The sequence below is a fragment of the Gavia stellata genome, chromosome 9, assembly GCF_030936135.1.
Source record: "Gavia stellata isolate bGavSte3 chromosome 9, bGavSte3.hap2, whole genome shotgun sequence".
In the NCBI taxonomy this organism is placed as follows: domain Eukaryota; kingdom Metazoa; phylum Chordata; class Aves; order Gaviiformes; family Gaviidae; genus Gavia; species Gavia stellata.
The window spans coordinates 23,094,269-23,238,447 of NC_082602.1; the positions used below are offsets into that span (position 1 = coordinate 23,094,269).

Below are 144,179 nucleotides of genomic sequence, written 5' to 3' on the forward strand. Positions count from 1 at the left end.
TCCAGCTCTGTTCATAGTGCACAATCAACAGGACTCACTTAATTTTACATGGGAGAGAAATACCCCGTGTCTCAGCGAGGCAGGTGGTACTCGAAAGCAACCTGAAAAGGTGCCCTTGGCACCCAGGCTTAGTTAGCCCCAGGTCCCATCCGCTGGATGGACCCACAGAGCTGCTGTTCTGGCACTTTCCCTGGCAGAGCTAGGCTGCGGGAGGTGACACGGTCAGTCTGGCCAGCCAGCCACCATGGGGCCAGTGTCACCTTGCAAATGGCCCCTCTGCAATGTGAACAGCTTCATTAGGAACAGAGTACTTTCTACCACAAATCAGACGTATTCAGAAATGTCCATTTTCCAAATGTTTATTCCCCAAAGCCCCCTCCCCTGCTTCAGTCCAATCCCTCTGTCAGGCTGCGGCTGGGGAGGGCATCCTGCAGGGACCCCAGAGGGGGGCTTCATGGCAGACCCCAAGCAGCAGCACAGTGCTCAGGCACAACACACACAGATACTACTACTGGGTGAATGAGACGTCCTCTTTGTGCTGGCTCTAACGTGATGTGCAGGAATGACATTAAATATTTACAATAAAAACGACTTTACACCCTATTATTCTAGCTACAGCTGATGCCATAGATTGGGCAGCCCTGGCTTGTGTTTTCCTGCAGAGCCCCACTATCTTCCCTCTTTTTACATCTAAAAAGCTACAGTGTACAGGATGTTCGTCCTGCCTCTCCTATAACACACCCACAGGAGGTAACCCTGGGACAGAAAAGCTCTGGGAGCATTAGCTGTGGGGCTGGGAGTTCGGGTCCCCACCCCCGGTGGCTGGAGACCTGCGTGGGGCAGGGGCTGGCTGAGCCCCCATGGGGGATGCTCCCTGCCAGCAGCTTCAGCAGGTTTTGCCCCCGGGCTGGGGCTGAGGCTCACGCTGGTGCTCAGGAGCAAGGCTCTGCAGGACCCTCCCTACCGGCCTGCACAACAGGAGGGAAAAAAATAGACCTTTGGGGTTTTTGCTCTGCAGTGACCCAGTGCCATACCCAGCCTGGGGCAGCAGCGACCTGCCCCTGGCAGCCGTGGAGGGGCATCAATGCCAGGGCTGGGGCGGGCAGCGTACCCCTGGCTCAGGCCTCACTGCTGCGGCCGGGCCACAAAGGGTGGAAGTAGAGCTGCAGCCCGTCGTTGACAGGGTGCACGATGGGCACGGTCTGCATGGCAGGGTAGCCAGGGGTGGCCAGCTCCCAGCGGGCCGTGCTGACCAGCTCGATGGCCAGCAGCTTGAGGATGGCCTGCGCCAGCTCCTTGCCGATGCAGCTCCGCGCCCCGCCGCCAAAGGGGATGTAGTGGAAGCGGCCTGTGGCCTCCGTCCGGGCGGCACCGAAGCGGTCCGGGTCGAAGCCACCATGGGGGATCTGGTAGACAGCAGCTGTCTCATGTGTGTCACGGATGCTGTACATGACGCTCCAGCCTTTGGGGATCTGGTATCCCTGGGGTGGGGAGAGAAGAGGGGAGGAGAGGAGCATTACACACTTGTGCAGCCAGCTGTGCTAGTGGAGGGTGAGCAGAGGGTGCCTGGGGACAGCCCCACCACATTGCCCGTCTGCTCTGCAGCTCCTTTTCTCCCCAGCCCAGCTGGGACCCACAGAGGTTGCTGGCTGCCACCTTCCCCTGAGCTACACTGCCAAGCACCACCACTGTGCCAGACACAGGGTGCTTGCAGGCAGTGGCAGGCAGCAGCTCCCTAGCAGCCCGCCGGCATGCGAGGCACTTACATCCAGCTCGAAAGTCTGCAGCACCGTCCTGTAGCCTCCGGAGACTGGGGGCAGCACTCGCAGCACCTCCTTAATCACACAGTCCAGGTAGCGCAGGCGGCTCAGCTTCTCCAGGCTGATGTTCGAGGGGCAGCGACAGCTCTGCGCTGATGGAGCCTGGAGCGGGGGGCCAGCGCAGGGACCGCTCTGGGGGAGGGTGGGCTCCAGTGGGGCGCAGGGCTGGGGGGAAGCTTCCTCTGTTGGGCTCAGGGGCTGGCTCTGGTCCTCGCAAGCATCTTTGGCCGTGGGGCGGAGAAGTGTCTTCTCGCTGTCCCTGCTTTGGGCGGTCAGGGTGTCTGGGCAGGGTCCCGCAGGGCAGCGCTCACACTGCTGGTACAGCTCGTGGGACATCAGCTCCTGCCTTATTTTTTCAATCACTGAGGGGTGCTTCAGTAGCAGGAGGATCAGAGAGGTGCTGGCGCTAGCCGTGGTGAAAAAAGCAGCAAATATGAGCTCAATCGCTGACTCCTGGGAGAGGAAGGAAGGTGACAAGTTTGTATGCCATTTTAAACTGGTTGTGATTCAGACTGTTGTCACCTTTTGAAGGTTTTGTCCCTGTGCAGAAGGCCCTGCCCCCCGCCCTCTGCTCTCCACAAACCTGCACCCACCCTGGGTTGGCAGGGACCAAAACAAGACACCCTTGTTCTTCCATTTCTGAACAAACTGGACATCCACTTGCCAAGTGTGTGATGCAGAAACACAACTGAGAAGACTACACATCACCTCCAATCCAGCTCTTCCGGGCTTTCCTCCCAAGATTTACAAATTCTAAAGAAGCTTTTTAACATGTATTTTAGCATGCTGAGTGAAGTTCATTTCAAGCGTTATGCTTTTTAACTTCATCTGCCAATTCCCCTTTGCGTCCAGCTTTTACCTTTCTGCCAGCCAGGGGTTATGAGGCTTTGTGTTCATGCATAAATCCTAGATGCGCTGGCAGCTAAAATGGGTTGCATTTGATCCATCTCCAGTTATAATCGACCGTTTGCTTGTCTGGGAGGGGACTCAAACCAACAGAGTCGAAAGCAGAAAGACCTCCCTGCTACAGCAGGTCAGCCCCGGAGGTGCTGTAGCCGGCAGGGAGCTCTCCCACAGGGATGCACGCACCAGGCGAAGGACTTGCTCGCTTTTCAAGCTTTACAGCCTGAAGCACAGCAGCGCTCCTGATCGCTCCGTAGCGGATGTATCCATAACAACTTAGGAGGTTAACCAGCTCGGACAGCACAGTCAAATCTGTAATACGTGCCTTCTCCTGGCTCACGGACCCCCATGCAGCCTCCCAGTTTTTCTGGGACTTTCTGCAGGGTTTATATGGCACAGCACATGCCAGGTTGCTGCGGGCTGTTTGCAGCACCCTGTGATTGATTTTTGGAAATTGTTTTCCAAAAGTTAAGGGTTGCCCAGAGCTGGGTCATGGCACGTCACGTCTCTGACAGCAAACATAATGCTCAAACTCACAGCACCATCTGAAGGTGCCAGCGGCTCTGTAGCATTTGGCTGGCAGTGCTGAGGCCAGACCCAAAAGCCACGGGATAAGCCCGAGGGAGGAGCACAGGGAGCTGCCACCCTGGGAGGGGCTAGGACCTGGCTGGCACTACCAAGCACTAATCGCTCCAGCCCAGGGGCAAAGCCGAGCAAACCCCCCCAGGGAAACAGAGCAGTTTCCTTTCACACAGCTCTGTGTCTGGATTTTAAATTGTTCTGACACAACCGGTTTCTGGAGAGGTGAAGCCAACCACCCAGGGAAGGACACCTGAAGCCTAAAGGTACCTGGAGCCAAGTCTGGTAAGGTCAAGGGTAACGTAACAAGGAGTACTCTTTGCTACGTCCCCAGCTCTATATATTGGCTGGACTAGAGGCTTTTGCTGAAGTGCAGCTCTCAAGGGCATGTTTCAGCTGAAATAAAACATCTGAAATAACAGATCCCTGTCGACCCCATCACACCTCCTGCAGGCATTAGCAGGAATTTTTGCCTTCACAAGGTAGCAGACTCAGATGAAAAGAAATCTCTCAGTTCCACCACTTGCAATTAAAACCCAAGACATTTCAATAACATGCAAGGAATTTAGGGCAGGCTCTGCAATTTGAAATAACAGCCCTTATGACTCCCTGCATCAACCTCTGACAGTGCTACCATGTAAGCTGTGACACCGAGCTGCTGACCTTCCTTCCCTGCTTTTACAAGGCCAATGGAACCAGCGACTGGGAGGCAGCATCTCCCCATAGCTTCACCAGTATTGTCCCTGTGCTACAGCCCGACTCCCTGTCCGGGGAGGCAGGACAGGTGGCGTTACAGTTCCACCCATCCAGCCAGTGACAGCACTATCATGTAGGGTGGGGTTTTTTTTAATACTTCCAAGGTTTTAAATGTTTTAAAACAGTACTTTTGGCAAAGTGGTATCTTTTTAATGACATTTACATTTCAAGGGTCCTGCTGAGTTCATGCCAGCAGTGCAAATCACAGTGTATTTAGGAAAATTTCTGGGAAAACAGTCCTTCAAAATAATTTGAACAAAAAGCAAATTAGTAACTAGTGTGTGCTAGTGTTTGGAGCGTCTCTCAAAGTCAGATATAACTACAACTCTGAGATTTTTTTTATCCAATTACACCGTTTCACTGGATGAGAGCTCTACTACTGTTTTATTAGAGTGGAGAATATTGCCATAATTGCAAGCATAGGCAGTTTGGTTTGCAAGTAATTTTGTTAAATACAGACAAGGTAGAAATTTTCTAACTGTAAAGATACATGACAGCATATGAACATACTATCATTTGAATCAGCTGGCCCGAGGTCACTGCCATGTCACTCCATGTTGTATTTAATATCGCCTTATTCCATTTGTGGTCAGAGCAAGAGACATGATGAGAGATCATGTAATTATTCGTGTGTAATATCCATGTGAATACTAACAGAGATTGATCAATCTTAATCAATCACATTTTGAATCTAGCAATTATTTTTTAAAAAGAATTATAATAAACCCCATTCTATTAGAATGAATAATATAATAAATAATTACAATAAAATTACTTTAAGAATATATGCTGGTTCTAATTGTATCTAATAGTCGCTGTAAAGTCTTTCAAATATTTTAGATTTAGAGATTACACTTTTACAAATCATTTATAAAACGTTAGTCTTTAGACAGTTTCCCTTAAAAACCTAAATAAATGGCAAAGGTATGTATGTTCAATACTTTTAAATGATATTCAAATACTTTTAAACTATATTCAGCTGCTGTACCCACACAAAACTGCTTCAAAACTTGTTATATAAATGTGGTGTCATCTGTCATTCACCGACACCAAGTGACCTGGAGCTATGAATGATGCAGTACTAACGACAATTTTTTTCCAAAGATCTTTGGCAAAACACTCTTCACATTCAGTTGGTAGTTTCGGCTCAGTAAGGACTACGGGGCTCATCCCTAAGTCACAGTGATGCTTCACGTTGCATCATCACAGTCCACAAGCTAGATGATCTAATTAATGATGAGGTGATAGGGAATGACCCAGAATCCATCATTCCATCCCTGGACCAGTTTTGATATATCATCGCAGAGATTACCGGGCTCGCAGCCCCAATATGGTGACATGACCTACACGCCGTGCTAAGCCAGATGCTGGGAGATGTTTGAGGAGCACACGACTAGCTCTAAGTATTTCCAAGATAGTATCTCGGAGGTTACCGAGTACACACTGACGTACGGAGCCTTAGCACAGCCACATAACCCTGCCAGCATCCTAAGTCAGGCTGAAGCCTGGTGGCCATGAAGAGGAAAGGTAGAAGAGGCATTTTTTCCCCTTTTAAATACCAGCTCTCTTCTAATGCAAAGAGACACAACCATACGAGGCTTTGTCGCTTGTGCTGGAGATGGTGTCCTCAGAGTTGGTAAGAGGGCAGGAGCCAGCAGCTGGTAGTGGGTCCCCACACAACCCTCCTGCCCCTCAGCCCAGGTCTCTCAAACAGCCACCAAGTCATAAGGGACACTGCAAGGGGGGTTCTCCTTACCTTTAGCTCCTGCATAGTGAATTCTTTGCCGTGCTCCTTGGCACTGTTTATTATGAAATCCAGAGCATCGCTGTGATCTTCTGGGTTGTTTCTCTGCAGTTTTTCCTGTATAGCCTTCTCCATAAACTCATGTAGCATGTCCCGTGCTTTGATTCCCTGCGGGAGGCAGACACAGTTCAGGAGAGCCTTAGGAATCGCCCCTTCTCCAGAGACACCAGGGGACCCAAAGTGTGGCAATACTTAATCCCAGGATCTGTAACAGCAAGAACTGTTTTAATCTGGTGCTCAGCCCCAGAGCCGTGCAAGAGGCAGCAGTTTGGGGGGGAACTGCGGCAAATTCTGTTGCCTTGGCGTTGTGAATGAAATACAGCAAGGCCTAAGAAACACTCTGAGAGGAAAAGACAGCAGTAAACCCACGGTACTGAGTCCAGAAGCACCTGTGCTGAACAAACCCACAGTCGTGTCAGGTCCAAAAGAAGCTTGTCCAAAGGGACAAGAAGAGGTAACTTAATAAAACTGAGTCCCAGCAGCAAGGCACATCGGAGACACGAACAAATGAGTGGCTTTACCAAGGTATAGTAGATAAAGACACATTACCCACACCCAGGCCATCTCCAGTTGCACTGCACTCCTGTGCAGCAAAACATTTAGGAAAGATCTCAGCAAGTCAAATGATCAGCAATCTCTTTGCAAAGTGGGATGGATGGAGTCACAGAGTGTGTGGCCCTGTATCAAGATGCCTCCTGCAAAAGCCAGAAGGACCAGAGATTTGGGATGAAAAATGGCCATGACCAGATGTTGGGAAGAAGATACAAAGGCTGAGATTTGAGGCGGGAAGGATTGCACAAAGGAAAGAGGGCAGGGAGCAAGGGGAAAGAAAAGGGGACCGAAACGCAAGTTGAAGAGGTTGGTCAGGGGCCAGACAGGCTGTGGCTAACCTGAGAGAGGGCAGGGAGGGATAGAATGCGGGGTGAAAGCTCACGCTGGTGACAACCTGCAAAGGGAAACTGGACAGGGAAAAGAAGAGCTTTGAACTAGTGGAGAAGAGCAGCAGGGAGGCTGGGGGAGAACTGGGACTGGCTGGGTAAGGTGATCCTGTGGGGCAGAGCTCACTGTGGAAATAAGAGATTGGGCAAGACCTGGCCAAGAGGAGCAGGAGACTTGAGCTGTGGTAAGGGTGGAGAACCCAAAGCCAGAGGAGGGAACACAGACTGTAATGGGAGAGCAGGGGCTGGACACAGGACCTATACCTAGAGCAGGAGTGTGGGGAGACAGGCAAAGAGGGGCAGGGCAGCAGGGAAAAAACTGCAGGTTGAAAGAGGCGGAGGAGGCTGACCCTCTGCCATGTTCCCCTCCAGGACCCCTTGCTGTCTCTCTGCTGCTGGGGGACAAGGGTCCAAGGACCATAAGAGGGTCTCAAGTCCTCGGCCTGCCCTGAGGTGCACAGAGAGTGCTAACTTGAGATGCGCTGTGCCCACCTGCCTTTGTGCCCTCTGCCGTGGGCTGATACGAGTCCAGGTGGGATGAGATGGGACAGGACCAGACATGATGGACTAACCAGAGCCAACAGAAGCAACACATGGGATGAGGGAGGAGAGGAGCCCTGCGCTGCACAATGAGCTGCAGCCAGCGCCTGGAGGTGCTGGAAGCCAGGAGCAGGTGAGAAGTGCAGAGAGAAGGGGAGACGGCTAGGGTGGGCAAGACACCAGGCCCTCAGACCTGGAACGGGATGCTGCAGATGTCCCGGCCCAGTGGAAGTGCCCCTTGGCGGGATTGGGGACAGGGGGTCTGTGCTGCTGCGGCCCGGGCCCCTGCCCCCAGGCAGAGGGAGCAAGGCAGGCAGCAGTACCTTGCGCAGCCCGCTGAAAGGTACGTTGAGGGGCAGGGAGAAGAGGTTCTCCATCAGCTGTTCAAAAGTTTTGGCCAGGTCCTTGAACTGCTTTTCCTCCAGGCGGAGCCCCAGCAGAATCCAAGCTGCAATGCGGAAAGTTAAGGTTTTAGCGGAGGAATAAACTGCGATGGAGCCCGGCTCCATGCACCAGCCCCGCAGCTCCCAGCTCACAACCTTCTGGATCCGTGGCAAGTAGCTCTCCAGGGCAGCACGGCTGAACACTCTGGCCAGGATCTAGGAGGAGAAGAGGGGGAACAGAGGCAGGTGGTTAAAGCGGGGGGGTCCCACGTGCCACCGAGGTCCGAGCCTGGGCTGTTCGCCCTGTCAGGGCGGCTGTGAGGCTCACCTTGCGGCGCTGGCGGTGCAGGTCGCCGATGGAGCTGAGCAGGGTGTGGGACCCCAGGATGATCTGGGTGCTCTGGGGCCACTGCGTGCTGACCAGCGTGTGTTCGCCCAGCAGGATCTTGCGGATGTTCTCAGCGCCCGTCACCCGCACCACTGGCCGGCCCAGGAGGTGGGTCTTGAAGACGTTTCCGTACCTCTCCCGCCGAGAGCTGTGGAAGCGGGAGCCCTGGGGACAAGCTGCGGGTCAGGCCGGGGCTCCCGCCGGGCCCTTCCCACCCCGTCCCCGTCCCCCTGCGCCTTACCTGGAGCAGCCAGTGCAGGGTCTCCCCGAAGAAGGGCCAGCCCATGGAGCCCTTCGGCAGGGGCAGGGCGCTGGCGCGGTCCCGGCTGAGGCTCCAGCGCAGCGCCCACAGGCGCCGGCACAGGCTGGCCAGCAGCGCCAGAGCCAGCAGCGCCAGCGCCGCCGCTTCGGGCCAGCAGAGCCCCGCCGGCATCCTCCTCCTCCCCGGCGGCGGGAGACGAGACGGGGCGGGCGCGGGGCGGCGGCGGGTCCCCGCCCCGGGGGCTCGGGCGGCTCGGGGGGGCGGCCCCGGCGGCTGTCAAAGGCGGCAGGCCGGGCGCCCGCGACTCCGCTGCCGGCGGCGGGCGCTCTGCGGCTGGCCCTGCCGGCTGCTGCCCGCCCGGCCCCGCTCGCCTCCTGCTGCCGCTGCGCCCCTCGGCCACATTTATATAGATATTGGCCACTTACGCCCGATCCACCTTCGGAGATGACGTATCCGCTGCATATTTAAGCAGCGCGGCCAAGTGCGGTGATTGGAGCGGGAGCACCGGGGATAGCGACTGAGGGGCGCGGGGACGCGGCCAGGGCGAGCGGGGGAGGCCGGGGCAGCCCCCTCTCCTCGGCGCTGGGGGCCCGGCGGCGCTCTCCCGCCCCCCGCCCGGCCCCTCGGGGCGCCCCCCCGACGGCACGGCACTGCCGGCCACGGCGGCCCCCGCCCCACCAGGCCGGCTCCGCGGGGGGACGGCTGACCCTCGGCGGGGGGTGCCCCCTCCGCCCGGCGCCCCGCCGGCAGCCCCCAGGCGCGCCCTCGGGCCGGCCCTTCCTGCCTTTCGGAAGGCAGCGAGTCCCGTCCCGGGCTCCCCCAACCGGAGAGCGCTCCAGCCCCGCTCCGCAGGCCCCGCCGCCCCCAGCCGCCCCGGACTGCAAGGGCAGCCGGGGAGAACCCGCAGCGCCCCGGGCAGCACCCCGCCGCCGGGGCAGCCCGAACCCCCCACCCGCCTGCCCCGGGGATAAATCACCAAAGAGCCGGGACCTGTACAGGTCCCAACAAGACCAGCTCTGAGGTGCGTTCCAGTGCGTGAAATTAATCAGGAATACAGGTGAGGTTTATATTACTGTATTTAGACTGTCAATAACTTAAAAATACAGCGAAAATGTACATTATTTTTACATGTTCCATTTGGTTTGTATCTGTTAGACATTCTCTTTGTGTCTGAAATAACCAGGAGGGGACAGTGCAAAGAGACCGGCGGTGGGACGAAACGCTACTCGCTGGGAAGGGTCTGGCGGTAGAAAGCGCATACTGACAGACAGATGCGGCACGAAACCAACAGCGGCAAACCTATTCCTTACTGCAACCTGGGGAAAAGAACCCGGGATCTTACAAAAGTACAGTTAGAAATAGTAACCCTGAGGGACAAAACCAAACCAAAACGTCACCTTATAAAGAACTCAAATGGTTATTTACATTCACAACCTCAAGATTAACCCCTTTGGGAGAACAAAACCCATAAGCCCTACTGCTAAATAAATATCAAGTCTAGTTCTCAGGTAGTTTTCAAAGGTACTAAAAATCAGAAGATTTTTTCATACCTCCAGACTACAAAATCTGTTATACAAAATTATGCCCAATCACTTTAAGGCTAATATACATTTAATGCAGGAAAACGATAGGCGGCAACTGAAATGCAAGTATCTCAATGCTTAAAAAACATTAAATTAGGATTCATCCAGAAAACAGCAACTAAGGGATCATTTCTCAACTAATTCCTACCCAGAGCAAAATTTTGGACACCATGTCTGCAGATATTCAAATAACGTATTTACAGTTCAGCTGTTCCATGTACAATACGATTGAGCTGGTTTTTATTGTACAGTCTCATTTTTCACCATTTGTTTACAATATACAAAATAGTATTTGATCCATTAAAAATACGTACAAAGAATTGTTTGCTGAAGACTCCGTGTACAAGCCGTCTACTGCATTTTTCCTTTACTCGGTCAAACGGATGTCCTAACTGATATCACTGTTTGCTTAGTAGAAATAGTGGCTAAGAAATACCTCTTGACGTGATGAGGTACTGTCGATTTACCAGGCCTAAGTGTGCTGGGACATACCGTTCACTAAACTCCTAAGTTGCTTTACTACAGTCTCTATTAGCTTCTGCTTGTCACGATCGTTCTTCCTGAACTGAGCAAAAATGTTGTTCTTTTTGCTAGAGTCTTTCATTCTGGAGAAATAAAAAAGCAAATGACACAGACACATTAGAAACACAATTTGCAAAGGAAAAATCCAACTATTTAAATAGGTTTACTTTTATTCCTCTTTTGATCTTTCTGCTAATAAGAACTGAAAGATTACAAAGCCTGTTATCTATGTGCTCTTAAATTAAACTTCTGCAATGCGGAACTCATTTTAACAAATACTACTTCACAAATCACCCGTAAGTATTAAGCAAATATCACTTCGGCGGGAAACTGGCCCTACCAATTGCATTGGGAGAGAAGCAAACCAGAAAACCCATTAGCATCATCTGCTTCCACGGTAAATTCAGACTCAGCGAACAGGCGTGTTTTGTTTGCCGTCAAATTACCCGATATCGTTATTGCTGATCTCCCCTATCAGTGGATTTAAAAACGAAATTCGGGAAATAAAATAAATTGAAGCAACAATATTTTGTAACAACACAGGCGGTACGTACCCTCTGTGAACTCTGCAAAATACATATTCATCGCAGGCAGGAGAGGAGAGAGAAAACACCGTTAGAAAATGCCTTCGAATGACAGTATACGTGGACGCAGTTTTTAAGAGCAGGCTGATACTGGGCTGGCGGCAACGCGCCCTCCCTTACCCGGCCCTCCCAGCCCACTCGCCGGGCCAGCCGAAACGCTCGCACCGACTGTACCACGGCGAAACCCCACGCGTTCCCCTGCCCTAAAGCGGCAGCTCGGGCAGCCGCACGCTGCTACCGGGGCTCCGGCACGGCCCGCGGCTCTGCGCCGCTCTCGGCACCGGGACAGCAACGCGCTGCCGCCGGGCTCCCGCCGCCGCAGGTCCCGGCAGGGCGGCCCCGTTCCCGGCCCCGGCCCGGGCCCCGCCGCCGCCCCGTGGGTGCCGGGCTCGGAGCGCTGCGGCGCCCGGCCCTGCCCCGCCGCCGCTCGCATCCCCGCGCCGGCAGCTCCGGCCCCGGCCCCGGCCCCGGCCCCCGGCACTTACTTCTCCAGGAGCGTGAGGGCCGTGCTCGGACTGACCCGCAGGTACTTGGAGGTGGCCTGCCCGTAGTCAGCCAGGTAGGTGGACCAGTCCCACACCATGAAGAGGTCCAGGAGCTGGGGGGTGGAGAGGCGGGTGAGGGAGCGCGGAGCGGCTCTGCGGGGAGGAAGCGCCCGGCCGCAGCCCCTCGGCCGGAGCCCAGCCGACAGCCCCTTCACCTGCCCATTTTCTACTTTAACGCCTTCTCGCCTCCCTCCGTGCGCTGGGAGGCGGCTGTGCAGGTTCGGCCCTAGGAGGGGATGCTAATGGCTTCACGCTTTGCTGTTTCGGGAGCTTGCTTTACGGTGGGGCGGGAGAAGGGGATACTCATGTCTGTTGCTGCTCACAGTAATTTAAACCAGAGGTTCAGGTAGTCTCAATTAAATGAATTAAACAACCCCTGCTGCACTCTCCATGGTGACTGATACCCCTGACTCAGCCCCAAGCCCTGGGCACGCTTCTGGCCCAAACAAACTCCAAACGCTTAAAAGGGGGAACAAAAAGCCTCCAAATGCGGTCCTGCGTCTGGCCGCAGTTTCGAATCAGGCCTTTGACTCATAATCTCGGAGCTGCTGTTCAACAAAACAGCCTGCTTCTACAAGCAGACACCATGCCTAACCTCCAGCGGCCAGCACCCTCGCAGCCCTCAAAGCCCAGTTCCCCCTCTGCCATCACAGGCATGGGCCAGGCACTGCCGGGGGCCCTGCCCAGGCTGCCTGGGGCCAGGGTACCGGCAGCCCCGCTCAGTGGAGCCTTTCCCACGGCTACCTGCGGGCAGGCGGGCCCCGCTCACATTGACGTCAATAGTGGGGTGCCCCAGCTTCCCCCTACGTCTAATGCCTGGCCTCAGCCTGCTGCAGAGGGCTATCGCGGACTTGTTCTCAGGCTGCCCACTGTTAGCCAAACCTACTGTTAAAATAAGCATGAGGAACCATTAGCAACACTTTGCTCTGGCTGGCGGTGCCCATGGCCGCTCCGTTGAGCTGGGTCCTCACTGTAACCTAGAGCCCCTGCTTGCCTGGAGGCCTTGCTACATCCGCAAGGTCTGGAAAGGTGGGGTGGAACAGTATTTTCTGTAAAAAAAACCACTTTAAGAAGCATAACAGACTACTGCAGGTCGCACCATTTTGCTAGTTAAAGAAGAGAACCCTTTTCACTTCAAGTGTTTGCTTCTAAGCCAGACCAGAGCTGTTACAGCCAGGGCACAACTGCAGCGGCCCCGGCTCCCGCAGGCAGGGCTGCAGCAAGCGCCTGCTCCTCTGACTTCTCAGGGTTCACTAAGAGCAGGACTGCACCTCTGAGAGGCTTGCCTTACTCAGACTTCTCAGTCTGATAAAATGTCACAGATCTCCAGTAATGCTCATCCCCAAAATTATAACATCAACTTAATTACAAAATAAAAACATACACCCGGTCTTCACAGCTTCAAATTTATATGCTTTTTTCCCTCCAAATTTTTCCACTTCCTAACCCCTTTCTTATGTTATTTTCAAATAAAGTGTCCAATTTAATAAATTATTTTCTAATTAATTACTCCTTCCGTATTTGTAGTATAGTCTTTTATGAATACGTAGTAATATTTCCTGGCTTTATAACGGACCTCTGACACAGTTACTGCTCTGGCATTCCGAAGTCCTCCAGGGACCATTACAAACCTCAGTGACATCTCAATTTTATATTTAACTATCTCATGTGGGTGACAGGTGTATAAAAAGCAAGGATGCTATTTCATTCTCTACTGACTACATATCCATGATGGCTGTCAAGGTCAAATGCAAACGGTTCTTTCTCACAAAGCGCTTTCTCAGGATGGGCACCATCAGTTCTCCTACTGAGCTGAAGAGAACATGCCTTTAGTCACTAAGCAAAAAGACTTGGGAAGGCTCTGATAACTCAGGAATTAGTGGCATTTGTGAAACCCCCAGCCTCAGTTGCTCCTGCATGGTACTCATCACTTCTTATTACCTGTGTTACAACAGTCGGTAGTGCCCAGTCCTCATAGAGGAGATCAAAAGAGCAGCAAGACAGAACAAGCAGACACACAACAAAAGGTGGGAGGATAAAGCTGACAACCACAGGAACCCAAACTATATAATCTGTAGACTTCATGTTCCCTCTCTCGTACAGAGAAGCAAACAGAATGTATTAATAAATTACTGCTAATTACAATGCCACTTGTTACGGGCTCCACAGGGGAGATGGTCCTTAAGAAAGGACCATGCCAATGGTCCTGCAGCAGTTGTGTTCAGTAAATCAAAGGTGAAAGATTTAATTTCTTATCCCTATTGTAACACTGAAATTGAGGATTCTGGGTAAGTCCTAGACAACCCTGAAGCTCTGTAACTTGTTAGCAGTATGCAGCCCAAAGCCATCGATGACTGAAACAATTACAGTGCTGACAAGTTCAGAGAAACTTTCCTGCCAATATCACATGAGCGATTTTCATACCATACTTCCAGTGCTTCAATCAACTGTCTGATTGCGTCGTGGCTCTGGGGTGATAGTGATGGCTGGGGTGGAAGATTAGACCCCATTTGTCACCTGACCAAACACAGGTAAGCATGTAGGGCTCTAAACCAACCATGGAGTCTGTTGCTTTTCAACACATGAGGTAAAACAATGTTCCAAGAGAACATGAAGCATACTCTGTGCACTCCAAGACAGTTCTGGCTCTGAAGAATGAACACCCTGAGAGACACTATGGGCAAGGGGGATGTACCCAGAGCCTCTTCCCTGTTCCACACTTGGTCAAAGAGCTGCACCCAACCAGCCTCATGCTAATAAATCTCCGAAGTTAAAGCAGCTGTCATGACACATGGCACTCAATCATAGCTCCCTTCCCTCCTTCCGCACATGTGTTCAGAGGCTGCAGTGTGACAAATGTCCCCTGCTGCTGGACTAAACGCAACATGGAGCTGCAGACACTGCTGGGGACCGGACTGCTGCTGTGTGCAATTATTCATTGTGCATTCTGTCCCCCTCACAGCTGCAGTTCTGCGCTGTGGCATACTGCTGTACGTAATGAGCTTTGACAGCAGATACTGTACGCTGTGGGTGGGCAAGAGCTGCCTGGTGTTCAGCTCTTCGGATCTGTGTCCTGGCCTTTCATATCACCTGCATCTGACTTGGCACTTGGCGGATGTACAGTCAATGCAGGCACTTTGCGAGGGGAGCAGGTGAGTGAGCAGCCAATGGCAGCAAGGACGGTCTAGCAGAAATGATCTGCTGGTCCCAGGACCATCACGTATGTATGGGATATAACTTCAATCCACCCATACAAAGCTTCCCTCAAGCGCAGCCCCGAATTCACCTTCACTCCTGCAGCTATGCTGCAGAGGTATCGACCCTACAGTCCGCTTCAACTTCTGCTACTCTGTTCTTTTCTGATTTACACTGCCTTTTGCTACAAAAATGTGTGGCTTATTTAAATGAAGCACTTAAATTCTTCTTCCTTGGATAGAAAGACCTCTATTAAAGTGGGACTGCCCTGGCCACAGCCTTATGATCTGGAAGATAACCCATCCATTCAGAAATGCAGAAAAATATTTGGGCTACTTCATGTGATTTGAACATCTTGTGTCTTGGAAAGACAAAGCTGATAATGAAGCACTGGCCTACCTAATCCTTTGGCAGATTATTTTTATTTTGGTAAAGGATAAAGTTATCTTGAAAATTGTACATAAAGATTATTGAAAATAAGAAAACAACATTAAGATCCAAAAGTCTGTTTTTTAATTCATGCAAACAGATAGCTACATGAAATTCGTCAAGAAAACTTGGCCAACTCTTCAACAGAGTTAAAAAAACCCAACTTTTTCCCTACATTTTTGCTGTATTTTCATTCACAATAGATGCATATTAAAATAATTTTCTAACGTGACAGGGACTAGGTGCGTGCAAAACCACAAGGAGAGGCAACAGCCTTTGGTAATGTTACACGGTACTCAAGGTGAAGATATAATGGAAATACTTGGTGGATTTGGCTTGACATGCTGACATGACTCATACTACAGAGATGTAATACGTGGGGTATTTTAAGTTCCACTGAAATAAAAGAAGGTTGTAAATCTCTACAGGTTTAAATACTGTGATTACTACTAATGTGGAAAAAGAAAAATTGTATCAAGGGCAAGTCTAATCGTAAAAGCGTTAATTCTGCCAAAAAGAGTATCAGCTACAATTAAAAAAATCCCAAAACATTTAGGGGATTTAAGTTCAGGTGAGCTCGCCCCACAACTTCTGTGAAGCATGAGTACAGGAGAATTTGCTGGTTCTGTGACAGTAGTTCTTATTGTGGCAACTAGAAACAACTTATTAAAGGCCAAATTAAAGCAACATTTCCCTACTACTATTTTATCGACTAAAACTATTGCTATTACCGAGACAATAACTGAAAATGAGATGTATTGTCTAGCAAGGAATGGTCCATGCTGACATGCACTGTAGTAAGAGAAATACGTGCACGGAGTAGGTCCTGGCAATAAACACTTTCCTGCATCAAAAATCAATCAAATTCCATACAGCGTAGCACATCACACTGCTGCTGCTGCTGGCTATGACTTCTTCAAGGTTAGAATGCGCATTGTTTGCCTTGAAATTACAATAGGAAAAATGTTTATTTCGCACATGCATCTTTCCAAAGTTAGCATGTACAGGAAATACTTCAAACCAGAGAGAAAGGCAATCTCTCCCGCTACTCTCAGAGTCTGGAGGCAGTGCAGACCATTAGCTGCTAGTCAGCCACTCAGCCCCACCTAAGGAGCCACCCGAGGGTGCTCTGTCAGAACCAGCTTATCATGCAGCTGAAACACTGTGAAGCACCTAATAAACTAGATATACGTACTCTGCTACACAAGAACAATGGCACTGTTGTACTCTCTTTATCCCATAACAACCATGAAAAATAAGAATAAGCTAAGACAGGCAATGCTATACCTGAGAATTTTATAATGAAGCAGAGTATGTTTCCCTAGGAGCAAGGGAACAGATCTTCAAGCCCTTCTGACTAGGAATAATTAACAAAAGAGTTTGCAGAGAGGTGCGTGCATCTGCGTGTGTGAATTGTAACCAAAAAAGAAAGGAACATGGGAAAAGCTTTATCCTTTCTAGTATACCAGATGGAGTGTTCAATAGACTGTCCACTTACTTACATTTACAAGATAGATAGGGTATACACTTCGGCCTTATTTAGAGGATTTGCCTCTTGTAAAGGTGTGATAGAAGGGGAACCTTTATCCAACATCTTGGGATCATCAGGGCTGATGATCAGAGAGCAGCATGTTCCTTTTACCGTATATGAAATAGTATTGTCCTCTCAAACCACCACATTATCAGTCACGTATATACTTCTAACATTATAGATAACTTGAGGCCTTTGGTTGCTCTTCTACACATTCTTTTTGAATGATGACCTACAATAGGCTGATTTTCTAACTTGTTGCTCCTGTCTATATATTTTCTAAATGCCTTTCACATGTCTAACATAGCTCTTTCTGCTCAAAATAAACACCACTTGGAAAAAAAAAAAGGTGTTTATATATACTTACATAAAAGGCTATAGTCATCTCTTACATGATAGAGATAACACCACTGTTTTTAATTGGAAGACTTTAAAATAAGTCAACAATTTTATTGTGAAAAATACTGAACTATTTTTTCAGTTAAAAGAGGTCCTGCTTTAAGACCTTGATAGCTATCAGGTTTGGTTAACACAAAACATCACAATATTGATGCCACTGGGGGGAAAAAAAAGGTTTTAAGATTTTAGGGACAGAATTCTGGTTTCAATTAGTGCACTTGCCCCTATTCTTCAAGTTCAGAACTCTTGCTTTTTCCCCAATATGTAGGTGATATGGCCATGTTTGGATAGAAATTAACGGTAACCATTGCTTAGTAATGCTTTGTTGTTTATTACCTAAAGCCCTGAGTAGCTCAGCCATAGTTCTGTATTTAGGCCATCTTGTAATTATGTGAGAATTTTGTGCTCTGGCAACTGCTGGAATAGACCATCCGGCCCTTTCAATGGTGTTTCAACCTCTTGTCACATCCTCAAATATCATACAGATGCCCTTTCCTTTTTACTTTTGGGCAACTGTCAGGAACAATCTTGGAAGAGAACACAACTTTGGGAATTGGTTATTCAGAGAGTCAACAGAAGGGCTTCACAGAAGAAAATGGAGGCAGTGTCCATTAGACAACACTAAACGTGTTGGTTATACTAGAAAAAAATGTGATTTTAAATTATCAAGGTAGCTTAATACAAGTTGGAATGGTGCTGCTATCTCTTCTGAAGTATCAAGAGTGTCAGCAAATAGCTTTGGCTGTACAACTAGTGATTCAGGGGCCGGAGACAGAAATGAAGAGTTGTACACTTAATATCCTGCTTACCTGTCTGTAAATCCAAATATTCCACCAAAAGAAAAGTAATTCTTTTAAGGTATCACTGTCAGTTGTGTCCTTCTGGCCCACTCTCCTTGCTCACAAGCTGAATATTTCTTATGCTAAACAGTTTATTAACCCCTAATCACCCAGTTACTTCTGGACTTGATTGCATGTGTAATTACCTTTTGTCAGGTACAATTTGCCTGATAAACATGTCAGAACACTTGCTGCTTAGTCTGTTGAAACAGATAAATGCTGTCTTTCCACAGCCTTGGGGCATAATTAACAGGGAAAAAAAAGGCAGTTATAAAAACACACAGAAGCTGATTCAGTGAGGCAGGAGTTCACAGCATGCAGCCCGCCAAGGCCCATTGCCTGGCCCGCTATGCTTGCCTGAGCGCTTATTGAGTTCCAGCCTGCTGTGACAGGGCAACAGGGGCAGCCCTCAAAACCTGAGATTTAAAGTAGGTTTCCACGTGAACTTCAAATAAGAGTGAGATGATGCCTGTTTGAAAAAAACCCAAACAACAAAGTGAAGGAGCAGATAATGATGTTGGTAGAGTCCCCGTCATCGTTACGTGTTATACGCCCAAGTAGACTCTCTGGGATGGGACCAGGAAGCGAAAAATTAAAAGAAGGCAGAGAAAAAAAAAAAACAAAAATCAGGAAAAGCAAAAAGGGCAAGATTAAAAAAAAAAGCTTTGTGGCCTTCTTGGGCTCAGTTGCTTCTGATTTCTGCCCTGTAGTGTTTGCAGGTTATGTACCCACGCACTACGGGGAGTGCAAAAAAAGAAATCCTTACCTGACCTCTGGATAACCCAAACAGGAGATTAGCCCATTTCCAAGCAAAGCAGGTTGTCACACTGTTAGGCCAATTGCTTCTATTGACACTTTGCATAAACATCTTACACAGGGTGATCAGAAAGGACTGTTATGCCATTAACGCTCTTTTTATTTTTTTATACCTAAGCTTTACAGAATAAAGGCCTTTCTGAGTAAGGGATAACAAAAGGGTCAAAAGGTCACAAACATTCTTTTAAGTAGGTAAAAATCGGGGAAGTTTAGATTCATTGAAAAGTGCAAATTGGAACTTTTTTGCCTCTTGTGACATTCCAGCATGCTCAGCTTTTTCTAACTTCACTTCTAGCAAATTCATTAAGCTACTTAATTGTGCATTTATACTTTTACTTTTAAAACAAGAAAACGTTAGAATCTTCATTTTAGGAAATAGCAAGCTGTCTAATCCTCTCAGCTAATCAGTAATCTAAACAGATTTAGACATTACCATTAAAATCCTCATGAGGAACAGTGTGAAAACATATAGAATTTTTTCTTGAAGTATTATGACTGAACAGTCTCTCACATAGAGTTTTCACCTACAATTTACACAGCATGTGAGTTGGGCTGTGTACACCAAAATATTCTATATTTTCCTTTGTTTTGTTTTTGCTTTGATCAGAGATGGAAACAATCTCCCTTTAATAGTATAAAAGCCACCTGCTGGGCATCACAGACTACAGCTAATTGGTAAATTCTTTGAAATTTAGATATAATGGATTTTGACCTCTTTAATTAAAAAAATCCCAAAGCCTAGAATACTGGTGAACTCTTCTGGGAAATGAACGGTGCCAAGCATATACAACTGCAAGCTATGCCGAATCTTTTCTTAGGAGAGAATACAGAAATAACATGGCAATTTTTTCCTTGAGAATGTGTGGCTTTTGACCTAAGAAAAAAAGCCCCTTGACTGTTGTTACTTATGTATCATTTAAGTCATTAAGATAAAGGAATAGCAAATATATTAATATTTCAATTATTACTATTTGTGTAGGGGTTTGGAGCTTTTTAAAGCTCCAAAGATGAAAGGGACTTTTTCATTTTAAACACAGTAAACTCACAAAAGCTATACACAAATGTCCCACTCCAACATTTCCCACCCCAAGGAGCTCACACTGTACCTATACACACATTGTATTCAGAACAAATGGGTTTATGACCAAAGAGGAAGCCTGTCAACCAGAATCACTGTTGTTTCATAATTTCTGACATAACGTTAACCTCTCAGTGGAGCTATAATCTCATCGGTTTGTGAACTCTGAGGCAGCGCTGCCTTCCTTTTGTTAAAACACTTATTTATACTCTGCCCAGCATAATGAGGCCATGGTCCATGACTGCAACTCATAGGCACTGCAGTAACACAGCTACACAACAACGACACTTTCTTTTTAGTCTCTGCGCATGTTTCATGCACAAGTACACATGAATATACACTACACAGGTACACACTTATTTCCAACGAATTAACAAAAAACCCCTGCATGAACATGAAGACAACACCCCCATTAGTTCACCAAATGTTATCTCCCTGTTTATTAAAGCATGCACACTATGAAAGCACTTACTAGATTGGAACTAAAGCATGAAGGACCAGAATCAGAACTGGACAAAGACAAGTCTTGTTCACTCTAAACATTTCCTGGTCGCAAAGGAACCACAGAAGTATTTAAAATATAGATATCTAAGTCCAGCTTACAAGGAAAAAAGACAGAGTTTGCTAACTGTAGAATAACACCGTACCAACCAAATGCAATTATCACTTAATCAGTTGGTGTTCATTACTGCTGACAAATACCTTGTTAGCCTGGTTAGCAAGTCTGCCTGCCACTTGCCAAAATATTTTGTTTTGTTTACTCCTGGTGACTTATTTTGTGAATGTGGTGAATTTTAAAATCCCCCCTACTGATCACATAACTGGAATAACACACATTGGTCTTCTATTTCAAAGTGTAAATTGATCTCTTGATCTGTGAATGTCTCCCTATAGTTTATGCTACCCTTTTTCTGGATTGGTATAACAAATGCATTTTCAAAGTGATGTTATGGGGACTTAGCTATGCAATTCCCATTAGTGTCAATGGGGGTCGCAGGCTAAATTCCTAAGCAATGCTTTGAAAACTGAGCCCTGGATTTTCAAAGGAAGGATAGTTTGTGTTAGAAAGGCAGTGTCTTTCAGTTTTAAGCCACTGCATTAAAACGTGCCTTATTTTTTTTTTTAAAGCACTATGCATTTAGAAATTATGCCTACATTGGGGACATTCAAATGTTCACAAGAATGAAACAGGTTTATATTTAAATGCTTCCATCTGTTTCAAATTTATAAGTGAAAATCATATCTGTCACTATCATGAATGTTGGGATACAATCTTTAACACGTTTGTAAGTGTATAATGTATAAACTCAGAGGTTATGAGAGCTGAACCACTGGGAATTGTTGTTATGCTAAGAAAAAAACAGAAGTTACTTGTGTTCAATTAAGTCATTTATAACTTAAACTATAACATTTATAACTCTGAAAGGGCAGAATTCTCTCCTAAAATCTGGACCTTGAGGTACACTCTGAGAGATGGCTGGTCTTGTTATAGTCATGAGCAAGCCCAAATACATTTTTTGTTCTTTGGCACTTCAAATGAACTTAGGTCTGTCTACAAAATAAAACTGTTGCTGTTGAAGTCACATGAACAAGCTCATTGCTGTTACCATAACCAGAAAAACACTCACAACATATAATTTTTACAAATCCCATTAAAACTTCAAGCAGCCCAAGATGTAAGATCTGAAGAAAGTCACTGAAAAATAGTCACTGAGGCAAATATAAATAGCTAGGCCCTATGTAATACACAATATAGCAACGAGTAATAACTCCTCAAAGAATATTTGTTTAATTATAGTGCAAATGTTTATTACGAAGTGTGTTGTTGTTCATCATTAAAGAATAAGCTGGACTAGTAGCAAAAGAACTGTCTTTTGAGTCTAGAAACAGGGAAGAGTTTGAAAAGCAGAAGCCTGGCAGACAGTCAGGCTCCAGAGGGCACGGGCTCGGGCCAAATTGCTCCTGTCAAGCCCGTTAGCCCGTACATGAAGTCCCTTTAGACAAAGCGTAAAACTATGTCAATGGTAAAATTTGCGTGGATTAAAAATTGTGTATTATGCAATGGTCAGGTCATTCACCATTTTTTTTGTTTTGAGCTTCTGATGCAGAGGTGTACACGCTCAAACAGCACGCAGGGATGACAAGTGCAGCCCCCCAAAACAGGACATCTGCCTCTGACCTGAACGAGACTTTGAAAATACAATTTCAGCTGTTAAAATTATGCAGCATTTAGTACAGCACAGTCAAATTTAAGCTGTAATTTTCATTTGGCTTCTGGGATTTTTTTAAACACAGGTTTGCCAGTAGTACTTAAACAATGAAATTTACCAAAATCATTATTAACTGAAGAGGTAGTTTTTACACCTTAGTTTATTTAAACTTAAATTTTCTATAAGCAGTTTTTTCAACTGCACGAGACTTGTAACAGGCTTGCTTTAAACTATTTGCTCATCTACGAAATAATGCCATAAATAGCACGTGATGTGGCACAGTACCCTAAAATAAGTTTCTTAGGGATTAAAACAGTATCATTTGTCTCAATCCTTCCTGTAAAAAGCCGTTTGAGGTGTTTCCCTAAAAAGATGTATTCAAAAATTTCAAAATCTAATGTTAAAATTGGATTTTATCCACCTTCTCTGGTTTAGAGAAGGTGGGACTAATTAAAAATCATCTAACTTGGTGTAACTGGAATAAGATTTACACATAAAACACGTTCACTTCAACTTCCATACTGTGTTCTGGAATGGAACACTCTTGTCCCATCTGTCATATTTAATATTTAGCAGTATCCATGTGAGTAACTCTAGATGTCTGCAGTCTCACCAGAGGTCACTATATATACTATACTATGAAAAGTCATTATCTGACAAATGCTGTTTTTGAACTAACTAATCCAAACTGTCCTTGTATATATACACATCTAATCTATAAAGTCAGGCTGCTGTGCCCTAGAACTAAACATCCGTAGTGGTCTGCTGAAGTACGATTACAACTCCAAGTTTAAATTTCAGTCCAATTACTTCTAGGATTGAAGAAAGGAGTTTTAGATACACGGCCCTGGCGTGCGAATGTAAACCGATGCCTACGGGAAGACAAGTAAGCATGGCACAGCTCCATAGCATCAGCCTTGTGCTCACAGAGGAGGAGAAGACTTCAGCTCTTTGTGTGAAGCTGCAGCTCACAGAACTGACCCAGGAAGCCGCCAACCTGGCCACTGGGAATTAGAGATTTAGTGGTAGAACAGGATATTTCCTTCTCCTAGCTTTCCAGTTATTTCTTGTCATATTCTGACTTGGACCAAAACACCAGAGGAAATTACATCTAAGAAAAATACTGCAATTACATTGTTACAGAGATTGAGGCTTCCAACCTAACAGGAGGGTATACATCAGGTCCATAAGGTTTACGAGCATCTCTTGAATTTGCAGCATTTGATCTCCACAGAGGTCCATGATCTCTATTGTGCACTATGAAACACATCATCTCCACTGAGGTAACCTGGGGTTCTACAGCAGGTAGGTGAAAATAGTTTGTTTCAACACAAGTCTAATTATTTTTTAATCTATAACTTTTTGGTTTGGTTTATTTTTAAGATTTGTGCGGTTCTCAAAAAGCTGCAGATCTAAAATAAAAAAATCACAGTCTCAGTGTTCCAGATTCAAAGCCATCAAAGCCCTCAGCATTTTATATACAAGGTGTCTCTGAAAAGCCGCTGCGGGAAGCAGATACAAATATAGCAACTGTTCAGTAAAGTATCTCAGCTGATCTTGGGTGCGAATTAGAATATGGGGAAAGACACTAAAATCTAAGACATCATCATCACTTTGTTTGCATCCAGAAACAAAAATCCAATGCAATCCATAAGGCACAGACACTTACGGATGTGCTCATGATGAGTTTACTGTAAACAGATAGATGTTTCTTCCAAAGTAATGCATTCAGGGTATGGCTGCATAACCACCCTTCACAGCAGATGAAGTTACATCCCTTAGGGAAAGCTATACTAGACCTGGGAACCACTGGACAAGGAATTCCACAATCAGTAGCTCAGGAATGTAAATATAGACAAGCTAAAAGCAAAGACAAAAATCACTAGACAAAAGTTTCATATTCTTTCCCGGACAACCTTCACTTTCTTCTTCAGCTACTACAAGACGTTTACTTCCACATTTATATCTATCAAATGACTCTAAAACTGTTTTAGCAAATACTACAGCCCGTATAAAACCCTGGTACTTGTTTTTGTTTTTCTTGTCTAACTAACTTCGTTTAGCAAAAGGCTCCTGAGCCCAGTAAGTTGCAGTAACAAGAAACCTGGATAACTCAGAATTTGTTTTTTGTTGGCTTTTTGCAAAAGATCTTTCTTCTCCTGATGCTATGTTTGCAAACATTAGGAAAACCCCTTTCTGCTTAATGTCAATAGTCCAATATTATTTCTTTTCTAAGAAACACATCTTCAAGAAATTATTCTCCTTAGAAGTTGTTCTTTTTCCTTTAGAATACGCCTCTTCTCCTCACTTCTCAGGTGACACCATTTCTTAAAATGTTTCATCTGAAAAAATATTTGTTACAATTGCTCTGGAAGACAGAATAATTCCAAACTACGTAATTTGTAATAATCACTCTTCGTATTTTAGCTCCAACAGATCCCAATATACATGGAACTTTCGCTGAGTAATGATGGCACAATTCAGCCTATAATGCCCCCTGCAATTTGAAAACCTCTTCCCCTGATTTTACTTGCCACTTTGAAATGTTACGCCTTTCTGGTGAGTAATCCTGTGCTAGATTCTTTTGCTTCTTAAACGAACATTATTCTCACCCTTTATTGACTGACCACATCTATTATCACATGTAAGCAGTGTTAATCCTCTAGTAATTAACACCCTTATTAAAGTAATTTTAACTCAAAGAAGTTTAAATCGCATTATTGGTTTTATTTAATTAAGCTATGGGGAGTGTTTTACACTGTCATTTGAGTTTTCAGCTTTTGCCTTTTCAAGCTACCAGTTACGCAGGTTCCCCCGCCCTGCCAGTTACCTGTGTATTTCTGTCTAGGAATTATTCTGTTTCACTGTGAACTTTCTAAATTATCCTCTATGTCAATGGATGCAAGACTGAGACACTATACTGAACATATTACCATTCCCAAAACTATCATTTGGATGTGCATTTCCATGATGTTATCAAATCTATCTTTCCACAGGGCGCAGTATCTTGTTAGTGCTTGAAATGAAAGAGCTGCTTTTAATGTCCTTCTCATACATCCTAAGCAAGGGCAAAGATTTTTATTTAAACTTTAGACTGGCAAAAAGAAAGTCTACTGCATGTTCCTTTCTATGGGAAAGTATCTGATGTCTATGGTCTATTACAGATCTCAGGTAAGCTACTCAACTGACATATTTGACACAGGGTCAAAAGATGAAAACTGTCTTCTGGTTTTACTGCATCATGTTACACTGTGCACTCTGGAAGAGTGTGGGCTAATTGTGTGTCCTCCTGGAATGATTTCCTGGAGGCACACCACTGAAACCGGCAAAGCTTGCGTTCTCCTGGGAATAAGGCAACCTGATGGTTTCATGGGCTTTATACACCATATTCTTTAAAACAGTGCAACTTGTAAGATGACAAATTGCTCCAAGCCTGACACACCCATAAAAGCCATATATGTTAACATGGTATAAGCCAGTATGATGTAAAACTGTGCCTAAGAACATGGTGGTTCCGGTGGTTCATGGTCATACTGCTTATAGTACAACTATTTCACTTCATTTATAAACCAGTTATTTACATAACAGGATGAAATTCAATCATTTCTTTTGCCACCTGTTAGTATCTTTGTACTAACAGAAAGAAAATACAAAGGTTTCATCTCCCAAATTTCACTGACTGACTGGAGGCAGTCCAATAGTCAGAACAATATTTTTTTATTTGTATTTCTGCAGTGCTAAAGCACGCAGCTGAAGATGAGTGTCACATTATGGTAGATATTGTACAAACACTTCTGAAGCTACGATCTTTTTTTCTAAGACACTATGGTCCAAATGAATAAACATTCATTAACTACATTTCACTTACTGAAGTGCTTGCCATACTATGTCTACGCAATTCCTTCCTTGTGTTGTTATTGTTATGAAGCAGAGAACAATTCTTGTTTTCTTGTTGTAAAAGATTCCTTTGATTTTACTGGGTTTTACATTTGCCCTATAGTGACTTCCAAAGAAGAGAAAAACTTTCTTTTTCACAGAAGAAACTAGCAAAAGAAAAAAATGCGATATTCTGCCTGCTGCCTGTGATTGACAGATAATTTAGAGAAGGAATGGAACCTAAATATGTTGATTGATGCAACTTAAAAAATACTGAAGGCAAATCTGTAGGGTTAAAGGGTTAGTAATGTTGACCACTACATACTACATACCAGTGATACTACCAGCTTAGCTAAGGCTGGAGGATGTAAGCAATTTGGGGGCAGAAATTATTGAATACGCTAATGCAACTACCAGTCCCACAGCTCCCTGATGGGATACTAGGACTCATCTATGTTACAAGAATACAAGTAACAAGTAACTTGAAGGAAAATAGTAATTTTCTTCTCTTATGTTGTTCAATTAGCAATGCTCATTCATTACTCATAGGAACCACATACCACCCACAGGATTCAGAGGAAGTCCTGTGGAGCTGGGGGCTCCAAAACTGAACTCCATCCATCAGCTCAGGGCTACAGAAGGGTCCAGACACAATGCTAGAAATCCTGCAGCAACTGGCTGTCAGCAGGAAGACAACAGCTTGATATAATGTATTCACAAACTTCAGGAAAGTCATGCACCCAAACCTTCCTTCCTTGCATTTACATCTTTTCTTACATGACAAAGATAAAGGCAAGGATCAGATGGGGAGCAAAAGTGCTAGCAGAAGAAAACTAGAGAGAAACTTCATTCCACTGAATAACTTCCACTGAATGGGATGTATATCAGTGACTCAAAGAAAGGTAAGCAGGAGTTTACAAATATAATAGGCGCATGGATCAATTTCTTCTAATTCAAGCAAGAGGTCTGTTAATTGAGAAATTACTTGAAAGTGAACTTTCTGAAACTTTCCTACCAAGAGGTCCTTCTGCAAAAGAATAAAACCTTCTCCAGATAAAGTTTATTTAGTGCTTTCTCTCATGTCCTTGGAAATTACTGCTTCATAAACAGTCTCCCAGACATATAGCATGACAGTTGTTGAAGAAACTTAGTATCTCGCCCAAGAAAACTGAAGCCTTGGGGTTCTGTCATAATGGACAGGGTATAATTGGGATACGCACTTCAGCTACCAAGGATATAATTTTAGTGCCATTTAGGTCATGATCTTACAGGAATTTCCTCTGTAACTATGGGATGAGCTTTCTTGAACAGAAAGGTTTTCCGGAGATATGAAATTTTCATCATAACAAGAGCTCTGTAGGTTTTGAATGAATTGATTAACTATTTCTAAACTTTGTCTTGTGAAAGTACTGATGACTAAGAAGAAGAGCTGAAAGCTGATTAAATGTGACAGTTGGTAGTATTCAGATAGGGACTCAGATATGTCCATCTAAATAGTCTTGACAGCAGCTTTTGCCTACCTTTTTTTTTTTTTTTGTAATATCTGCTTTGATCAACCTCTCCAGCGAAACTTTTAGTGATTTCTATGATGGCAGTATTTAGAAGCTGGAACTCCCCTGCACTGCTCTAAGAAGTCAAGTGTTTCACCTGCACATGACAAATGAGATCAATGAATGCCATTTCCAGTCTCAGTTCCAAAAATTATAAATTCAACCTAACAACAACAAAAAACCCCCTCTCTTTCAACTAAGGCTTATGTTGTTATGCAAAGGCTGTTATCTGCAGGTCTCTAAGTCAAGCTGAGCCAGTGCTTCACAAGTTCTGTCATTTTCTAAATACACAGTACAGATTTCTTGTCAGCTCATCTAATTCATGCGTATATCTGGTTTGGTAAGTGGAGAACTAAGATAATTGTATCCCTTAAATAAGCTAGCTTAAAGAAACAACAAGAAAATTATTCCTTATTTTTTATAACTTCCATGGTTTAGTTACCTACAGCATTCTTTTCTGTCAATTGAGAGATGACATTCAGTTTAAGCGTTATACCTTTCACCACTTTTGTGCACAATATACTATACTTCCCTCTGGAGGAACTGGTACAGTTTTTGCCATAGATGGAGTAATGTATCTTGTAGTTAAATGGCCATACGTATATTGTTTTAGTTACGTAAGGTATTGGTAGGGCTACTGAAGTGAAGTAACAGCATTTGTACACTGAGTTTTTAAAACCTGTTTTCAGGTATGCCCCCTCATTGTCAGTAAGCCAGAATCCAGAGCAAAAACTTGGTACGCTATCAGCATGTTATTTGCACTTCGCTACAGAAAAAGGGGCATTCAGATTTTGAACTGGATACGATCTGTTTTGCACTGAATTTGATGAATGATTTAATGTCCCAAAGACACACATACACCTAATACCTGGCACGTGTGCTCTTAGCTCCTGGCAGTAACAGGGTAGGAATACCTACTGCCAGGAAATGACTGACTTGCCATCCTGCTTTGATTCTGCAAATCTTTATCAAGATAATGTATCCAAAGCCATCCTTGGTTTTGACCCCCTGCTGCTAATTTCTGTGCATTCGTTTCCAAAGCTTCCTAATTCTTACCAGCTGCAGGTATAAATCCCATCCTAGTAATGAGCTGGCTTGTTTCTGTGTACAAAGCACTGATTGAGATCTTCCTCACAAATATCTATACACACAGCTCATGATTTGAGCCTACTGTGATTACCTACAGGCTTCACAGAATCTAGCTGAAAAGGAGAAATCAGAAGTAAGAGATTCCACTGGGGAATATACGTGCTTACAAACAAATTGTCATGTTTGTGTGAAGAATTCCCATTTACTTGTAAGAATATAGTACTCTGAAAAGACATTGTGCGTCCCCTTGCAAGCTGGATTAACACATTTAGCATGCAGTCATACCCAAATAACTGTCATTTTGAACACAGGTATGCATATGCATGCTACCCTGTATTGATGCAAATACATGAGATATTGAGCCTTGAAGTGTCCCTGTTCTGCTCACAGCGTTCCTCAGGCCCCCCTGCTTTAGTGCAGAGTCAATTTATGGAGAAAGGGAAGGCCAGCAAGAGCATTGCCTTCCTCCCCCATCAAAGTGAGGATCTGTGGTCTGAAATCCAGAGAGGTGCAACTCCTGTTTGGTTGCTGTCTGAAATCTGAGCTCCTTTCTTTAGCTGAATAAGCAGCATTGCACTGAAAACTAGAGAAGCACAAATCCCATTACATAGCACCCCGAGGCTGGGCTTCATGTTACAGATGTAACATGCTCCTCTGCTTGTTCAGAGAAGCTGGGGTGTGCATGGCAGAGGTGGCGGGGGAAAGGGATCAGTAAGCATTGTGAAAGAGCCTCTGTGAAGATGAAAGTCTCAACAACCATTTCCCTCAGGAAGCAAAAGATGAAATATTCTATAGTACTTGCTAATTAACAATTCAAACTGTTGCCTTACAAAAGAAAGGCTTACTTTTATCTTTAAACTCTGAAGTTTTTAAGACTTACTCCTAAACACACTGTTAGGGATTTCTCCCTCTTGGAAAACCCTGATGTTTTTTCAGTTCAAGACTCTTCTCTGGAGTAGAAGCCAGGGGTGGGTGTACCCTACTAATTTCAAAGCCTAGGCACTGTGTGGGCTGGCAGCCTGTCAAGGAAGCCACAGCACACCTTTAGAGCCCTCGACCTCCAAGAGTCATGGTGGATAGGTTTGGCAACAGGCTGCAACTTATTCTCTGAGGGCTCAAGAGCATTCTGCACTGGGAAACACAGATGGTGAGAGCTTCAGCATGCTGCATGTTGGGGGAATCAGAGACAAGCCAGAGCTGAAACGAAGTTACTACCTCAGGAAATGAATTCAAATTAAACACTGCAAACAAACAGTGGGGAAGACTGAGCTGTCAGCCTGCCTTTAGTGGCAGACAATCCCGTGGCTGGGATTGAAGCCCAGGGATCTGTTACACAGTTCCTACCTACAATGAGTTACTTCTGAGTTTATCAGGACAGTAGCATCTCTCAGTGATGAATGAGAAGCAAAGAAAGAGGAGGACTATATTAAGCACTAATAAGAACTTTCTCCTTCAAAAAAACCTACATCTGTTGCATGAGACACTACAGTTCAGAGGTTAGCAATATTTCTCACCAACGATACACCAGAAAATGTGTTACAAAGTAAATCAACAAGCAACCATCAATGTTATTTCCATAATGCTTTGGAATCAGAAGACAAAGTATTATACTTTTAAATATCAGGTATCGGTTTTCAGAAGGAATACATATTGTGTATTACCAATCACTTGAGCTCATAGAAGTGCTTATCCACACGCTTATTTACACTTATCATAAACAAGAGTCTGACAAAAATGTATCTTCTAATGTTTCCATGGTACATTTATTCTGTATATTAATCACACTGATTGCATTATGACTTTATGTCTAATTTATCTCTAATGTTAGCAAAACGTTAATAGAAATTGCTGAAAATCTTTGAGAATTTTCTCCCCCACTTATGCAGAATTTATGGACCTTGTCATTCACAGCCCTTGGTCTCCCAGACTGGGGGACACCACTGTCAGACTGTAAACTCTATGTTAGCATGTGGGTGGAGATACTGCCACAGTGGTTGCTGAACTCTGGGGTTACCAACAGCATATGATTATGTCCACCTGAGATGGTTGCCCCTGTTGCAGGGCCAGCACTGACAGCAACTGGAGGATATTAACAACATGTATTTAAGTGCCAAAAGAACACAGATGAGACACAGTTCTCCTCACTACTGGCAAAATAAGGAAATTCCACAACCATCAAGCTACTGACTGAGTACTTGTCTGAGATGAGACAGTAGAGGAAGAAGGCCTGTTTGAAACTGAAGTAGTACTCATGGCAGAGAGAAACACTAGAAAAAACTTGTGGACTCAAAAGTGAAAAAAGTCAAGCTACATTTGCAGCTTAGGTTATAACTCTGCAGGCAATGATTTGATTTCAAGAATAGGCATTTGTTACCACCCAGCTGGTTAAGAATCAGGACATTTGCCCTAGGATAGCAACTGTCGACCTCTCAGGCTACCACAAGGTTTCGTTCCTGTCCGCCACAACTACACAGGCTCTCCAAAGAATAATGCACCAATTGTAAGATTCAGGCCTTTTCCTCATAGTATTTAAGTGTCCAGGACATCCAAGAAACTGCCTCACATTCCAGAACTGTAACCCTAGTCTTTAGGCACTAAAGAACAGATCACAACCAGGACAAAACTAATTCATGTCAGAGGCTGAGCTTCCTCAGAGACTAATTCAAGTAGGATGAGCTAAGACCTGTTTACTTTTTAAGGTTAATTCCAATTGACCTAGGATCTGAATTGGTAGCAAAATCCCCAAGGTTCATTCCACCTCACTTTGGGCCACTGCACTATTTACCCAGGCTCCCTATACGGACAGTAGCAAGAGATTATTTATCTTCAGAGAGCGATGCAGGTCACAGGAGTGCTGGGTCATCTTCACGAGATGCCAGACACCAGTCTCTTTAAAGCAGCATATGCCACTTTGATAACTGCCTTGCTGAGCTGGCCTGCCCCTCAGTGGCTTTAAGTAAGTGGGGTGAAAGGGTGCATGTAGGTATGACCTCAGGTCATATGCTAAGACAAGTGGTGTGAGGCGTGACACAATTACTGCAGCTGTACAGAACCATGAATCTATCCCAATTTTCTTCGCAGCTGCTTGCTGCTTTAGGAGCTGCTAAACTAGCTGGAGCTGCAAGCTTCTAGATGATCATGGTCATGTGATTCTCTATTAGTATGCACTATGTGTGATTAGCCAACCACACCAAGTCACCTCTAAGATGCTGAGATAATATGGTTATGGGAACAGCACAAAAATCTTTATTGACTAGCGTTTCTATGGATCACTAAGATCTTTAAGGAGCATGTTAAGTATGACAAGAGCATAAAAGGGGATAGTGTAAGGAGAAAGAGGTGGCTCATCAAAGGGGACATTGGTGAGTGCCTGCTCCTTCGTGACTCCTGGCCTCTTAGAGCTTCCTGCTACTAACTACTGTTCTCTTCTTAGAAGCAGCTCTTTCTCATGCCAACTGTTTCTCTTTCCGTTTGCTCTTCTACGTCTGTGGAAGGAAGAAGGAAAGAAGTGGCCTTGCTGGGGACAACATGCTGTCCATACATTGTCTTCAGGGAAAGACGGAGGATCAGGAACTCTTAGGATGAAAACACCTATGGCAATTCTTTTCAAAGCTGCTCCTCCCCTCATGGTAATCATCCAAGTGTAGCTCTTCCCTCTCTGTCTTCCAAGCTCGGTCTTTGTAAGTGACTTCTTTAGTAAAATGTGCTACAATATTCTACTGCCCAATCCTCATTAATCTTACACATTGCCCTAGTACAACCGAGAGAGAGTAAGCTGTTGTTGAGATAACTGGCTTCCATTAGCAACCATGTGATTGGCAGGACGATAAAGTCTTTTCCCTTGCAGGTCAGCTGCTTTTTAAGAAGAGGGCAATCCTGCTGATCCATCTTTTAGCTACAGTCTCTCACTGAGTCCCAAATCTCCTGCCTTTTAGCTTTGATACGGTTCAAGCTTTCCCCCTTGTATCAGCCCCTACCTGTCATCAGCTCCTCTGTACCAAACAGCCAATATCAGGAGTTTGACCTCAGGGCACAGTCCGGGTGGGCAGGTAAAACCTGACCACTGGACCTACTTCCTTATCTTTCATATCCTGCAATTCATGAAGAAGTATCAAATTCAAACTAAAAAACAGAAGCATGACCTTTTATAAGAACTTTCTGAAAAAGGCTCTGTTGCCTTTCTAAGTATTCTTGAAAAGAACTGTCATCCACCCTATTAAGATAGAAATGGATCACAAGTAAGGAAGAGAGGGAAAACACTGCAAAACATTACTAAATGGTAAGTGTTGTTTTTAATGGCTACTTGCAATACCTATATGCTTTTGGTGAGGCACACAAAAATATAGTAAAAAACAAAACAAATGTACTAGAACTATTCTACATCTACAAGCTCCAGTTGCAAGCTAATAAAGAGAGCTGCCCAGATTTTTGCTGTTTACAAAGTATCTGAAATTGTTTAGATTCCCATGGCATACAGAGCATCCTCCATAAAGCATTACTTGCATCAAGAGAATTCTAAATATAAGTTGCTAACATAAACTCAGAGCTATCATAAGCAACATAATCCCTATTTATGTGACATGCTCGACAGCTGGTGCTTAAAACATACAAAAATATTATTTATTTCCTGTAGCAAGTATGTACACACCCTGCCCTCCTGCATAGCTGGAAATCACATTTTCCCTTGAAACAAACATAGGCTCTGCAAGGATTTATACCACTTAGGTGGATGACAGAAATGGTGCCAAAATCTCTCAACATCCTTTCCCTTCAACTAAATGGACTTAGTACAAATTGGAAGATGTTTAGTCACTTCTAACATTGATAATAAAAGGAGAATAAAAAAGATTCCAAAAGAGGAAGGCTGCTAGTCAAGGCAAGACTTGTGGTTTTTGAAGTCTGGCAGAGTACATCGTTACACACTGAATCCTGGAACTCCTAATGTACACGTATCTTATGGCCACGATCTTATACCCTCCTCACATAGTCCAGACTTATCCCATTGTAGATATTGTTCATTGTTGTATTACTGGGAGAATGTAACACATAACTCTACCTTTTAACATTTTAATTTAAAAATACACTTTAATGAAGTCCTTTCTAAATATTAGAAGAAACTGGAATACTTCTGCCTCAGGAATTTTCCCTTCTGAAATGCCTTTTCATTATCTCGCTGTGAAAAACCTACTGAACTATTAAAAGCAAAAATATTCTTACTATATAGATAATTCAGTATGAAATTCTTTCTACATTTCTACTCTTTTCTGATGATTTTGACAGGCTCATAATGGTGCTGAAAAACATCACCACCATCTGCAGAAAGCTAAAGACCCTCCATGTGCAGTTAATGATTCATTTCACTATTTAAATGACACTTACACTCGCATTTTTGTGAAATAATAAATCCTTTCTAAAAACTTACTTCGAGTATGAATTTACAGAGAGCAGGGCATGGAAATAACTACATGAAGATAAGTAGATTTTAGTCTGGAAAAAACTTCCTTTTGGCAAGAACTGTGGAAAAGTGCTTCCAATATCAAGGCATTTAAAATTAAATTTGATAGAGAATAAAGATCAGCCGGTTGGAATAAAGCTGCTTTCTAACATTTTAAGAGTTCTATGTAACAAATTAAGGAAAGGAAATGCTAAATAATACCATGCCAGATTCTGCTCTCCAGGGAGTAGTTTTGTAAACAGAAGCAATTGCTCAAAATGGAATCAGGCCAGCACACACCAGGGTAACATGTACACTCTTGCAAAAAGAAGTCACAGGATCTTTACAAAATTGTCAGGACCAAAATTCAATCTTATATCCATGTAACAGTACCACCAGTAGCACAGTGCCCCCTAACAACACATTGGAGAAACAGTTTTATGCTAAATTACAGGGAATAGTGCCACTAATAACACTTCAAATAACCGCTTTTCAAAACTAATTACATGGGAATGCCAAAACATGAAAGGTTCTTGAATTTAATAACTTCAGCATTGGTCAAAAGGGGAAATTAGTAGGATAAAAAACAACAACTAGTGTCTTACTTGTCTGAGGTCGATGAAAGCTAACTGCAGGGTGTCTCCCTGGAATCCTGGCACAGGCTCAGAACTAGCAAACACTGCAAAGAAAGGTTAAAAACATTATGGATGTAGATTTTTTAAATCTAACAGAAAACCAAGCTCTATGCAATATATATGCTAGCTAGCATTAAAAATAATCTAGTTTGACAGAAACAGATTAAACTAATAACTCACAGTGATTAAAAACAAACAAACCAACAAACAACTTTCCCACCATTTTCCCAACAATCCCAAAGAATAACACCTTTAGGAGTATTAAGAATTTTGCTTAAAATTCTAACCCAGTAGTAATGCTACAACCATAGAAGCCAACATCGTTTTTTGGCCTGAGGTGAATGATTACTGAAGAATTTTGAAATAATACCAATTCCATGGCTGTCAACATATTTTCAAACATCTGCTTTTGTTACAGCATCCATGCTATAAAAACCCTACCTCTAGCCAAACAGCAATAAAAGACAAACACTAAGATGGGAGTTAGTTTAATGTGTAGACGACAGGTGGAAAGCTCTACATGCCACAGTCAGAGCAGAGCTGAAATGCCTGTTCACACCTTTTAGCCAGCTTATCAATAATGAAAAATAGTTTGACAAAATTGGAAGGCACAACTATATTCAAAATACAAAAAATAGCAACACTTATGGTAATGAAAAAAAGTCAGGTATTTGTTTAAATTAGGAAACGATCGATAATTGTCAAACTTAAAAATAAATATACTTTTTGTTGTTCTTATCCCAGTCATACGTTAATAACAAAGACACTTAGAAACACCCACTGCCTCACATCCCCACTCAAGTTAGACATCTTACTTCAAAAGAGCTTAAGACAATTTTTCTTATGCTCTTCATTTAGACCTCTTAACAAAACAAAGTAGATATTACTGTAATAGTTTAAGAGAAGTATCATCTGAGGCAGTGAAAGGTAACATTTTTTTCTAAGTTTGAGAAACAGGTCGTTCTATGGTAGAGGAAACTGAACATATGTATCCAAAAAATTTCCAGATCCAGTGCTCATCTCTACTGTGCCACATGGACTCCTACTAACATTTAAAAGTAATATAAAATCCTTAAATTTTTTTTTAATGGCTAGTTAGAAAATTTGGATCATCAAGTGAAACTAACATCCAGAAAAGCATTGGTGCCTGAGCTAACATGATGGTAAAATAATGGGCTCAGTCATTTACTTCTGAATGTATGGTTTCAACTTAAAGCAGACTAATGAATTCAGATAGACTATTCACAAGTCTAAAAATGGTTATACGGAATGCAGTTGTAAATGAAAATAATAAAGATTCTTACTTAAGTGGTACAAGAAGCTACTAAGACCATTTCAGAATATCTAAGAATAGCTTAGTGATAGATGAATATAGTATCAGAGTAGCAGCTTTATCAGTAGAGGCAGAATTTATTACTTGTATTACAGTAGTGCAAAAGTTTTTATGGACAGTCATGTAATAGGAGAATTAATTAAACTGGAATATGACTTGATTCTTCATTAACTAAAAGAACAAAAAATAGCAATCAAACGCCCTAAGGAGAATACTGTAACGTCACAGACAAGTATTGGTAACAGTTGGCAAATGCTCACTGATTACTGTATTCAACTCTGAATTTTAAATTGTCTGGTTTTCCTACTTCATAGATAACACCAACTTTCTAGGGGAGTTTTTAGGGAGTTTCAATCTACCACAAAGATGCTTTTTAAATAAAAAAGAAGAAAGATAAAAAACAGTAGAAAAAGCATATCCTAAACCCAGCCTTTTATAGAGAGAGTTTGCTTAATAATAAACTCTTTAAAAGCAGCAAAGAGAAAACAGTCTGTACAACCACCAACCTGCAGAAGAACAGAACATCTCCAGACCTATGAAAGCAGCCTTCTGAACACCCTAGGCTAAAGGGTTGGGTGTCTCCATGGCTGCCTTCTGCAGGTATTTCATGGCCACTGGGACCACCCTTTCTTCAGGGACAGGCAGAACTATAATGCTGGCCGCTGTGGTCAGCCAAACATAGTTTTTAAAACGGGAACACCATACTATGGCAGGGAATTCTTAGCAATGCCCAAGAGCAAACAGCTAAAAAGAAATACATGAATTGTGAGCTATGTCAGCACACTAATAAGGTGGATAAGCGTGATGGTCAGATGGGGTCTTTTCTACATCCCCTAAACAAGGAAAGAGAACATGTACTATTCGTGAAAGATAAGGCCCATCTGTACCTGATCCTATATAACTTTCCGTTCATACACAGTACACTGAGACCAGCTTCCCCCACTAGAAACTGAGCTCCGTCAGCCACTCCACAATGGTAGCACTGGAAGAAGGAAGCTCTATGGCAAAGGAATGGCTATAGAACTGAAAAGTGAATATAACTGCAAAGTGTGACCTACAGCAAAACTTTTTGGTTAGCTATTGGCACTTTATACTTTGGGAGGTACCTTCCTATAGTGGGATACTTTTACTTGCCATAGGGCAAATATTTGCATCCTAATATTGGCAGCTTATCAGGCTAACGTAGTTTGGAATTCATCCTAATGCATTAAATAATCAGTATGATTTAGTTTCTCTACATAGTACCTACTACCATTGCAGCTATAGAACAAGAAGCACACAAGGTACCAAACTTAATTATTGTATAAGCTTTGTTCTTTTTAACGACAATTTTATATTATGAATGCATTTGCAACACTAGGGACACTCATTATAGCACAAGCATTTATTCTCACATTTGGGTCATTTTTGACAGGTGACTACAGCAGAATTTGCTTCATTATTACAATTTCATGAGTTCAAAGGGCAAAAAGATAATCTACTTATGGTAACGGTCAGACAGTTCCCCCTCCACCCTCAGCTCAGGGCTTTTAAGTTTTCCTAACAATTTTACAAAGCTAAGTATTTTCTACTGCACAGCATTTTAGGAAGATATTATAAGAACAGGATTAACATTCTTAATGTCTTTGTCCTAAGGGTCCTTTTCCAGACAATAATGAAACATTGTCATATATACACCTTTTAAAATACTCACCCACTACATTCATTCTAGGCTTAAAGAAGATTTGGAGGGGTAGGGGGCAGGTTGGTTGGTTGTTTTAGTGTGCATAAAAGCATTCAGGAATTTTATAATATATAAGAATGAAATGCAAAGATCATCATTAAACTGCCACATATAGGGGCAAACAACTGGCTGCTTGGCAGTTTGAATGAGAAACTCCAATGTTTTCGGGGAAAATAAGCTCAAAATATGCATTACATGAAACTGGTATTCACAAGGTTTTTGTTAACATCTTCTTTCCCCGCACTTTGCTGATACCATGTAGACCTTTTCTGTGTGTATAGAACAGGACCTTTGGCGCAATGTGTGTCCACAATATGTACAATCTCAAGGTAGTTCCTACAACAGCCAGTTTAGATCCTAACTGCTGTAAATTCCCAATGAAAAAAGTATGTAATAATACAAAAACAGGCTGGGAGGTAACACATACACAAGAATGGTAAATTTAAATATTGTAAAGATTACTTCAGTCCATTTTCTTTTGAATACTTTGCCTTGATCTTTTCATTACATTTTATATACAGGATATATGTGAATTGATATATGTATGTGTTAATGGATATCTTAAGAAAAAGGCTGTGTCTGCTAAAATGGAATTTAAGACATCTTTAACTGTAAATTGTACTGAATTTCTACACACTTCTAGATTTATTAACAGGTCTCTTCATTTTATTCTCTGAAAACCCCATCGTTTAGCCATCATCTGGTTGTGCCTCTCTGTTGGTCTGGGAATTCAGTACCTAATTCCTGACAAATAGTTTTGCTGCTCAATGGCAGAAATTAAAAATCAGAGTCCAGACTTTGAATCAAAAGCTAAATTAAGACAGTTTTACTTCAGCCTCATAGCATTAATTCACAGGCAGGACAGCAAAGCTACAACTGTATTTTTAAAGGAAGAGCGGAGAATCAGGTGACTATCTCAGAAGCCGTCAGCCACTTTGCAGCCCTGTTGGATGCTCCAGCTGTTCAAACACGCCGGAGGGGAGCCTCGCTGAGGGGGCTGCCAGCTGGCGGGGCAGCAGCCCCCAGCCCTGCCCCCAGCTCCAGCGAGATCTCGCTGCTTCCCCTGGCTCCCGTGCTGCCATATGTGACCGGCAGATGAAGGATGGTCTCAAGTGAGCTAAGTTAACCTGACTTCCCAGATGGGAGAGGAGGCAGGTAAAGTGCGGGGCCTCCAGAGGAGAATATAGCGCCTTTTCAAGGAAAAACAGGATTTGTCTTCCTCAGCTTCTGGCATGCCCACCTGGAGATTACCTTTGTGTATGCTCAACAGAGAGCACTTGGGCCAAGATCTCTCTTGCTCTTGGATATTGCAGCCCTCCACATAATGGGTGAAAAAGGAGGGACTGGCAGGAAGCCCTACATAGGGCTGGTTAGGAAAGTATACTGCATCCTGCTTTGCTAACCCACGCTAATTCTCCAATAATCCATGCTCCTTTATAGGTAGGACTCAAAACCTTTTCATCCTTGCACAGATTCATGTCTGGGTGAAGAAGGATGCCCGCTCAACCATACTTCCTTCTGCCAATCAATCCTGTCTCACAATTCAGCTATGTTAAAACACATAAATTATAAAAATTACATTTAACTCTTCCAGCAATTAGAATTTCTGACAAGTTCTAATTCGTGAATAAAAAGCTGATTTAAGGCATCTAGATGTGGATGGTGGCTCTGAATAGCTCATTTTCTATTATGTACATCTTCCTTCTCGTAAAGTGAGATACAGCAACCCACATCTGAATTTCACCTTCAAGAAACAGCAAGTGCCTCCCCTCCCCAACCCATTTCCCTCCTCAGGGCACTGAAATGCAATGTCCAAGCAAAAGACTATTCTTTAGGGTTTATTCAATGGGACCTAGTATGTTCTATTTTTCTGAATACTGTTGTAAGAATCCCAATCATCCTAGTGGAAAATCACCACTGAGGAAGAATGGTGTAAAATACAGAAGCAAAACTGCTCTAAGTTATAAAATATGTAGAGAGAGTGGAGAAATACTTGAATTAGAATAGGACAAACTGAAATCAAACTGAAAGCTTTTGGAATGTTTGGAAGGAAAGCAAAAAACTTATTAGAAGCAGAGCAAGATGATCGTAACTTTTTTATTTTCTGCTCTGTTTTTTTAAAGTTAGGTACTTTGCACAGAAAAGCAGTGCAGGATAATGAAATCCCGGAGTTCATCACAAGATCACCTCCTTCCCTTCCACCTTCCTTTCTTGGAAGTCCACTTATCATTCTACCTATTTGCTGTGACTAAGAACTTCAGCACTTACTGACTTCAACAGATTGCTGCTCATTAACAGAGTGTTGGGTTGTTGGTTGGACTGTTGATTGCTTTTTTAATGTATTTTTTTTTTTAAATGGAGAAGAAAAAATCTGTAATCACATTTTCCTGCTTTTATTTAGATCTCCTCCAGTTCATATTAGAAAGAATAAGAATGTAATGTTAAAGATCAGAATAAATATCTAGAACATTGCCAAGAATTTTAAAAAAATGTATCTTCAGATATTCATAACCTTCTACATCTCATATAACTTCTTAGTTCAAAACACATCTGAGTATACTCCACTGGGTCTATAAGTAAAATGTCAAACCCGTGTATACAATACAGTAGGAAACTACCTAACAGTTGTGAATTATTTGCACACTCTAAGCACTAATTGAAATGTCACTGTCGTACCCATTAATCCCAAAGTGCCAAAGAATAAAGCTGGGGGAGGGTGATGAGCAAGAACATAAATCACAGGCATCACAGTGAGGCCTGGAATGTGCCTATGATGGACCTTATGAATGAAACCACATCAGCAAAGCAGTCTGAGCAAAATCTTCTGTCAATCCCTTATTCCACAGATTGTAAGATGCCATTTTGTTGCAACATACTATTCTGACCAGCTTCCATAATTATATTCAAACTACTCGAAGAGTTTCTGTGCAAAACCAGATTTTTTTCTAACATGTTTTAAAAGCTCTGTGGAAAGGAAGAATTAAAGATTATTCTATTTGCATCTGTACAGCCCATGCTAGAAGTTATGCAATGGTGGAAAGAATGCATTCTTCAGTCTTTAAGTTACTAGTTTTCTGAAACTTTCTCATTTGGGCCCAAAGTTTCCCATGTCCTGTCCATGCCATATGCACAGTATAACAGCTACATATAACAAAACATGTTGTCTTAAGGTTGTATTTTAATCTTAAAATAATGAAATGTTATCATGTTAGATTAAATAAAACTCTACTAAGATCTCTTCTGACTGAAGTTTCCACTGTGCAGCAATCAAAGATGATAGAAAGAGTGGTAATAGAAATTAGGTTGGTACATAACAGGGCAAAGGCTGAGAAGAAAAAGGTCTGAAAACAACCCAGAGACCAGATGACAGGTGGACTCGTTGGGGCTTCTCATTACTTTCCTGTGAACATACTGTTTATACTGTGAAAGTCACCTGCAAGGCACGTATTTTATCCCCTGTACTGCTAGAAATCCCTGAGTGAAACAGTGAATTGGTTTATCTATACAGAGTAGTGAAGTACTGCGTTGTTAGGAGATGATATTTTAAATATTAGAAACAGAATAATATGGTAGTGGGCAAGCTTTCATTGCTGTTACACTATCTGTTCAGAAGGCAGACGACTGTGTAGTGGGTGCACCAATTCAGCTTGTCTAGATGAATGATTATGGTGTCAGAATTATGAGTATTATGGAATTTACATTTTTACAGCTGGGGTCTTTTTTACATCTAGGAAACTACACAAATGCACATACATATACCCCTACCCACCTACCTGAACACTGAAATTTGCAACATCAAGCGTACTAAAAGTAAAAAAAAAAAGGTCAAACCATCATCTGTTTGGCCAACTTGTACAATCACGAGACAAACTTTAATGTCATGATCACAGATTTTTTTTTTTTTTTCCCCAATCGGAGCCTGATAATCCCATCAGTTCATTCCACGCACTGAAAGGCCTTAAGGCTGTAGAGCAAAGGACTGTCAGAAAGATGCCTGTTCTACCTGTTACAGAGTTTAGCTGGAAGGTAACAAATAAGGCAGGAGAAGGAAAGACAAGCATATGGTTAAAATGTCAAAAATGCCCTTTAACTCTGTCCCTGGACTCCCACAATAACCCTTTGTGATGCTAAACAAATTGCTTGAAATAAAATTTCCAGTTTCCCATAGGTGGCTGCTAACTGAGTAGTCATCAATTTTTTCACGCGTCCAAACTAAAAGCCTCAGGATACGACTTGCAGAACTGCCCCATTTTACAGCTGTCACCAAAATCATTGAGATTCATGCTTCAAACACATAAAAGGGAAGATACTTTGAAAAAACAGAGCATAAGAATCTAAAAATATGCATCGAAAAAAACACTAGTGAGCCTTTTCACTGTATCTCAGTCATCAACTATAAAACGAGATCTACAACCTATTTCTAACACAATGATGTTATGGAAGTAACTTCCTTCATAGAAATTAACAGCTCACCCTCAGTGGTGAGCTCCATGCAAAACATGAGGAAATTAATCCTGCCTTCAGTGCTGGATTGAACCAGTTTTATAAAATAATTCTGATGCCATATTTTGAACAGTCACGATAAAACAACATCTGATGTTTACTAAATGAGTACTATTATTCCACACAGTGAGTAAGGCAGTAGTAGTTCTAGGAGGGAGGAAAACCTATGTAACAGCACATTTAAAATCTGTATCATAATAAATAAATTCAAGAGGAAAAATTAAAATTTCACAGACATTTGACCTTTTTTTTTCCTCAACTAGAAAAGCATAATATTTACGTAGTGGTTTGGGACAATTTTGTACTAGATTATAGTCTTTCTACTGGGTACAGCGATTATGACCCCATTAGGAGTAACAACAGATGTGCATTTCAATCAGATAGCTGAGCTAAAAAAAAAAGTTTCATAAAAAAATTCCCAGAAATGTTACTCATGAATACTTTTACAAGAAGCTGTACTATAGTATTTTTTTTTAAAAAGACAAAGCTTCAGTAGATTATGGAAAAATCACTATATGGCTTACATTAAAGAACTTTTTTGCAATGTTAAGACAGATATAGATGGGAATACTGGAATACTGGAACATCTACTTACGTTCGCATTGTATCACATCTAAATTAAACTGCTGAATTGCTCCCATGCTTATTTGTTTTAATTCACTGTCCAGTAGCATCTGCATTAGGGATGTTGAAAGATGCTGGCAGGCTGACATGCAAGCTGTCTGGGCCACTTTTCCCTAGTAGAAAGGGCAACAGGTTTTAAGATAGAAACAAATGATACATCAGTAAAGAACTGCTTATCTGATTTGATTTTAATACACACTCAAAAGTCTTAATGATGCAGGACTTAGATTAGAAGGAGAAAGATCACAGTTCCTGTTATTTCTTTGACCTGTTAGCTTTGTTTCTATTAAACCAGTTGGGGAACTAAATTAAATATATGTTAGAGCAATTCTTGATATTTCTTCTGGAAATCCAACAGTCTTCATGAATACAAGGACATTTCCAAAATAATAAGTTGCTGAAACATATTAACAGCTTTGTGGATTCATTTGATTTTTTTTACCCAAACAGAATGAAAGCAAGAATGTAATGAAAAATCAACATGCTGTATATTTTTAACAATAGTCAGTAAAAAACCCCCAAACTTTATATAAACCAAAACCATTGCTTTCAGTTGGGGCATTTCTCATAACAGCTTGTGCTAATTATTGGTACTTTCATCGCTTGAATTCCATCTCAGAGCTTGTGGCTAAAATATTTAAAATATTCATGCTTATCCATCATCTTTTCAGGTGCTTAATGAATCAGTGCTGTCAGTAATCAACTACTTACAAAATGAAATGTAGCCCTCTGCTGTACAAAATAGAAATAATTTTCCAATCACAGTCTAGTTAGCAACTTTTCTCTTTATGATGTATATGTATTGAGACAAATAATTTTCCAAACATGAGACCAAAAAACAAAGCACAAAATCAGACATTAATTTTATAAATTATTAAAAATTTAGTACAGAAAAATTAAAAGATATGGAAATTCTACCTTAGAATTAAGAAAACCAATTAAGACCAGATACCCGATCAGATGGCATCATTCTTTTCATAGCACTGCAATCTTCTAGAGCAGAGCGATTGGGGCTTTCAAATACAATTATATGAATCTCTGGAGTTTAATGTACTTATTAAACCATGCTTTTCAACTGGTGTCTTTGTTACAATACATATTGAAACAAAGGTAACTATTAACACACTTACAGGGAAGAAATCATAATTACATAACACACACCCCACTACCATTTCACTTATATCTATCAGTAAAGTGATAACACCTATTCTAAAGCAATGGTTACCCAGCTGTTTTCTGCAAAGTCAGGTTGATCAATTCACTGTTGACTCACAGAAACACATATAAACAATGAAAAATGATAAGGATAGACAGCAGTTCACTGTCCCAAAAAGTTTGGAAAGTTCTGCTCCAACATCTGAAGAGCCAGATCTTGTCCTTAATAAGACAAGTTGCTCATATCATTGAATTTTCATGTATACATATAACACAAAGAAAATTTGGCCCTAAATATTTTGTACTTTAAAAATCCATTCTTTGTTAAAAAGTAATTAAAATCTAGACATAACAATGGAAAGCGTTCACTCTCCTCACATGTCACACTGAAACATTAAATGGCTTTTGCTAATACCTGTTTAGCATTAGGACACCTTGAACTGTTAGGAGCTTTATATCTATATGAGATGTCAGTTTCTTAATTGAAAATCTCAGAAAAGCAAATAACATTTTTGACCAAAATAGATGAACTGACAAGGTGGAATGTAAGAAACAATTGCAAGAACAGCATGCTTAAAAGTCTCCCAAACCCCATGGTAATTACACTGGGAGACATGCAGCTCTATTCCCCAAGCAGAACAGTATCAGTATGAATAGAAAAAAAAGAAAAGGGGAAAATAGTAGGAAAAAAGGATGTGAGAAGGGGAGTCAATGGGCCACAGTTCATTTAATTACAGTGTAGTAGGCTTGAAATACTTAATGGAAATGTCATTTTGATTTAATGGAACAACTAGTGCATCTCTGTTTAATGTACTGCTCCATCAAATCAGCTCCATGTCCTATTATGCTGCCACTATAACGTAATAAAAGTTCAACCAGATTAATAGGTTGTCAAGAAAAATTTTAACATTCAATTTATTTTATATGCAAACAATGTGTACTCCTCTATTACTTCAAATAAAAGAATTTGATATGTCTAACAAGCATCTGTACTTAATTGTTACAATTGGCAAATATCAATAGTACTGGAGCACAAGATAATGGTTACAATACAGAAATGACACGGTAAAAGCCACTTGGACTTTAAATAAGTATCAATACATGTACATTTAATGTTTCTTTTAAAATTTCATTAAATGGAAACAACCTAACATTTAAACTATTTCCAACTATGTAACTTGAACTACAGGCTTATTGTTCACACGACATATCATCAAATAATAGAAGTTTACTATACAAAGTTTATACTTACTCAAGACAATCACTCGATTTTCTTAAATCTAGAGAAAAAATGAAGCTATGTGCATCCATCAAAATGCTGAATTTTAACTGAGAGAAATGTGAACTTTACTGTTATCCTCTTCAAAATTCAGTGTTTCCCAGTTCAAAATACGTTGGATGTACAATATTCAGAAAAGAATGAAATTCAAATTCATGTTTGACAAATGAGCTCTAGTTAAAAATCTCTCTCCAAATTTCCACTGTCAACCAATTAATCAATTCCTTGCCATTTTTTCATAATGCATTTTGAAGAGGAAATTTAAGGATTCATGAACATAACAATAACATGTTTCTTTTCCAGAATGAAACAAATCTCAGTTAGTTTTAAAATATTCTTAATGTTTATTATTTGTCAGTTTGGGGTTTTTTAATTACTATTATTTTTTTAAGGGGGGTGGCCATGGTTACTGTAACTAGCAATTAACAACCCATATTCAACAGCATGCAGAGATTCAGCAGGCTTCTCACATTCGCTCCAGTTGCCTCCCATTTGGAGACACCACTATTATCTCCGCTGAGCCTATGCTAATTGTTGCTATCTACAAAACCTATTCTTCCACTCAACCAATGTAAAGTTTAAGAAACAAGGACCCTATTCTATAAGCAAAACCACCTGCTAACAGTGTTAAAGGCAACTGTTTTTTCACCCAGCCTTCACATTTTGCTGAAATACAAGTTTGTAAAAAGAGAAAACCCTTAGACAAACTTCTTATATTTCAAAGGAGCTTGTAAAGAGAATCTGCTGACATATTAAATCCTTTTTCATAGGACCCAAAAGCTTTTCTCCTAAGAACAATTGCAGTAAAGAGACATTTGGCTCCTAGGAAATTCCCAAAGGGTCAGCCATATGCATCCTTCCACGGCACCTTCGCAGTGCTGCTAAGACCCATGCTAGCTGTCTCAAAAGCAGCTTTCATCATTCACTATGGTGTCAGTCAATATGATTTATGGACTGCATTCAACAAAGTCAAAGCATATAGAATGAGAAATATGACTACAATCTGCTAATTTGTTTTGTATTGAGCCACTTAGGAGTCAAAGACCTGATGTCAGGCTGAGACCAGGAACACAATTAACCAGCCAGTGACAGATTCATCCATCCTCCCTGCCAGGCTGTGCCAATCAAAGACAGCATGAAGCGGCATTTGGAGAAATTGGTAAGAAAACCCATTCTCTAAGAAGCCTGTTGATTGACAGTTTTTGAATATGCTGCAGAAAACCACCACCCCTTCACCCTCACTGCAAGCTGTGAAATTAGGCTTTTGCTGCCAATCACGGAAACAATAAAATAACACAAACTGCCATCCTCAGCATAAAAGGAAATAACAACACTTACCTGTTAAATCTAAGTTAAGCTGAAGAATTAATTTAACAATATAAAAAGACATAATGAAAAACTTTCTGAAAATGCAAAAAACCTAAACACACAGTTTATAATAACTATATTACATAACACCAGGATTAAAATCCAACTTCTGAACTATTGATAAAATACAAGTATACTAAAAAAACCTAATGGAATTTTTAAGAATAAATTTTACTTCTAGTCTCTGCCCCAAATTCTACTGAAATAATAAAAAATACCTACTTGAAAGTAATTTGTAACTGTTACTTTTCAATAGTCATTCTTTCTCGAAGAATTGTCCAATACCAACTTTGTACTGACAGAGCACATATCTAGAATAAAACTTCAGCTAATTCTAAACTTAGATTAAAAACACTTACATATACACCCACTACAATTTCAAATTAACTGATGTGAAAATAAAAGGTATGATTTTTCTTTAACTGTTCAAAATGAAAACTAAAAAATGCAGGTCCTTAATAACAAATTTGATCATCCAATTGATTTAATGAGATTAATGGCTGTATAATGAATTTTAATTTGCTTTTTCATTTGAACTATTTAATGGCACTATAAACTGCAACATGAACTTACAATGGGATGTAAAAGAACCTGAAAGCAGCAATAATCTCAAAAGACTAGATTCTTAGGACTTCTTTAGAAAACAGAACCATTAAAAACTGCATGACTCAAATTATAACCTTTCAAAAGCAATGCAGCCTCTGTGTTCTGCGTCTCTGAAATTCTGCTAGTGCTTGTTCATGACATAACCAGCACACTGACACCTATTCAGCATTAACAGGAAATATTTCTACACAAAATATTCAATATTCCTAATGCTCATGACACCTATTAGCTTGACAGTTCAAGTGAGGCTGAATATTCAAATGACAGAAATGTTCATCGAAATGAACCATCAATGTCATCTAGTCCAGCCTCCTACTTGGAGTAGGGCTATTGCCAACACTAGTTCAGGTCCGTTGTCCTCTTCTCTGACTGAGCCTTCAAAACAACTGAGAATTGGAATTCAACAGCCTCTCTGGATGACCTCCTCCAATACCGCACTACTCTCTTCATGCAAACTTTTTCCCTGATGTCAAAGCTTCATCTCCCAAGCTTCTACTTGTGACCATAGCCACACGTGAATTTGTCAGTCCTACCAAGAAGAGTTTGGCTCCATCACTTTTGTATCTGTCCTTCAAGAGGCTGTAGGCTGCCACTAGATCTCTTCCCCAGCCTTTTCTTTGACTAACTAAATAATCCACCTCCCTAAACCTCCATTTGTTAGTCACGTGCTCTAGCTCCTAATAACTTATAAGCCCACTGCTACCTCCTCTCTCCAGATCCACAGAGCTACTACTTAGCCAATTGCTTTCCAGACTGTAGCAACGAACAGGGTTATTCCCACACTGTGTACTCTAAGTGCCTTACACATTTGTTCACTTAAACAGCGAACGGCACTGTGTACATTTGTTGTTGTACATTGCTTAAGTGAACAAGATTCAACCACATTATTGGAGAAAATTAGTAAAAGTAAGTCCAGAAATTCAGTATTCACAAGCCTCACTTAACAGAATAATATTTATTTCAACACTTTCATTTCCATGGAAATGCTTATGCCAAATCAAAATAAACTCCTTATACAAAAATTGATGGCCTGAAAATATTCAGGGCTTGGAAGAATTCTTAAATGCAATCCACCATCATCTTAAAAAAAAAAAAAAAAAAAATCAAAAAAAATTGAGCACACACATTCCCTTGACCCCAGGCAGATGTAGCAGAGAAACAACGGAACTTTCACTGATTCTTTATTCTGTTATATCACTCTACCCTTGTTCTGTCTGCATGTCTCTTAGCTGCATTTTGATATCTGACCTCTCTTCCAAAAGGTCTCATACTCTCCTCTAAATTATCTCATTTGGGATGCAAGGCACACCCCACCAACCTTATGCAAGGTTTTTAGGGCTCCTGCCGTCCCCAGTGTACAAAAGCCCAATGTTAGTCATTAATCTGATCCTGCATGCAACCACACAAGGTATGCAGCAAAACAGAAGGGTCTTTTTATTAAATTATTAAAAATTGAAGCAATAAGCCTGCAGGCAGTTCATAGTTTTTCAGTTCACATGCTTTTTCTTCGTCTTGCATCTACTTACCGACATAGCTGCATGGTCATTGTTGTTATTCTGAGAAGGAAACCAGTAAGGCAATCAAAACAAAAAAATTAAGATGTACTGTCAACATCAAAAAAAAAAAGGAATAAAAAATTGGTAGCAATAAAAGGTAAGGAAAAGTTTCCAAAAAGAACAATTACAGCTACATAATTCCTTAAATTATTTTTTTTTTAAACCTGTGAACTCACATAGTAATTTGTTGAGGCATAACAAAGAGATTATAATTTAAATACTACTAATTTGGCAATAAAACGTTTTTCTGTAATAAGGAACTGTATGCCAAAATATCAAAGTAGCAAACTTCATATGACAAAGCATCTGTTGATATGCCTTTCCAGAAAGTTTTCATTATAAGAAATAATACATTCCAAAATACTTAGGTTAAAAAAATAAATGCCATGTTTACCATCTTGGCTTACAGAAGCTATCTGTACGTCATTAACATACTTTCTTCAAGCAAGAATTAGAATGGCTCAGAATAGTAAGAATCTAAATGTAACACGATCCATTAATAAATATTAATATAAATCTAATGGTAATATAACTGCAGGGTGGAATAAAGCTATTTTCTTTACCCAAACTGCTTCTTGAGTACAGTAAACAAACACAGAGGAGAAAACTAAGGTGTAAAACTTAAGAGGGAAAAAAAAAAGCTTCAGAGACGCAAGACATTTCCAGTGATTCAATAGAGATATCAGACCCCAACTAATTTGTGCCATGAAGTGTGCAGGTTCAGTAAAATTGAGATCATGATCTACCTGATTTAGATCTCTAATGTTCCCATAAAAATAATAAAAATTGCATAAAACAGATATGTAACATAAGATGTATTTTTTTAAAGTTACGTCTACATTGATACAAAAATACTTCAGTACAGCCCCACGTGGAAGCACAATAGGAGACACATCCCTGTGCATTTACACAGCTTACACATACAGCTAAAATAAAACAAGACTCTAATGACAGGAACCCAACGATTGCAACAAAAAATTGTTAAAGAACATATCGTAACACTTCTACAGGAAGACTAGAGTTTGAAATAATACCAAAGAGAAAGTCAGTGACTCTTGAACAAGACTACGGAAAACCACTGTGGCCAACTAGTGCCCCTAGCCCTAGCACAATGCCCTCTAACACCATCAGATACGTTAAGGTAGGAAGAGAAGAGATTCCTCTACTTGTCCTGCTCTTTTCCTTACTAGAATTATGGACAATGACTAGGACTTTTGTTCTTTGATTTCTAATTACAGATAAGGTTCTGAGAAACTATTTTGAGCAGTGGAATGTTTCTGCCAGCCATACAAAAATTTTTACGGAAATGACACTGTGACATTAATGGAATAATCCATTAATGAAAACAAATACTAAAACTATTCCAAATCTTAGCTATGGCATATGAGAACCTAGCTTAGTTTAGCACTCCAAAGCACTTACTATTTTAACGAGTTATGGAAACTAGTTCTGGGCTTATCTTTGAAAATGCTTTTACTATAAATTTTCTCTTCATGAAAATAACTTACTGTTACAAATCTAACGAGAACCACCATAATGAAACCATATACACATTTTCATATAAGCTCCACAGCTCATGCACAACAACATTCATAGGACTGCATGTTTCCACAATTGGCCAAGCCAGAATAGGGAGCGATATACAGGATAAGTCAAAAATTACAAGAACCCTCTTGCCAGACCAGACTAGTCATCCATGTAGTTCTAAATCCTGCCCGTTACCTGACCAGAGTTTGAAATTACCAAATAACCTCTTCCTAGGAACTAGCTTTCTCCAAAGTTTGACTTGTGCCCCCAGGCACACATTTCTATTCCCTTCACACTTTTCAAGTCCTAACGCCACAGCTGCTTCTTTCCATCCCTCTTAACACATTACTTTGTTCTGTCTATGGCTCATTTCCAAACAGCTACACCACAACATACATTCATGACAGACTTCTGTACATGCTTCTCTAGAAGTTGCACATCCCTCAACAGTTATATGCATATGACCATTGAGGTGCAGTGCCTTTTGTTCACACTGCTTTGTATGTTGTTACAATGAATTTCACTATCTAACAAACTTGCTATTCTCTATCAAAAAACGCTCAACTGATTTGGCACAGAAGCACATGCCTCACACGTCACATTAACATCAATATTACGTGATACATTTTGAGTGAGTTATGTCTTTGAGTCAGTAAAAAAAAGGAGACTGATGAATCACAGCCTCTTCAGATGTGATTTGGAAGGCCAGATAAGCCCACTCTGCCAGAAAATTCAGTACCTTGCTGTGCACGTAAAGAAATTATCTTTTACTTCCAGTCTGGAGCCTCAAAACATTCTATGCATTGAGGACTTACTCTTTATAGGCATTGCATCTGGGTAAAGCACTCAGACATCAGTGTGACAGTAGCAACCAAGGACAAGCTGATGAAAAGCAGATGTAGCTTGAAAGACTTACTCAAGTTACTCCAGACCTATAAAGCTATAAACTATTAAGATGATAAATCAAACCAGAAATAGTCTTTTTTTGTCTTAAAGCAAGGAGAAATCAGACAACAGAATGTAACAATTAGTATATAAAACAGGTTAACAGTACCCTTTTACCCGGGACAAAATAACACAGGATATATTTGAATACGAACAAGGATTCATTTCAATGAAGCTCAGTTAACTAGAATCAAAATAATTTTTATGATCAAAACTATTTTTCTAAAAAAAAACCAACTTGGAGAATTCAAGACCTTCATAATCTTATACACAAATGCAGGATTTGCACCAATTCTGCATTGTTTGAATCAATGCATGTGTACACAGAACCAATATGGTTAATTATAAAGGCCTTCTGATGCTCTAGAAAACTGCATGAGTTCTTACACTGTTTGTAAATTAGCTGTTGTTAACAATATTACTAAAGTATTTGAAAATATTTTTGAAGTATTACCATGGGTAAGCATCATCAGCATACTGAAACGCATCTGAAAATATGTCTGTACTGAAAAATTAAAAAACACATCTGCCAGCATGTGCACAATTCAAAAATCACATCTATCTTAAAAATATTAGTATTTAAAAATAAAATAATGCTCCAATAGTTTGAAATTAAACTTAATTTTGAACACTTACAGGTAAATGAGTAAAAACTTGAAACGTGCTTCTTAAAAAGTTAATAAGGTCCATTAAGTATCCACTGGCTCTTCCATCAGATTCAGACATTGTCCAATCATAATCAGCAATCTGAATAAATTCATCTATTTTTTGGTTAAGTTTTGTGTATATTTCTCCTTCTGCGGCATGCCTTGCGTCCTGAAAAAAATATTGTGTGCAGTTGTCAGAATTGTAAAATATTATTAGAATGCACATAAAATGATCTTAATCAACGAAACTGATGTCTTGTGTTTTTCTTAGATTAAAAAAATTCTTTATTTAAATCAGTATTTTAACTTCTGTCTTACAATAAGTCTGAGGCTGTGGTTTTTAAAATACTCCCATAACGTATACTATAAGAATGTTTATAACAGAATACGCCTACAGGATAATCTAAGTTCTCAAATACAAATGAAATTAATTTGAAAACAGAGCAATTGCTTCACTCTCTTCACAAAAATCACCTTTAATTCAGCCTTACAAATTTATCAACCCCGATACAAAGTTTATTTGCCCTCTTTTACAAAGAAAATAATAAAAGAACCTAATTATTTTATCTGTTACGGCTAAAGATCCAACAATCATATGATTTTTATGTAATTAATACCTTAAAGCTGCACATCTGAAGAATACTTATCATTTTTCAGCCTCTTTTAAATATCCTGACCATAACACACCGTGATTCACAGCACTCCCCTACTTCCTCTCACACCTACTTCTTGTTCTGCCACCACCCCAATTGTACTTTTTTGAACAGTAAAGAGGTAAAGTCTAGCATTTACTGTGAAATGAGTTCACGATGCTATCTATCCGCCTTATTTGTTTAGGAGACATCCTCATAGATGCAATGGGATCTATGTACAGATGCTTGATAAGGTGTGTCTTAGCTGGAAAGGCATGCTTTTGCCAGTCTAGAGTTTAAATAGACTCGATAAATTCTATGTTCTAATTTGGGCTCAACATGAAGCTTTCTTCACTCATCTTGAGAAATAATTCAAGTTAGACACTTGATTTAAAGTGAAGTGGTCAGTTGCTGAAGGTTTTTAGGGAGTAAAAATAGGCTGGATATATATTCCCATTGCCAGTTTCCTCTGGGAGAAAGCAGTCCAAAAACATGGCACTTCAGAAAGGTGTAAATAAGAAAGGCAAAAATAAAAAAGAAAAAAAATTCAAATTATCTGAGTTTAAAGGTGGCATCACATTGAGTGTGTCAAAGTCAGTCTTCCGTCAGGCCCCAGGCCGTGAGGCACTTCAGGAGGAAGCAGGAAATCATGTGGCTCTGCCATGTATAAATATCAAAGTACAATTCCCTAAAAGTAGCATTTCTACTGCCAAACCAACCTGTAAAAGCCTCCACTGAACAGCTCTCCCAATCCAACACACAAGAATCTGGCAACCTCTTGACATGTCAAATAAAGGAATATGCTGACACCCACAATTTTGTAGATGGCTATGACTATAAAAGCTTCAATTAAAGTCAAGTCTATATTTAAAGTTTCTAATTAACAATGAGACTGCAGTTTCAACAATCTATAATGATGGAACTTGAAAATATATCTGCTTAGGTTTACTGCAATTGCTTCAATTTTTTATTTGTTTGGGCTTAGGGTTTTTTTGTTTAAAAACTAAGTCATTTATGGAGTGGTTGTATCATCTTTACCGGTTAAGACTGTTCACTGGCAATGGCAAGACTAGTCCTTCAGTTTTTGTTTTGGAAACCTGTTTTCAGCTACCTTTTATTTTGCTTTGGTTAATGGATCACAATTGGAGCAGCGTCCTACCAGTACTTTAAGCAAGGGGTGTTGCTCTGTTCCCTGAGAAAACTGAACAGCTGAGCAATTGCATTTCAAACGCAAAAGTTACTTCTGAGAAGCAGCACTGTGAATCCCACGCACAAGTCAAGAAAGAGAGAGTTAGCAGTATTTAGATTTGGGATGAGTCCTAGAGACAGATGAATTAACTCCATCTCTTCTTTTAACGCAGTGACAGAATTGCATCAAAACCTTTTGAAATCTCACCAGATTTTCCCTCATTATAAAGTGAAAAGGGCAAATGACACAGTTTTCTTAAATGGCTTTTCTCTCAGAGGATGTCGTGAAGCCCTGCACAGGATTTAATGCTGTGTATCTGGCTCTCCAGCAGCCATTATGCAGCTTAATGCTGAAACCCTGGGCTCAAAAACTTCTATCGCCTAGATCTGCAAATACAATTATTTATGCTTAGTGCAACTGCTGATTTAAACAAAGGAAGAACAATGGTCATTCAAAGCTGGAAAATGTGGCTATAAATATTGAAAGCAACACAATTTTTTTATATGATAAAATGAAACAAGTTTTGGTGTTGGGTTTTTTTTTTTCTATTTCCACCCATGTGAAACAATGCTTGGAGGGTTTGAAGGACATCTTAAAATGAGATCTTATATACAAAAATAAAACAAAAAAAACAGACTTCTGAAATAGTAGCCATGAAATAGGTCTGAAGGCTTCTATTAAAAAATACAGTGTAGATGTACTTACAAGATCATCTCATGGAATGTAAATGTGATCAATGGTGCTAATAAAAGGAGATTTTTGACCACTCAGAAAGAATGGAGGTGACATGATTTGCCACCAGGAGATGAATTTAATAGAACATACCAAACCCTGTGAGGGCCCAGTTGGGGAACTGCAAGCAGTTTTTCATTAAAACAGAGAGGAAAAAAAATGAGGGATTAAGAAGTAAAGAATTTTCTACTACAAGTGGAGAACGTTATGCTAACAAGTTCTCCAGAGAAAGAGACAGGAGAGAAATAAAAAAAAATTCTTACATGTTTGTTAGTGTTCATTCTGTATTTTTCCAAAGCGCATAGATACTAAGCTCACTAAACACAGATATAATATTCTGTGATTCCCTCCAATAGAACTTAGATAGTTTATAGGATAGTTAAACATAACTTACAACATAAGCCATCAGCACAAAATATAATGCAAACTTCCAGCTGCATTTATTAAATGAAATTCAAGGATAAAGAACATCTTACCTCTTAATGAAATCAAAGACTATGGCTGCCTTAAGTGTTTTGTTTGAATGTTAAAAAGATTATGGATCGACCTTACAGGAAAATATCTATAGATGTGCAAATTCAGAGACACACATGCACTACTGGTATACAACAAGCAAACTAGGCAACCTAGATCTTAAGGACAGGGCAAAATTAGTAAAACTACTGGTAGGGCAATGGTAACCTAACTACAGTTGCTAGACCAGAACCCTTCTGTCTTGCCTTATTCATTAAATCCTTAGCAAAACAAATGACAGTTAATGGGAAAATTGATGGCAATCAACTGGAAATATGAGGTGTCTTGCAATGATGATGTCTTATTCCACCTCACCCATCTTTTAACACCTATGGCAGAGGCAATATTATAATGCGATAGGCTACATATTGTATCAGGAGAAAAAATGTAGTACAGAAAAGAGAACTACTCTCAATAGGATTAGTCCTCTTTATCCCATAAATACAAGAAATCACCTTCCTTTGTTTCAGTGTACACTGAAAAAAAACCCAAATACCTAAAGTTCAAGCTGCAGCTGCTTTGGAATCCCTGATGACGTTTTGTTTTGTTTCTCTTTCACAAATTTCTGCATAGAAGCCCCAAGTGACTAAGAAGGCAATGCACTGGCTGAATGGCACAAGTAACCTATACGAGATTATTCTTCCATGAGAGAGTTCTCTTCAGAAAGTGTATTGCATTTGCGTGGCAAAGTTTTGGTAGCAGGGCAGCTACAGGGGTGTATTCTGTGAGAAGCTGCTAGAAGCTTCCCCTATATCCGATAGAGCCAATGCCAGCCGGCTCCAAGACAGACCCGCCGCTGGCCAATGCCAAGGCCATCAGCGATGGTGGTAGCACCTCTGTGATAACATAGTTAAGGGGAAAAAGTAAAGAAGGAGGGGGAGGAGATGCTCCAGGCGCCAGAGCAGAGATTTCCCTGCAGCCCGTGGTGAAGACCACGGTGAGGCAGGCTGTGCCCCTGCAGCCCACGGAGGTCCACGGTGGAGCAGATATCCACCTGCAGCCCGTGCAGGAACCCCACGCCAGAGCAGGTGGATGCGCCCAAAGGAGGCTGTGACCCTGTGGGAAGTCCATGCTGGAGCAGGCTCCTGCCAGGACCTGTGGACCCGTGGAGAGAGGAGCCCACGCTGGAGCAGGTTTGCTGGCAGGACTTGTGACCCCATGGGGGACCCACGCTGGAACAGTCTGTTCCTGAAGGACTGCACCCCATGGAAGGGACCCACTCTGGAGCAGTTCGTGAAGAACTGTAGCCCATGGGAAGGACTCACATTGGAGAAGTTTGTGGAGGACGGTCTCCCCTGGGAGGGCCACCACACTGGATCAGGGGAAGAGTGTGAGGAGTCCTCCCCAAGGAGGAAGGAGCAGCAGAAACAACATGTGATGAACTGACCGCAACCCCCATTCTCTGTCCCCCTGCGCCACTGCGGGGGAGGAGGAAGAGAAAATTGGGAGTGAAGTTAAGCCCAGGAAGAAGGGAGGGGCGGGGGGAAGGTGTTTTAAGATTTGGTTTTATTTCTCATTACCCTTCTCTGATTTGATTGGTAATAAATTAATTTTCTCCAAGTCAAGTCTGTTTTGCCCGTGACGGTAATTGCTGAGTGATCTCCCTGTCCTCATCTTGACCCACAAGCTTTTTGTTATATTTTCTCTCCCTTGTCCAGCTGAGGAGGGGGGTGACAGAGTGGCTTCGGTGGGCACCTGACGTCCAGCCAGGGTCAACTCACCGCAGGAAGAAAACCCCAAACCACCCCCAAGCACACACATTTGCTTCTATTCTAAACCAAATAAGCTACTCAGCCAGACTCGGTCAATGAAATAATTTCTGCCATATTTTATGTATACGAATACCAAAACTTGGTTCTTCAATGTACACAACCATCTGGTGCTCGAAAGAAGTACCTGGCCCACAACCACCACCAGAGCATGACGGATCTCTAAGCATCTCTAGACCTGTCCCTGGTGCCACAGTGCAGGAGGGTTTCTGGTATAGGGCCATTCAGTGACCTGAGACCAAACCATCTTTGCACTCAGCATAGCTAATGCAGCTATTGGGATCTCCTTTTAAAGCTTACTAGGGTCATTATGACATAAACCAACCTGAGGAAGGATCAGAATTTTGACTCTTATCTTAGGGATGTATCTCAGTCATCTTGAGTTACCTGACATTATGCGTATAAGTTGTCTTCAGCAATTTCACTTTTACATGCAGGTTTCTCACATCAACAGATGTGTCTGCCTTACAACTGAAAAAGGATTAAGGTCTTTTGAGTAATACTGTGGAGAGGGACTTCACAGAGGAGGATATGGTTTTTGCTCTGCCAAGGACATCAGATGTGACTATACAAGTCACTTGGTATTTTTGCTTTAGTTTCCTCTTCTCAAAATCCTTCAGAATTTTTCTATAGACAAATGCAAGAACAGCTAGGAGAACTTCACCTACTAATGAGACAAGGAACCATATTTAAAAAGAAAAAGACAACATTTTTTATTTTAGGATTATTTTATACTCTGCTTACAAATGTTGCCATGCTACCCATTGAAATTACAATTGTCTACGCTGAGTATGCATCACCTCTGGTTTACTTTAATTTTTGAGATATAAGCTTAAGTACTTCTGCCATTTCTGAAAAATGTCAGAGAAAATACAGCTTGCACAGATACGTAGTTGCCATACATTAGAAACGGTCAAGAACCCAGTGATCATTTTAACAAGTATTATTGTGTACATAAAGGGCATGTAAATAAAATATGAATTCTAAAAAGATAATTGAATAATTTATGCTTTGTAACACATTCTTAATACTGCTTTTATATTACTAAATTACACAATTTGAAAATATACCATGAAATATTTCTATTGTAGAATAAAAACAAATAAACAACACAAACATTTTAGATTAAACTATCTGGTTTGCTCAATTCCATTCAGAAAGGGGAGATGTTACACAAACTAGAGCTTAATCTATTGCAAGCTTCTGGTACAGTTAATCTTAGCTTGTCATTTTGTAACTTAAAAGATGCATCTGAAAGATAATACTGATGCTTCTCACGTACTGACATATTTCAGATCATACCGATAACATAAAAACCAGTGTTTATCTGCTCAGCATTACAACTGAATTCTTAATGGTTCAGAATTGTTTTAGAGTCAAAAATAAGAAAGTGTGCAGCTTTGCCCTCACACCCTTTCATTTTAAAATGCTTAATTTATAGTGATTTTAATGTAACTTTTCAGACATAGGCATATAACATATACCATACCTTAAATGTAGAAAGTCCATAAAGTCTTGCAGTGTGAACAGTCACTTGTGAAATATTTGTAATGTTAGATATAAAATCTTCTAGGTATTTACAGGCTTGTTCCAAGTGCGTTGTGTTTATGATTATTTGAACAAGCTACAAGAGACAAAAAATTCTTGTAAAAATCCTTTTTGTATCACCCATTGTAATTTCATTTGGTAAACGGCTACTCCTTTCAGCAACAATGATACTAGAAATTAATTACAGTATTTCAGGTTACTGCCTATTACCTGTTAGTTTTCAAGTTTGCTTTCAAATACCACTAAGGAGTAATACTACAGTTTACATACAAATGATGCCATTTTAAAAACTGAGACTGCAGGCACCTACTCAGTGAAATAAATCCAAATGATATTTTAGAATTAAAAAAGGGAAAATAGAGGAAAATATATTGCCAAAAGCAAATTACTAATTTGTACCACAAAAATAATTTTTAAAAAATTACTGCTCCCCCCCCCCAATAATGGTAACAATCTGCTTGTACATGATACAAATGCTTTTATGAGCAGGACCTGCATTTGCATTCAGTGCAAAAATTAGACAACGTACATAATGCATAGTAACTGAAATACCAGTATATTAGATCTTAATTCTCACTGCATACTGTCTGTTTTAGTGAACACTAATGTAATGCTTGGTAAAACAAGTTTTCTCTTTTTAACATTTTTCTCATAAAACATATTGACTTGATAATGAAACACCTCAAAAAAATACTAGTCAATTTATTTTCACATCCTTGAAAATATTCCTGTACCATTTTAAAGAATAAAGAAAACTACATCTCAGAAAAATTGTATGGCTTGTCTTACTAACATGGCAACGTATGATTTATAGACCTCTTCCCTCATCATCATCATCTTGATTTCATCTATACAAGAGGTTCTTGCAATTTAAAAACAACATTCAATATGACAGACTGTTGCTGTTAAAGCAGTGTTACAAGCCCTTCTCAGCATGCTTCAGCAGGTACCTGCTATCTCCTGACATTGCATGTACCTGCAGTGAATGTTCAGAGTGATTCACGGTCTCACCCTGTCTTTTTCTGTCCAATAAACAAATTAAACCAAGGGTCCTGATGAAGAAACAACATGCATAAACCTACTAAAATATTTTAATTGTAATTACTATAAAAAAAGTTTCATGTGTTAGAGTGAACTTGAGATTTTAGATTTCTTGATCTGGTAGGTTTACTCTGAAACTTTACACAGTTCATGTGAGAAAGATTTTCTCCGCCCCCCCCCCTTTTTTTTTATAAGAAGAAAAAGAAACTCAGCAATGTGCTACAAATTGCTAGACAGGAGCAGAACACACGAACCATGCTCTGTATGCAAACAAAGAATTAAGAGTCTTTGGCTTATTTCTTGCAAATCTCTGTTTATCATACAGGAGGCAGAACTCCTTCTTGATTGTCACCTCTCTCTCAAAAGGTATCCCTGTGCAAATATACTTCCAACTAGACCCAACACTGTATTATTATTATTAATGTAACAGATATTGATGCTTTTTTATACTTCATCTTTCACCTCTTTAAATTTTCAATTTTAAAGCAAATGCTACTTGTTTTTCTTACACAAATCTTAATACCACGGTATATCTACATTTACAAGAATAGTTTTAGCACTAATTGTCTTAAAAAACACAGTTTTGAGTATGTGTTTTAAAACTTACCTCGGTTAAACCTATATGAGGTTTTTTAATTAGGTTCTGTAAACAACTACTTAGAGTTCTTGTAAGCAGCAAATTTGTAGATTTTCTGAGCATATCGTCTATTTCAGTTGAGCTGAAAAAAATGTTTATTTTTATAACTATGCTGTACATGACAATACTTTGACAGTAATACTTAATATTTTTATTTTTTCCCTGCAAAGGGAACTTTTTATATTAAGAATTCCCTATGTACATTTAAATTCTGGTTGCTCCAAGTCTTCTGTGTTCTAACACACAGAACACCGCTTTCACTTACAAAATTAACCTTTAGCTGAATTTCAACATTGAAGCAAAACTTTTTTTTTTAGATTTTGGACATGTTTGACACAGCAATTCGGAAAGAGTAATTTCTGGGTTTTAATGAGTTACTGAGGAGGTCAATGTGTGCTCATTAGTACGTGTAAATTATAAACAGTATCAATTAAGAATGTGTGAAAGCAAGTCATTTACATACACATTTACTGAGTGCAGAAGTGAGTGACCAGCCACGAATACTTTCCGAATTTCGATCTATGTTATTTTACGTAATTAAAATTAAGCTTTTGAAGGCCACAAGAGGAAAGGAAATGGGACAATTGTGATGTTTTCCATCAGAAAAAGGTGGGATGGAAGAGGGAATGAGCATGCAGACAGCATGTTTTGTTGCAGGAGAAATCATTGTTAAGAAAACTCAAAGCACTGAGAAGGGAAAGACAGTTCGAAGTAATCAGGGATGCTACACAATTATTTCTGAAATGGTCAGTACCAAAGTATATTTTTCAAATCTTACATGCTTTGTTAAATAAATAAAATCTCTAGATTATTCAAACTAGTCAATATTGTTTAAAAAACCCCAGCAGTGTTTTAGACTGCTTACCATGCCAAGCTACCTTCACCCATGCAGACATACACATATTGTATACAATATATATACACACACACATGAAATATATGCGATGTCACTGGGAATCATAGATTAAATATAAAGAATTATATATGTGAATTACGAAACAAGCACAGCTAGCAAGTACACAAGAAAATATATTCTCAATTTAACATATCTTTATGTCACCTGGAAGTTATAGGTTACCTTATAGTCACATTCCTGATACTTAAAGCTTACCTGCGATGAAGTGACTCTGAAAACTTAAGGCTTGCATAAATAAATTCCTTAACTTGGATATAAATTTGAGGCACTGACTGAGACATTGGAAGCTTCTTTGGAAAGGATTGCTGTGAAAATAAAAGATAATACTAGCTTACACTTGAAACTGATTCTGAGGAGAGCTTGGTATTAAATGCAACAATTAGAAAGCCACTTAACACTATTAATATTCTAATCTAAAGCTTTTCTGTTTTTCAAATACAAACAGTGGTATGTGTTGGGCTGACACTTTCTGTCTGCTTATTAGAGTAGGCAGCAAGGAAAAAAAACAGAGATACAAGCCAATTGTTTCACTTCTGAATACAGAAAGGGAGTAAAATTAGATGTTAGCATCAAACCATGATAGTTTGGCACATTCAATCTAAGCAGCAGAGTGCAGACAAGACTGTTTTGTCCAGTCAGATTGGATTTACTATGTTAAATATCTAGTAGGTTCTGGTCATAATTCTGCCTAATGTGCTGCAAGCAACTCCTATGATAAACTTACCTGTAAAATGTGAGGATGATTCACCCTAACCTACAGTTAAAAACGAGACACTCGCTCACATTCGTCTCTTTTTATACTAAATGTAGAGAAACAGACATTTTCAAAGGTGAAATTCCCTTTAATATGTAAAAGGCAGCAGAGATGCATCAAATGGAATTGTCTTTCTGGGGTGTCTATTCCTCTCTATCAACTACACAGGCTCCTTCAGCAACTAGCCTGAACTTACACATCCTTTCTTTTTTTTTTTAAAAACATCAAAATGTAGATTAAATTAACCCACCCAATAGGACTTCCCAGTGCCTTATAGCCTGAGGCAACAACAGAGAGGTGAAGTGGATGAGATTATATACAGCAACCAATAAAAGGGATGTTGGAGCACTTACAAAGTTTCCCCTCCACATGGATTCCCTGCTATCTAATAACACATATGGTAACATTGCAGTCTTTCTTTCAACAAGGGTACTTAATGATTCTTTCTCCTCTTTCCCACTGCCTAGTTGACAAAACTTTTGGGAACTCAATTATCTTTTGAGACTTTTGCCCCTTTGCTAAATTTGGTTAAAGTCAACTAAACTGCTCCAAAAATTGCCAGGACACAAGAAAAAACCTCAGACTGCTTTATTTCTAATGATGTCCTTCTGCTTTACATACAAGTTTCAAAGCTCTTTTCAGAGATATGTAAAAAAAATGTTATCCCTGCTTTACAGATGAATTAACAGGGACAGAGAGATATGAAGTCTTACCAGCACCATGCAGTTGGTCAATGATGGAGTTGGGAACAGAATCCAACCTGATTCCCAGCTTTACTCTCAAGCTCACCAGCCTAAAAACTAAGTGACATTCTGCCCATAAAATATGCAGAAAAAGTGGATAATCCCTCTCTGTGTCATAAACCAAATTGAAAATTGTTGGGTACAGAGAAAACATTTCCCTTCTAGTGAAATAAAAGCCAAAACTTTGTTTTAATCATACATATATGTAACTAAACATGCCTACACAGGTAACATCCACGCACGCACGCTGATACATCAGACGGAGAGTGAGAGAGGCTAGTGAATAGAATTATTTAGTGCAATCTCTGCAATTTATTAGCAAAATATGTCATGCGAAATAGTATCCGGGGTGTGGTATACTTCCAACACTGTAAAGGATTTCCATTCTGTTTATCTTATTTTAGTATTATAATGGCTAAGTAAATGAATTTGATGGAGGAAAGCATCCAGCAAGCACTCTGGAGTCTTATTCAAAAATCAGTATAAAACCCACCTGTAGTTTTTCATCTTCACTGCAATACTGTATTAATGACATGCAGCTGTTACATTTGCCTGGTAACTCCCTGCTGAATCACAGAATTAGAGTATCTTTTTACTTTTGCAGATATCTGAAGTGATGGATCGTGCATAAACCAGCTTCTCTCTACAACAGTTACTCCCACTGTCATACGGTTCTCAGATTTAGTTCCCCTCTACAGACTCCATCATGGGCCTGTTATTTCTTCATCGGTATTACCAAAACCATATTTGAAGAGCAGAACATATTAATCACCTTTCTGTGAAAGGAGTTTGTAGTGAATGAATAGCTGAAGCTATGAAAGAATATCCTATTGGAATGCTAGTAAGGCAGAACTGTTTATAATCTCTTCATGTTTATTTTGCCCCACATGCTCAAACACAAATAATTAATTTTAAAAGTGAAATACAAAAGTTGCTGTCTCTAACGGATCCCTATTTTACATGTATTTTTGCAATACTACAGCATATAATATACTATGAGTTACTAACCCAATGAGTTGCAACAAAATTTAACTAATTAAAGACAGACTGTATTATAATTACATAAAGACTGTATCAATTAAAGTGTATTATTAATTTGTTTACAAAACAATGTGTTTCATTATTCACTCAAACATCAGAGCAAATGACTAAAGCTTTAATTTTCATATTTATTTATGACTAGATAATTACATACAAAGAAGGTGATTTAGCATCTTAATCTACCTAGCTTTTCAAATTTTAATTGCTTTTTAATTACAAAAATAATTACTGTCCCAAGTGTCTTTAATTGGATTTTGGTAAACTTTAATAACATAAAACTTTTCCTTACCTTATCAAGTTCTGGATCTTGAAAAGGAAATTTGCTTATAACTATTTTGTATTCCTCTTCATTTGCTACAGGAATAGGGCTGTAGTTGTCAGCTTCAAAAATATCCCTGGTGAATTAGTTAGTAAGGTGAAAAAAATTTAGGACATGTAACATATTTACAGTATTTTCCAGTGTTAAAACATTTAAATGAATATAAATTTTACCACACTTAGGTGTGCAGCTTCAAAAAGTTATGAGCTGCAATCAACATAATTTCAGACATCCAGACTATTTTTAGATTAATTTGAACGTACTTTGTATATGCTAACTCTTTACAGGTTGTCTAATCACAGAGAAAAAATAGCTGAAAGTGTTTTAATATGTATGACTCAAAGCATAATACAGCAAAGGAACTTTAGATCAACTAGTCTACTCCAGGATAAACCATAATGAGATATTTATTAATTATGGTAGCCTACATTTTGCCTGTACTGAAGCAGATATTCAGAGTGTCTCACTTAGGTACCACAGGACATATAGTTAATAGAGACGATTCAGAGAACTTCAACTAGGCACATGGCCACAGCATTAAGTACCCTCTGGACTTTGCTACTAGTTGAATGGCTATACTAGGAGCCTAGAGAGCTTGAGAACCTTAAGTGTCAATTTAATTGTAAGGTTTTCTGTAATACAATGTAACATATTTTATGGTAAACAATTTCTACACATTTAGACATCACACCCTATCTGCAAACAGGCTTTGGAGTACAGTCCCAGGCTGCCGTATCCCTGGGTTTACAATTTAATCAAACGATTCCAAAGAATATGTGGAAACCAATCTGCATTAAAAAAACATGAAGACATACTGGCAATGTCAGTAGTCTGTCAGGGAGATACGCATATCAGCTAACTGTAAACATTAACACAACCTAAATTAGGAACTTAATGCCCTATGGCAATAGCCTAGAGTTATTAGGTTCCTAATGAAGAAAAACAGATGTCTCTCTCCTGCATAGTTCTCCAATAATGTCCCTTTGGAGACCTTCCTTCTTTCCATTAACTACAGAAGCAGTACTCAGTGGCTCTTCCCCTAAATATTAGTTACATGTGATGAATATCTTAGTCCTATCCAACCCGAAATTCATACACAATACTGAGTTAATAAATTCTCCCAAAATTACAACTCTATCAAAAAAATTTTGTTAGACAAAAACAATAGATGCAATACAAAAGGCACAATTATTTTGAAATACTAACCTGAACAGTCCAGACCACTTTTTAAGAAGTGTTTCATTGTACTGGTCTCTTATCTCAAATAAAAGATCAAATAGTCGGTTCACAGGAAAACCATAGCCCTAAGGTATGAAAATGAAAAGGGTGGATAATCCACGAACACACTCAATTCCTATAACACCACTTCAGGACTCTGAGATGAGACTTATTATTCAATCTTGTCACTTCTATACAACAAATTACAGTACTTTAAACACACCGCTACAATTAGAAGATTATATATTAAATTCTTACCAAATACTTTATCCTGTGCTTTTGGTTTTCAAGCAGAAATTTGTCCCATTTCTCTATAACATTTAACTAGCTATTTATGCATATAACTAATCTTTTTTATCAGTCTGTTAAACATTGCAAGAATACTTGCCAACGATGTTCATTTGGTCTTTCAGCTAGACAGTTAATGATAACTGGAATGCTATTCTTGCTAAAGATCAGAAGTAAAGCATTTATAAGACAAAAATGTACACAAATGACAAAGCTAACATTAATTTTGCACAGATATTAATAACTGGATGCTACCTGGATAGCCCAGAATGCATACATTAAATTGATCATAGTGAAAAGGAGGAACCAAGGCAAGAAATACATATATTTTTAAAATACTATTGTGTAATTTTGTTCTTGATTTGTATATATGATTCAGGAAAACCCAAAGCATTGCACTTATTCACCTAAAGGAAAAATTTTACTCTAGGAATTTCAGTTAAATTACTAATATAATATGTACCTGCAAAGTATCAGCAAATACTACAATGAGATTCTTCAGTTCCAGAACAAGGTCAGGATCACTGCAATATGACTGAAAGTGAGAAATTCTGGTTTTGTTAAAAGGATTTAAAATACGGGACATATGTTTTCAAAGAATATTAGCACAGAAGGTTAAACTCTCCAGCCTTATCCCTTTACCTGACTGACTGCCTTGATAAAAAACAACTTAGACTCACTTGTCTTCACTTAGTCCAGCTACATACCAGTATTTGTTAAATTTTTATATGAGCTAGCTGCAGTATAAAAGTTAAGAAAAAGTAAACTAAAATACTAGATTCGATAAATATCAGTATGTTGTACTGAGATTCAAAATCAGCAAATTACATTTATTTCAGTGGAACATAAGCACACATCAAAGTGCTTTGCTAAATCAACATCAGAAAGGTTTCCACAGGATGCTCTTTTGAACACTAAGCCTGGGTCTAACCAGTGCTAACTGTGCTACCTCAGACAGTTTCCCTGCTGTATGGTGAAAACACTATAAAATACTTTCTAAATAAATTCAAAATACAAATTTGATGGTAGAAAGTCAGGACATTAAGTTATTTACTCTACTAAATGACTGAAATTTGATTTTCAGAGGTGTGGAGTCATACAAATAAGGCTTTCACCTCAGCTTCACTATTTGCAATACTGGATAAAGTAAAAAAAAAAAAATATTAAAATAATTTAAAGCTGCATGAGAATATAGTATTGGTTAGAGACTATATATACCTGTTTCACCTTTCTTTAATTTTTGCTCTTAGCATACTTTAATAAAGTAAGGGTTTGGTTTACAATACCTCATAAAACAACATACACTTATCTAAACATTAGTCTGTACTAGGATGATGTTAGAAAGAGATTATGATAGAATTGGTTTTGATGGGAGTTATACATTTTGAGAAGAAATAGTGATCAACTATATGACAAGACATTGAAGAGTTCTTTAGAGATTATATTACTTTTACTTCTTAAATTACCATATTCTTACATCAGTGTATAAATCCATACGCAGCCAATTAACATGCAAAGTATTTAGGTTAAAAAAAAGCTGACTATATCTCAATTTATCCCAATCCTCTAAAATGACTTAAAAAGTATGAGAACATCTCAGGTACCACTGATCAGTAAAGGACCTATAATAAAACTATAGTTTCAATCTGAACTTTTTCCCCATTTTTCCTCAGTATATATATGAAATGTGAAATACTCCTTGAATTAAAGATTAAATGTAATAAAAATAAAAATAGCATTGCATAAAGGAACTGCTTCTAGCAAACATTAAAAAGGGAAAGACAAAACTCTTCCTTTTTTTCCAATAGTAAAAGTTGTACCAATAGTAAACACTGAAGCAATTTACTATCAGTCAGTCTGAGTGAACAATGGTATTCCATTAGTTTTCACAAAGGAGTAAGAAATAGCATGCAGCTATTCAGCATCATTGGAGCTAAGGCAGAAATGCAACTTTAGGAGACACACTTTGAATGTACTGAAACACTCAGTTGATACAGAATTACATTCTAACATCTCTGAAGGTTTTTCTAATACCTTTACTTCAACAAACATATTACCACTATAGCATTGAAGAGATAGCTCCAAGAGTTTTGTTGGTGGAGTTTATTTTGGAAACACAGCATTTGGAATGATAATTAGGAACTATTTCCTGGTGGTGCTTTCAGTGCTGAACTATTCAATCTGATCTAATGAAGAGGTCAGTTGAGACTAATGAGGAAGGATTGCAATAATAACAGCAGATTAACTCTGCATATTCTAAACTGCTGGACTAAGAGAAGGTTTGGAAGACCCAGTGAGTTGTAAATCAGTGGAGGATTATGCAAATAGCTCATGGCTGCGGATCACAGCCTGATACTGTTGGGAAAAACAAAAGCTTGGCAGGCTCCCTCCCAAATCTGAGCAATTTTTAATCACAAGGAAAGGAAAATGTAAGAGAGGTGTAATTTTTCACTTTGTTACTATCCCAGCTTTAAATATACAGAGCTCTGAAGTAAGAGTATTTAAACCGCAATACTGGTAATACTTCTCACTTACTGAATGTGTTCTAAGAACAGCAATGATCTTGGAAAGGGCCATGTTCCAGAGTTCATCGGTATATGTTCTAGTTACCAATCCTTGGGTTACATGTAAAATGTGGTCTTCTACTACAAAGAAACTAAAACAAAATAATGCTTAAATTATTAAGTTTTTTTCTAATATTAGAGCAAATTCTACCCTTTCACACACAAGCATAGTCAAACCCTTCCCCACTCAAGCAGTGACACTTTGCTAAGTTTGGTGTTCTGCTTTGCCCAGAATGAAATCAAAATGCAAAAAGTTTGTTTCATGCCAGCTGGAGCCCAGGCTGCTGGAGGGACCTTGTGAGGCACTGTAATGGTAGGATCTGGATGCTCTTGCCTGCTCAGATCCAACAACAACCACCCTCGTGATTTGTGTGGAAGCGGAATCTTGCAGAAGAAAGTTTTTGGACAATGGGAGAACAGAGGGTGAATTAAGAATCAATACAGTAAAACTGAAATAAATCTCCATTTAGAAAACTTACCCTACAATTTGACTGAAGTATCTTCTATAGCCTTCTACTGTTTCATGCTTTCAGTGAAAAAGAAAACAAGTTTAGGAATAAAAATACCACTAAGTATTAGGTACAACCCAAAAGTCAATGCAAAAAATTGTATTGGTTACCATGCTTGACTGTGGCTGTAGAACTAATCTTGCTTGTTTCCTTCTTTGTTTTCTGTAGTAGTTTTCAAATATTTCTCCATCACCCTAAAACAAGACAAAAGTAGTTAAAACAAGAACATTGTCTCAGTATGAAAAACACACTTCTTAAATTAAGGGCAGAATTCCCTTAAACTAAGCCCCATATTTTGCATTTATACCACACGTAGACCGCCAGCTGACACCAGCAAAGTTTTGCATACATAAAATACGCAGAAATTATCTTTTTTTTTTGAAGTAGCCTATAGAATGTACTGTAAATAAAAATTTTGCTCATGTGCCTACATTTTGTCAAATGATATTATGCATTTTAAGCAATATTTATGTTTTTAAACTACAGGTTTCAGAGTATATTAATATTTATAGACAAGGCATATTACTTAATATTCTGTAACTGAAACTCATTGTCTCCTAAAATGTTTCTCTAGGTTATTCAAGAAACTAACTGCATTGTAAAGTTAAGTTACAAAAGTTTCTGTGATTATATGACACATCTGAACACTGCCTGCATTAGCTTTGCCTGAGAAAACAAACCACATAAGATTTATTTAGTATCTGCTTATTCTCTTTGGAATTGGTAAATACAATGACTGTGGATTTGAATTTTTCTCCTATCACAGTTCTCAAAGATACAATACACTCTGTGCCTAATGATTATATTGTGAGGAACTCAAGTGTCATCCGACCCATGTCATTAAGATGACCATTCAGTAGAAACCATCTGTCCATTTTAAATCAGTCCTACATTGGCTCATCTACCTACTGAACGCAATGTAATTTGTATGCAAGCAGAATAAAGCAGCTTAGCATTTTTAAGGTTTGTTTTCACCTCATGAGCCTATTATTAGGCCAGTGCTATTTAGAATTCCATTACTTGGGCTTCCAAAAATCTTCAAATCAAATCATTACAGAGATTGTATATTACTAAGTCAGCATTACTAACCTAACTCCTTTATAAGATATAACAAGGAAAGTTTAAATTTAGTACTTTAAGTTTATAATGAATATTTCATCATATTTAGAAATACTGCTAACGTAACAAAATCTAAAAGTAAAAAAGAGACTTGGGGTAAAAACAAAAATCCACTTGAAACTGAGATGCAAATTTACTAGCACACTTTCTGTTGCAGCAGAACTTTACACTGTGCTATAATTTGTACTAACACATACTGATCAGACATACTAATCATTCACCTCCAGCCCAAATATTCAATGCACTTTTCAGATGCACAAAGCCATTATTGAATTCTACTTCCAATGCCAAATCTCTACTCAGTCCTGACACGAGCTTCTCAAGTGAAAAAGAGTAGCTGTTCTTCTCAAATCCACACCAAAAATGGAGATGTAAAATATCTCATGATTATTTATAGACTATGCTATCCTATGCAATCAAGATCAGCAATTCAGGCATAACAACTATTTTAAACAGATGTTCTAAGGCAATCAGCAGAATACAGCAACAACCCTGATGATTCACTCACTGAAGCAAAGGAAAAGCAAGATAAAATATACTGAAGCATTGCATTTGTTTTGCCCAGCTTCCAAAAGTTCATGAGTTTATATCAATAGAAATAATAAATCAGTTCATGCTGGGTTGTAAATTCTAGGAATACTGCTCATATATCAAGTGTTGTTTCACACCATAGTTACATTTATTTTGTACTGCTATATAGCATTTAGTTAAAAGGTAACATTACATGCCAAAGGGATCAAGGATGTTTTCCACAGAATTTAAATATACAGCATCTCACATAATATATGGGCTAAAAATAGTTCTTTTTATATATATTGCCTGGAAGTTTCTAGTCTAAAGAAAGGCCTCTTGTCAAGAAATACAGGCTATGTTTGGTACATATGTATCTTGCAATCACCAGATTGCAATCACAAGCTATGTAGTATTCTGAGGTATATAAAATCCCGCTTTCTTCTTCAATATGAAGAAGCAGAGTAGAAAACGTTTGTCCTGTATAAAAATAGAGTACTTTCTACAGCTTTGTAGCAGACAGAGAATTCACTAAGAAGGTGACATTTGCAGTGAGATAAGTCCTTGATATAGAAATGTAATGAATAGCCACCTGGTATCAACTCCCCTCCTTTGCTGTCATCATGAAGTTATCTAAACTCCAAAAGAGATGGTTTACAACAGGAGGTAAACAAGAAGGACTCCAAGAAGTGGTTAATGCACAACTCTTGATAATGCTACCATGGCTTATTAATGAGATGATGTTGGCAGGAAAGACAGAAGCCCTATTCTGAATACGTCAACAACCCTTTTTTCTAAAGGGCTAAGGGCCTTTGATACCAGACAGCACTCCAAGTTGTTTTCTGTCTCCAGTAAATCTGGAAGCTGGCAAACTTCCTGTGCAAATCCAAACAGCATATCCTTGGATCAAGGATCCAATATCAGGATCAAAGTGAAAAACATAATCATATATTACTTTTAAATGTCATCTATCAATTTTACTTCCTGTTGTTTTATTATACTAAAGGAAGAATAAACAGATGTTGTCAACTGGTGTATTTAAGTTTACACATTCTTTTTTATATGTTATTTTACACTTATTTCCTCTGTAAAAAGAAATGGCCACTCTTTTTTAATAGTTCTGGCAGCCTGTCTTTCTATCCCTCCTGTTCTTTTCATTGAGATGAATAATTACTGATGCTTTTGTTTGGATTCCTTCTTTAAAAAAAAAAAGTAACAGTGAAATAACACTTTATAAACATTATTTCAAGATACAAGCTTTCACGTTACACAGCTGTAAAGATTCCATAGAAAGAAGATAACCCAGCCCAAATGCCTGAAGCCAGGTCCAGCTGAGATTGTAGGATTAGCAATACTTAGAAGTACTTCATCTATATGCCCCAATACTTATTCTATAAGTAATCTAACTTCAAAAGTAACTGAGACATAGGAAAGGTGAGAAAATAATTTATTACCAAGTTTCCCCAAAAAAAAGTTTTTGTCCTTGTTAGCTTGTGCATTCCCTCTCTTTTACAGCAGCTAAAACGGGCTATTGCATCTCTGCCTTTGACTGCAATCTAATCTGCCTGACCACAGTCTGTCACAGTCTCCAGGTTTTGCTTGCTATTTTGCTCTACTATTCTGATTTCCACAAGATTCGGACTGAATATTCCTATGTTTTGTAATACTGACCATATCCCCCCCAACATTCGGGTAACATGGAACACTTGGGGGAACTGCAAAAGTGCCAATACCACTATCAAGGCAGACATGCATATTTTAAATACATTCTTAAGAACACTTAGGTAATTAATGTCTTTCTGTGTGTCCTTTATTATGCATATAAAATAAAACACGCAGTTGTGCCCTGAGTATCCATACTCTACCCACCTCAGCTGGTTCATCGAGAATTACTACTGCTAGAAGCAATGTTTGCTTGGGAACTATTAGAGTATGAAAGATACGAAAATGAACATTCAACTTCAGAAAGTAAAATATCTTTCAAAAAAATATCTATCAAAAAATAAAATATCTTTTTGACATCACCTTACTACATACCAAAACTGAGTAGATGTGCAAACACCTGTAGACTGGAGAAAAGTCTACAAGATCTTGAGCAGTTAAAACCTGAAGAAGGAAATGAAAAAGAAAAGTTTATAAAGCACGAAAAACATATAGTCTGCAAAATGTGATACATTATCAGCAGAACTTGTCCACTTAATTAATACTTCATATGACATCTTACTGGCAAGGAATTATCCCTTTCTTTTAAATTCTGGTTTAGTGCCCTTAATGTTACAAACTGCTCAACTTGGTTTCTTAAAAAATTGGAGATTTCGGGGAGAATTAGTAGTTTAGTAGAGTGTGAAGTTAGTACACTGATGAATCTAAAGTTCCTATTAATATGGAAATATACCGGGGTTGAATACAAAAGCATGACCAAACTGGGACCAGCAAAAGCCAACTCTGTTGACAGGTTTTATGGCTACTAAAACTACTGTTTTCATAGAAAGTGGTAGGAGGAGTTTGCTTTAATGACTTGAAGAGTAACTGCATCAGTCTTTTTGCCAGTAATTTCAAGACGCAAAAATGGATGGGTTCTATCACAAAAGAGTAAATTAGTTGCTCAACTCTCCCCTCCCTTTGTATTATAGTACTAAATTTTATTTGTGTTACAAGACCAGACTCCTTTCACTGTGTTTTCAGAGCACCAGATTTAAAGGTCTAGAAATTCACTGTTTTATTCAATTTATGAATACTGAGTATTTGATAGCTGAAAGAGTTCTAACACAAGCTGAAGTCCTCAACACAGAAATGCTGGCTTTAGCAATAGCAGAATATTCCAATTGGCCACATATCATTTACAGTGGGCAGGTACTATATAATGTAAATTGCAACTGAATTCCAGAATAATGACAAGTTTGAATGGCCCCAAACATAATGCTAAGCTAGCATTAATACAACTAATATTTTGGCACTATTTTCTCCCCCTAAAGTGCTCATCTGGACTGGTGTCCCTTGAAGGTGTTCTCTGGTCCTTTCTAACTAACGTTGACCATCTACAGACAGCGTACTGCAAGTTTTGTTCAATAAACTTACAAAAATCACTAAATAAGACGTACTGATTAGTATAAAGTTACCTCTTCTTCATGTTCGTCATCATCTTCAAACGTTCGCTTCAATGTAATTTCATTCTTGAATTCCAAAATTCTGCTTCTACCTAAATGCATATTCCGACCATAGCTTACGTTATTCTGCTTCTGAAGAGTAGTACTAAAGGTTTTCTGCTGCTGTGCCTGTTTTAAAAGTAGTACCAATAAAGAGGGATGTATTGCAAATTTCATCACTGATGAGTATATGCTATGACATGAAAAACAGGTGGTGCTATTGAACACGTATCAGTATAACTGATAAAAGCTTTAAAGCTTGCCCAGTACCAGTGCTTTGAAGTGGCAGATTATTTTGTGATGGAACAGGCAAGGGCTCCAGCTGTCCCAATCTCATCCTGACTCTCACTTCAGTACCCTGCCCTCTCTCCTCTGTAGCGTATCCTCTCTGGAGGGTAACATACCACCAATGCCATGCCCTGTATTAGTAGTACTTTAGAAAGAACTAGGCAGTTTTCTCAACATTTCTTTTAGTCTTATTCATCCTTGCTGGGTGGCCAGATGGGCTGCTCTTTGTTTTGGTGTAGCAGCTGCTGAGTTACAGAATGTCTAGGAGTTGACTACTCAAAGTATTTCACAATTTTTTGCAACTTGAGATATACAGTATTTTTCCTTCCTTTCCCAGGGAGGAAACTACTTCTTGTCTAGGACACAGATACAAATTTGGAAGGAAAGTGCGATGCTACTGAGGTCTCACGCTGCTGCTTTCTGTGTTAGCCAGGGACTGCTAGAATTGACAGCTTCGTGTCCAGGAGAAGAAACTACCCAAGATGTTAGCAAGCATTTCACAGCTCTCCATCTTTACTCAAAGGTTTATGTGATGACTATAATCCTTCGACAAATCTTTTGGGCTAACCTGAGACTATCAACACTGATATTTTCAGTAGATAACAAGACTGAAGTCATCCTGTTAGGTCGGCTTACCTGCTTCATGGCAGTTTCCCCAATTCTGTCAGAATGCTTTCGAATACTCTCTAAGAAATCCTTGAGATCTGACATGGATATTTCTTTTATTTCTTCACGCAGTTTTGGAAGATTTTCTATCATTATCTGGCAAAAACGATATTGGCTAACTCTAGGAAGATATAGATTTTCTAGCTGTTCCATTGTTTTTAAAGCAGAATAGTACCTACAAAGAGATTAAAATCAAATTATGTAGCTTATAAAATGTTAATAAAATACTTTGTTTATCAAATATAAGATATCAATATCATACATGCAATCAATATATATCTAATTAATTTAATCTGTTCTTAGAAAAAATAAGAAACAAAAGGTCATCCACATAATGCTTTCATTTGGAAAAAAACAGTGAACTGTCAGAGTGACTCAGTCAAGTAAAAATTTTAAGTAGGCTGCTATGGTATTAGCTGTTCTGATCAATAGATTCCTAACATGACATGGAGCATCTTGCAGAATGGAGGCACTAAAGTCATAACAATTATCTTCCCTTCTGGATTGAATTTAATAGGGTTTTTTATGAGTTCTTTTTTCTGAAACACAAATTGCCAATCACCCAATATCGCAGTATACGCACCAAACAATGAAAAAAATCTTGGAAAAGTGTGCCTGTATGTATGTGCCTTCTTTAGGTATATGTAAACATATACACACATCCACACCCACCCTCTTTCCACCATTCTTAGGTGGAAAAGACATGTATACACTTATCACAAGCAGTATTTTTTTCCAGCAGTATATCACATTTTGCTGTAATCAATTAATCTATTTACTCTTCTGACAAAATACAGTATATCCCACCAAGAAAACAACTAATTTGAACAAGCATTAAGGTCAGAGGGTTTTAAAAAAACCAAAACAACAAAGACTCCATAATTTTCTCTATTCCTCCATGTTGTGTTAGCCTACAGACTATTTGTAGCAGAAATATGGAAGATACGGCCTGAGAGGGGGAAAAAACAAAACACAAAGAAATACTTCCTCTCATGTCCATACACTATGCAGATGTTGTACAGTACATTCCTAACTATGTTGTGAAATTTTACATAAGGGACAATGAGTTTAAAGAAATACTCAAGTTAAAACTAAGCGTTAAAAGTGATTTAACTGCAAAAGAAATTAAAGAAATAAAGAAAGACTCAAACAATTTTGACAACAGAAGGCTACCAAATACTGAGGCATCAACTCTATCTATTACTACAGTTATTTACCTGTCTTCACTCTCAGTTCTCTCATAGATTACAGGGGTTGTGGGGCCAAGACTTACTTGCTAAAACCGTTTATCTACTTCAGGTCTGTAGCATATAGAGTAAAATTTTGATGCTTTCAGCTGATTTAGGGAAAGTTTTAAAGAAGGAAATTGGTTTTCCATGCTTCCTCTTACAATCAGTAGAGAGATGAACACCCCAAGGAGGTGATTCAGAGCTCAAAGACAGGCTCCTACATGCCTGTTCCTGAAGTCAATACCGTTCCCTATTTTATTTTCAAATGTCACACAGGCTCCTAAGGCAGAATGCTTGTGAAAATTTTTACTTTATTGAAAAGATGAAGCAAAATAGAAGTGGGCCAGTTCTGGGATAGACAGCTAAACTAAGAAGGCAATAAACAGAAACACCATAATCAACAAATCTGTGATGTCAGCAACATTTTAAAGAGAGGTGCAGCAAACAGGTTAAACATGAACAGGACAGCAATTAGTTGTAGATGTGACAGTAATTTTCCTTTACGCAGTGTTCTTACCAGCCACTCAGCCCAGAAGGCTTTTGGAAAAATGCATTTAGTTTGGCCTATTATAACAGAATAAGGTGAACCAATGCCTTCTAGCTTGGTCTTGAACAGGATAAGTAGAAAAACTAAGATCAGACTGAGTTAACTTGCTGTTAGTTCCAACCCCTTCTTTCCACAAATACAGAGTAATATCCTTAGCCCATTTTTAGCTTTTCGTATTATATCCTTAGTTCCTTTTTCTTCCTGAAAGTCCAACACAATCAGTATTGGAAAATTACCAAATAATTTTGAAAGGGAAAAGCTGAATATGAACAAAGTCCCTCCAAATGTTCAAGAAAACCTGGAAAAGTATCCTTTCCAGTTCTTTGGCTTCTGGATATTACTTTGTAGATATAGTGAGTAAACACTTTCAAACTGAAATACAGTTCAAGCCGCTAGCTCCCTTTCTGCAAATAAGCAATAATAAATTATTAATACTTCAGTCATAACTTCTTGTTCCATTCTGAAATAAACACATTGTTTTGAGTCTTCTCAATGAAGACATTTCTAAGCTAACAGTTTAGCATAGCTGGAGGATGGGAAAAATCTTCTCTTTTATTCCAGAACACAACTGCTTTCAGGAGACTACAAATAAAGAGGTTTCAAGTGTAAATTAGGAGCTTTTGTTTATTATATACTTGGTTTATGTAAAATATACATAAGGCAACGGGAACGTTGCAGATAAGAAGGGGTCTGGGGGTTTTATGTGTGTGGTTTTTGTTTTGTTAAATAGTAAATGACCAAGAGTGCCACATGGTGAGACTTCTGGGGACTAAAACCATAATAGCATCAAAATTGTATAAAAGGTTTTTACTTAAATTATACGGATCAGCTTATCAGAACACTGTTAGTTCATCTGGAAGGTTTCTGACTGCTGTCTCTAAGATCAGAATTAACATAATCCATTTTAAATCCATTCTAGAGTCCCTTACTAATTATATGTATATGCAGCTCAGGACCTTGCCCTTTTAACATCTGTTCTGATAAAGCACTGAAGTCTTATTAATTTGAAGGTCATCCACAGGTCAGGATTTAAGCTAAAAAGTTTTGCATATCATTTCATGGAATGATATATTTGTGTATTTTGCTTTAAAAACATTCCATAGATTTAACTCAATGCTGAAGATTTTGACAACAATATTATTAGTTCCCATCATATATTATCAATCATAAGGTAAAGATTGCCCATTTGACTATAAACAAATGAAAGAAGTATCTTCAATGTTATTTTTTCATATAAATATAGCAGTTCTCTGTCTATTCTTCTGAGCTAATCTGGCAAGAACATGTTCCCCAACACAAAATTTATAATGTAAGCTTTGAAAATGAAGACACAATTTCAAAACACCAAAAGAGGTCATATGATAAGACTGTCCAGAACTGATCCATCTTGTCATCAGAACCAGAAAACTGTAAGATGCATTTTACTAGCATCTCCAAACTATAAAAATGGAAACTTATAAAACCAGCAAGAAGCAGGATTGGAAAAAACCAAAACAAAACCCACAAACAGAAAACCCCAGAAACAGAAAACCCCAGAAAATTAATATTAGTGTTTTGCATCATCTTATTCTAAAATTGAGCTGATGTTTTTCAAAATGTCCCAGGCACAGAGTAGTCAGGGCTGCATTAGCATTTGAAACATCAACACACAAAAAATCCAAAAGAAAAAGAAAGTGACCATCACTTTAGTGTACACAAAGTATTAAGTTATGTTTTAAACGACAGAGAGAACTTTAAGATTTTTATCAGTGGAGTGTCATTTGGAAACAGTTAAGAGAAATACTGTAACTTACTAAAAAAGCCCCATCAAGTTAAACTAGAGTAGTGAAGAACCTACACAGGACAGCAGCAAGATGAACTCAAAGGCTGTGAACTTTACTGAGAATAACACATTTGTACACAAGTCTTTTCAGTAAAGAAATGTATAGTCATGTCCCAAAATTTCCTGCTGAAAAAAACAAGAGGAGAGACAATAACCTTAAAATTCTCGGTTTATTTTAATTAAGGAAACAAACTTAATTTACAAAGAAAAAATAGCGTCCTCCTCCAACTTTTGTACTTCCCTCAGAGGCAAATACTGTATATTCCTGCTTACCGCATTTCCATGAAGTAAATACAAAAAACTTTTTGTACTCTACCAAACAAATTTAAGGAAGTTCATTGGAATTTTTCAATAATACTGTGGAAAAGTCCCATTCACAGAGATCTTTATGATGATATATTGAAATTGCAACTGAAAACCTTTCACCACAGGAACAACAATTTAGTTATTTTGTTTTTAAATCTAGTTGCCTTAACAATTCTAAATCTAATTTTTAAACTTCCCCAGCATACCAATTTTATCAGTTGCCCCAAAGGACCACGAGCTGAGATCAAGGCACTACTAACTCCGAAACTTCTGTAAAGTGAGTCAAAAGCTCAATGTTTCTGAAAATCAGATTAAAGAGTTGCTGTGCGAAAACAACAAGATCTGTGGAATACCTTTTTCATCCATTATGATGTGATAGGAGATTTTTTTAAAAAATATAAATTATCGAACAAATAGGGTTGTGAGAACAGTGAGAAAGAAAGCAGTTGACAGTTCCGTTTTTTGCCAGATCCATGATACTTCTGGGAAGTACTGATTTGCAGTCGGTAAAATCCAGTGCTTCATTTTGACATGGTTCCAAAACAATGCAAAAAACCAAAATCAAATCACCATCAGTTTTATCTGCTCCAATATCTTTCCACACAGACATGGGTAGAACCAAACTGTATAAATTACGAAGTTTTCCTATTTGCATCCTTTATGTCTTCAGGTTTATTTGAATGCTTGGAAGATTTATGCGGAGAAAGGCTGCATGACTGTCCCAGTGAGACTTAGTAACCTAAATAACTAATCAACTCTGTCTTTCCCACAGTTCAGAAGAAAGCTTATAGTAAGTCAGAAAACAAATCCAAGTCTTTCAGGGCAAAAAGCTCACTTTGAAAGACCATAGTCTTTCTTTAGTCCTTCTCACAGTAGATTTGAGAAGATTCAGCAACAACCTTAGCAGATTTATTTATTTAATTATTTTCATTGTGTGGCGGGTTTGTGGTTTTTTGTAATACTCTTTGTGGAAGAAGACTTGCAAAACCATCAGTTCTAACAATTCCCAATTAGACCACAATCTCTTGAAGCAGCTGGGAACTTTCTCCAAAGACACATATCAAAATCCAAATGCACAGGCCATGGCAACAGAGCTGTATAAAATGTGTGATGATCTTATCTCCAACTTAAAATTAAAGATCTAGGTAGTTCAGTCTAAATGCATAGCCCCCACAAGGTGTTTTGGAGAGCAGTGGAGAAACCACGCCTCTCCCCTGTGCTTCCTCAGCTAAGACTTTAAACCCTCCACAACTGTTTCCAGCCAATTGTGTCTGTTTAGAGCAGATTCCACAGTTACTTCCTCTCACAACTATAGTTCTTGTCAACTTGTGTTATGCATGGCTCAGGAGACAGATAAATAGGATACAGAGCCTTTCACCTCTAGGTCATCAGTTCAAACGTGGCCCATGTTCGTAGGGACCAAAAGTTGCTATCAATAGATGGCTTTTTGGACTCATCAGTAAACCTCCATTCCATCTGCATAAACCAGTATGTGTTCCAGACCCAAAATCCTGCATTATCTTAAAAGGTGTCTGCCACGGAGAAAAGGAAATAGAATTCCAATCTCTATCCTAAAACAACTGTCCCCCAAGAATATAGAATATCCACACTTTCTTCTTCCCTTCCTTTAAACATTAGAAATTCATAGTGTAAGACTGTAAGACAATGGAATAATGAAAATATATTCTAAAAGGCTGCAAGCAGAGAAAGTCAAAAGAAAAGAGCTCTTTTTTTAAAAGACCAATGAAAGCTTTGCTGCATTAATAAACCTTAGTGAAGGTTTATGAGAAAAATTATCTTTGCCTAAAATAAACATTCCTCATTGTTCTGTTAAGACAGGGATTGGGAATGCTCTGACTCTTCACAGCAAAACTTAGGAAGGTCAGTTTTGAAATTCCTTGTACCTGCACACATTAGCAATCAGGTCTCTGCACTGATGCTGTGGATGTCCTTGCTATTGCTCAATCACTTAGTGATAAAGGCCAGGATACACTCACTCTTTATATTTGCTGCCTGCTAAGCCACAAGGAAATTGCCATTTAAATTACCTGTGAGTTCCATGGGATAGGCACCTCTAGGCTGTATTATAGGGAATTGTAAGTCACAGGCAAAGTAGTAACTGTAACATAGCTAATGAAAGAGATATCTGAGCTGGAGCAGTAGCCTGCAGCATAGTCTAAACCTTCTGCACTTCGTGTGATTTCAAGGTATGGTACATCAAAGCTAAGGCATCTCCTCTCTCCCTTAGATCTTTTTATGGTATGACAATGACATGTCCAAACCCCTCAATTCAGTATATTGTCCTTTGACTTTTAAGACTTGCTGTCTGGCAACTCCTTCCACAGGAAAATTATCAGATCTGAATCTCTTAAAAAATAGAAATTTAGTTTTAGATTTAAAGAGTACTGATGATTTCTCTGAAAGCACATCAACCATCAGTGGATTCTAAAAACTACCAGCAAACATGGAGTCAAAATGCTAAAAGCCATCTGCAATTTTATCTCACCTAAGTGATCTCTCCATGATGACATTAGTAACTATAACTTCCCTTGAAATTCTAAAACCAGGATGCTGCTTGTCTTGCCTGACAGAGCAAGTGAATGGCAGAATGCAGGCCTTGATTCCAGTGTTCCCATATTTTCAACACACTAAACATAGCACACTCTACAAACTACCTTGAAGGAGGAAGCGGTGCAATTCAGACAGCACACCCTGCAGTCTGTTCTCTGACCAGAGTAGCAAGGGCACTGGACTGTTTACATCTTCTGCTGAGCTGCTCCAAGAGCACTGCCACAACATGCTGCCAGCTACTCTAAGCAGACGTCAAACCAGTGTCCTGTTCAGAGCAAACAGTATATAGTAGTCAAGCTGATAAGATCTACCACACTGGTTCACATCTAGCAAGTTTTGATTGTAATAAGAGACAGCATAGTGCCATAACTATTAGATTATTCTTAAAGATCTTATATTTCTGCAGAAGACCTCCCAGAAAGCACATGTGCACAAGTATCACGTAGCACATATACCACTGTCGAAGATGCATCAGATTTGCTGCAATGCTGATTGATCTGATGTGTACAGTAGATCTGATGCATTTTAGACATGTCTGCACACAGGCTTTAGAGCTAATTTACTCATTCACAGTAGCCATCGTTGAGGATTTTCAGATGTCTAGCAGGATGGCAGGAGGTGTTGGCTACACAGACAACAGATATCCAGCCAAACAGTCCAAAAGTAAATCTAAATTACACAGCAGCCCTGTAGACACCTGACTATGCATAGCCAGTTCCCAATGGAAACAGTCAGGTCCAGACAGACTTAGCAGGAGCTCTATAGTGGTGCCAGGCACACACAGCGGCAATGACAATGATTCCCTTCCAGTCAGGGAAGACACAGGGCAATTGGTGTGACTGAGGCTATATGAAAAGCAGGCAGGGATGAAGGTGGCAATGATGCTGTAGAAATCAGGAAAAAGAAAACAGCAGAAGCAGTATTCCTGGGGTGGGTATGCATGAGGTGCAAGGCAGCAGCATTATACCAGTTAAAATCCATTATTCTAGACATTTATTTTTAATTATGGTTTTAATTTTTTTTTTTTTTTAATAAGCCAATTTGTCACAGAGGGGAAAAACCCCACACCACAACACATTTTCTGCACTTCATTCTCATAGTCCCATGTACACAAAAGGTTAGCACAGAGGTACCAGATAGGTCTAAAGAAAGGTATATGGAGTGAAACGCCCTTTTTTTCTCAGATTATGAATTTGATTTAAATACATCATGATAGATTAATCAGGTATTAATGTACTCTGAAAGATCTTTACTCCCTAAGGATTTCATTATTCTTGCTTCCTAAACTGTCTTAAGTATTAAAAATAAAATACACTTCACATTTTATAATCATAATTTTACTGCATGTTATGCTTGTTTAAGTAAACATTCTTTTACAAGGCAATCACTAAGATCCTAAAAGTCTGTATATTTAATACAACATTTGTTCACTTGCAGTAACATTCTTGAAACACACAAGAGGTATTATGAAAAGAAGACTACAGGTACCAACCTGCAGGACTTAGAATACTTACTTGTCTATATTTGTGTTTGCTATTCTATCAGTTTACTTACTAATGTTATATTTTACTCACAGAAATAAGTTCACTCACCTTTTTACATTCATCTGTTCTTTTAGTTTGCTGTACATTTCCAGCACTGCATAAAAACAAGTAGATTAACCCATAGATCTTATTGGGGCTTTAGTTAATAAAAGAGAAAAATACATACTGTAAAGGACAAAATAAACCCTAGAAAAGGATATGCTAAATTTACCTTATTTAACTCCCACTGTAACATAAATGTGATAAAACTAGCAAAAAAAATACTCTAGAATGCAGCTAAGAAAGAAAAAAGAACTGAATTCTTAACAGCTTTTAAACAAAAAAGAATTAAGATTAAACAAAACAGTAGACACTATATATCAAGCATATTCATTCACTTACTACATACCATAGACTGGTAATGCGGATAAAGTTATGACCTGTCTCCATTAAATGGCAACAGTACCACCTACTGTACTCATAACAAGTCAACAACAAGACTGTACAAAGAAAAATTCTCAAATCTGTTTTACGCCAATAGCACGAACAGGATAAAACACTTACAGAGCTGTATGCAATCCTATAATACTACCTTTCTGAAAGAACATTTAGAGCCCTTATGTCTTATTAAAAAAAAAAGCCTATAATGACATAGAGCTAAAAGTACAATGTTGAAATAGAATCATTAGTATTTTCCCTAGAATTCAAACAGTAAAAACCACCCTCTTAAGCAACAAATTCAATGTTTATCATATTAAAAATATTACTTCATTTAAAGCTATCTGAGGCTACACTGGTTGCATCATTTATATCTGTCTCACTATCTTCTCACGAAGCAGCATAATTGCTCTACATCAAGTACTGTAAAAGACATGGAACCTACATGCTGACATCTTTTTAAAACCTGTTATTTTTTTTGTTAAACTGGATGTTACAGGACCACAACTTAAAAAATAAAATTCTCTTCCATTTTGGCTACTGTGACTTACTTTATTTAATTTGCCATCATATTTAGCTATAGGTCACTCACCTGGGAGACACAACTGTAGTTTTTCCACAACTGTTGTAATATTCCGTTGCTGAACTCTACATCGAATGATTTCCTCTGTTTGGGCTATCACCTTAGAGATTTAAAAAAAGAAAAATCACGATTAAATTATGCAAATAAATTTAATTTGCTACAAATATTCATAATGCCCATATAGGAGGCACCATTTTCTCACCTCTTTCCCAGCATCCTGAAGCCTTCGGTTGGTATCAGTAACTTGGACCTTAAAAATAATTTCACCTTTGTTAGACAAATATGCATATATTGCCCTGATGTGACTGCTCACCCTTGTAATCAGATCATGCTTCATGAGAAACTTAGAACAAAGAAATGCAAATTCAAATTAACTCTACAGCTTGAACTTGAACTTTTGATCGCAAAGGGCTTTTGTTAACTTCAATTACTTATGACAGTTCTTTCTAACAGATTCTGTGGCAAACTTCTCAAATTTACTTGGGATTTTTGAACTTTCCTTGTTTCTGTAGGTCTGTCAAACAATTCAAATCATTGACCCAATTGACCACTGGTCCCTTTTTGATAACCTCAATGAGCTCTATGAGCCATTCATTGTCTGTAAGAAATGGTGATTGCATTTTATGGTAATTAAACATTCATACTTTGCTGAATGCAAACACTGGGTGGTTGATTAACATCAAACGTGGAAATCTCCAAACCACAGCAACATTTTAATGCTGCAGGTGCAGGCAAAGCTCGACCTCAGATTTTCCCACATAGTAAGTGACTCATTAGGTCATCATAATAAGGAAGCACATTCTACTTTATTAAAAATCTCATTAATTTCTGAACAAAGATGCTCAATGACCTCATTGATGCTGTATTTGGTCTCTTGTTATCTGAATATCCTTTATATAATGCTCTTCTAATCATAACCTCTGATGAACTATGCTCATTCTGTCTGGTGTGCATATTTTGCTCTCAAAAGTGTAAAGAGAGCTAAAAGGGACGGATCTCATAATTCACTATTCTGCGTTCTGGTTCGGGAGTAAATCTTAGTTCTCATCTCTAATGAAAACTACTAACTCCACCTAATCTCCTACTTATTACAAAGTAAAGAAAATTTATTTTTTATGCATAATTGCAGTATTTTTATTTTTCTAATCAAGATTTTAAGTTTTTCTAAGGTCTGACATATAAGTGCATGACTAGAAAAAGACCTACATTAAGAAATACTGGTTTTACCATTTGTTGCCCTTTACCTTCTGAGAAAGCCTTTAAAAAGGGAAAAATAATTTTGGTAACATTTTCTGAAAACATACATAAAAAACCAGAATTAGACCTAATAAAATATTCAGCTTTGTAAATATAAATTACTGGATCAGGCAACAGAGCCCTAATCACAAATCCTAAATAACCCACTTTAAAAAAATTGCTGCAAACATCAGAGTGTATGTGATAATCACTAAATTCTTATTCTCCAGTGAAAGAGTCAAGTTCCTATTTTTAAATTCAAAGACAATGATACATGAAACTCTGAAAAACTAGTCCCTTACCTTTAATTTTTCTGCATCAGCCCTAACTTTAAGAAGTTCTGTAATAGCATCCACAAAGCCCTGATGGTGAAAATTGCACATCTTTTCTATCTCCCTGTCATGGTTACGTATGCAGGCATCTAGTTTTTCCATAAACCTCTGATGTGCATTTGGTTGGTCATCATATACAGACCTGTTAAACACAAATAAGAAAATCAAAGTTTACTTTTTCCCCCAGTTAAAAATAGTATGCAAGGATCTTTATTGAAATCTCTCTCTTGAAAATAAAAGCACAAAAACTTGATGTTACGGTGGCATCGTATGATCCACTCCACCAAAATCAGCATTAAAAAAAAAAGAGATGGCGCAAAACTGAGAACTGAACCCAGCCCTTATGGCATTAATCCAGGTGCTTAACCACCTTACATCATGGTTGACCTGAGCCTCACTAGTCTGTTATTTATGCCCTAATGCTCAAATACGGGTACAAAAGAATCAGTTTCTCCGACCACCTCAAATAGCATGGATCGCTTTTCCATCAAATTCCACTCTTTGCTAAATATAAACAAGTGCAAACACACAAATTTGCTTTTCTGGTATGCCTAACATCAGAGTTATCCAACTAAATCAGGGTTAGATGCTTCCAGCCAGAACGACCAGAGCACTGTGCAGCAGCAGCTGGACCCTGGGCGGAAGGCAATCCCCACTGCTCCCTGCCTCTTCCTGCCCACACTCAACATCTCCCAAAGCAAAACCATGACATGACATGCCTAAGGCTGCTACCTCAACTGGATCTAACTTTCAGGAATGGCTAAAATCAGGTCTTTTGGTTTATTTTACTAATTGTTTGAATAGTATGCTTATAAACCTCAAACAGAAAACATGACTCCAGGAGAAATTACTGGCATAGCTTGTTGAGCTGCGTCAGAAATAGAAAGCTGCATGGAAAAATGCTCGAGCATGAGAGTGAGCAAAGGAGATGGGGGCAATTTAAAGCTTTAGACTTCGGCAGAGGGAGCGAGAAAAGAGGTATTACAGAGAACTGTACTGGAAATCACAGGAATGAAGTCTCCCAAGAAAGGTAAGGCAAAGGCAGTGCCAAAATTTGATTAATAACTTGATATAGCAACAACAGCAAAGACAGGTAATTTTTTCAGATAGAATGAGAGCAGCAATACAAGGATGATATAGTCATACATATACAAACATGTTTGTACTGCAAACTACAAGCATTCAAAAAAATCAGGAGATCAAAAATCTTTAAATTGCTTTTTTTAGCTTCTAATTTCCTTTCATAATTACAAAGTTTTCTCCAGAAACCCATAAGGAGAAGCTGCTTTAAAAAAACAAAACCAAAATCTTAAGATGGAGGGGAAAAAAACCAAAAAGGCTGAAGTTCCAATGGTCTCAATGTTGCTTGTACAGTCTTAAGTTCAAGACCCAGGCAACAGTCAGTTAAAGCCTCTAAAACTCTTGAGTAGAAAGAAAGTACTTCCCTACTGGTCTTCTTGGAGAAGTATGACTTCCCGTATTCTTCAAGATCCTCTTTTCTAACCAGACAGCTGAGCTCCACCAAGCTCTAGAGTCATCATCACCCATTCAACAAACCTATAGCTGAGTGTCTGAAAAGAACTTGACCTTTCAAGAAAGAAAAAGGTATAGAAGAGACTGAAAAGACTCTTGTCACTAGATTGTTCATCCTTTTTGAGTTCCTTTTGACCTTGTACAATATACTGAGAAGCAACTGAAGTTAGAGAAATGAGAAAGGTAATAAGCTGACCTACATGCCAAAGGAAGAAAGCCAATGCCTGATAGCCTACTTGCTGTAGATATTTTCTCAGGGAAAAATCTATTCAATAAAATACTCCCAGAATATCCCCCTTTTGTTTATGATTGATAGGAAAATAAGGCTATGGTACTGAAAGGCAGGCTCTTTCCTCCAAAGTGCACCAGGGGAAAATCCAAGGTTGTTGACCCATGAAGTGGTTCACAAAGGGAAAAATAGCCCTCCCCCTTTCCACCACTGCAGTTTGAAATGACAGCTGGAAAGATCAAATGTGTGACAGTCAGTCTCTCCTCCTGAGGTTCCTGTCAGACTGCCTGAAAGGAATCCCTCAAGGCTGCCCAGGACGACTGAGGTTTAAAGGGCTGTGGTGGAAGATCATAAGTGATCCACACCTGACAGTAGGAAACACCTGCACCCAGAACCTGGTCCTGACTGGAGGGAAAAGCAGCAACCTGGCCTGGGAGGAAAGAAAGGTGCAAGACACATAGTCAGCATTAAGTGAGCTCTCATTAGGCAATCTGATGTTCTGTATCTGAAGACATGGGGAGAAGCATGTAGACCATATCACTGTTACCTCTAAAGAAATGGGGAAGGAATGAGAAAAAGGCTCAACAACTGATGCTGTAGTGCTCCAAAATACATAGTACAAGCTGGTTACATGAGTGCTGCTCTGTCTCTGTAAGGGTGAGAGATGTTGGAACCTACAGGGTGGACACAGGGGGACATCCACCTGTCTCCAGAGTACCACCCCTCGCGAAGAAATAAAAAGATTAGGAGGACCAGAGGCATCAGTGCCTTCACAGACGACATATTCCAGACAACATAGCCAGAAATTCTGGAAGCACATACAATGTAGTGTTGGCAACACAGTATTCACTGTTATAAGAATCAGTATTTATTATTTTTTCTCAGTATTAAAGCTACTTATACTTCAGTTTAATGATGATAAATAAAGTACTGATTGATAATTCTCAGCGGTATTATCACTGTATTTAATTCAAAATCATACAGGGAATAAATGTTTAAAATTGAGGAGTAAGAAATCAATACTGTGTACGTCCCAACGCACTGCCTTAACTGCAAGATTAGCCTACCTTATTAAAATAACAGTTACTATTTTATGTTCTACATTACAGTGTTTTCTGCAGGGATACTAACAAAATGGTGATCTGTGATCTAATACAGTATTTTGACAGAGCTCCTTAAGGTTCGCCAGTATAAATCCCATATTAATTACATATGCAGACAGTGCCATCTTGTGGGAACAGTAACAAATGTACCCTCTTCAGCACACTAGTGAAAAAACTCCTGGGACAGACCTGCTTACCTTTAAAGAAATAGATCATCACAGTATTTAAAAGAAATTCACACTTTGTATCACAACTCTCTGATCTAGCTGTGAAGTAAGAAGACAAATTTAACAAGTTTACTAACTACCCTAAGACACTGTACTCTTAGGACACTATACACATGCTATTTCAGAGGCTTCAGAAGGAAGTCTGACCTCAAGCACTGGCCTTTTTGAAAAGTGTAAGTGTACTCGAGAAAGCCAGGCCATCTCTGGCCATGGACAGAAATTAGGCTTTTTCTCAAAACTGCAAACACAACTGAGGTGATGCATGCCTGATTTACCCATTATGGAACATCGCACATAGTACAGCATGGTTTATTTGTGATTCTAAAGCTTATTTTCCACACATACATTTCAAAAATTACCTACACGTATCTAAATAAAGTAATTGCTACCTTTGAATAATTATCTGAAGGCATGCATTTCAACAGATTATGGCACCACAAGCAATCCTGATAGCAATTCTGCACTTCTCAGAGTTAAACTATCAGGCAGACAAATAACCATATTGCAATATCTTGGAGACACAGAATCCTGAAAGCATCCTATAGCTAATTCTTTTAAATTACAAGACAAAATTAACAGAACTTACAATGCACACACAGAGTTCTGTCAGGAAGAGAGTGAGGAAGTGGTAACCCTTCGAGATCCTGCCACATGAGTTGGGGCAATCTCAAGCACAAATACAGCCTGGGCAGAGAATGGACTCAGAGCAGCCCTGAGGAGAAGGACTTGGGGGTGTTGGTTGATGAGAAGCTCAATGTGACCCAGCAGTGTGCACTTGCAGCCCAGAAAGCCAACCGTATCCTGGGCCACATCAAAAGAAGCGTGACAGCAGGTCGAGGGAGGTGGTTCTTCTCCCCTACTCCACTCTCATGAGACATCACCTGGAGTACTGTGTTCAGCTCTGGGGCCCCCAACATAAGAAGGACATGGACCTGTTGGAGAGAGTCCAGAGGAGGACCACAAAGGTGATCAGAGGGCTGGAGCACCTCTCCTATGAAGACAGGCTGAAAGAGTTGGGGTTGTTCAGCCTGGAGAAGAGAAGGCTCCGGGGAGACCTTACAGCAGCCTGCCAGTACCTGAAGGGGGACTACAGGAAAGCTGAAGAGGGACTTTTCACAAGGGCATGTAGTGATAGGACAAGGGGTAATGGCTTTAAACTGAGAGAGGGTAGATTTAGATCAGATATTAGGAAGAAATTCTTCACCATAAGGGTGGTGAGGCACTGGAACAGGTTGCCCAGAGAAGTTGTGGATGCCCCAACCCTGGCAGTGTTCAAGGCCAGGTTGGACGGGGCTTTGAGCAACCTGGTCTAGTGGAAGGTGTCCCTGCCCATGGCAGGGGGGCTGGAACTAGATGATCTTTAAAGGTCCCTTCCAACCCAAACCATACTATGATTTCTTCAGGAGATGACTACTACATGCAACTATGTCCACCCTAAAAATCTCTCTCTCATTTTAAGTTGCTTCACATAATTCAGTGGGAAGTGTCATAAAAGGGGGCAAATATGCCTAGGCCATCAAGAGAAATTTTACATGTGTAATATATAGTTCCTTCAAATTTTATTTACATGTATACAGTTCTGAATGAAGAACCCCAAGGATCCTCTTCAGCTTTATGGGACCCTGAAGTGAACGCCAGTGGTGTGAAATACAGCACAAATCTGAACTGAGCAAAACTGAAAAACATGACCAGTTTGTATTACAATTGCTTTCAACCTGTGACCTATACAGCTATAGGAACCTATAGACTACTAATGGTTGATTCACACCATGAAACTCTGAAGAGTAAGCTTTTTCTCAGTATGAGTCTTCAAACTGGAAAAAAAAAAGGAGGAGAAAATCACTGATGTTGGAGACAGAAGTTTGTACTTGATTTTGGCACAAAAATAGATAACATACCATCTTAATTTTCAGTCTGGAATGAGAGAACATTAACTTGAGTGACTAGTTAGACATCAGTACTGCGAATCAGTGACAGGGCAGGTACTATTGTCATTCCTAACTGATGGGGCAAGCAGGGCACCCATAGCAGAGCGGAAGGATTTTTCTGGTAACGTGTAGCAGGTTATTTGTCTATATTTCCCAGAACTCTGTATATAGACAGAAGTTTTTTTTCCTATTCATCCCAACAACTGGACAATATGAGTCATAGTAATGCCAGTCTAGGTAAACACAAGATAGTGCAGAAAGTACTTGAAAGAGGAAAAAAATGAACTAGGAATAGAGACAGCTTAACCTAAAGCAGAAAGATGTCTCAGTCACTGGCTCCATTTTATTGCAATAGGGGTATTTTTACCTTGATCTTTTCTTACCAGCTGGGCTGAAGGGGGAAAGACCAGCATAAACAGATTTTAATTCAGGTCTCAATAAAAAATGAAGGAGAATTTTCAGATATGCAACCATTTTCTAATTGAAGAAAATCAAACAAGGTTACTTTATACCATAAAAAACCTCCCTAAAATGTTTATTTTCAAAACTGAGACACAATATGAAAAATACATATATAATAGGTCTTACTGACAATTTTTTTGTTTACATGCAAAAATCTCTTGAAGCACCAGAGGGCACCATTCTATGCACAAAAACACCAGCCACTGAGTAAGCAAAAAGTCTAATCTCCAGAGAGCTAAAATTCAGCCAAGAATCATAACACCTAACCTGCCATGAATGCCACCTGACCCTTCACAAAATAGCAATAATTTGAAAAATCAATTATCCTCAAATCATCTGATCCATTCTACAATGACAACTCCATACATATGCATTATCACTCTAAGCCACTATCATAGATCTCTTCACAAACGGTTACAGTACAACTTCACAAATGCATATCTGCTATCATTCCATACAAATATTTTCTGTGCATGCAACCAGAATACATGTCATTAAATGCCTGAGTGCAAATGGGATTAAAAAAGGATCAGCATTTCACTAAGGAGGAGGCAATTAAAGTTACAGGCAAAAAAAAAAAAATCATAAACCCATAAATTAATTTAATACATTGACTGGACTACCGGAAAGGTAGGCAAAGGAAGTGCATACAGACTAGAAAGTGTAATAGGAGAGGAGCCTAAAAATACTTTTTAAGAATTCAGCAAATACCCCAAATTTGCTTTTTCCCTCCTCATCCCCAGTCTTCACATCTACATTATCTTCCCACTAAAAAATGAGAATAATCAGAAACCTGAACACAACTTCCACTGTAATCTACTTGGTGGGAGTTTAACATGGAAAAGTGAATTGCAAGAGTAATGAGAATGAGAACTAAAGTAATTTTGTCCCTTATAGCTATGGCAATAGCTGTAATTTTTCAATGATAAGCAGAACTGCTGAGGTACTCATGCTTCAGGCAAAAATGAACTTGAAGAGTTTATTTTATTAAAAATAAAAGCTCCATACTTTCATAACAAAATAATCATTCAGAAGGTAATATTAATTCCTGGTTGGTGGTAAAGAACTCTTGTCAATTAAAAATAATTACTAAAACAGTCTACTATATAAAGAAAAAATAATATTTAACAAATCCCTTTTGGGTTTTTAAAAAAATCTATTATTACTTGAAGGTTTTGGGGTGTTTTTTGTGTGTGTGGTTTTTTAAATGGGCTATGATTTGATTTTTAATTGCAACCTATATTCATGAGAAACATCTCTGAGCTTATGGAGCATTACTGTAAATTTTTAGAGTGAACAATTCTCTTCCTATTAATCATTTATAGTAATAGGTTCTAACACCAGCAAAGAACCTTAAAACAGATCATCTACTTAAAAATTAGCAAAAAAATCCATGTCAGAAAATAGAGAAAAAAATACTTATCTTTTTACAGGACTAAGTAGCTCCTCACTATGTCTTGCCACCTTCCACCATTTTCACACACCCTCAACCCATCCCATTCTGTCCCATTTCTAGGACAAATTGCAGGTTCCCCACCCCTGCCTACATTGCCACAAAGTCTTCCATTTCCTGATTACACAAGACATATGAAGCAATTAAAAATTGTATACACACATTCCTTTCGGGGTATTGATAACCACTTAGTAAATGCCAATCAATTACATCTCCATGAATGCTGTGAAGATGATGGGAATTACACATACCGGCACAATAGTTGTACAAGTTTGACATGGAACGTAAGCCTGACCATGCAACTTCTGAACTGCAAGGGATGCAAGAGAAAAAGATTCATTTGTAGAGCTTCAGATTTAGCATTGTGGGGAAAAAATAGATTTTTAACTGATCACTTTGATTCGTTAAACCAAGTCACAAAAAAAGAAACTCAGACATACAATTTTTATTCCATTTTTCAAAGTAATACTTAAAAAAACCCACACACACAAAGAAACCAACTTTCAAATGAAGAAACTGTGCTTGTGGAAAATCATGTTTTTAGAATTCATATCTTGCTATCAAAGCCAATTTGTACTTTCAACTAGCTCCCATACACACATTGCAAGAAGTGGCCCAGTAGAGGTTTGTCCTCTCCCTCCATTTCTCATTTGATTAAAAAAAAATAGATTACATAAAGTTATAAAATAATATTTACAATTCAAATTTGCACGATGAGTTCAGTGGGATCGATACAAGCACAAAACATTGACTATGCAAATTAAGATTCTGCCCTTAAAACAGCCCTGTCATTGTGACTATAACCACGGCATCCCTAACCAGGATACTGTATCACACACTCCATTTAAGCTGCAATTTCACAGGAAGCACTGCAGAAACCTCCCTTGTCCTACAATATACAAAGATATTTTCTGTTTACACAAACTACAAACTTCGTAGGGGTTTCTCCATGGAGTAATTTCATATAAGTTGCTGCGTACACCCTAAAAAGCTTTATAAAATAATGTCCAGGTGTTTCCTGTAATTCAACTGGAGTTATGGTAATAAGCACATTTCTTAAAACCTAAGCAGCCTTTCCGTGCCAGGCGCTACCCAGGGTCCAGTTCTGCCATCCTTATTCATAATTACATCTCACCACTCTATTTAGAAGATCATATTACATGCCAGAACAACGCAGAACTCAAGCTATGGTCTAATCAGAGAAAAGCTTTTATTAATCTTAGTTTAGCTGTTATGCTTTACTTGCCTGGTTTTCCTGGATGTGCAATTTCTGTGAATTGTTCTCACTAATAGTATCCTGTTTCTATAAGCAGGAAAGGGCTGAGTACAGTTTGTTAGTTAACATTACTTCCTATAAGCAGGGTCCATATTCCGTAGTAGCAGCACTACAGCAGTCATTGTTCATGCTGGATAAGCAATGGATCATGCTGATGGCTGTTAATGGACATGCTCTGCAGCGAAACGTGAACTGATAATCAGTAAACCCAGATTTGCAATAGACTTCCTCCTTCCTGTTTTTACACTGCTGACCAAGGAGATGCCTCTTCCTGCTAGGCCTTTGTGCGACTTACTGATGTATGAAGCAAGAAACTGAAAAACAAGTGCTGCAACTACTATTTTTTTTTCTAATTGTGTGTTGTAATAGTAGATAAAGACAGTGAAGAAAACGCCAGCTTCATTCACTTTGGTACTAGCTATCGCCACATAACTAAACGCCAAGTTTGGCCATCTGTTTCTTATACCTAAATGGATACAGTGGACATAGTTGGAACCTATGTTATTTCATAGAAAATAAAGTAAGAAACTGAAGTCCATATAGCAATATTCTTATCTTCCCTTACTATTTCCACAGACTGTAACAAAAATTGTTCCATTTTAGGAGCAGTGGATTAATCTACAAATGAAATTGTGAGCGTCTAAGTTCGTTTTAAAGATTTGATCAGATTTCTGTTAGACATGTCCCAGAAATAATTAGCCATCTATTACAACCTATAGCTAATCTGTATTCTTTATCTGGGGCACTTTAGACATAATCTTCAAGATAAATGTGTACCAATCGTTTCTGTAGAGCCTTCATGAGACATATGAAAACAGAACAGAACATTTAATGTCACAAATGTCTAAGTTACTTATTTCAATAGGCTTTGAACACCAACACTACACAGATGATGTAAATATATTCTTCTAGAAATCAAGAAGTTCCACATTAAATAAAATATCCAATAATTAAAGTTTCAAAACCAGTTGGATTAAGAATGTACTCTATTCAATACAGATCAAACCAGATAATTCTTTTGTATGTCACATTCCTCTGCAAACATATAGCCAAGCATATATCTTCCAATAATTTTGTATTACCGATTTTTGTTAACTCTATGAGCTCACATAGCCTATACATAGAAAAACATTGTGTATTTTTCTCACGCAAATCAACAGCTTGTACTAGATATCCTTTGCACATGCACATCTCCCAGGATCACTGAAGAAAATGAAAGATGACTTTTAGAAAAGACTGGTTTTCATTCAAAAGCCCAACTAAAACTAACTCACAGTGTTTCTCTCTGTTGGGATGCAACTAACAGTGTTGAAGTAACTGGACTTCTAGCACTCTTTGTTACCTTACTCCTATCCTCCACCTGCTTGATAAACATACAAAGCGGCAGAAAATCTGTTCATGCCTTAGGGAAAGGTGACACTCCAGCATGCCACGGAACTCCACATTTCAAGAGGAGGCAGCGCACACTGGCTACCTGATTACAGTTTCCTAAGTTTATGAAACAAAACAGAACAAACATACAGTATAAAACAGTATCAACTATATTATTTTTACACTGAAATTAACTAAAAACAAAACACGGAAGAAAACATTGCCTCACTGAAATCAAAGGGGTAGAGATCCTTTAAAGTCACTCTACACATAAGGAAGTGTGCAAACTGTGAAAGTCCCAGTGAGAGCTGCTACCAACAGAAACATCTAAGTGCCTGTAATAGAAAGGAGAGTGTCTTAAAATTGAAGTATGTGATACCTGAAAGTTTAAACACTTCTTTTTTAAGTTGAAATGTCTCAAAAGTATCCCCCTAGGTACACATACTACAGTATATGCATTATTAATTTTGTATTACTCTGATTCATGTGAGAATTGCAAGTTACACTCAATGCAGTTTTGCAAGCAAATTACTTTCTCTGAGACATAGTGAAAATCCCACTCACAGTATTAGAGCTGAACACCTCTCTCATGCTATATTAAAAAGCAAAAAAGTCCCAGCCCTCTCTGCAGGTCTCTAGTGCAGAACTGTTCGAAGACATCTTTTAGGTCCTCTCTGTCAAACCCCAAGTCTTTCCATCAGGGATGATGCACTCTAAAACCTGCTTCTTTCCTTCTTAATACCTCCGTCAGTGATTAAGTTCCCTACTAGTTTGGTATTACTGGCAAAGGTTGAGGTACAGAAAGGCCTTCAGCCAGGCTCCAGGAGAGATTGTTAACTCCTTCCTGCATAGGACACAATTTGTCAGGCATACAAATAATTCCTTAGTAGACATGGACAAGATGAGGAAAAGATGCATTGTTGAGCATATTTTAAGTTGAACATCAAACTGAACATGAAGTCATTGTTTTACCAAGGTCTGTGGTGACAGGGATTAGGTTTGGGCATTTCAACCACCATCAGATAATAGCCAGAAAGACTGGCAACAGCTAGATTTTATAACTAGCCATAGCAAGTCCTTCAGTAAGATAAAATCTGATGTGATTACTTGATGCTGATGCAAAGCTAGGTTGATGTTTTTGAACGAGTTAGTACTTAATAGTTTATTACAACCCATAGAAACAGTTTCCTATTTGCAAACCCATTCCTGGCATTATCTTAGAAGCATAATTTAAGAAATATCAATCCTCATATTTTTCATGAGCTCATTTTAGTAATATAATACATAAAATGCAACATGATAAAACTTGCTTAACTGCAGTTGATGTAATTTCAGCCTTGTATGTGCAAACACTCGAGCACTTACAGGTAAAAACCAGGCTTATGTTTAATTTAATTATGCTAACACTCCTCAGGTAGACATCTGTATTGAGGAAATTGCAAAGTCTCAGAGCAATGGTTCAGCAACACACACAGAAAGCTAGAGTACAGTGTATGCTGTTGGCTTCCCAAAAAGATCTGCAAGAAAGTAAGTACCCATGTGACTGGCATTTGTGACTGATGCAGAATTACACATTTCCTATGCATATGGCAGGTCCAAAATCTGGGTCAACAGAGACTAAATAAAATCAGCTCGAAGAGTAAGTTGATGAAGAAACGACGTGAATAACAATTGGCTTTCCTGAATTTCATTGATGTAACAGCAAATAAGCCATTCATATGATGAGAAAGTTAAATTTACATGAGACACAATAATACAAACTGCACGAACCACCTATCAAATACACTATTCTGGATCTCTCGGCAGATGATACCTCTATTTTAAAAGCTTTAATGTATTTTGAAACATCTCCTAAACACGGGAACAATTTCAAGCTCTTTGGTAATGCTTGTGAAATTCGAGAGAGCTATATCAGAAGTATTACTCACATAGGTTACTAGTTAGGTTAAAGCTTCACTTGGCATTTGCCCATTTGGAAAACACTGCAAGAACTGAGTCAGAAGCTGATGCATGTACACTTAAAAAGATCAAGATAACCTGATTTGCAGACACATATTTCATGACAAACTTAATCAGCATTGAACCTAAAGATTTTTTGCACAACAGAAAAATGCGGTGCAGATATGTTTACCCACAAACAGTTTCAGGCTTCATAAAAAGTAGAGAAGTACTATGTTGAAACTTGCAGCAATGGAAGTGAATCCTCACCTTCTAAAATATTTTTGCCACCAATGGCAAATCTGCCTGCAATATCAGACTAGTCCATAGAAAAATCAGAATTGCAGTTCTGCCGCTGAATATATAAATGGCAGATTAATTAGTCTACAGTGCGCACTCTTCTTATGCTGTTTTAACTCGATGTAATAGACCAGCAATAAAAAAGCACTGCTCCTTCATAGCAATATACATGGTGACAGACCTGCTCACATACACAGTTGCTTTACTGACTGTTGCCTTTCAACTTAAACACTTGGAATATCATCAAATCCTGCACTAACCAACAAAACCTGCAACCGACACTACAAGCCAGCCACAAGTTTTTCAGGGTACAGGCCATTCTCCTTACTTTATAGCAACCCAGTTGCAAAATAGGAGTTAGCTATTATAAAAAAGATAAACTGATATATAAATATACAACAAAGTACACTCTGTGACCTGATCCAAGAAAGACCACAGAAAACATACAAGGAATTTCTAGTTCCTTTGGGCTACTTTGTAACTTCAGTTTGAAAGGAAAGCAGGAATCAAACACATTAACTTGAAAACTGAGCAGGGCTTGAAGACAGCCCATTAATGAAGATATATACTACTGATTTACAAACCATAAAAATACTTTACAATCTTGTAAAACACTATCATACTATTTGAAATTGGAATACATGATCAACCATTTCAATTCTGATTCAAAGCACTGGTTGATGATCTCAGAGTCCTCTTACGTTTACTCTGTTTAAAACAAGACTAAGCTATAGACAAAAATGCAAATTGCTGGCTCATAATCCAAAACCAAAATAATGAAAACACAGAAAAATGCATTTAGACAATCATACCTGACAAGTAAGACCACAGGGCAAAAATGAGGGCAACCACATTTTGTCATTGGATAACCACATCACAAATCCCAACAGCCCATTGGCAAGTGCTCAGAAAAAATATTTCCCAGCCTGAGACTGTTAATGCTGGATCATCTTCCCACATCTACAGAAACCATTCATACTGCCTGTGCTACTGCCTACTAACTATTCTGCTAAAGATACAGAATCATATAACTAAATCATGCCTGCTGGTAATAATAGTGTATAGTTTTGGTAAAACAAGTTACATTGAGGCTTCAGAGCATCCTGTCATACTCCAAAGGGTATTTGAGGTACTTTGTTCACTTGGCTTTGGACAGGCCCCCTCAATGGGTACAGGAATATCTCCAAAACACAAATTATGGCACCCAGTTTGGGCAAAGCACCTGTAGTTGCAAAGTGTACCACAACTCAGTAACAGCAGTGGAATTAGACTCTCACTCCATAGTTCTACCTCTGCATTTTCTTAGAAGCTTTGATCAGGAAAGGACAAAAGAGTCTTGCTTGGACTACTATTGCTACCTTCACTTCCTCAATTTATTCCTCTAATGATGCCTTACTGAAACGTGACTTTTACCCTCAGCTTTTCTGCAATACAAGGACAGAAGTTCAGGATGAACAGTTATTAGTCACTTCTAACACTTCACCCATACTCATTTATGAGGCTCACAACAAATCTACATCCTACCTACAAACTCTCTTCAACCTAAATGAGAAAAAAGCAGCACCATCCAGAAGTGATTTTCCGTTGCAGCTGGGTGGCTCAGTGCTGCTTTTACCAATGCAATGCAGTCCTAGGTCAGTGGAAGGTCACTGCAGCATATAGCATCAGACAGAAATGCATCAACCTAACGGCTCTTGTCGGTGTGATTCCCGTAGCCAGAGACAAAGTGCCAGTGAGACATCTTCATAGGAGGCCCTCTAATAACTCTGCAAGGAGGTTTTATGGCCAGCACAACTTGCAGCAACCTAGAAGATGCTCTAACATCTACCAGGCAAATCTGATGACAGATTTCAGGAGCAGAGGAACAGAGAAGTTGCTTAAAAGCTTTTTTACACTAACTTTGAGGAACACTTTCTGAGCTGCAATTGTGGGTCAAAGCCACAGAGTACATGCCACTTACAGATACATCAATAGACATAGCACCTCCTTATCAACTTCACCTTAGCTACAAAATTGTCATCATCGATTCCCCCGTAATTTTTAAACTTTATTTTACTTTTATTTATTTTTACTTTTTATTTAGTAAACTGACTGTGGGAATGGAGGTACTCCTGTGACAGGCTGTGCATGGGGATCACAGAACACTGCAGACTCACTGATGCGAAGCTCATGAGATGAAGTGCTCAGGAAATGCCTACCATATGTTTACGCAATACATTGCCAAGCTAGAGTTTAAAAGTCAGTTAATTTCTTTTCAAAAAAGGGCTTTGAAATATTACCCATTATCATAAGCTCAAAGAGACTCCTAAGTATAGTATATCAGGACACTGGCAGAACAACATCTTCTACTCTGTTGAGCTCCACTTTGACCTATTTCAACCAATATAAAACTAACCAACCAGCAGATAAGGTCAATCATTTTCTTCTGAATAGAATTTATCTTATTAATTACCCTGGCATGTCCAACAGAGTATTCAAGAAGTGTGAAGACACTCTTAAAAATTAACTCTTGAAATTTTGTTAATATGTATCTATATGGAGCTCAGTGAGGGCCTGAAAGTTTTTTGGTGTTAACTTTTCAGTATATTTATCTCTTTTTTTTTGGAGAGGGATATGGGAATTGCCTGCCTTTCTTTTTGCCTTTTTCTTTTCCTTTATAAAGATTAGAAATGCGCTGACAACTCTCCCTGGTTTTGCAAAACCCAACAGTATGTATATGACATGAATTATAAGATATTAACACATTATATAAAAATGTGAGACTGACAAGCCTTTAACAGGTGTTGCCATTAATCTCATTTAGTTAGCCATTAAAGCTAGAAAGATGTTGATAAAAGTTTCACAGACTGCTGAAAAAAAAATTAATCCTGGCCTGCTATATACACAGTCTGCCTATTTAATGAAAGGCATGTTATACAGTTGATTTAAGTCTCATTTATAATGATTCAGTGTGTGTCACTAAATTTAGAGATGCAAGTTAAATGCCAGCAATTTTAAATCAATAAATCAATCAACTTAAAATTTAAAAGAAAATTAATTTAATCAAATACAACACAAATTAATCAAATACGATCTCTTCATTTTATATTTCTTGAGATGCAGAGCAATCTTTAGGAACTAACTTACTCTCCTAAATAATAATTAATCCCAACTGTACTAGCTGTACCTTGATTCCACCTATAAAGGACCTGCATTTCACATTCCTATACATGGGTGGATCTCAGCACTAGACAATCACCTGCAGGATCAGTCCGTATGTTGTTCCTTATCTGTAAATTACACACAAAAACATTATATATTAACATACGGTATTATTTTCTATATTGTAAGCACAAATGCTGCTGCTCTTCTAGCAGGGTAGGAAACAGCACCCTGACAGAGACAGCTATACCAAACTAGCAAACAATGTGTTTGAAATGTGTTTCCATGGAATCTACATATAGCCCACAAAAAAATTACACTTCCTTTGTGAAGCATGGATGCATTAGGAAGATACTAAGATCTTGATATAAACAATTAAGGATAAGTCAGATCTTGCACATCCTATGATCTTCAGCGTTTAGTATTTTCATGCTACTTATCCGAACCACTCACCTCAAGCCCCTTCTTTTGTTCTGCTATTTAAGTATGTTGGTACTTTATTTCATGTCATGGTGCTATAAATATTCTCCCAGCATCACAGACCATAGATTACAAAAATACTCTATTTCACATAATGAAATTAAAGTAATTTCAGTCATTACATGAGACAACTGGCATCAATGGCTTCCACAACTGGAAATCGATGGATCACTTTATGTGGTAACCTTATGCAACTGCACATAGAATTACTTAACTCATTTCTTTGATTTATGTTGTTTAGCAAGTGAAACCTAGATCTTGTGCAGAAAATAATGCTCCATTTTACATTCATGCTTTTGTTCATTGAAATAGATCTTGAAGTTAGATGTGGGATTTTAGTCTTTTCAGTTTCACACAGCAACTCACAAATTTTAACAGGCATAGTTGAACAGATAGCTACAGTTTTGATTTTAAACATTGCTGTTCTTATAAAGTAGCAGCATATTTCTGTGATGTTGGCTGGACTTTTTTCAAAACACTCAGCCAGGTATAACCATTCTTGAGCCTCATTTTTTTAATTTGTAAATGAACACTAGGGGTTAAATCAAACCAGTGTGCACTTCTTTTCTAAAAATTCTGTAAGTCAGCAATGCAAAACTCCCCTTCTGAAAAGTCAGTAAGATAACAAGCTAGATAAGATAGGTGAGATACAAATAGAAAAAGAAAGGACAGGAACATGCAAAGAAATTAAGAAACCAGATGTTCATATTTATAAAAACTTTGACACATTTTAAATGTTTAATATGGGTAAGAGATTCATATTGTCCCTTCCCCTATCCACACTTAGGCTCCCAAACATGCCTTCTTCCACTGCACAGCCTGATTCTCTGTACGTCCTTTACATAGGTTCCTCTGACACAAGCTCTATACTGAAGATGGTAGTGAAACTGCAATTGTATTTAATAATTTGTTGCCAAGTTTCTTGTTTTGGCGTGTTTTTTGCAGACATCAGCTCCAACCTGCCTGGGCTTGTTAGCTGAAACATGGCTAAACTGCCTCCAGGGACAACTCAAGTCTGGAAACATCTCAGCTACTTTCTCTCAACCTAAGCTCACAAACTTTCACAGGTGAAGGTCCTTGGGATACTCAACATTGACACCTCCACACTGTATTCCCAACACTGGCTGCGTTTAAGGAACAGTAAGGTGAGATCAGGGCGCAGTTTGCTCAGAGATGGCCTCCAAAGACCAGGCTGACTCCACAAGCAGCCCCTGGGTGATGTCTGGGCCACCTCACCACCCCATCCCCACTTGGGCTCTTTGAGGACTGATCAGCCCCAGCCCCACACAAATGCCCAGCCTGCCGCCTCCCACACAGCCCTCAGCACTGGAGGACCCACTGCAGACATACGCAGCCAACCACAAAACCATTCGCTGCAAAGTGCAAAATGACCCATTTCACGTGCAACATACGTTTCTCTTCTGTCAGTTCTCAGCATCGAGTTCCCCATCTGTGTATCCCACGTTCGCCCTTTCCAGGCCCTGCCCACACTCTCCAGCAGGCACCATCCCCTCTCCAGAGAAAGCCAGCAGCACCGTGCTCACCCCTCTGCGGCATGCTGCCACACAAACCGCCTTTTCCAGTTCTCTGCACACAGGCTCTCTGTATCTTCCCAAAGAGATAACGTGCAAACTCTCTCCCCAGTTCTCTCTCCCCGGTTTGGCTAGTGTCCATGCTTTTTTACTTCTTTCAGACATCTCTAATCAGGGAAGCATCCGCACAGCTCCAGGATGAAGATCCCCTTTCCCCCTGCACCTCCTCCATACCCCGATTCACTCTCTCCAGGCCCTGCCCTTCTCAGCTCAAACTGAAGGACACCAACACGTTGCCCTCTAACAGGAACGATTAAGCAAAACCTTTTCTTCAACGTGCAGGCTAAGCCATTTGGCAGTATGTAGAATTGGAGGGAAAAGAAAAAAAAACAACCATTGAAGTCATGGCATTTCAGAAATGCTCTGAACACTGTCACATTTCCAGAAGGAACCTGCCCGGGGCAGCTTTCAGACGGCATTAGGAAAGGTTGCATATAGAGGAGCTCTGCAGTTACTGACGCAAACACCCACCCACAATACGGTTTCGCTCCCGTTCTCAGCACAGACCCGGGGGTACCGGCACGCCGCAGGGAGATGCCTCACGCCCAAGTGCGAGGCAGGAGCCCTCCCTGCCCAGGCGACGGAGAGGCCGGCAACGGGTTACGGCGGGAGCCCCCAGCCCGGCCGCCCCCAGCGGGCCCAGCCCCGGCGCCCCGTCCCGAGGCCGCGCTCCGGCCCCGCCGCGCCCACCCCCGCCCGGCCGCCGGAAGCCGGGCAGCGCCCCGCTTCCCCGGCAGACAATGACGGAGGGACGCCAGCCCGGAGGCTAGGGCACGGCCGCAGCCTCCGCTCGCCGCCCCCCCCCCCCGCCGCCCTTCCATGTCAGTGCCGCCGGCCCGGGGGTGACAGCCGCCCGCGGTCGCGCCGGCTCCGCTCCCTGGCTGCACCGCGCCACGGCAGCCCCCTCTCCCTCCGCCGCCCCAGGGGGGCCGGGGCGCGGCGCCTCCGCAGGGCTCGGGGCGGGAGACGGCGGTCGGGCTTCCGCGGGGCGCCACCGGGGGCTGCGCGTCTCCGCCGGGCCCGAGCGCCCGCTCCCGCCGGAGGCGCTGCAGGCGGCCCCGCGGTGTCTCTGGGGAGGAGCTGTCAGAAAGCGCGGCCGCGCCGGGCCGGGCCGCGGCTCCCCGGGCGGGCGGGCAGGCAGGGCGGGGTGGTGGACCCTCGCCCGCTGTCGGCGCCACGGACCCCGCCACCCCTCACCTTAGGGTGGGTCCCACGCAGGCCGTGTCAGTGCTCTCGATCTCCTGCAGGATCCGATCATGCTCGGGGAGACTCTCCGCCATCTTGGATGGGAGGGACCCGGCGGCCGCGCCGCTGCAGGAGGCGCCGGGGAGGGACCGAGGGCGGAGGCGGCCGTGGAGCCGGGCGGGGGGCAGCGGGAGCCGCCGGGGAGGGCTTCCTGGCGTGGAGCGGGGGCAGGCGGCCCGGGCAGGGGTGAGGAGGGGGGGAAGCGGGGGCTCGAGGAGGAGCTGGTCACACCCGACCGGTTCGCCCCCGCTCGCCCGTGCCCCGCGGCCCTTGTCAAGGGAAGGGCTGCACCGGAGGCGCCCTGGGAGCCCGGCAAAGCCCCTCCGTCCCCTGAGCATCTCCGGGCACTAGTGTCCAGTAGAGACCGCGGGCAGCTGCCCCTGCCTACCGCCACCGCCCTGTCCCGCACAGCGCCCTGTGACTGAAGCGGGACCCCCAAAATCCGACCCCTCTCCCGGCTGCCCTACGGACGGACCAACCGTCTTTCCCGCGCCCCGTTGCACCGCGCGGCAGAAGGCTTACAGGGTCAAACCCAGCCTTTTCCTCTGGGCTACTTCTGGTTTGTTTCTTGGGGTGGTTGTTGTTGGTTTTTTTTTTTTTTAATTTATTCATTTGCTTTGTTTTAACTGCTCCCGCTCATGTACAGGCGGGCCCTGCTACTCCCAGCAGGGAGGCGGCGGAGCGCGCTGCCACCGGCCGGCGGCACCGGCCCCTGAGGCGGAAGCTCTGGAGGGGTTTCTGCATTCAGGTTGGGGCACCGCCTTGATTCCTTCCTTCCTTCCTTCAGGTGACAGAAATTTGGGGGTCGGGGTAAAAATGGAAGAACCAAGAAGTGCACCTTTTTGTGCATTGGCTTGCTGTGTTTCACTAGAAACTGGCATATTGTTTCCTGGTGCCCTCAAGCATGTGTAGGGCAAAGCTTCGTTTTTCTCAGTGAAGGAGGAATAGCCCATTTTCTATTTAAATTATACACTTCGTGGTTTGTGGCCGAAGATGAGCTAGTCCTTGGGTTTTGCATGCCCAGGAGACAGGATACACCTGCTTTCAGGGCAAAGTTTCTGCACATAAGTGAGAAGCCAACGTAAAGAAATAGGCCTGAAGTGTAAAACTTCAGGGTGATGCGTGGCTACTTTTCCAATGAGAAACTGAGCACTTCACAAGCGAATGCATCGAAGTCTAGACACCAGCCCGCTACAATTGTGTTTGGCACCCTTCCTGTTACTGTAACCTAACTCATCATCTCTCCTGCCCTGGTGCAACTACACCTGGACACTAGTTAATAAATGGCACTGAAGACTCTGCACATCTTGTCTCTGCTTGTGGTTTTATCATATTCAGTGTTGATTCAGATGAATTTATTCATGACACCCACTAAATCAACAAGGACTATTCCAAACATAGACAAGTGCCTACAAAGTGCATGCTGCAGAAAGAAAATAGGAAAAAGCCTACAGGCTGCCGCTGCAGTAGTATTTCCTTCAAGAAATCACTCAAATGCAGTAACAATCTTCCCACGTTCCTTTTTTTTTTTTTCATCGCCAAATTACTGAAGTAATAGGTTGACACATACACTTTTCAGAGTAAATTAAATTTTCTTTCTTTAGCCTGATAGTCGCTGCAACCTGATGCCTCCAATGCCAGGCAGGCTATTTTTAAAACTCTTCTACAGATACCAACAATATACTTAGACACATAACATCATAATCTTTTATGCATTACTTTTTTGTAGGGATGAACATGCAAAGGAAATTTTTTCAGTTGCACTTTTACCATTAAACAGTTTCCATAAGCTGCAAATGAAAAAATATAAAAATCTTCAAATATTTAGGAATATCAAGAGTAAAACCTTAAGTAGTTGTGTCTTTAGTGATTAAAAAAAATTGCATTTATTACAAATCTAAGAATAAGAAGTAATTCATTCTTTAAAAATGTAGCTGTTAACATCAAACTAAAAACATTGCTACACAAAAGAGCAAATTTCCCCTTGTTTTCATGTTTAAGAGTAATTTTTTTCTTCACAGAGAATCTGCAGCCAGCCTTCAGTAACAGATAGCTTTGTCCTGGTGAAAAGAAAGACCTGAGTAGGTAACCTTGTTTGTATTTTTTCATTTAGGGCCAATCACATTGAAATAAAATTCAACTTCCCTGTAGATTTCAGGGTCAGGAAAACAAAGTTTCTAATACATTGGGCTGACTGAAAAAACAGCTATAGAATGGAACAAATCCATCATGAACAATATAATATTATCTAAAAGATGCATACCTTAGGGTGGTTCCAAGAGGCAGCTCAAAGGACTGGATCTCAGCAAGGGCATTTTCGTATATCTGATCTTTGTTTTCTTCTAGATACAATTCTGACAGATTTGACTTGCTTTTCCTTGCCATAGATTAGCATAAAACTAGTCTAACAGAGGACTTTTATTCTGATTATTATCGTTGACTAAGTGACTCTGTAGTCAGCAAAACCAGGCATGAAAAAAACAGATCCTGCGCTAACCTCGTGACTCCTGAGGACTTTGTGTCCAAGAATGGTGCACAGCTGCTGTTTTCCTGTCTCTGCTGGTAACATTTGCCTCGTATGCAGTACCCAGGCCTTCACAGTCTTTTTTGTGTGTGCGTCCAATTTATTTATCTTAACAGGAAATTTACTGGCAAAAATAATATTTTTACATCCTTGTAATAGTTGACCGGTAATAAATATTAAGCCTGAAAATTAGCCAGTTTGAAAACACAATTTTAAAGTCATTTCAAACACTAGACATCAATGCTCAATTTCTCTGTTAAGTTTTATGAGATTAAAAATAATTTTTTTAAAAAATATGCTATTCTTCCTTTTTCTGTATAAAAAGCCTGCAGACACAAGAAATTAGCTGGATTTATGAAGCAGGTTTATGGACCTTGTAAAGCAGACTGGAAAAGCAGAGAAACTTTTATGTTCTTGTCTCTTTCCTTTTCAGCGTTAGTAGATGCTACTTATAACATCAGAGTGCAAAAAATGCTCTGGGGTAACTGTGGGTTTTGTATGAGTGTGCAATAAACAAACCTGTTACTAATTCATTACCTGTGTGAAAGAAAAAGCAAATGGATAAACTCCTACAAATGTTGAGAGCAGTGCTGCTGTCAAGTCATTGTCATTATGATGATGGCAAAGAAAATACTTTGCACAACTGCCATCAGTTAGTCTAATTTCAGGCAGTTATTTCAAACATGAGACTGGAGTTCTAGATCTTTCCATTTAAAGAACTTTTTAGAAGCCTAATTCAAATTATGTGGCATAGTCAATATTATTATATTTGGTTATTTTGGATATTTTGAAGGTTTTAATCAAAATTTGGCTCCTATCTCAGTACTGCTCCTGACAAAATTGATGAGCGTCTTGACACTCATGGTGCAGTCAACAGTTAAATGCAAGAAAACAGAAATTACTCATTTCTGACCGGGGTGATATATTGTTTATTCACTTCTCCGTGCCCAGAGGTAGCACTGAGGAGATGAGTTCACATCAGCAGCAGTGGGAAAGAGCTCTAAAGGCTACAATGAGTTACAAGCGTACAAATCTGTAATGTGTTCCCTTGAACAAGCTGCTTTAATCACCCGTTTATTTTTAAACCAAAATGAAGCAATTGCTCTGTTAGCATTAATATCCAATACATTTCCTGCTTTCGTGTTCTAAACAGAGTTGTGAGCCATTTTTACACCTTTCACAAGAAATGGGAGCCTGTGATTGACCCATCCAGCCACTGGATGTCACACAAATGCAGATGAAAGGATATCGTAACTACTCGTCCTAATCTTAACAGACAGCAGATTCAGTATTAATATATCAACACTGTGAAACACCATTAATTTATCGACAGTGTGAAAGTAAACTGCAAAAATTATTACACCAAATAAGCTGAAGCTTAAGCTTATTCACGTGATGGAAGAAAGTACATCTGCTGCCACTGTGGTTGAGCACAGGCAGGCCAGGTAAATCAGAGACACCTTGGACATCTATACCCAGCCATCACACACTGTGGCTTGCAAGAAAAATAGGATGCAGCGATGGGAGCATGACGCTTTATACCAAGTGCTTTTGTGAATGTTTTTATGTGATTTTAAGCAAGTTCAATACTTACAGAGGCTTTGGGTACAATTTCTTCTTCCTTCTTTCCCAAAAGCTCAGGCATAAGCTTGCTTTAGGAATAAATCAACCAAAATAAACAGTACTCTGAATCTGTTGTGCAAATGTTGTGGGTATTGCAGCTGCCTGGAAATAAATATGTTCAATAACAAAGCAAAACAATTTTAAAAGAAGCAAACAAATACAAAAATGAATGACCAAGGCTGGTGTTACAGTCTGTTCAGTTGTGGAAGTGAGTGTTGAGGTACCTTGGTTCTCTGTACCGGGTTAGACCAGACTGCACCAGGCCTGGCTGCTTGGCTCTCCAGAGTCGTTTACACCCACGCTGAACCTGTGTAAGACCATGACATGTGGAGAAGGATCTAACGTATAGTGATGGATCTGCAGCTGACCCCAGATCCGTGGGCAGGAGTCCATTAATACCTACCAAAAGCCTTTTCTGCTGCAGGTGATCCTGCTTCTTCCCTGTGCTGTCTGTCCAACCGGTGTTCCCCCTCTCTGTTTCTGTCTTCCGCTCCTCCCCACCTCTTCCATAATGCCGGTGCTGATCAGACATGCCCAAAGTCTACATCTTTCAGTCATATGTGAGCTTTTCCTTTTTCCAGCTGAGTTCAGGACCACTCTCGAAAAGTTTTAGGGAACTGCCTTGTCCAAGGAAATGAAGTTTTTTTGCAAAAAGACAAAAGGACAAATTCAGTACTGTGACATGACAAAAGCTGATACAGTCATCAACCTCTGGCAGAACAGTGTATCTTTACTTCAGAACTATACATAACATGCTCAGAAGCTGCAGCTAAATAGACTATCAGCAAAGACAGTGCTAAGTATTTAATTTTTTTTAAAAAAAAAACTTATGCTACTCCCTATGCTGAAAGGGAGAGTAGGAATTATCGTTTCTGAGGCATCATACTTGTACTACTTGAAATTCAACCAGGTCAAGAAGCCTGAGAAAGTATTCATCTGCTAGAAGTCCCTGACAGAAAAAAGGAAGTTATTTTCTGTGCTTGTTAAATTCCCGCTGTTTCTGTGAAGTAAGTATTTCATTGCCTGGACAGGCAATGTGAACTGTAAAGACACCTGCTGCCATCCTTCCAATCATCCTGAGATTTTCCTTTGAAAAAATATGCCAAAGCACCTATTTCTTGCTGAAGGTGTAAAAATGGTTCACAACTCTGTATAGCATAAGAGGGGAAATTGAGGCAAATATCAACAAGATTGTGAAGCAGGATGCGGAGGCTTATCTAGAGCAAAACCACTTTCGCCACATCCTTTCTCCCTTTCCTCCCCTAATTCCTAGTCTTTCCCAACCCCAATGGGATACCAGAGGGCCAAGAACTGCTGTTTTAAATCTAGCCTGCCTGTGCTGATGCTTTAAAAATAAGTTTTACTTACATGACAATTACAAAAAGAGTAGCATGTGCTGTAGTATAGAGTCATCCCTACTGGGTATGTAATTCCAGTGTAGGTTACTTTTTCTTTTAAATTACCAATGGAAGATTAGCAGCATCAAGTCATCAGAGGTTTGTTTAATTTTCTTTCCCAGTTGGATTGGAATCCATTTTGAATTATTCACAGAAAAGAGGGAAGGGGGAAAACGTCCACCCTCAAATGGGATTACTATAGATAATTTTCACATGCAATGCCATCCATAACAAATTACTTCATTGGTCATTGCCCGGATATCTCCTCTTTACATCCCTCCGCAAGGACAACAATGGCATTAGTCATTTCTCTGGCGTCTCCTGCTCTGGTGCCGCCCCCTTTCCTGGGCTTATCCCCAAACTGGACCCTTGCAAACCAGCTCATTCTCCCTAGAACCTGCACCGGCTGCTCCTATTCCCCTTGTGCCTGCTTCTTTTCTGGTGGCCAGACCCATTTCTGCCTGCCTGTCGGATGAAGCATGGTGGCAACAATCCTGTCACATGGTTCTTAGGAGGACAGGCAGGTAAGGAGCTGCTGGAATTACCACTGCCATCTTTTGCCTTGGTGCAGATGTGCTTTAAGAAATTTTGTTTAATCTGTAACCTGAATAGCCACCTGAGCTTCTTGATGAATACTGCCATCAGAGATTTACCAGGAGGAAGAAGGGAACTCTAACTCATTTCTTGCTCCTTTCTCTACCTCCTGGAATACCTCTAATCACCAACATGCACTTACCTGTACCTCACCATCAACAGTACAGCTGCATCTAGCTCAGCCTGGCCCATTTGACAGGACAAAATGATTTTTCTCAAATATGCTATTGCAAGTTCGGAATGGGAAGCTTAGACTAATATGGTGCTCAAGGCTATGCTGCCAGGAATCAGGCACCTTTGCCCAAGCAAATAGAGCAAGGGTAGGTATGCAGGAACAGATAATTCAGTGTAACCGATGTAGTAATAACCCGTGTACAACATAGGCTGGGCTGAATGGAGTACTTAGAGAGTATCAGCTTGAGCTGGCAGCAACACACTGAAGACAGCAATCTTTTCTCTATAAAAAGGGACTTCTGGTAAGTTTTGAGGCCTCTTCATTCATTATACATAAAAAAAATTATGCTTGGAATTTTTCATTTTTTGAGATAAAACCATGCAATTGTGTATGAAATAGGAGTTGAAAAATAATAGGTATAGTGGTTACCTACTTCTTATGCTTTGATCTTTATAATCTACTGTTTTTTCAGATTAAATACATCTTGGACACATTAATAAATTTGATGTTAACCTTTAGAAACTCTAAGATAGCCTTTCCCAGATTAGGTAGAAGGCCCCTGTGTATGATTTACAGCCGTTTGCTGCAAATGAATATGCTTTTTAATCATCCCAAATGCACCTCATTATGATAAGGGTTTGCAGGACAAACTGTGCTTTCAGTTATTGCATCTAAAGTTGTTATTTCTATTTAAAAATAGCATTTATTGTTAGGTATTACATACACACCATAAGCCACGGGAAATGTGTTAGGAATTGTTTTAGTGCTCAAAGCACTACCATGACTAAAAATCTGACTTTTCTAGAACTGAAATGCTACTGTCTCTCTACAATGTATTACTACTAAAAGATCTCTTTAGCAAGTATCTGATAAAATGTATTCTTTTAAGGTTGCTGACCCTCCTGATCACTCCATACTGCCAGTATATTACATACCAGCAGGGAAATGACTTAGTTTTTTGAGAGTATTTAAATGAATTATGCTTCCTGAATTGTAGTCAATATCTGTAAATACATTGCTTTGTGTTTTAATTACACTGGATTTAAGAATTGGACAGTGTATATAACAATCTTATTCAAAAGACTGAGGAAATAACATTCTATTGCACATTTACACCTGTTATTTTCACAGTAAATTGCTCAAAACAACACACATCTCTCCCATTAGGAGGGCAGCACATCACTAACTACTTTTGACATTTCATTGACATCTTACAAGTGCCTAAAAATATCAGGAGAGATCCTCAGCTGGTGCTGATGTTATCTTTGTAAAAGTCAATAAGGCCATCGGGACTACTGGCTGAACAGAGGCACTTCTGTCTGACAGCAGCGAGAATGAGAGGAGAATTGCTCTCATCATACATGTTTATATAACGCTCGGTGCCATTGAGGAACAAGTACTATTTCATTTTCATTGCAACATACAGACCATGAAATAATGCTCAGCTCCAGCTCCGGGCACATGCAAAAAGTAATTAACAGTTCAGACGAAATAAATACATCTACTATATTTTAACACACCGTTTGAATTTCAGATTTGAAGGAGACACTGCTTAATAACATTGGATAATAGCTTACAAAGTAGCTTCTTTATCATTCTCCAGAACAAAACACTGATGCATGAAAAAAACCTTCTCTCTGGTTACTAGTGCTTTTAAGGAACAGGCTTTGATTAAAACCCTGAGTCAAGGACATGCCCCGGGAGCCTGAGGGCTCTGCTTCCTTGTAGCCAGTGAGGAGCTGTATTACAGATGCTGCCCTGGAGGACGTTGCTTTTCTGGAACAGGAGGGCTTTTTCCCTCCACACATTAAGAGCATCTTAGATATCCACAGCGTTTAAATTCCTTATGTAACCCAGGAGAACTTTCCTAAGAAAACCAGCCCCTGTTCCAGTTAGGGGTATGAGCAAGTCAGAAATTAAAATGGCTTTTGAGGTTAGGATGAGTGTATGATGGACACCCGACGGGCGATGGCCAAGCGACCCCAGCTTGGCGAGTTGCTCTGTCAGCTAGACCACAGTGACTGGCAGACACCGTATTCACCCTGAGCCTATCCTCACTGCAAAATGAAACGCTTTAATTGAAACCACCACAAACAACCCACTCAAAAGTTTGATCATTTTTATCATGGCCCATATTCTTTAAATGCTTTTGGGAAAAAAAAAAATCCCTTGTCTGAATATAAGCTTGGATCACTTTCGCTAACAATTAATTAAACTAAATGTCTCCATAGGCATTTTCAGTCTCTCAGGTTCTTATTTCAGTTTAGTTAGAACTCCATCTAATTGACTTAAGTGAAATAACTCTGCCTTAAAAAAAGGAATATTATCAGATAGCTTTTTGCACCAGTTCTCTGCAGGTCAGGCTTATGCTTCTGCTACATTCTCCACTCATGCTTCACTGAAGTTTGCAAGAGGGGATGATTAACATGAGCTCACCACTGCGTGATGGTTGGTATTTTAATTATCCTGCTAGTCAGACCTGGCCAGAGGAAATCTTCAGAATTAATTTTGCTGAAGAGCCCACGCCTAACTATTTAGTAGCGTTAGCAACAATAAGGAAATTTAGAGGAAGTATCTTGACAATACCTTGTGCTTAGACAACCTGGGTTTTATTACTGTGAAAGATCAAAAAATCCCCATTGCCAAATAGTACTATAGTTCAAGAGAAAATATTCTTTTCCAGTAAATGAATGCAGGAATCATTACTTACAGTATCACACCATACTAGCTGCTTTTTGGTAATATTTCCTAGCTATATTCAATTAACATAGCAGGTTAGACCTTCTAAATCAACACTAATAGCTCTGAAAGGAACTGCTTGTTTTTTGAGAACATTCCAGTCCACAAACACTTTTTCCAGTGAAAACTGAACAATTACAATAAGACTCTGTTTTGGTAAGAAAATAGGAAATTATGCTAAACAAAAGGGAATGTTTATTTAGAAATTCCAAGGCCATTAATTTATATTAAGAAACTGTTTGTGCTCAGAGACTATAACCAAAAGGTGATGTGAATCATTGATCACAAAAGGACTTCATAGATAAGGAGCAAGTGCGGTGCTGGATGATTGTATTATATATTAACAACTTTCATGAGCAGCTTTTGCTGATTCATTTAGCAGGAAGTGAGCTGCCAAGAGAGATTTCTAGGGGAGGAACAATCAACAATATTTTCATATAAAATAACCTTCAGTTACTGTATTGTTCTCACAACATTTGATAATGAATGCTTTCCTGTTTAAGAAAAAAAACATAAATCACAAAAACAAAGGCAGATCTGGTTTAGTGTTACATGGCTATAAATACACATGCAGTCTGGCAAAGTAAGGGAAGGGTCTGATCAATTAAAAAATTGGAAAGTTGGTAAGTAGTCCTTGTGGAATTGCTGCACAGTTGGGAATTTATCTAGATACAGTAACTGCTATTCTCTTTGGAGGAAAAAAATCTGTGCCTTTATCTACCTTCTCGGTAGGAAGCTCACTGGCCGTGGCATGGCTGGGATCTCCTCCAGAAAGGAGTGCTTGGTTTCCATTCAGGAGACCAGGACCTCCATGGACACCAAAGCCGCACTGGGGACTAGCACCATGCTGAGAGGCTGTTACAAACAACAGGGGAGCTCAAAAAATTGCTTCAAAAATTGAAACTGAATCACCACAGGCAGACCCAACACAAAAGGACAGATCCAACATCCCAGGACACGGGTGTCGCCAAGCCAGCCCCAAGCCCATCGGCATGCTCCCAGGGCACGCACCATGGCACAGTGGCAGCTTGGCCCTACGAGCGAGACAACTACAACAGAAGCAGAGGGAGCCAAGCCAGCGGGTCCCTGCTGCTCTGCCAGGGTGAGGAGAGGTTGGTGGGGTTACGATGTATGTATTGCGTTATAGCTAGTCCACAGAGGGTGAACATAGTGAGCCCACAAGTCCTGGGCCATCTGGCCCGTGTCAAGGATGCTTTGCCTACAATGCCAGCAGGGGTCATGCAGCTTTCTTAAACTCTTTCATTGGTACCACTGGTACAAATAGACAAAAAAACCCCAAAAGCCTATACTAATCTTAGTTATAACGTGGTCTGTGATGGGACTGCCCAAACACAATGCGTTTGGGAGCACGTGGTGAAGAAAAGAGGATGGGAGAGAGAGCATGTACCAAAGAGCCCGGGAGAGTAAAAGATGCTGCGGTACATCTTACAGGCACTTCTTGTAGGTTTTGCTCTAACTGCATACCAGTTAGATGTTATTCATGACCAGTTGTGCAGCTCTTTAACATGGACTTTCTTATTACATGATTTTCTACAGTACTTTTCCTTAAATGCATAGTAACTAAACAGGGGCAGATTTAGGAAGCAATCTATTAGAATGACTAATAAAGGTTTTACAGAAGTTAAGAAGGAAAAAAATAAAATCCAAATCAGTTAGCAGTTGTGGATTTTCATTCAGCACAGCACCTGGCAGGATTCTGGTTCAGCATCTTTCTTTTTTTCTTTATAAAACATAGAGCTCTTCTCTGACTCAGGAAATACTAATTAGGCAAACATGGAAATATATTATTGCAAAGGAAAAGCGCCATGAAATAAAGTGCCATGAAATTCCACTAATTTTACCACAAATGACCACCAGAGAAAGTACTGATTATCAAAATCCTGTCAGTCAAACTTAAAAAAAAATTCTAAAGAAAACATTTTGAGATTTTTGTATGAGAACATCTTGAAGTGTTGTGATAGGTCAGCAAAATTAATTACCATAACTGGAGCCTGAAATCAAGATACAGCTTGTGTACACTTCATGTAAATACAGACTTCAGAAAATGGTTTAAAGTATCACATATTGATACCAAATAAATACTCATGCACTCACCTCTGCTGGTTGATCTCATCCTGAGAACACGGACATCACATCTCTCAATAACAATCCATTGTAAGATTTAGGCTGTCCTGATAATGTAGCTCATCCAAATGACAATTCAACCAACAAGTAGCTGTAGTCTGCCCAACCAGCACTGCAGGGAAGACAAGCTTAAATAATGAATCATGGCAAAACACAGATAGTGGGAACCTCAGAAATTCCTGTCTTGAGTTTCAGTCGTTAATAATGTAAAATATTTGAAACCATTCACATGTAAATACTGTAACTTACCAAGACAATGAGGATACCTTAAGCAAAAAAAAAACCCAACCAAAAACCAAAAAAACACCCACCACCTTACAAAATTACAGAACAACAAATTGCATTCAACAATCTAAACAGATTTTGGTAATTAAAAATCTATTATTTGAAGTCCAAATGATGCTTTAAATCGTATTTTCCCCTTTGCATATAGCAATCTACCTGAAATATAGACAGGCATCAAAAAGATCTCAGGAAATCTTATCTATTCAGTGGAATTAATTAATAAAATGCAGAGATTTAACACAACTTATCTCCAATTACCGAGGAAAGACAAAAAAGATATCTGGGTCATGTTAAGAATAAAACCAAAGCATTTGTCATGTCAGGCTTTACATTAGCCAACAAGAGGGGTGCATTGAAAAGGTTAGAATGGATTAATTCCTCCATTCATTAGCTGGAGAGCTACATTTATAAGACAAACCAATAAAAGAGACGTGCAAGATGCAATCCATGGAAAACAGGGTAATACTGCACCTTCACCAGTACTGGGAGGATTCAGATTTGCACTGCACGTAGGATTCTAAAGAAGTTAGAAAGCAAACAATTATCTGACTCAGAACTGACAATGATAACTTAAGGACATTTTTATTTTCTCTCCTATTACTTTATTACTAGTAGAAGAAACAGTCCTGCAGTCAGACAGTCCTACTATTTGTTTAAAAAATTGTCACGCTGAAGGGTGATTTAATGTATTGATATACTCATACATTTTTATGTATTTATATTTTATAATTTTAGGTAGTTATCAAATATATATATATGTATTTTCTCTCTATTAATATGCATTAGAGAATTGTTTAACTGTGGTGGGTGTCACTTTATAAAACAAGTCTTGACTTGCTTCATAGATTTCAAGTAAAGGAGAAATGTGCCTTCCATGATTAATCATCTTAGTGACTAATTATGCCTGGAGGTTCTGACCCACAAGAAACTTGTATGCTAGCCATTGCCTGCCACCCTTCTCCCCCATCTCTCAGTCTAATGAAAGCTTTACATTTACGGTTCCCTTTTCCTCTTAAAGGTCACGTGTCATTTTCAGAGGTTATGAGCCCAGCAGTGCAAGTTCTGTCACCTGAAATGTAACATATAACATTGTCCCCCATGTCTTCTTCAAAACCTTAGGGGAAAATTTGCTTAACAGAGACACAAAGTAATTAAGGCTTCAGGTTTTGGGGGTTTTTTAAATACTTTGACTACAAACTTGCTTTCAAAAGGCACAGAAGTGTTTTCCTTGCCCAAGACAAGCTACTGACAGACTTGGAGCCCACCACAGACCACTGCCCAGGCACAATGGGAAGGAAAATCAACCTTAACTCTGAATTTTCCTCTGTGTTTAAATCAGACGCTTAATGATTTTATTTTTTTTTTTTAAATGTAGGCTTTGAGTTTGAATAGTACTTTAAGCACTAAACTGTCTCCTTAATGTTTGGAGGGGATTAAGTTCAGAGTTCATTGTGTTGTCTGTCATTTTAAAAAGATTAGATAGTTTAGTTTGGCTCCTACTGGTAATGTAAAAGTCTCTGTATTTATTGACTGTCTGGAGTCATTATCAAAGCTTCTAAAACCAATCGACACCTTGTAAACAAAAGTCCCATTATTTTAGTGATCCTGATAAGATTTACATGGTAGCCACATTTTTGTTATGATTGATTGAACTGTTAAGAGATATTCATACTGTAACGGGCTATGTGATAAATGATTACAAATTCAATTAGCAAATTAAGCTTTACATTGGTTTGGAAAACGTGAATGAATGTAACTCATCCTAGTCTATGTCAGATATAACTCGTAGTTTTGGATTTGATTGGGAAAATTCTGAAATGTTTCAAATATTCTTCCAGGAAAAAAGATCCTTTCAAAGGGAGGAAGTGATATTTTAAACTTGGGGATTTTTCTAGTGGCTATTAGTAAACTGAGAAACAATATCATGTGCAGAAGTTTGACGTACTAAAATAGTAGATTATGGTCATGTAGGAAAGCTGTACACCACTAAACTACTACTATATAATTATTAAATTGTATGAACTATTTATTTTTCAAATAACCATACAAAAATCAACTTGAATTAGAGGCCCAGACTTCAAAGAATCATTCTCAAGAAATGACTGAAGGGGTTTAGTTGGTTTATAAAATGGCAAAGCTAAATGACATGGCTGTCAACTGAACAATCACATTGTAAATATTACTGACGTAAGCAGTCCTGTTGACAATGCCCCAGGACTTGCATTTGTAAGTCCGATGCTATAAACACAGCAATGCATTGCAGTGTGTTTCTGAAATAGAAAGATGCATTTCACTGTAATTATTTAGAAGATGGATTATTAAATCATAAAGCATAACTGACAGACTAAGCAAGTTCAATTTGGTTTGAAAATTTTGGTATAATTTTTATAACCATACTGTCACGGCAATGTTCTTTTCACCATGATCATGTAAGGAGGTAAGTTAAGGTTCTCCAGGAGAGGTAAGAGCTTTTCGTAGACCTGATGATATAGGTTGTTTTTAAAAAAAAAAAAAAAAAAAAAAGAAGTGTCTGAATATCCAGCTTATGCTGAGCACATCATGTAGGGCTCTGACATAAACTGGTTTTAAGGAAAACCTGTTCCTACTAAACTTCAGCTCACATTGTGCAACAAGTCATTTTTTGTGACGATTCTTCTGCTGAACTTTTGTTTGCTGACATTTGATAAATACTTGCTACTACAGATGTTAATCAAATGGTGTTAATAAATCAAATCAGTTTGTTAAAACCTTGTGTGTTGACACTGCCCAGGTATTCTGTAATCTATGACAAAAGGATCAATAGAAGCACATGAAAACATTACCACTGTGGGACAATATTGATTTTTGTCTTAGAAATACTTACTTAGCTCTTGAACCAAATCATTAAAATCAATGGAAAGTCTCCCATTGACTTCACTGGACTTTGGGTCAGGTTTTTAGACTGACAATTCTTGATTCAGGCACTGTTTTTTAAGTTTGCAGGTGTAGAGCAGAATGGGGTCCTGATCCTTAATAGCAAGTTCCAGGCACGCCTGTAATGCAAATAACAAGTACCACCCCCGGGGATGGTTCCATTGCATGGTTTCTTAGGAAGTACAAATTTAGAAGGTCTGCACGATAGGCAAAAATTTAATGTCCCTCCATTATTACTACTTCAGTTCGTGTGACTTGGTTTTTCAAACTTAAATCATCCCCTTTTTTGTCATATTTATACACAATGCTTTAAGTAATGCCCCTTCCCGTTAGAATAATTTCTCAAAGAGTTTATAGCCTTCAAGGTAAAGGTCTGTGTAATGGGATTATAACCATAACAATTACACAATAGTATCATGAAGGGTACTTCAGTTGCATTTACTTTACCAGTGCTTGAATTTATTGCTACATTGTAAAGTCTCTATTCAGAAAAAAATACATTTAGCTCAATTTATAGAGCTGACTTTGCCTGAGAGAGATTAGAACTAAAATGATTTGAGATAGAATCAAAGAATTCCATCTTTTTAATTAGTCTGTTAAAGGCAGGAGCACCTAATACAAATATTTAACTCTGTTGTTGAACACTACTGCCAAAGTCATGAAGAGGAAATTTATAGGGAGCTCTAAAGTCACTTGACAATTATTTTCTTGGGTTATGACTTCTCAAATTGCTGTTTATTGCCAATAGCACTACATTTCAACATAAATAGGATTCATGGGATTAGTGCACTGTCCTGGTAAAGATGTTAAATCTTCACTTTAAATGAGATATAGTAATTGAACCCCTTTCTTGTTGTGTAAGAAGTGCCTTTAAACAAGGTTAGTTATTTTTATACACACTAATGAATCCCTAGCTAAAAACCTTTTTTGGTCAGGTGCCAGGCTTGCCTTGTTACCTGCTGTTCTCAGTAAATATAAAGCATGAGGGGAAGAGAGGGAAGAGGAAGGGAAATTACTACTTAATGTTCTAATAAAAAAGACGACATTAACTAATACTGCTTAAGCATCAATGGGATTAAAAATGAGAAAGAAAAAAAAAACTCTTGGCCATTAAGTAGCTAGTTCAAATCCAGCCAGTTTAGTGTTTAAAAAAGTCATTTGAACATTTTGGGGTTTTTTAAATAAGTTTGATAAACTCCCCCCCCCCTTTTTTTTTTTTTTTTTTTTGCAACTGGACTGAAGCACAGCAAACCTTAGCAGAGAGCTAGAGACAGGATTACCTCTCAGTTTTAGGATGAGCCCTTTCAAGCAGAGTTAAAGAACACTTATAATTCACAATGGGATTTGCTTTGTCAGAGCCCAAACAATTCCAAAACTTCCAGAAAAATAAGGGACTCAGGCTCCCTGCCTGTTACTTCATCATTCCTAGAGGTTGCAAGATAGCAAGCATTTTAAGATCACTTTAAATAGTTGAGTACAATACAGAGCTGCTTATTGTTGGAGTCTTTTAAAGTCCCATGCCATAGGCAGTGAACATCTTTGAGATGTCAGGAGCACTTTTTACTGAGCTTTTCAATTCTCCTTCTTTAACTACAGGGGACATTGCAGCACAAACATACCACACCTGGGCATTCCCAGCACAAACTTTCCATTTAGGTAGGTGTACATTTGCAGGGGAGACACACATAGTCCTCTTTTAACTTTTGCTGGTTTCAGCGGGTGAATTACGGAACCCTATTTTTGCACCTTTGGCTTCCCTCACTGCCAGGGTACAGCTGACTTTGATTTCTGCAAGGCATCAGAGGCTGCACTTACGCTAGGAAACTAACCGGGGTTGGGACCTTTTCTGTGGCCCTGTGGGCAAACGGCACAGCACAGCTCCCATCCACGCCTCTAGACAATCTGCTGTACAACAGTATCGGCCTCATTCTTTCTGACAGCTGGGAACCAAAAGTGGTGGCTTCTGCCATGCCCTGAGACGTGCCCAGGCATTGCAGTGAGGAAAGCTGGTTGTTACAGGTGACAACTGCCAATAAAACAAACTGGACATTACAGGCCTGTGCCCTGTCCCGGTGCTCACCCATATGGATGCAGCCAGGCAGATGACCATGGGCTCTGCCATCCACCCTGAAACCCAGCTGCACCCTGGATAGCGCTGTGACCATTGTCCCCCCACAGTACAAATTTTCAAAGGATCAGAAAAATCAGAAATCCACCGATAGGCACCATTTCCCAAAGGGTGAAGCGGGAAGGATTCTCTGAGGATGCACCCTCACAACCCCTGGCCCTAAATATCCCACCAGGTCAAGAACTTTTCCCAGCACAGAGTAACCAGGCTCTCCTCCCTCAAAAACACTGCAGAGTCCAGCCATGCAAAAAAAGAAAAGATTTGACCAACAGTGTTTAAAATCCCTGCTCCCCCCCCACCCGTTGGAGACACCTGTGAGGCAGAGACAGGAAAGGGGAGCGGCAGCGGAAGCGCAGCCCCCTCCTCGCTCAGTGGGGAAGCCAAACCTCCATGGTGGCCCCCCACAACACATGGCTGTGGCCTAGGCAGGGCGTGCCTCGGGGATGGATTTGGGAATTGTTTTCCCAGGCTGAAGGACTCAGCAATAGAGAAAGCGCTCTCCCTGCTGGGTCTCTTCCTAGAAGTTCTCATTTTGTACATTAGGACAAGTTCTTGTTTTTCATACCGAAAAAATGAATTTTTGGTCACTTCTGATTTCTATCATGAGGAACAATGACGTAATGCCTTCTGATTTTGTGTGACTGCCAGGAAGCTGCTAAATGACTTCTCAGTGCCTTAGAAGCATGCCTTCTCACATCTGATGTTCCCAAAAGTTAACGTGCAAATTCATCGATGTTATTAGGGCACCAAATACAAAGAAACGTATTCATCATCTGTTCCTTCTTTCAGAAAATTATTTCATCTGCTTGCCCCTTATTTTAACTTACAGATTTTGAGACAGTGGAATTCACATTTGTAGGCCAACTGGTCTGTTCTGGTTAATGCTTGTTAACGTTAATTCTTACGTTTCTTAGGAGGGCAACATAGAAGCACTTTGTCAAATTCAGAAATGCCTGGTTAAGAATGTAGAAACATCGTATTTCTTCTCTCCACTCCCTCTATGCTCCCTTGTGAGAAGCCCAACTATATTAGACTGTAGCTGTGATCTTGTCTGCCAAAACAATGCAGTGACATTTCTGAAAACCGATGAACAATTGTTAAAATTCATCTGGGGCATTTTGCAAATACAGAAATAGTTTCAAGATAAAACATTCAGCTTGCATTAGTAATATAACTGGTATCAAATACCATTCTTCACATATTTTAACTGCCTTTTTTGTATAATAATTCTTCAAAAAAATTAGAAGTTGTTCTACCTAGTTTTATGATGCCTGAATCAGTGATGTCCCAGCAACAATTCATGCAACAATGAAATCATGCCAACAGATCCCATATTCTTCAGGATTCATCAAATTATTCTTGCTGCACATGGTGTTTTCATAATTCTTCCTCCCCTATATACCACAGTGTATGGAATCATGAATCAAAAACTCCAAAAATGAAAGTTTATACATGTTTTCAAATGTATTAAAGCACTTGTCATTAAAAATGAAGATGTTCAACTCCCTACAGGTTAGAAGGCAGTGGAGTTTAGCAAAAAGCCTAGAGCTGACATCTTTTAGACAAGACGAGAACTATTCCCCACTGCTAAAGTCCCTTACAGATAACCCAGGAGCATATTTTAATTAGATTATTTTGATGTCATACTTGAGCACAGTTGTGCAAGGGGACACAGCTGGTATGTCATAGCTGGAGGCAAAAAAGAAAGTCCTACACTGAATACAATGAAGCATAGCAAAAGACAATAACATCATTCTGGCTGGTGCACTTGTATTTACCTTCTGCTAATGGCACGGTACGGCAGACCTGGTGAGATATTCCTCATTGCACTTGCTGGTTAATTTAAGAGTCAATCACTCATTGACTAGTGCCAAGAATTCAGAGTTAGGGAGTGACAACTCACAATCCTCATGCCATTTATGCAGTTAACCAAGGCCTATACCCATACACTCAGCCACCAGTTGTTAAAGTGCTAAGATGTCACTAGGCACTCCTAATTTCTAGAGGTCTAGACAGGCTGTAAAGAAGGGAGTGTTTAGCAGAGTCCTGGCTTTTATAGACTCGGGAGCATCCTACTCACAAGCAGAAAGTAGAGAGATCTACTCCAACATGAGAAGAACCCTCAAAAACCAAATCTACCTCCCATCCCAATCCCACGAAACAGCTTTACAAGACGACTTTGAAACAATGATTGGTGTGAAGAGCATTTGTATGTTACCCGCAGAAATTCTTGTTAAGCATAAAAGCCCATATTTTCATCAATGAGGTTCTACGCAACCATACAGACATAGGTCTCCTTCTTTCTGTCAGTCCTTTTAAGTAGAACTGGCCTATTTAAATCAAATACACAGTTCACCAGGCAAGGACTTAAAGACATGAACTTACTCAGATGAGGACTACTGTCAAGCTCTTTCAAACTGTGCAATTAACTTCAAACTCCTTAAAGTTGGTTTATATTCAACATTGAATCCAATCTTAGAACTTCATCCACTACATTAATCCAATAAGACTGTTCAGAAAACTGTGCCTACATAACATATCAAATCATGCCCCAAACCAGCTCACATATGTTTTCAAAAGTCTTTATGTCAATTATACACAATGTCATAATACCACAGTAACCAATAACCATACCTGCCTTTGGCAAATATTCATCTAAGAATGATAAATGTGCCAAGCACTGAAAGCTACAATTTCCTTCTCCAACTTACTCAGCTTCTGGATTTCTTGGTACTCCTGAAGGAGCTAGCAACAATTCCAGTTTCCAGTTTTTGCATCTATAACAAAAAAAAACTTGATTTTGGGTGTCCAATTGGCTTCAAGTTCAAAGTAATCTTTCATTCATCCTTAGAGCATACTGCAATGAAAATGCCTTTGAGTTCAACTTCAGTCTTTCTATCTAAACTCACATATGCATACGGATGTTCTTTCTCATTGTAGACAGCCTCTTCAAAGACCACTTAATATATAAGCAGAGAATACTATGAAAAATTAAAAACAGAATAGCAAATATCTGTATCATGGTAATATATTTACATAGGTATATAGCTATGATTCAAAACACAGCTTACTCATTGTGTAATGGCAAAGACAAATTACTATCTTTCAGTGAGTACAGCAGCTACTTAATAGAGAGCTTAGTCATTTGCTTGAGAATAATTTTAAAAGTTTGGGTTCCTGTTAAGCACAATAGAGAAGCCACTATGTAAACCCATTACTTAGTAATGTTTTAATAAACTTTAATACTTGTCTTTTTTGAACTGGCATCTGACAGCTGCTGAGGCAGGTGTGATGAAATTTTTCCTGGGAATCTAATTACTTGTAAGGCTTTCTTTTGCAATGTATTTTGCTGAGTAGTTTGCTGCAAATACTTTTGTTTGTATGGTTTACACTTCTAACTAATGGCACACACACCAAATCCAGGATTAAATATTTTAATTTTTGCACTTATTTAGACCTTTCAAAATTTAACTTACAAAATCTTGCAGCATATTCAAAGTGCTAAGTCATGAAAAGGGGTAATGTGTTAATAATTTGTTATTCACACCTACTATCTATAATGATATAAAAGATAATAATATCTTTCGACTGAAGAAGGACCATGGGACTTGATGCGGTCTTAATGTAATAGCTGAGGATTCTTGTAGCATTGAAGAATCCTTGTCAACACCTGGCTCTGTGCTACACTTATTCTATTCAGTTTTGTAAATAAAGGATCTAGAGAGCAAAAAATCCTTCATTAAAAGTGGCAAGTGAATTGATTCACCATTCCCCAGCCTAACAAGTATAGTCTTCAAATCATTAAATGGAGCCAAGGTTGGCTGCTCTTCAGATAAAGTCATTTATGTCCTATCTTTCAAATGCATCATCCTCTTGTGCATCTGGGAATACAGTTCTGTATGTGCCGAAGAGCCAGAGTGGGTCATCAGAAACCGAGTATGTGAGATGCAAAGTTGATCTACAGAGACAGGATATCTAAGTTTACTATCAGGTCCTTCCTTCCCTGCTTAAATACCGAGCCAGACATATAGTATATACATGCACTGTCCAGTAAGTTACACTACTAGATAAAAGCATGACTATGCTTATTGCTCAAGATTTGCTGACCTTTAGGTCTTAAAAGACAAAACCCATTTTATGAATGCCTTACTGAAAATAGTATAACTTCAGTAACTCCCTGTAAGACCCCCACTGAAGATGGGCTGTCTAGCGCATCCCATTCTAGGTTAGCTGGCCGGGAGAGACACTGCCACAACAGACACACAGAGAGCTGCTTAGGACTGGGATAATATATCTCTCCAGAAAAAAAACATAACAGCTTGTTCTCCAGCAGGTTAAAACAAGATGAAAATAATGATTTGGGAAACAAAAACAAATCCTTTGTTTATTTAAGTGCGACAGCATTTTGTTGTTGTTCTAGAAGAGCCTCTCTGTGCTTGCAAATGGCTCCAACCACCACAGCATTGGAGCATCACAGAACCATGAATGAACTTGTGCTTCTTTGAGGTAAGGATGTATCAGTCGTTTCACAGGTGGGAGTCTAACGCGTAGACTGATTTTACTAAATAACTTACCCAAGGTTAAACTGCAAATGAGTGGCAAAGCAGAAAATTGAATCCAGATTTCCCAAATCCCAGCCCAGGACCTTCAGCACAAGAGAACCTGTGCTTAGCAAAAACGGGTGCCTCTGGTTTATTTTTGGTACTTCTAGGTTCTGATGGGGCTGGAAGTATTCCAGCAAAAGAAGGAAGTGTAGAAGAGTGTGAAAAATGAAACAAATACAAACATAACCAAATGTTTTTTGCAGTCTCAAGCTTGGTTTAAGTTGAGGACAAATCTTAGGAATTTTTTTTCAAAGCAAATCAATCTCTAAATAAAAGTCTGTGACTTGTGATCTGAATTTCCTTTTTAAAGCAGGTTAATAACTGTACCTAAAGATATGAAAGAGAATAAAGCAATTTAGAAAGTCAGACATTTGAGGTTCAATCTTAACTTACTGCTGAGCATAGTCTTATGGAGCATTGTTGCCCAAAAGGTTGGATCTGCTGCCCAGGATACAAATTTCCTGATCTCTCCCCAAACTGGATCAAGGAACAAGAATAGCAGAAAATAAATTGGGTTTCTTGATAGAATTAGTTTTCTTCTGGTTTGCCTCTCTCTTAACTGGCTGACTGCCAGGTCAGACAACCACTGCTCCTGGTGCAAGAAAAGGGGCAGAAAACTATGGTACAGAGAGAGAACTGGGACTGCTTTTCAGCAACAGATAGCTGCCACAGAAAAGCTAATCCAACACCAAACCACATTAAGTGAGGAAAATTTGGTCACAGGTTAAGGTAGCCATTTCTTTTGGGCTGAGAGGAAGAAGGGCCTCTCTCCTTTGCTCTTACTTGCCTGGAGTATTTTTCCAGACTGGTACCACAATGACTGCAAACGTTGTGGTCTTCTGAGCAGCTAAAACTTCTATGGGATAGAGAAACCCATCTCTGACAGTCATTGATGCAAAACAGACACAAACTGAGGTTGTGGATCCACTATTAGACTACCTTGTAGGATAAGTTCAGACCTGATCAAGCATGAAAACCATGATCACATACATCTTGGTTAATCAGCTATGTTTAACCTTTAAAAAAAAAATTACAGAAAGACAGTGTGCTGTGCTTTATGCCATGGAGCCCTACATTTCTAATCAGGTACAAGGTTCCCTAAAACCAGATTTATTATCTATTGGAACCACATCCAAAAATTTACACACATTGTATAGAAGGTCATCTGCATAGTACACTGTAATTTCTTCAGCTTCTAGAGGGCAACAAATTGCTAAGATAGGTGTTGTTTTCCAGTTTAGCACCAGGCTCCCAACAAGATGAAAACAGCTTGTGGTAAATATAATAGCTAGCAGCCTGAACAATAGCAATTAGGATAACAGCCTAAATCCTGTGGTGTCTCTGGAAAATGTGTGAACGGTCTTGCTAGTGTAGTGATAAGAAGTTTAAATTAACATGCATTAGCATCCCTGGGAGTCCTACAGCACCCCCCAAGCCAAGAAATCATTAAGCTAGTGCTTCTTCATCCTGGTTGACCTCGGTTGGATTTAAGCAGGACTTTAAAGTTGACACCATCTTACATGCTTTTCTGAGCAGAGACACAAGGGCCCTCAATTAGGACCAAAGAAGAAAAAAAAAATACACATACAAAAAAAACCAAACCCAAAACAAAACGCATCACCTTAATTGGAAAAGTGACTCTAGTAATTCACTTGATTAGACCCTTCATGCCCACTAGAGTCCACAAACCAGACTGTCAGGAGAGGTGGAACCTCTAGACATCCTCAGTGACACACAGGATACCATCACCTACTTGAACATTTAAGACTTTATAAATAATAAAAAAAAAAGTATTGCATTAATCAATATAGACAACAGCAACATCTATAATTACAAACATCAAGACGAGATCAACACTATCAGGACAGTAACTGCCAGCACCTCGTTGTCATCCCCGCCCCTCAAACAAAAAAGGGCAGTTGAGTTGTAGAGTGCAGTTTTAGGGTGGTGAGAGGTTCCACAAAGCAGAACTACACAAAACTTCCAGTTTTCACTGTGCAAATGTATGCGTGCGAAAAGCTATATGGCTGATTAGTACCTGTAAACTTCATTCACAGCACTGATTATCCATATTGACTAACAAAAGCAGGGTTTCCCCCCACAGAGAAAATAGAAGTATTCTTCAGGAGGCAACAGCATGTGTTTGCTTCCTGCAAAGTATGGTTATTTTCAAAGTAAAACTGTTTTGGAGCAGCAGGACAGTTTTTGAGGTGGGATCCTGACTTTCGCTTTTGCTATATAATCAAACTGAAAGAGAAGGGGAGGAAAGTTCTTTAAAAAATATCCTTGGGTTTAAGCGCTTTCCTGTTTTCCGGCCAGCAGCGAGAGTTTGTTCCCCACAAAGGACTAACAATGCTCAAAATTACAGCACAGAGCAGCATATCCTACACCTTTCAAAATTTTCCTTATCTCCACTGAGCGATTTCTAGGACCCACACCACCCGTCCTGTGGAAAAAGTGGTGGGAGGCAGCAACTGAAGGCAGGAAGACACAATAAAGTGCCTCTCAGGGTTTCCTTGGCAGAGCAAGGCAGAGTGGAAAACAGTGGAATTAGAAGACTGGATTATTTCCCGGTTCACTCTCAAGGATTGACAGGGAAGAGTCTGCCAGGATCTGCAAGAAGCTCGAGTCATCCCTACAGGTTTAGGCTCTGGGGCCCCTTCCTTCAGGTGGGATGGCTCTGCTTAGGTCACATCACTGACTGGCTCCACCAGCAGTCACTTGATGGGATTTGGAGTAATTTCTTAATCATGTTCATCAACCCATACAGCAGTTAAAATAATGAGAAGAAGGAGAAAAAAAACCCCTCAACTAGTTTCTGTCCATGTTCTATTAATAACTTTCTTTTTTTTCTCCCACAAGTAAGACAAGAGACATAAAGAGATAATAGACTTTTACTTTGTCTTTTACTGCTGAGTAATTAAAAATTTTTTTTTCCTTTTTATAGTACTGGCAGATTTTAGTAAACAGAGAACATGTTACATCATGGATCTGAGGGTGGATACCAGCTTATTAACTTCATATTCTCAGTTTTGCATCTATCACGTGGTTAAAACACGCACCAGAAGCATGTGGAAAGGAGCAGAAAGGGACCCAAAGCTGCAGCTTCACGGATTGGCAAGTGGGTATCAGGCTCTGCAACGGCCAGACACTTATCAGCTAGCACGAAACCAACTTGTCTTGAGCAAAAGGGCCAATACAGTTAAGTACGATACTGCAAGGGGCGTGGGGACATGGTGGTATTAAAAACCAGAGTCAGCGCAGAGGAGCTGTTGCTTAGAGCAGAAGTATTGCTACACAGTTTGAATAGGCTTCCTGTGGCTGCCCAGAAAGACTAACATCTGGCAATGCAGCCCGCTATACTGAAGAGGGAACTCCTTTATCAAGGGTACAGAAAATAGAAACATAACCACAAAGGTGGGAGAGCAGGTTCATAAGCAGTAGCCAATCTCCTACGGTAACTGTTCTTCCTATTTATTATAGTCTCATTAAGCTTATTTGTCACAGTCATCTAGATAATCATCTACCGTTTCAGATTTGCTTGAACAATAGCCAGCCGAAAACACACGGATTCAAAATTTTAGAGCGTTTTTGTAACGTAAGCAGGCACCACAGCAGCGTACACCGAGTGAATCCCAGCTGGGTTTGGGTTTTTGTTTTCTTGATTGTACAACTAATATTTTGGTTTTCATTGTAGTTTACATAGTAAAAACAGGCAAACCGTGTCACTTTTTAAAAAAGTGATAAATTTAAAAACAAGAAGTGAAACAGTGCAGATACCTGAAACTACACCAATTCTGCTAGCTTTGCTACACTACCAACAGAAATAGTTCTGTCCTGTTTAGATAGACTTTGTTTTGCTACATGACTGCATATGCAGCGAAGTGATATCAAGTCCTGAGGGTCCACTCCTTTGATGAGTTAAGCACACAAAGGCCCACATTTTGATGCAATCTGATATCATATATTTAAGTCCTAGACAAACTGCAACTGTGAGGAAGTGATAAACAGAACTTCCTGCACAAAGCTGCCTGAGATAACACTTTCCATGGACTGGAAAAAAAGAGACATGATTGCTACAGAACTAAAAGGGAACTGTTCTGCTCTTAATAAAATAACCCTTTCTTTTTCACGTGGCTATTGCAAAAGCTGAAGCACAAGTGACTAAGATTCAGTACGCTGTGCAGCGGTTCTACTCACACATTTCTGAAATGATTCTTTGAGGAACTACACTAAATTCTTAGCTCTCCAGATCCGTGTTCTCCCGAAGGCTCCTGTGCTGCAGCTGGAGCCCTGCAACTCAGAAACCTCACGGTTAACATTTTTACTTACACTTTAAAGAAAGTTCTAAAGAAATCTAAACTAAAAACTTTAGTCAAATGGAGGAATAAGGAGGGATTGTTTAAAGAATAAGGTTAGATTGTCTCCAGTGAGGGAAAAATCCTATAGGAAATATGATTAATTCCTTCTCATGGAATTTCCTCTCGATTTTGCATCAATGTCACCTCAAACGCCAAGAAACTTAATATATTTATAATTACTTTGAGTTCACTTTGTGAATGTTTGAGCAGCCAAGTTTTCCTCACACTGGAAGTCATGGGGAAATGAGCTTCAAATGCAAATATTTAACATGCACCAGAAGGTTTCTTTTTTTTAATTAGAATTTATAAAATGTTTGAAATATGGAGGTATTTCTTCATCTACAAACTGACTAGAACACAAAATAAAAATCCATGGAAGTTAAAGATCTAAAGCACATGCAATTTATAATGCAAAATACCAAGAATTCATAATAAGCTGTTCACCAGTTGTTAAGGGGCAGGGAGGGAAGTAACACTTGCAAAATAGACTTACTCATTGTCAAAAGCACAGGCAAATCCCTGAAGGCTGGAAGAGATTCCACAGATACTTCTACAACAGCTCACCTACTATGCAGACCTCTACTCTAACCTCACATGGTGCTGTCCTAGAACCAGCCCCGATGTAGAGTCCTCCTTCTGAGACACCAGAAGGGCTCCAGAATCAGGACGTTGCAACCTGTTCTGGTAAAAAGAAAGGTCTTTGTTAACTTTTGCCTGTTCTGTGCATTTCTTTTTATACTTTCTGTTTGTATTATTTTTTTTGACAAGCTCAGACTCCGTAACAAGTCAGGAGAGAAGCAACTACAGTATATTAAAAAACAATCAAATGCTACCCACCATTGAAGAGTTTTAAAACTTCTGCTCCTGTTTCAAGATTACGAAGTAATAGGGGAAACACAATGATTGATTAATTTAATGTGACAGCTCTGTGGTGATATTCCCAGAGATTTGCCCTGTACAGTGTTTCTTGACACATAAAGAGCCGTAATATCAGCATTTCTTCTGGTCCCTTTTGGACCCCACACATTGCTAGTCAAACCTAAACCTTACCACGAGCCACGCAGTGAGCTGCAATGAAAGCAGTGTTGGACATGCCATTAGCACAACTGTGCTGAGCCCAGGCCAACCAAGCCAGAGCTACACAGCACTCTTGGTCTGTGAAATACCAATTTATTAAAAAAAAAAAGGGGGGGGGTTTGCAAAAAACCTTTTCAGCGGTCTTTTTAATTGGACCACTTCAGAAGGCTGGGTTAGAACACAACCACACCAACGGGGGAGCAGCCACAGCAGTAGTCTCTGTGTCAGGCAGGAAGGAAGGAGAAGAGGAGAATCAGATTTGACTCTGAAGAAATTGTAAAGGGAAGCACAGCCCAGTGATTGCTGACAACTATGCAGTCAGAGTAACAGGCTGCAGAAAATACCAGGCCTAAAACTGCGGTCTTTCACCCACTCAATAGATTCACCATAGCAGGAGCTAACGATTATTTTTCTGATAGCCTCTTAGCCATACACTGGAGCAAAGAACCAAATGCTATGGATGACTGCAGGCCTCTTATGATTTAAGACAGTAACTGCCATGGTGGCAGCAACAGGTAAAAAGTTTTTAAACTAATGATAAAATACACAAATGCTTGTCAATTTGGGCCTATTTCCATTGTTTCTACAATATATTGCAAATAGGGAAACTTGCTTATTTAATCTAATTCAAAATTGCTTGCTTTCCCTTTAATCTTATACATTTGCTAATTTTATTCTGAGCTCTTGTACATTCCCTCCCCTAGAGGGATTCCTCTTGCAGATAAATTAATGTAATCAGTCAGATAGTGATTTGTATTTTTCAGGTGGGAGATGTTATTGAATAACAATTAATGAAATTACTTTTCTTTACGAATTCAAAGGCTGCCTGTTCACTTGGGAATTAGGGTAGAAATTATTGAACAAACATTTTTATCATCGTTAAAAGAATTTTGGCTTTCATTATATGAAGTTATCTTGAAAGCAATATTTAGTATAACACTTGAGTGACTAGTTTATTGTTACTTAGATAGCCCAGTGATAGGCACCTTAGAAAAAACGAAAACGGGTAGTAGACCAAACTATAAGTAGCAAACACTCTCAGTCTCCTCCTCTTTTAGTATGAATACAATTGAAAGTCTTCATAGTGGTGGTAATCTCATAATGGGCTTGAGCTCTTTATCTTGTCTATGAATGAATTATTGATTTTTCAATTGCAAAAACAAGTCTGCCAAGCAGACACTTGTGACTACAGAGAGAGTGCTCATCTGATGTGAATCAGTGGACAGAGAAGTCTTGTGCGTCAGCAACTGATTCTTAAACCAAATAAAATATCACTTAAATATTGTAAAAACAACAAACAAAAAAAACCATTTGATTTTTAGTGTTGCAAATGGGACACTGTGCCAACTTTGCTTTGCATAACAAGTCTCCAGAAGCTCTCCTGGGAATGTTTATATTGTGTTTCTATTCAGGCCTCATATTTGCTTTGAATTGTGACAACAGTTTGAGCGTTTTCATGTTAAAAGCTTCCTGCCTTTGTCATGAAAGGAGCTTTTCATCAATATCTATAGACAACAGTCAAAACAGGAATTCAGGAATATTGCTGTAAACTTTATGAGCACCCACCTGGAAGTGCTTGCACTCTGGTACCACCCCTACGTCCCCCCTCAGTCCACATCTTCAGTTAGTGTCAGTACCCTAAACCCTACCGAGAGCAAAGCAGAGGCCAGTCAGGCCCAAATCCCGCTACTGAATCTAGCTATGCTATCAGTTACAACAGATATTTCTGCATTTAAAAATGTTTGGAAAAAATTTATTCGCTTGCTGTTCTGATATGATAGAATAAGAACTTTGACAAGCATGCTCAGGTCCTACTACAGTGTGAAAAGTAACCAGTACAAAACATTTTAAAGAGGTTTTTATGTACATAAATACATACACGTGCATATATTTATGGGAAAATCTCATACATGAGCATGTATACGAGTGTTTCATATTCGAGATTTGTCAGTTTGGGGTTTGGTTTTTTTATATTTAACACTGCAGAGCAGCTTACTGTTTTCACCACTCCCAAGGCAAATAAACTATTCACATCCCAGTATCTTGGACTATATTGACTTCTACCTACAGGAAATTCTACTTGAAAGGTAGATCTATGCACAAGACTGATCAGGCAGAAATCACAGTGTCTTTCCCTGGAAGAATTAGTTACCTCAAAACTTCAGCGCAATGAAGAGAAATCGGAAAGTATGATTCGCCTTTTAGATTGTTTTAGTTGAGTAACGAATAGACTGAACTTCCTTTTTTCAGAGTGTAGTCAAATAGCGATTATGCAAAGTGTACAATTCTAAACAGCAACCCCAAATCTTTACAGCTGAATAAGCTGCTTTAAAAAAAAGCCAGAAAACCTGTGCCTTGCACACAAGTTTGTTGTTTTTTTTTTTTTTTTTAAATCATCAGCTACCCTAGTCATTCATCTCTCCACACATTTTTACCTGTGCAAAAAACAACCACCTACAGGATTCAGTGTATTTTTCTATCAGAGCACTTTCCATTCTATTTCCTAATCAAGAAAGTGAACCATCAAGAAAGTAAAAGAATAACGCAAACAGCTGTGATACAACCTGGTTCTCCAGTATCTTCATTCAGGACTAAAACCTAACTTAGCTACATCATACCAAAGAAACAAGAGCACCTTCCACTTTTCCAAAGGTCATTTTAAGATGACCTTTGAGTTGGGTGTACTTTCTTCCCATCAGAAATGTACAGGAAAGACAACAAAATATTATGAAAATAAGTTTGAATAAGATTCACATACTTCGGGAGACATGGCAGGATCTCCCAACAACTACAAAGTAAAAGACAGTTTTTGAACTTTTTCCTTGAAGTAAGCTGGACATCTGGGACCACGTAATTCCAGTGGTTTTAGAGAACTATTCAGCACAGTGGAAAAGCATACACCAAAACTGATGTATTCGTCTACACTTCTTAAGCAGTGACATTGATAATGTTACTGCAGGCTTACTCTGGTAAAGCCAAAAGTAGCAGCAGGGTTTGTTTTTAATGCCTACTTGAAAATTTCCGGGATTCTCTGGACATTGATCAGTCAAGTGTAATTTCTTTAAACTTCAGTGAAAAGCTACCAACTGTTGCTATAAGAGTCATCTTCTAGTACTTTTTACTTCTTTTTTTGAAATCTGAAGAGAACCTGAAGTAAATCAATTCTTGGTCAAGCACCACATTAGTCCTGTCACAGACGGTTAGCCCCTCAACAATGTAATTGAATGCCTTTAGCTGTTCCTTATGCACACTAATGGACACGCTTAACCATGAAAAAACCAGCCATGACTACTCAGGAACTGTTTTAGCAGGAACAGCATCTGCAGTACTTTTTTTAATCAGACATGGATCTGTTTCTTTCCAGCTCTCATTATCATAGGTAGTTGTATTCAGAGCTGTATGCTGAACAAAAGCTAGCGAGTGTCACACAAACAGGCACCTAAAGGATACACAATTCATTTGGAACAAATCAAAAATCCCTTAGCACTTTCTCTTATTTTCATATTCATTAAAATCTTATTTGGATTAGGACACTTACTTATTAAACCCATCATATCAATTTCATTTTCAGAAACCTCTTAGTATTTTTTAATTTTTTTTCTCCACATTTACATAAGTTTAATGGTGCATTACCTTATGATGCAGATTGCCCATTGCTGTTGGGATATATACTTTTAAACAAATGAAAAAAACCTGAAAGCATGAGATACTTTGCTAATAAAAAAAGACAATTTAATGCTTTTCCCATCTTTTATGGCAGAAATACCATTTTGTGTAATGGGCACTATTACTAGATCTTTACTTTAGCAGCCAGGAATGCTGACTCAAGTACTTAGCTTATATTACCCTGTTATCTGGGAGTGGGGTCCTCAACAGCAGAGAAAACTATGTGAGACATTCTTGATACTCTGTTTAACTTACTTTGCTATGTCTCTGAGGTGTTAAGTGAAGTCTGTCACTATCCCAGAAGAGTTCCTTAACTCTGTGACTTTCACAAACTTATATATCCCATTTATCTTCCAGTTCACCTGGGGATTACAGAAGACCTCATCTGAGTCGTAGCTTTTAGTGAGCTTACACAGAGCACAGGGCTGAGATACCAAGCTTGCTCCTTCCCTGGAAGGCCATGGCTCAGGCGGGGATACAAAGACGACCGTGTCAGAGCACAAGCTAGACATGCTTCCCTTCTACTACCTCTAGCCAGATAGCCAGGAAAAGGCTGACTACATGACTTCTGTAAATCATTGTTTCCTGAACACGGTGGGTCACTGAATTTCAGCTAACACATAACATCAATTTTTTCTCTGTTGCTAAAGGTTAAGATGCATGGTTAACTGAAACATTGTGAGGTTACGTGCCTCAAAGGGCTCGCTGAGGTTAGCTACCATTACCGGGAGAAGCTTTGCTGAAAATTGGGTTTCCCAATAAATTTACGCTAATCTAAACGCGTGCTGCGACTGAAAGAGGCAGCCCTGCCCCTACTCAGATACGTGTTCCTACTGTGTCTCTTCTCTGAGCATGATCAGTCACGAAACTATGTGGCCAGTTAGATCAGGGAACTTCTGCTGAAAATTAACCTGAAAAAATACAAATAAAGCGGTTCGTTTTCACTAGCATGTGTTTTCACAAGGTGCATGGGAACAATGTCTGGGGAGAGGAGGGCCAGAAAAACCCTTTCGGCGGCAACTTCTTAAAGCAATGGTGGAACCATCAGGAGGGGACTGTGAGCTACCGCAGGGCTAGCAGGAGGTTTCTGCAACAATTTAAAACTGGGTTGTTTTGAAATAGTATGTTGGCCATATGCTTCTATGCTGCCTCCTGCTGAGGATGCTAAAGAGCTCAGCAAAGCTCACAAACAGCTCCTTGGTAGGTATTATCACTCCCGTTTTACAGGAATGAGGATGTGGACAGAGCTTGGATCGTTTACCTGAAGCAAAAAGCAAGTTAGTGAAAGACAGATGGAAAACCAAAACCACTGATCCTTGATTCCCACCACTACATTAATTAATAAATCAATTGTGACCAACACGCAGAACATTAAGAAACGTCCCCTGAGCATTTGCTAGCGAGTTAGGCAAATGAGCAGCTGTGTAGCCACACCAGTGCTTGCTCAGCTGCACAGGCAGAGAACAGCAGAGCACACAGGACCGGCACCCGCGGGGCTGTGCACTCTGCCGAAGGAGGTGGCCTGTAAATCTGGTGAGAACAAACAACGGTAGGCACCCCAGGAAGGACACAAGATAGGATTTAGACGTGGGTACAAAACCAGCAGATTTTAACAGCAGGTTCTTGAAGGTGCAGCGCATTGGCTGGTCTTGACCCTGTCCTGTCCGTGGTGGGGCTCTGCACCCTGCACAGGATCTTGCTGGTCATGAGATACAGGAGGGAGCCACTATTTTGTCATCCTTAGCAAGTCAAGAAGAGCATGCATAGCCCCACGTACCTGTTGTTAAGTTATACCACTCCCAGCTGGGAAAAAAACCAACTATAATGCTGTTGAAGGAGGAGGGGGTATTTCATTTTATTCCATTTTAAAAACCCACATTACATAAGGGTAGACGAATTTTTGCCATTGCTTCAGAGCTTATATAAAGCCATGCAAAAATACATATTGCAGCCTCCGGTGTTCCTTTCGGCCTTATGGAGAAAGCAATGCTTTACTTCACTATATAGAGTAGCAAAAAATCAGATTAACACCCAATTTAGCACAGTTTCTGACCCTGCACTTCTGACTTTCTTTTACATCACTTTGCATTGACGTGAATGATGGCACACGCTGTGGGGTAATGGGTATTCAGCTCTCACCTGTTCAAAAGACAGTTGCTAGTTGGCTGTCAAATATCTTGTATTAAGTAATCTTTTGGTTTTATAGCCTCCACTACAAGTGAACAAGATGCCTCTGCCCTTGAAACCATGAAGATTGCAGAGTTAACATAGGCCTTTGAGGTGGCATCAGAGAGGTAGCAAGACCTGATGAGCACAAAGCAGCTGGGTCTGCCAAGTGAGATTTGGTGTGTACTGACTCATTATCACCTACCTTAAGTATTAATAATGGTGCTTGTAAGTTTGTTAGGGGTTTTTTTTTTGGAGAAGTCATCTTAACCTAGATTGTACTAAATTCTGGTTTCACCTCTGAAAAATTTCCAGCTGAGAACCCAGTTATTTATAACATATGCTTAATTTTAAAAAAGGTCCAAACTCTTCCTTCAGCAAGCTCCAAATAAGCCAGGTTTCATTCCTCCAGACTTTGGGCAATGTCTACTGTTCATTTTTGAAAAATATCATGTACAAGAAAGACTTGGGCAGAACTGAGGCATCTGGATCTAAAAACATGTAATCCAGCTCCTTTCCCTAGCACTGGGGGCAGATTTAATTTCCCTGGCGTTTACCCTTTGCTGCGGATGAGCGGGCAGGCTTACCCAAACATGAGCATTATTGACTGCATCAACATATCTTCGATATCTGGTCTCACCGGTCGTCTAGCTGATGCTATGCAAAGGCTTGCTTTCTTTTTTTCCTCCCCAGAAACATTTTTAACCACTAATAGAGGAGCTGTTTTATTGAGCCAGGAAGTTGAGAGACTTGTCAGAATCAGGTATCTCATCTGCAAGGACAGTGCAGCAGAACAATAGCAATAGCAGCCGTGGAGGACAGGGATGCTGCTGCCCCGCGGGCTGTGGTGAGGCATTGCTTCAGGGTCTCTGTGTTCAGCTCATTTGGAGGGGCTCGAGGTGGACAAGAATCTCTGCAGTCATTCTTGTTCTGCCTCGGCCCTGGTGTGGCAGCAGTGACAAAGATGGGACAGGAGAAGGGTAACCTGTGGCCTGGGCAGACATCAGTTCAGTTCTTCACCGCTTCCCAGACTGCAGGGGAACAGCACTCTAGAGATCCTAATCAAGGAAGCATCTGGATGTCCGCTTTTAATGCTAGACAGCCTTTCCCAACCAGCTGCCATGCCAAGTGCTTCCTCTCAGTTCCCATACCAGGACGTGCATGAAACTGACCCGTGACATTTAGACAAAATAAGGCCATAAAAGGGAGCTGAGTGATGTTAAAACCATTCACCAGGCATGGATTTCCATTGGAAGCAACATATGTTAAGGGGGCTTTTCCCAGACAGGAACAGGAGCTGGAAATGTAGGCTCCAACATCTCATCAGTGCCACAGGGTTTAGCAGCTGCTCTCTTTCTTTAAGCTTCCTGCTGCATATACCCTGGGCACAAGCACCAGCAAACATCGTGAGAGAAGTCACAATTTAAAAAAAAGAAAATCTGTATTAATCATGGAACCTTATAAAATAAACATGCACTGCAGGAGTAATAATTCAAATGTGATTTTTAGCCTCTGAACTTTGCGGAGTTGGTTGAACTGGAATTTTTACAGATACTTGCTACTGCTTGATTTCAGATGCATTAGCACAAATTCAGAATAAACATCCTAGAAACAATGGAGGACCTTTGTGCTTCCACTACCGTGACGAAGAGCAGAACATAACCCACTGAAGAACATCCTGAGGCCAGACTTGGGAAATGCTTAGAAGATCCAACACAACCAAACTCTTTCAGGCTGGAGTGCCTCCTCCATACCATAAACAATATATTAAAGGCAACTTCCTTAAATCTTTTCTGGAAAGCAATTTATGTCATAGTTACAGGCATTTCCCCCAACATTTTCATCTTTGTTATTTCAATCTTTGATAGTGCGGGAAGGAAATCAGACAACTTGTGGATATTGCTGCTACCCTTCAATTCTACCGATAATAGTTGTGGAAACATACACATAAGAATAACTTCCTGAATGAAACAATATTTAGCACGTATAGAAGCTTTTGTTCTTGTTGCCTAGAGGATATACGGTTTTACACAGTTATAGTGACTTTTAAGTGACCATAAAGAATACCACTAGGATGTGTGAATGTTCTCTTTGAAAAAAGAAAAGCAGCCAAATTAGGTGGGTTTTTTTCCAGACAGAAAGGACAAACAGATACGTGCTTGCTCCGTTTTTCTTAAGCCAATTGTATCATAACAGGAAGTGTTACTCATTCTAAATTTGATGTTGAATTATTTTACAAAGAACTATGATGAGCAGTGGACAGAACTTTCCCCTTTTTATTTCATAACCTTGACCAGATTTTTCAGGAGAAGAAGCCAATGTGTCATCAGGTGAAACACAATCACAGGACTGAAGACACAGGGCTTTGATTTTCCTGCCCCAAAAATTATAGAGAATCTACATGATTTTGTTTGTCTCAAGCATAAAAAGAAGAGAAACTCCTAAGGAATATAGCTGTCACAGCAAGATGATAAAAAATTACAATACAGTTAAGTTTCCCAAGTGATTAGACTTTACACTCTCATAAGGCAATAATAACTTGAGAACATGAAAATGGCCATATTGGGTCAGACCTGGAGTTACCTACTCTGCTGGATAATTAAAGAAGAGAGCAAGAACAAAACAATGAATAAAAACCAGAGCAAGTTGAAACAGCCTCTTACAACTGTATACACTTACCTATTTCTTTCATCAGAAATGCTAAAAGGCATTTAGACCTAACTACTGCTCCTCCCAGGTCTCCAGAAGGAAGGCGAGGGAGCAAACCGGGCCAGAGGAAGTAAATTAAGTAAGAACAAAGAGACAACAGGTGTTTCTTATTTTCGTTCATGGTAGGTGAGTAGTAGGCTTGTCATTTCCTGAGGCAGAATTCAGACCATGATTTCTAAGAAATCATGGGGTTTGTAACTTTATTAAGCTTAGCTTTTCCTTTCTCTGTGCTGGAACATGAAGAGATTATTAGATGCTTATTCTTCACCTGCACTGTATATTTAGCAATTTTATTTTCTAGGGTATGTGGTTGTGACCTTGCACGTATTATTGCAAAGTGCTATCATGACGCCTCTCTAATTTTAAATCAATACAAAATTGGCAGTTCTGATGTTACATAACAGGTTAAAAAACACAGCATTTTTCCCTTCCAAGCCAGTGTTTAACATAGTTATCCAATGCATCTGAACAAGATTAATTGGTTTTGACGTTGCATGGAAACAAAGCATGCTCCTTGCTTTCCTAGAATTTTGGTATATATATGTAGTATTTAAAATCCAGCTTATTTTATTCGCTTTAGTAGAACAGTTATTCCTGCTTTGACTGGCAAGGTTAAGAGAAGTCTTTGTCATCTTACATCGGACATGGCAAGTAAAAGATTGTAATTCCCATCACTCTGCACACCTTGCACAGTTATTCACCCTAATTCTAGATCTGAATTAGTAGCATCTGAGATTTAAAAAATTAAACACAGCAGAAATTAGACCTGCAGATTTCAATCGACAGTGTTTTGAGGTACTTTATGCCATGTCAGAGGACCATACTAGATCTCACCATGTAACAAACCCAATGGGTTTTAGTTCATTTATTTCAGCCTAAGATGACAAGGACATTATCGTATCTGTTTCTCAGTCCTTCCAGCTGCCTGGGTAAACAGTAAGCATTTGTAAGATCAAGGCATGTGGGGAGCCGTGTCTCTTGGTGTTTAATTAGAAAAGCAAAGTAAAAATAACTGTTCTGCTTTAAACAGATTGGCTTTAAAGTTTGAACAAATCTGAGTGTTCTTTAAATTGAAATCTGTGAAACAGCCTAATGGCTGCTTCTTCACTCTTTCTGAGTATGCCTGAGATTATAACCTTAATCTAAGTTTATAACCTTAACCTAAGTCTCAATCTAAGAATGTCTCTTCCTTTGATTTTCTAACTGGAAGACTGAGCTGTGTTATAACAGGGATGAGACATCGCTGACAGTCACATCTATAGGAGCAGGCCAGGATGGCTTTGTCCACCACTGAGGCAGGGAAGGATTTTATTCTGAAATTCAGTGGATGTGGTTAGGTCAATGCCAAATACTTTTGCAGATCTCATCCTAGTCAGGGTATTTCAACTTCAGTTTTGCTCTATTAGGTGAGTACGTAAAGGTTTGGGTTTTGGTGCTGCACTTGCCCCATCTAAATGGCAGTCACGTAAATAACACACTGGCCAAGCAATGTGCTGGCCCACCGCCTAATAAGTATGCCACCAGCAGCAGGGGTTGTGTGGTAAATGAAAGGGGATAAGGAGTAGAAAAAGAAGCTGTGTGACTTTAGTGTAGTTCCTTTTACCCCCTCCGGTGATCTATATAAGGAGAACATGATGCCTGTGAGAACAGAAGACTAAATTTGATGAGTTAGGAGAGTTCTTCCTGCCCTTGGTTTTTGGGTCTTTTGGGTGCCTCCACCCACACCATTGTCCCATTAAAGCTGTGGCCAGGGCAACCCTGAGAACTGTGCATTTGAACAGGAGCATCTTCAGCAAGTTAGAGGACTTCAATGCACAACCTTCACCATCTCCATTAACAACATTAAAACTATGAGTTCCCCCACTCCAGAAAAGTCAGAAAATTGAGAAAAGCTTGTTTATCCTACACATCACATAGGTTCTTATTTGCATTCAGATTTTTTTAGTCCTTTAGCTGCACATTTTCTATTTTTTCTTTGACAATTTCACAGTTACAGGGTCTGTGGACTTTTTCTTTAATGAAAGCTCAGATTATCACACAACAGCAAAAAACTGAGGCTGAAAATGAACTCTAAAACCTGGTGCAATAAACTGCTCTATGAAGAGTTGGCGACACCTCTGTTGTGCGACCCTGGGCAAGTCTGTGCCTCTTTGCTCCCTTTCCACTGAGTAAATAGATGTCAGAGGGGCGACTCTCTGTGTACCAACCTCACACATGAAAGCTGCTGAGACAGTGAGATCACAGAGACCTTTGCTTTGGTGTCATCATCCTGGAAAGACAGAAGTACTGAATCAAAGGCGTCAGGTCTTTCATGTGAATAAAGCGCTGATCCCAGAGGCTCGGAGGCCGCTGCTGACTGGCACTGCTGTGCACAGAAGAGCTCAGATCAGCAAACAAAAGGTGCTGTACCAGTGGTCCCAGAGGCTGATGCTACCTCTGCAGGTTCGCGTGAGAATGTTAATCTCTACGATAGCACAAGTGCTAACCTCAACCTACCACACAGGTAATTTTACCTTGATAGTGACCCAGCGAAATGAGTTATATGAGAGAATTGGTAGCTCCAACTGGTAGACTGGGGCATGGGAACAACGCAGCTACCGGGACTTGTCAAACACATACCACGCAAGTTGGTGTAGGTAGGAGGGAAGCTCCTTTTATCGCTTTTAGATGCACAGACAACTCCTTTTCCTAGCCGGAGGAGCACTGCAGGACTGCTCACCCCGAGCATCTTTTCCCCTCCTCCCAGGCCCTGCAGGGACGAAGGGCTCTCTGCCACCCCCCTTCTGCTGCCACCACATCCAGCTGGGGCAGAGCCTCTGCGCCCCTGGGGACAGCGGGGAGGGCGGAAGGGTGGACCCAGGGAAGGAAGGAGTGGGTGGACTGCAAGTAGGCACAAACACGTATGACTCTCCTCCCACCTTCTAGTGGGTCTTACTGGGGAAATTGTTATATTTCCCCACCTTCTGCTCTCCCCAAAGCAGAGGGAGAAATTAAAGCCCTGTCGCTGAAATCACCACTGGTCGCAGCGAAGGGTACCGTTGGGCTGGTGACAGCTGAACACTGTCAGCAAGGACAGGACTGGCCAGGAATAGAGATAAGTGGCAACTGAAGTTCTTAAAACAGATTGTGTCTTCAGGTTTTGGACATCTCCATAGAATATAAGCTGTCAGTGCTGGAACTATTTTTCCTTCTCTTTTGGTGAGGGAAAAATTAATTTATGCCAGTAAAATAAAAAGCATTGTTTTCAATCTCCTGAGCAGCTGATTTTCCACATACTTTCCCTACCAAAAGCCAGTCACCAAAGGTAAATGCTCGTTTTACTCATGAAGATACTGATATTGGCTTCAATGGGATCAACTGAAAAAAAAGGAAAGAGAATGGGCAGGATGAGCTGTGCTCTTTCCAAGTCAGTGGCTTGATTGTCCTTGCACTTCTGAAGACAGGGCAAAGTTCAGGTTTGACTTGAAATTCTGCAATTAATTTCATTTAGATAATTGTAAAAATGTGCCAGACTTCCTAAATAGACACACATTTCACATTTCTAAGGGAGTTACTACACTGAACACGGAGTCTGTTGTGCAACTAACTCAGGAATTACGCAGCAGAGCTTCATCCAGTCCTGCAGGAAGCCATTCACCTGCCAGCGGGGGTGAGGGACCGAGCACCGCGTGTCAGAGCGGCACTTCTTGCTGGGATTGCATTTGTCTTTTTATTACTGTTTTACCGATTTTGATAAAACTAGTAAAGGTCTCATTCTGTAAGCAGAGCCTGATGAAGTGAAAGGTGTCACAGAAGCAACAGAAATCCCCAGCTCATTTTTAAGTCCTCAGGCTGTCCCAGCTATCCCAGCAGTGCTGCAGCCCCGTCAGTGGGTCAGTGTTACAGCATCCACTTCTAAAACCAAGAAGAAAGAAGGAGGTGAATTAGAAATTAATGGTAAATAGTTTTGCTGCATTTATAACAAGACTTGATGTAATCTGGACTTTATGAGAGGAGTGTAGTGCAGCATTTGCATAACTTCAAAATCTGCCCTGTTCCAGAGGAATGGATAGAGCCATTTCGTACCTGGGCTTCCATCATCTCAGACCATGTAGGTGGCTTTCATTGTCTCAAACACATCCATAGTTGGGCCTGTGAGTACATGAGCTCTTCCCTGTGTAAATGGCAAGTAATACAACAGAAGTCAGTAGGACTAATGGCATTCCCAATGCCTATCTTCTGAGCCCGGGGTACTTGGCACTGGTATATCCGCGTTGTTTGTAAGAGTTGGAGTGCAGGGTAATGTGTTGCCCATTCCCACAACCCCACCTGGGTAATAGCACATGCCTGAAGAGAGTTTTAGAGCTAGAGAATTCTCTGGAATCATCTTATCTGGTCAGCAGAGGCCATACAATTTGGTCCATTTCAGCTTTGCCATTTTGTGTGGAAAACCATTTTTCTTGCTACCTGTTCACAAAAAAAATAATTTAGAAACGTCCAAGCAAAGAAAACAAAAATCCTTACAGTGAAGAAACTGAAAGTAAGGGAAGAAATGGAAGTCCAGTGGTAGTTTTAACTCCAGCTTCAGCTACCTTGACAGAAAGAGTGCAGTATTTAGATAACTTTTGGCCATTTGGTCAATTTAAGCTATTTTTGTACCATCAAAACCTGATTTATAGTCTGGAACTTATCTAGTGTAACACAGCCAAATTAACTTTAAAGATCAACCTGTTATAAAATGACCAAAACCAAAGGTTTTAAGGAAATGACAACTGACCCCTCTCCATAGCAGCACAGTGCTCCAAGAGGCAGCTGTAATGGCATAAATGGACGGTTTATCAGCTTTCTGCCGGGGACTGACAAAATCATGTCAAATGAGGCATTAAAGCCCTAGTTTTGAAAACTGTGATAAATACCAGCTAATCTACCAACATAATATATAGTGAGTCAAATATTTAGTTTTGCATTAAATCTAAATCCAACATTAGAGCATTTCCTCTTGATTAAAAAGGATAAAATGTAGATGTTATTTTATGCTCCAGTTCCCACATCTAATTAACGCTCAACATTCGGAGCCATTTCTGACATTACAAATGTATTAGCAAACATGCCAAGGAAAGGGGGGAGGTACAAGGGAAACAAGTGCAAAATCTATATGCTTAATTCATATTCCTCCATTTGCAGTGGCTAATACGTTATTGCAGAGACTATTTGCAGACACTTGCCCTGCCAGTGAACAGCTAACTTCCCTGATTGCTTGTATAAACAGTCTTCTAGATCTGGAGACAGACGTTGTAAGAGAGCACATAGCTAATTTAATTTTAGCATCATTAGGAATTAAAAGCAGGACATTAATAGATTCACAGTAAATGTTGGCTAGGCAATATAAGCATTGAATAACATGACTATTAAAAGCCTTAATATTTGTGAGCGATCATATGAAAAGGTTTGTCAGAAAGTTTATTATCGTGGGAATAAGATGTACCTAATCGGAGAAAAGATTACTGCTGAGATAAAGTAAAACATTTCAGTGTTTTTGTATCATATATTACTGATCTTAACGGGCATGAGGAAATTCTGCTTTTAAATGTATATATATTTATAGGCTAGTTAATTACCTACTCATATCTAGAAATAGAATGAGGCAAATCCTCACAATTCACTGAAATATCTTCATTCATTGTGTATTATATTCCCAGCATTATGCTTTAGCTGATTCTTGGAAGGCAGAAATTTGAGAAATGTGGTTTATTGTCAAATACTATGACTTCAGACTCTTGTAGTTTCCAAATACACTGCACTGTAATTGCTCCTTTTCTAGGGAATATGTTTTAGAAAGCTTAAATTCAAACCAGTACTGTGTAAGACAGCATAAGCGCAACTCAGATGAAAAAGGAATGAAAAACACAAAATAAGTAATCACGTACCACCTTCATTTTAGGAAATCTGTTGACTTATTGGTTAGGAAAAAGGCCTCTCTAGGCTGACCCTCCTAGCTAAGTCTGCCACATAAATCAATATTAAGTGCAACCTGCAGGATTTGGTATAGCTGATGCTACCAGAGAAATAGTTCTTCATACTCTGAAAATAAAGTGAAAAATCACTGAAAATAAACACAGAAGAAAAAAAATAA

At 39.7% G+C, this 144,179-nt stretch overlaps 2 protein-coding genes across 4 annotated transcripts; both read right to left on the bottom strand.

Annotated features, from left to right (window-relative positions):
• Positions 1-1,118: 1,118 nt before the first annotated feature.
• On the bottom strand, positions 1,119-8,544 carry LOC104253694 (cytochrome P450 26C1). The gene is made up of 6 exons (XM_059821327.1): positions 8,353-8,544; positions 8,052-8,276; positions 7,664-7,939; positions 5,815-5,970; positions 1,767-2,273; positions 1,119-1,481 (listed from the first exon to the last, which is right to left on the bottom strand). Exons 1-6 carry the CDS (start codon positions 8,542-8,544, stop codon positions 1,119-1,121), a joined length of 1,719 nt encoding a protein of 572 aa, XP_059677310.1.
• Positions 8,545-9,453: 909 nt separating this feature from the next.
• On the bottom strand, positions 9,454-105,400 carry EXOC6 (exocyst complex component 6). 3 transcript variants are annotated; one of them, XM_059820940.1, is made up of 22 exons: positions 105,225-105,400; positions 84,654-84,825; positions 83,318-83,365; positions 83,125-83,215; positions 82,164-82,209; positions 74,067-74,271; positions 73,116-73,271; positions 72,034-72,102; positions 68,478-68,561; positions 68,338-68,384; positions 67,830-67,950; positions 65,758-65,829; positions 64,995-65,092; positions 63,759-63,864; positions 61,127-61,236; positions 59,986-60,097; positions 58,279-58,413; positions 51,944-52,123; positions 42,843-42,984; positions 34,659-34,732; positions 11,548-11,660; positions 9,454-10,561 (listed from the first exon to the last, which is right to left on the bottom strand). In XM_059820940.1, exons 1-22 carry the CDS (start codon positions 105,344-105,346, stop codon positions 10,429-10,431), a joined length of 2,436 nt encoding a protein of 811 aa, XP_059676923.1. In that variant the 5' UTR covers positions 105,347-105,400; the 3' UTR covers positions 9,454-10,428. The 3 variants fall into 3 exon arrangements, with proteins under 3 accessions (XP_059676923.1, XP_059676924.1, XP_059676925.1); XM_059820941.1 differs by lacking the exon at positions 105,225-105,400 and adding an exon at positions 102,914-103,002; XM_059820942.1 differs by lacking the exons at positions 65,758-65,829; positions 67,830-67,950; positions 68,338-68,384; positions 72,034-72,102; positions 105,225-105,400 and adding an exon at positions 102,914-102,981.
• Between the last annotated feature and the right edge of the window lie 38,779 nt (positions 105,401-144,179).

Bases quoted from the DNA above. Each gene is read 5' to 3' on its own strand.
- EXOC6 (XM_059820940.1), bottom strand. From the start codon at position 105,346: ATGGCAAGGAAAAGCAAGTCAAATCTGTCAGAATTGTATCTAGAAGAA. The intron at 83,366-84,653 runs GTAAGGGACTAG...ATTATTTTTAAG, and splicing joins CTGATGCAGAAAAATTAAAG to GTCCAAGTTACTGATACCAA. The intron at 65,830-67,829 runs GTAAGTGAGAAG...TCTCACTTTCAG, and splicing joins CTGTTCTTAGAACACATTCA to TCATATTGCAGTGATCCTGA.
- LOC104253694 (XM_059821327.1), bottom strand. From the start codon at position 8,544: ATGCCGGCGGGGCTCTGCTGGCCCGAAGCGGCGGCGCTGGCGCTGCTG. The intron at 5,971-7,663 runs GTACTGCTGCCT...TGCCTCCCGCAG, and splicing joins CTTTCAGCGGGCTGCGCAAG to GGAATCAAAGCACGGGACAT. The intron at 1,482-1,766 runs GTAAGTGCCTCG...TCCCCACCCCAG, and splicing joins TGCAGACTTTCGAGCTGGAT to GGATACCAGATCCCCAAAGG.